This window comes from Eublepharis macularius, chromosome 5, assembly GCF_028583425.1.
Source record: "Eublepharis macularius isolate TG4126 chromosome 5, MPM_Emac_v1.0, whole genome shotgun sequence".
NCBI lineage: Eukaryota > Metazoa > Chordata > Lepidosauria > Squamata > Eublepharidae > Eublepharis > Eublepharis macularius.
In genome coordinates this window covers 137,122,952-137,267,130 of record NC_072794.1, presented here as the reverse complement: position 1 = coordinate 137,267,130, position 144,179 = coordinate 137,122,952, and the positions used below count along the sequence as shown (strand labels likewise).

At 41.9% G+C, this 144,179-nt stretch overlaps 4 protein-coding genes across 7 annotated transcripts in view; 1 reads left to right on the top strand and 3 right to left on the bottom strand.

The window, feature by feature from the left end:
* LOC129330907 (uncharacterized) overlaps positions 1-1,659 on the top strand; it is a 4,391-nt gene extending 2,732 nt beyond the window's left edge. Inside the window, exons 2-3 of the mRNA XM_054981180.1 lie at positions 1-351; positions 844-1,659. The exon at positions 1-351 is cut by the window's left edge and continues 476 nt beyond it. Coding sequence (XP_054837155.1) covers positions 1-351; positions 844-1,415 — 923 coding nt within the window. The 3' untranslated portion in view covers positions 1,416-1,659. The remainder of the gene's footprint in view (positions 352-843) is intronic.
* A 17,450-nt stretch (positions 1,660-19,109) lies between these two features.
* Positions 19,110-41,181, bottom strand: MYBL2 (MYB proto-oncogene like 2). The gene is made up of 14 exons (XM_054981058.1): positions 41,103-41,181; positions 39,770-39,860; positions 37,765-37,833; positions 37,473-37,565; positions 35,923-36,143; positions 35,637-35,793; positions 34,591-34,860; positions 33,093-33,479; positions 31,327-31,466; positions 29,634-29,733; positions 28,124-28,237; positions 25,612-25,728; positions 20,766-20,912; positions 19,110-19,893 (listed from the first exon to the last, which is right to left on the bottom strand). Exons 1-14 carry the CDS (start codon positions 41,111-41,113, stop codon positions 19,765-19,767), a joined length of 2,046 nt encoding a protein of 681 aa, XP_054837033.1. The 5' UTR covers positions 41,114-41,181; the 3' UTR covers positions 19,110-19,764.
* Positions 41,182-60,073: 18,892 nt separating this feature from the next.
* On the bottom strand, positions 60,074-86,050 carry IFT52 (intraflagellar transport 52). 2 transcript variants are annotated; one of them, XM_054980736.1, is made up of 14 exons: positions 85,983-86,050; positions 83,104-83,228; positions 79,304-79,391; positions 78,294-78,423; positions 77,220-77,295; positions 77,032-77,103; positions 75,439-75,565; positions 73,820-73,906; positions 71,392-71,460; positions 70,547-70,701; positions 69,918-70,005; positions 68,853-68,961; positions 61,500-61,645; positions 60,074-60,398 (listed from the first exon to the last, which is right to left on the bottom strand). In XM_054980736.1, the coding sequence occupies exons 1-14, from the start codon at positions 85,998-86,000 to the stop codon at positions 60,351-60,353; spliced, it is 1,338 nt and encodes a 445-aa protein (XP_054836711.1). In that variant the 5' UTR covers positions 86,001-86,050; the 3' UTR covers positions 60,074-60,350. The 2 variants fall into 2 exon arrangements, with proteins under 2 accessions (XP_054836711.1, XP_054836712.1); XM_054980737.1 differs by lacking the exon at positions 85,983-86,050 and adding an exon at positions 81,928-82,042 and having other exon boundaries at positions 83,104-83,184.
* A 1,632-nt stretch (positions 86,051-87,682) lies between these two features.
* On the bottom strand, positions 87,683-129,109 carry SGK2 (serum/glucocorticoid regulated kinase 2). Of its 3 annotated transcripts, none has more exons than XM_054981052.1 (15): positions 129,009-129,109; positions 119,055-119,249; positions 103,601-103,670; positions 102,583-102,640; positions 102,265-102,314; positions 101,986-102,043; positions 101,791-101,874; positions 100,807-100,938; positions 100,410-100,522; positions 98,329-98,365; positions 97,571-97,657; positions 95,999-96,094; positions 94,588-94,743; positions 91,461-91,550; positions 87,683-89,807 (listed from the first exon to the last, which is right to left on the bottom strand). In XM_054981052.1, the coding sequence occupies exons 2-15, from the start codon at positions 119,104-119,106 to the stop codon at positions 89,655-89,657; spliced, it is 1,236 nt and encodes a 411-aa protein (XP_054837027.1). In that variant the 5' UTR covers positions 119,107-119,249; positions 129,009-129,109; the 3' UTR covers positions 87,683-89,654. The 3 variants fall into 3 exon arrangements, with proteins under 3 accessions (XP_054837027.1, XP_054837028.1, XP_054837029.1); XM_054981053.1 differs by having other exon boundaries at positions 119,055-119,273; positions 129,009-129,106; XM_054981054.1 differs by lacking the exons at positions 103,601-103,670; positions 119,055-119,249; positions 129,009-129,109 and adding an exon at positions 103,394-103,502.
* Positions 129,110-144,179: the final 15,070 nt, after the last annotated feature.

Below are 144,179 nucleotides of genomic sequence, written 5' to 3'. Positions count from 1 at the left end.
TCTTTGATTCCTTGAACAGCTTTCTGTGCATGCACAAGGGCCTTGTGGTTTCCAAAGTTTCCCTCTCTATAGATCGGCGGAATCGAGAGGCACAAAAACTGGGGCTGGAGCAGGAGAAGAATGAAAAACTCAGTGTCGTTCTTGTTTCTGATGATGATGAGGCATCCATTCCAGAGCCTACCGATGACTCCAATGGCTACTTCCAGGACACTCGGGTGGATTCTGATCCTGTGAATGCACAGTCTCCAGGCGATGAGTGGGAACAGCCTGTAGAAGATGGTATTCTGGCAGGTGATGAGGTTTCACCCAACTTTCCCAATGCCAGAGAAGAAGGCCATTCTGCAAATTCAGGTGAATTTAGAAAATTAAAATTTCAGACTTAGTGCTTGAATTTTTTTCTTGCAATATGAAGGCATGGTTTAAATCAGGATGGTGATTTGGACTGTGCTTAATTCCCCCCAAAAGGTAAAAGAACTGGCACACAGTCCTCAACCTTTGAAGCCTGTGTTGGGAATCTCACAGGTACAAGGTTGCACTTATTCTGTGGTAAGGGAAAGGAGCTTTGTACATGCTCAGAGGCATTCTCATTGTTTGACCTGTTCCAGAGCTAACTCTAGGGAGTTATAGCAGAGAATAAACCCTGCACGTTTATTTACTTTGCTTATAGTCTTGCTGAGACTATTGTGGGTTACACAATTAAATGAAACGATGCAACAAAAATAGTGTATACACACACAATGTAAAAAACTGGATTACAATGTTAGAAAATGATGCAACAGAAACAGTATATTTAGTAATTTGGAGAATTTTGCCGTATTGATTTCTTGTTTTTTCTATAAATAGGCCCATCAAGCTCCTTCCCCAGGGCATCCCTCGTTGATGCCGACAGAGCAAGCAACCACTGGAATCGGAAGCAGAGGAAACAGGCAGATACTGCTTCGGACCTTGTGGATGCCATTTCACAAGTGGGTGACAGGCTAGTGAGCGCTCTGTCCGATTTGCACTCAAAATACAGGGAGGCCTCTGAACTTGCCCAAAGCAGGGAAAACAGTGTGCGCAAGGAGGAATTTGCCATCCTTGCGGGCCACGTGGACCAAGCCGCAAAGAACATGGACAAACTCATTACCCTTATGGAGACCTCCACCAGACGGATTGCAGATGCCATGGACCGACAGACTGCTGCCTTGGAGAACATGGCCCGCTTGTTCACCGCCAGGGTGCAGGCTCCTTCAGTGCTCCTAGGGTCCCAAGGGCAGCCTGTGCTGTCGTCCCCAAACCTCCCTGTACCACTCTCGTCGCCAGCAGCAGGGTTGCCCAACACCCTGAACACTTTGAGAGCACCAAAACCACCAGCTCCATCCGAGGCAGAAGAATGTCCGCCAGAGGCAAAGAAAATAAAAACAGAAGACGACTAGAATATTGTGATTGTACTGCAGTCCTTCTGACCTGCTTGTTTGCTTTCATTGGATGAATGTTCATCCTTTTTTAAAATTTCCTTTCATGGGGGAAGTCAGGAAGGTAGAGGGTTGAATACAGCTTTACTGGATTTTTTTGTCATTTTAGATTTGTAGTCAGACTTTTAAGTTGTTGGGTAGGTTTGTATAAGGGAGGGAGATTCCCCCCCTCCCCAGGACAATACAAACATCTAGTTCACTTTCATTCCGCAAGGCTCTTGTTTTATTCCATATTTCACTACTTGGTTATGAGATTCGATAGCAATCTAGATGTTGGCCAGGAACATGGAGATCGTGGATTCAAATCTCTACCATGAACTCACGGGGTGGCTTGATCAAGTCGCTCTGAGCCACAGTTCCTTTATCTCCAAAACAGTAATATTAAGGACATGCATCACGTGGTGATTTTGAAGACAAATGATTTCAGGATTGCGAATCACTGTGCACACTAAAATATATGCTATGGAAGATAAAGAGTAGAGAACTACTTTCTCTGTCGCTATATAAAATTCTGTTATTAAATCAATGAAATGCACTGCTAGCAATGGGTTATTTTCCTTGCTTGTTTCAGTGGAACTGTGTGACGGATAAATCCATATCTGATTGGCAGGACAAAAAAAAAAAACAAGAGCGACTGCTTTTGCAAAGATAAAGTAAGAGCTTTTAATTCCCCTCCCCGCAACTTACAGGCCTGAAAGGGATACACAATACTGCCCGACATAATATTTTGTCAATTTGTAACTGACTAATTGAGTTGGTGAGAGATGGTTGGCAAATGTCTGAACTCTTCCTTTGGCACAAACATTCTGTGCAGCTCAAAAAATAATAGCCTTACTTGAAATCAGAGTCTGTTTAGGTCAGCATTTTGTTTGCAGTAGCAGCTAAGAAAGTGTGTCTGGGCAACTCCCAACATGAGCATCAAGGTGTTGGTTTTGTCATGTGGTTCACTGGAACTCAAAAGTCTCTGACCACAGAGGTGCCACTTAGTTAGCACTAATAGCCAGTGACAGATCCATCTTCCATAAGTTTGATTCCTCCTCAAGCCATCTAAGCGGTTGGCTAACACTCTTGTCTTGTAAGTCAATGAAGGCTGCAGTCCTAAGGACCACTTACTCGGAAGTAATTCTCATTGAATTTAGGGGGACTTACTTTTGAGCATCCATGTTGAGGATTGCACTGTGAAAAGCAGGACAAAGGAGTCATCATGACTTAATTTCCAAAACTGTGTCAGATTGTTAAAATGCCAACAGAGCAGCTGTGTTTATAGCAAAAACAGCAGGGTTCTGTAGGACCCTTAAAGAGCAGGCCAGACTTGGAGCTGATTGTTAGTCTTTAGGGTTGTCAAAAAAAATCTTAGAGAAACATTCCCTCTAAAATCATCAAATGACCATCAAAAAGATAAGGGGACTTAGGAGACAGTGGCTTGTACCCAGCAATGCCTAAGCAGAAACTATGTATATTATAGTGCCCAGAAATTGGTTGCAAAAGATCTTGCATGTACTCCCACAAGTGGTGGGAGTACATGCAAGATTAAGTCTGACTCTGCAAGCAGTTACCACTGCCTTTCCCCTACATTTCCACTTGTGGAAGAAGAAACTGTGTGCTGGATCCATCCCAATGCCACCAACAGTGTGGATATAAGGAAGATATGGAAAGAGTGTGTTATGTGTAGGGCACCTGTCTCCCAAGTATCTGACTGCAACTGTGGCCAATGTACTGCAGGGATGATCAAAGTTATATATTCCACCTATGTTTAAAGACTGGAAGTAGCTGCCTGTGTCACAGAAAACTTCTAAAAGCAGTCATGAAATCATGTTCTATTAGGACTAATTATGCAACATCATGCAACCCTTCAAATTCCCCAGAACTCTTCACTGGGCTGGATGCTCAATTAAAAAAAAAAAAGTAAAGGGGTTGGGGAAAGAAAAACGATTCAGAACATGTTGAAGTTCCTAGACTGCAGTTTGTATTGTGTTAAAATGGAACACAGAATGTGTTGCAGAACGGATAGAAATGAAGCAATGCTAGGTGCAAAACAGGTTTCAAGATACATCAAAGACTTGCATCAGAGACTCAAAAAAGAGAGAAGGTGATCGTTCTTCTGTTCGAAATTCTGACCACGTCTACATGACTAGTTTATCAATGAAGTTGGATGGTAAAGGAAGACATTGTTTATAGGGGTGCATATGCACAACCTTTTAAAAAGTTGATGTTTAGATGGTATGTGGAAAGAAGTCCATAGAACTGAGTGAGACTCACTTTTAAGTAAACAGGTTTAGGATCATGCCGCATGCCTGCTTTCTGATGTAGAGTGATGCTTAGTGCAGGGGGTAGGAAAGAGAGCAGGCAAAACCTATTTTGAAATTGAATTACAGCTTAGTCACTGGAGCTTTCTCATTTGATTTACAGATGGGAAAAAAGGCAAGGGCCAGTTTAAGTGTCATTTGTGAAAATGGCCTGGGGATCTCTATTAAACCTCACAAAACTACTGTTCCTTGGAGAAAGTAATGGCATTTAAACTGGTTTGTGTTTTCTGCACAGATGTGATGTAGATACATATAATTCCAGTGACTGCAATGTGATTACTTGCCCATAATAATCCACTAACAATCTACATTAAAAGGATGTGAATTGACACATTCCTAATAAGAGTTAAAATGGTATTTCTTCACTGTCTGTTGAGAAAGTGAATCAATTTTCTCTCTATTAACGGGGGGTATAATGATGATATGGATTGAATGACCAGGCATCTCTTCCAGGTTCATTGAAATGCAGCCCTTAAACATAATTCAGAAAAGGCAATTTTCATCCATACATGGGTCCAATTTCACTTTACAGCTGGTTGCTTATTTGGCCTTTTTTCATCCCACACAAGTGCTCTAGTCTTGTGCCAGATTTCAAAATGGAATAGGATACCTTTACTCTTATGGCATATTTAGAAAGGGGAATTATGCTAAATACAGTTTTTCTCATCCTGCTGTACAAAGATGGGAAAAGCTATTTTGTTTTGGTGTTGCATAACAAATTTAGATACTATTATATTCCTTGTCTGCATATTGTCTGTGGTAATCCTAGCGTTGCCCTGATCTGGATGCTCCACAAAGCCCAATCTCATCAGATCCCAGAAGCTAAGCAGCATTGACCCTGGCCAGTATTTGGATGGGAGTCCACCAAGGAAGGCCAAGGTCGCTAAGCAGAGGCAGGCAACAGCAAACCACCTCTGAACCTCTCCTGCCTTGGAAAACCTACACAGTCGCCATAAGTCAGCTGCGACTTGATGGCACATTAAAAAAAAAACATTCTAGCATTACCCAATACAAAATGTAGGCTTTATTGCACAGTCAGTAGCCATCCAGGCAAACAAATGGGGCTGTAATGATATTTGAAACATCTGCTTAGTTGCGTGCTACTGGGATGGTCCTACTGCTAGATTTTCCATCCTTATACACTACTCTTGTTCCCATCCTTGCAGTGATCAGAGGTCATGGTTATCCTTATGGAACTGTCCCCTCCCAGCTAACAGCTACATCATACAGACACCACCACTGGATCAGTAACACATGAAAACCATGTTGACTCACCAATTTGGGAATAAACCACTCTTTATCTCTGTGTCATCCCATGGAAGGAGGGGAAATGATGTCTTGCACTGCTTCTTTCATGTTCAGGTCCCACTTCTTTTTTTTTTTTTTGAAAAAATTTTTATTGGGTTAGGATCAAATGTTTACACATTACAGTCAATTTTCCCATTTCCCAATTTCTAACCCCCTCCCTTTCCCCCCCCCCATTTTGTTGACTTCCAACAGTTTTCCAACCCTTTATCCCTTTTCCCTTACTCTTTATATATTCCTCTATCTAACAAATATATATTCTCCCTTTATTCTAAGCAATACTTCTTTAACTATTTTTAATACTCTGTACCCTGTCTATGAGTCCCTTTTTCCATAATGGATAAACAATTTATCCCATTTTTCATTATTCCACTTTCAAATATTTCTATATATCATAAACTATGTAAACCATACATTCATATAAATCAACCAGTTTAACTTATAATCTATATGTTATTCGTTCTATCTTCTTCTTTCTATTTTAATTATATTTGTTTACATTAGTATTTCTATTCCCCTTCAATCATAAGTCTATATATGATATCAATCAATTTGACTCATATACAGCTTCAAATAAACATATTCAGTTTGGTACATTGTACGGAATCAAAAAGAAAATATTATTAGTTAGTCAATCCTTATAGTTAACCCTTATGATTAATTGTTTTCTATCAATATTCTATTTATTATTCTATATATATCAATCTAATATCATAACTGCTTAGAAATTCTCTTTAACCTCTTCTCCTCCCCGGTAAAGTCACCCCCCTCTACATTTTATTGTACTTCAGTAGTTCTCAAACTGCCACAGTTCTCCTCCCACCTCCCATTTCTTCTCCAAATATTGTTTCAGCTTCTCCCAGTCTGTGTTAAACTGTCCTGAGTCCAGGTTTCTCAATTTTCTTGTCATTTTGTCCATTTCTGCCATATACAGCAATTTGTGGATCCAATCTTCAATGGTTGGCACTTCTTGTATTTTCCATTTTTGCGCATACAAAAGTCTAGCTGCTGCCGTCATGTAAAATATCAACGTCCTATGATGGGCTGGAATTCCCTCCATTCCCAAGTTTAGTAGCAGGAGTTCTGGGTTCTTATTAATTTGAAATTGTAAAATCTCACTCATTTCTCTTATTATTTCCCCCCAGTACTGCCTAGCTACCTCACACGTCCACCACATATGATAGAGGGAGCCCTCATGCTTCCTGCATTTCCAGCATTTATTAGAAGTGTTCGAATTCCCTAGCGCAATCTTCTTTGGTGTCATGTACCAACGGTAAATCATTTTGTAAATGTTCTCTTTAATGCTAGTGCATGTCGTTGTCTTCATTGTAGTCTTCCACAAGTATTCCCATGCCTCCATTGTTATTTCTTTGTTGAAATTTATGGCCCATTTCACCATTTGTCCTTTAACTACTTCATCCTCAGTATACCATTTCAGCAGTGCTTGGTATACCTTAGATATTCTTTTCTTGTCCTCTTTAAGAAGGGTCTGCTCTAGTTCCAAATTCTCTGTTCGTATACCTCCCTTTACAGAGTCCGAGTTATATAAATCTCTAATCTGTCTGTACTGGAACCAGTCGTAATAAGGTGATAGTTCCTCCTGAGTCTTTATTCTGAGTTTAGATGCTTCAGTTCTAGTTATTTCTTTGTAGGTTAAACATTGTTGCTCATTATCAACAGCTCTCGGGTCTATCACCTCATATGGAACTACCCACAAAGGGGTTCCTTCTTCCAAATAGATTTTATACTTCTTCCAGATTATATATAAACTTCTCCGTATATAGTGATGCAGGAACATCGAGTTCGCCTTTACTTTATCATGCCATAAGTATGCGTGCCATCCAAATATTTTTTTATATCCCTCTAGGGCTAGTAATTTCTTATTCTTTAGCGTCATCCACTCCTTCAACCACACCAAGCAAATTGCGTCATGGTAAAGTCTTAGATTGGGCAGTTGCATTCCGCCTCTTTCCTTTGCATCTTGCAAAACTTTCATTTTCACTCGAGGCTTCTTGCCTGCCCATACAAAGTCTGATATTTTCCTCTGCCATTTTTCAAATTGCTTAGAGTCACTGATGATTGGTATTGTCTGTAGCAAAAACATTACTCTTGGTAACACATTCATCTTAACTGCTGCAATCCTTCCCAACCATGACAGATTTAGTCTGTTCCATTTAATCAAATCTCTCTCTATCTGAGTCCATAGTTTTTCATAGTTGTTTTTAAATAAGTCTATATTCTTAGCAGTCAGTTCGATTCCCAAATATTTCACCTTGCTTGTTACTTCACAATCCGTTATTTCCGTTAACAATTGTTGTTTCTGCTTAGTCATATTTTTGCATAATATCTTTGACTTCTTTTTATTAATATAAAAACCTGCCAAGTCTCCGAACTCCTTAATCTTATCTATCACTTTTGGCATGTTCTCCAATGGGTCTTCTACAATTAACATTATGTCATCCGCAAATGCTCTGACCTTGTATGAATAATCCTTTATTTTAATTCCTCGAATTTCTTCATCTTGTCGTATTTGTATCATCAGGATCTCCAATACCAAAATGAACAGCAGTGGAGACAACGGGCAACCTTGTCTTGTTCCTTTACTTATAATCAATTTCTTAGTCGCTTCATCATTCACCACAATTGCTGCAGTCTGGTCTCTGTAAATATCCTTAATTGCTCTAATGAATCTTTCTCCCAATTGTAGCTTTTCCATAGTGGCAAACATAAAGTTCCAGTTTAAATTATCAAACCCCTTTTCAGCATCAACAAAGAAGAAACCAACCTCTTTGTCACAACGCTTATCATAATATTCAATAGCATTAATCACTGTCCTTAAATTGTCTCTGATTTGTCTGTCTGGCAAAAAGCCTGCTTGTTCCTCCTCAATGACTTCCGAAAGCCACCCCTTCAGTCTCTCCGCCAGTATCTTCGCAAAGATTTTATAATCATTGTTAAGTAACGATATAGGTCTGTAGTTTTTCACATTAGTCAAGTCTTGGCCCTCTTTGGGGATCAATGATATATTCGCTTCATTCCAGGTATCTGGAATCCGCTGGTCCTTTAAAACTCCATTGATCACCTCTTTTAGGAATGGTGCCAGTTCGTTGGCCATTACCTGTTCAGGTCCCACTTCTGATTTGTACAAAACCCTGAGTCAATACAGACAAACTACGGCAGAGTAAGATGCCTTACTCTAGACAAATTGATCATCTCTATCACCTAAATAAGTTTAATACATTAGGGGAAGATGTGCGGCAAGAGTCAGCCTACCTGCTCATTGTGGTGTGTCATAGCTGCATTGTACAAGTTCTTGTGTGTAATAGTTTCACAACCTCACCAAACTTATCATTGCTGATAGGTAAGATGTGCAGCTATGCCTGTGCATGTTTATGCACAAGGAAGCCCTATTGAGCTCAACAGAACTTTCTTCCAAGGAAGTGTGCACAGGACTACAGCCCCCCCAAATTTTCACATTCTAATCTTCCAAACTGCTGGATTTCAATTGCATTTTTGCTGGAGCAAGAACTAAAAATGCTCAGATTATGTCCTGATCTCTTTGCATGTTTCTCAGTTTAGTGGAGCCCCAACCCTAGAATGCTGAGAGAGCTGCCTGTGGGCTTTCCCACTGTTTCATTGCATAGGATATTTACTAAAGCCTGGATTAATATAAAGCAAAGGTTGCAAGATCTCCTACCGTCTTTCCCCTGCTGCTCAGGAGAATTCAGTGTTACTGCTGTTGGTGTCTTGGCAGTAACCTGTCACCGGATAACATTCTCTCTGTATATCCCTATTTTATCAAGCACCCTTCTTTGGGCAAGGAAATGCTGGATAGAGATATATTAAGGGAAATTGTATCAGTTGTATAACACTTCCAGTCTTTTCAAAAGTTTGACTAAGTTTAGTAAACTTTGAACCATCAATCCCAACAAGCAGCAGCATATTTATTACTCCATTTTGTTTCTGTTTTGTCTCTTTTGATGCAATACCAGGATTGGAAACATACAAAAACTGGTTTTAAAACAACCCTGAAAAACATACCAAAGATGTTTTATGATTTAGTGTGTGTAAGCAGATAAATGGGCACTCTGATACCCATCGGTGGAAGTAAGTCTTATTAAATTCAATGAACACTTTTCTTTCTTGGAAGAGGTCAGATGTTCAACTGATAGGCCCCTTTCAAAAACAAACTGCAGTTTGTTTTCTGCAGTTCATACATCTGAGCTTCTTGTAATCAAAAGAATCTGTATGGAAGAATGTTGTTTATCTTAAGCAACGGAGAGAGGCAGGATCTTCATGATCAGAAAATATATATCCACATTTTAGCTAAAGTAAAATGGAAGTTTAAAAGTATGCTGTAATGGTTTCAGGAAAAAAAACATAAATATTTCTTAGCAGCCCTGTCTGAGTAATCTTTACCAACTTGTGTCCTTGAGATATTTCTGAAATAAACTTGAGAAGATATATACTTGTCACTCACCTCTTGGGAAGGGATAAGAATTCTCATAGATTTTTAAGTAACTTGGAAAAGGAACCTGTCCTTTGCTTATTAATTTATATAGCATTATTGGTTTATTATAATATAATAATATTTTATTTATATTCTGCCCTTCAGGACAACTTAACACCCACTCAGAGCAGTTTACAAAGTGTGTTATTATTATCCTCACAAGAATCACTCTGTGAAGTGGGTGGGGCTGAGAGAGCTCTGAGAGAGCTGTGACTGACCCAAGGTCACCCAGTTGCCTTCAAGCAGAGGTATGGGGAATCAAACCCAGTTTTCCAGATTAGAGTCCTGCCACTCTTAACCACTACACCAAACTGGCTCCTTTAAAAGAACTATAAATGGTGTCCTTCAGTGATTCATAAGGCACATCCAACCTGGATATCAGACATAAGAGTTTAGCAATCCTGTTGTCCCTCAAATGCCAATTGTAGTTGATACCCCACTGCTAAACCCATCTGGTCCACCCCAAATTCACAGTAACAAATGGTCACAATAATATGTACTGGGTGTTCAAGGGGCAGTACTCTTTAAAAAGAAATTGCTGTCTTGCAGGTTGTAATGCTAAGAACAAATCCCACGCCATTCAACAGTACTTTTTCCTGAGTAAACACACAAGATCATCCTGCGTGGCTAGATTCCTTCATATACTTGCTTATTGCAATAAATGGGACTCGTGCAAGAAAACATAGGTTGGAATTATTCCCTATTATTCTAAAGCTGCAATCTCATGCATACTTACCTGAAAATAATTCTGATCGAACTCACTGGGATTTAATTCTGAGCAAATCTGTACAGGACCAGGCGGCAAGTCTCTTACTTGGAAGGTACTTTGGGGGAAATGGAATATCAGATTAAAGAGTTTGGTTGTTTAAGAGACCTTTATGCAAAACGTATTTAAATGAAAACTGTTACCATTATTATAAATTCCCTAGGCATGTCTAAAATTGATGCTGCTAGAAAATTGACTTTAAAATATTGACAAGACTTGATTTACAACTCCAGAAGAATAAAATGTAGAGCTATTCCATTAATTCAGGGTTGCATTAATCTTTACTTAACATCTCCTAGCACCAGATGCCAGAATTAATTTCACCTTAATAGCTCCTGTCATTTCAGAGTCAAGAAACATTGATTGTAAGTGATGGAAACCCATGTCAAAAACACAATTTTGTGCTAGAAGGGGCTTTTTAGTATCCACCATGTCCAAGTGCAAGAAAAAGAAATTGGAGCAAAAAAAGATTAAATTCATGTTTTCAATCAGATTAGCTTTCAAAGCAGTTCACATTTCAGATCAACAACAATATACAAATATTTGTCTACAAAACGAACTCATAATCCCTTCATGGTTTGGAGCCCACAACCCTCAAAGATTCCCTCTCCCAGTACAAGCCCATGTGGCAGCTCCACTTGGCCCCAGCAATGCTCTCTGGTAGTTCCACCCTCCCTGAGAAGTACTACCAGTGACTATTCTCACAGCTGGTTGATGACCCTGGGACTATGAAATTTTACCAGAGGATATTACGAGATCTACATTCCCACTGCCATTTCAGACGGGATGCAAGGCTTAACTTTATAGGGGAGCATTTCATTCATAGGATGGGTGGCTTTGTCTGACAGATTTCAAGAAGTATAAAGCAGTTTTATTTGAGCGAGATTTGTACAGATCTTGGAGAACCTCTTCATGTGGTCGAGGGCTGCTGCATAAACCAAATGTGGTGTATTTGGGAAGTCCATCTGTTTTTAATGCTAGTGATACCTGTGAACATAATAAAATTAGCTTTCAAGGCTAGAGAAAAAGGGATTAAGGTAGCATGTGTTTTATATTAAATTAATCCTCCCCCACCCTGAACTGCTTTTCTGAGCAGTTATGCACGACTGATAGAACATTATGAGAACACAAATGATTAAGGCTCATGTGCTCAAAATTAAAATACCAGGAAAAGGGTCACACAACCCACACATCACACACTCACTTGTTAAGCCTATGCTAACAGATCATTCTGCCACCACGCATGTGCTGCTGGAGGTTTTTGCTTGTTTGTGTGTGTGGGTTTTTTAAAACCCAGCTCAGGGAAATGCATTGTCCCTAGGAAAGAAGTTGGCAGCTGGATCTGACAGGGAAAGACAGGAAAAACAATGAGATTACGCAAAACAGATTCCTAATTGGTGCATGCAAACAGAAGCTTCTGCCCGGTTGGCTCTGTCGAAGTGACAGGCAGCACAGAGAGATTTATGACTTTACATCCTCCTCACCTGAATGGCTGTCCTGCAAAAAAAGTGGAAACTGGCAAATGGTACCAATCTTCTGAACCAGAATTGTGAGAATCCTCTGAAACCCACAAGCGGAAACATTTTTTTAAAGCTGTTCAGGTGTGACTAAAATGGCACATCTTGTTGAACAGCAGCACTGGCCAGAAAACTCAGTAGATGTTGAACACTAACATAAAATAAACTATATTATGCAGAACAAAATTTGACCCTGCAAGAATACGACAGTCATATTTTATTGATTAGGGTTTTTTTAATCCTACCTTTACATTAACAATCCAGGCAGCTAAAAAAAGTAAAAACAGCAGCCCTACAAAACAGATACCTAACGGCAGACACTTTCCCCAGCTGTGGGAACTGAGCCTGGCTGCAGTAAAGATGGTAAAGGGAGGATTATTTGAGCTCTCTCTTCTGTGCAGGTCATGTTCTGTAAAACCACTCGCCTCAAGTCTGCCCTGCCTTTAAATTTTGCTTGCCAGGACTGGCCAGCTATGCAAACCCATTCCTGAATGACACCACCACTCCAGGTGTATCACCAAGGAGGAGGAGGGATAAGCTAGGGACCCCAACTTTTCTGAACCTGTGGGCACTTTTGAAATACTGAGAACAGGAAATGGGCAGCAGTATAAAATGGCTGCCATGGAGGGTGTATGACATATCACAAAACGGCTAACATGAGAGATGACCAATCACAAATAATCGGAAGCTTCCAAGCCAGGCATGCTGCTGGGATGAAGGCAGCTGTTTCCCCACAGGTGTTCCCTGAAGACACAAAAGTGATACATCCTGGGCATGTCTGAAATACCTCCTACTTGAATGATTTGGAATGTCAGATTTCAGAAGCAAGTGAGTGCTGGGAAACTGCGTGATGATTGACAGGCAAAAAGGAGACTACAGAATGACAGAGAGGAAAAGCAGGGATCACAGTAACTGTATCTGCATTTTTAAAAAATGAACATATCAGGGATTAGTTTTGCTCCAAACTTTTACCAGTGAATTATGTATTTCATTATTACTGCAGATTTATCCTAACTTTCCTCCAAGGAATGCATAGGTCTTGCTACTATTTTACTTTTTCAAAAGTCCTGTAAGGTAGGTTATATTAGGACAAAAATATCACCCCAAGGTCACCCAGGGATTCTTTGGGCTAAGAAAAGATTTCAACCAAGAACCATGGGGAATCATTGAGCTAGATGACAAGAAAGAGCTATGCAGCAGGGCCCAAAAGAATTCTACTCTTCCTGAAGCTGCACAGGTAGATGTCAGCTCAGCTCAACCACTTCTTCAGACATGGGTGGTAGAAGCTAGGCTCCCAAGATGGGAAAACAATGTACACCAAACTCTGGGGTAAATGGTCACTCTGGGCTCCATGGAGTTGGCAAGTTATCTTATTTCTTTTCATGGGGAGGGACAAAGGAAATCATTGTCTGGTGCCCCAGTGGGAGGAAGGGCCATTGGCAGGGACTGGGAGAAATTTCCGTGCTTGCTATCCAGCAGCACACACAAAAACTCCTTCCACTAAAGGTAGCAAATGATGAAAGAGTGAAGAGTAGCGGGTATGAGAAGCTGTAATTTATTTTAAACATTTATATGCCACCTTTCCAGCCAAAACAAGGTCCACAAGGTGGCAAATAGATAATTAAAACATTGAATAACATTTAAAATGCCTATATAAATACAATTAAAAGTATATAAATGAACACATGCACACACTCACACATGACAAGGGAGGAGGGCCAATAAGATATGCCAAGATATGGGTATATGACAAGCAAAACAAAGAGTCTTCACTGCAGACTAAGAGGGGAAGGCTGAAGTCGCAGTGACTTTTGTTGAAGAAAACACTTCCCATTGTGTTTGAAAAGTTTGTCAAAGGCACTTTATTAAAAGATTCTGTACTATGCATCTGACGAAGAGAACTTGATTCTCGAAAGCTTATGCTACAATAAAATTGGTTAGTCTTAAAGGTGCTACTGGACTCTTTTTGATTTTGATACAAGGGTGATTCTAGTATTCATGCTGGAACAGACTATCTGGGCATTGACCATATTTGGAGATCCTTCCTACTACATAAGCATGGAAATAATGCAGGTAGTGGATATACTTTACAGGAGAGCTCTTGCAATGAGAATGCAGGCATTTTGTTAAACCCACTTTCATATTGTTACCGTACATTTTTTTTATAATACTTGGGTTTGTTTTCAGTGTTGAAGGTACTATAAGTTTACCAGGAGCTATACAGAGACGATTTCACAGCATCTGAAGGAGGATCATACTGAAACTGACACAACTTTGCCATACTTACAGGTTACTAGTAACAAAACCTGTTTTGGGAAAAAATACAACAGGCTCTAGAAAGGGGATGGTGGGCAGGTGGGCATTGCCTCCTCCCCCATGACTGATCCCGGCCAGGTGAAGATGGCAGGATGGGCATTGCCACCTGCTCTGCACCTGATCCCAGCCGGGTGAAGGGGGGGGCATTGCCACCTGCTCTGCACCTGATCCTGGCTTGGTGAAGGGGGGCAGGCATTGCCTCCTGCTCCACGCCTGATCATGGCCAGGTGAAGGGTGGACATTCCTGCTTCTCTGTTCCTGATCCCAGCTGGGTGAAGGCAGGGGGCGGGCATGGCCACCTGCTGCACGCCTGATCCCGGCTACATGAAGTGTAGGGCAAGCATTACCACCTGGCTCCACTCCTGATCCCAGCTGAGTGAAGTTACGGGGGCAGGCAGTGCCACCTGCTCCGCACCTGATCCCAGCCTGGGCTTCCTGCCATGGCACGCTCTCTGAAGGGACAGGTTGCCATGTCTGGGCTTCCCTCCACAGCAGCGCCCTCTGGAGGCACACCACAGTAGGAGGTGAGTTGTCAGGAATACGGTTTGCCTTTTATATAGTAGGATGATAAAGACAATGGACTTCTTTTTTGTTTGTAAAACAAAGTTGCCTTGGTTTTAGAAGACAATACAGCTAGACTGCTCTCCAAAATGTAGCATGAAATGAACAATGTCTACAAAATCGTAGGCTAATTTTACATTTGTTGTTAAACAAGAACATTGGTAACAATGCTACCAACTAACTTTAGAAGTTAATTCGAACGATAACTTTATATCAATACTACCAAGGGACGTTTGATCACAGGTACAGCCAGACTACATATTCTCTGCCACATTGCTTGGGGTAGGAGACAAAATGCAAATACTTCTCCCAGACACTAGATTTTTGCCAACTGATTTTCTCTTAAATGGAGAAGGAAGCAGATCTTTTTCCTCAAGGCAGTCCAAAACAGTTCAGACAACTAATTTCCACTACAATCTTTATGCTGGCCTCTTGCTGGAAATCTTGCACCTGCAAAAGAGGTCCGCAATGTTCCCTCTAAGCTTTGCAGTGTTGCGAGCTAAAAATCTACTTTGTGAGCCGAAACAACAACTTTCATTAAAGTTTTGAGTGCACCTCCTTTTAAAAAAAAATTACAATCAAATTGTTTTGATTACAATCAAAACAATTTACCAATAAAAGCCATTAGGTGAAAGGGCCACAAAAATCAGAGTATACTTCTGTATAAAAATGGATATGTCCATGCTGATTACAAAGGGGTAGTTGTATTGGTCTGTTGCTGCAAAATAAAGCAGACACGCAATGGCACCTTAAAGACTAGCATGTTTATTTCAAGATGAGCTTTTGTGAGTCAGTGCTTACTTCTTCAGCCTCCTTCTGCACCAAGGCCAAGTTAAATGACACCTTCACCATGGTGGTGGCTGAGGTGCTACCTCCTCTCCTCCGCTCTCTGGGGCTGAGGGGATCCTAGCGATTTCAGGCTTCATGGGTCAGGCCAGACCCGGTCACTTGCTCTGCTCTGTTCCCCAGCTAGAGAACCAGCAGTGGCTGGAGGCGCTCTCTGGCACCACCCTGGGGGCCAAACCAGCCACAGCCAGGAAGGGAGAAGTGGGATGAGGCTCCATCCGTATAGGGCCCACCTGCAGATGCTGGCTGAGTGGGAGGGCGGGGCCACCTGAGGGTTAGTATCTGTGAGCTACATCTGAGAAGCTGTGAGCAGAGGAGTCAGAATCTGTGAGCGATTGCTCACATGCTCACATTAGCAGGAACACTGGTCAGGAGACAGATGTGCAAACTTGTTTATTGCATTAGGTTTGAATTATGAAATACGAACATGTCCAGTTTTGGGAACTGGACAGGGATATAAAATGGGCCAAGCTTCTTCTGAGAGTTAATAGTGTTTCTGTCATGCACTGGGCAAATAGAGGAGGGAGGGAGGAAAGCTGTGGCAAAGAAGTGCAAACACAAATGTACAGAGCTGCAATCTGGACTTGAGTTAGCTAAGCAAAATGGAGAAGACTAGAATACAGAGCATCCACAGATTTCTCTCCCTGCCCCCACTTTCAACAGTATTGAAACACTCCTTTTTATTATATTGATTTCTAAACACAACTGTGAAAACACAGATCTGCAAACACTAGAAAACTATCATTCCCCCCCCCGCCCCCAAGTTTAAAGGTCCTGTTTGCAATCTGTGATCAAATTTCAATTCAAACAACAGGATGGATCTAACAATTGTTACAAATGGTACTTCAGAGCTATTCTCGGTATATGTCTCTTCAGACACATGCTAGACCACCCATGCCCACTTGAGTAGAAGCCTCAGGCGCTTTCCAGCCTGTTGCTTAACTTAAAAACTCCTTTCACAATTCCATTCATTTGATACCTACGTGGTAAGCTTGGCATTTGATGTCCTACCAAGAATTTTTTGCACTTTCAAAAAAATTCTAAACAGCCATAAAAATACGCCTTTGACAGAATGGTATGGATGGATAAACATATTTCGCACTAGCTAAATGGCTGTTTGGGTAGAAAGAAAGTTTTTTTAGAACCATGTCTTAACAGAAGTATCCATCTGTTGATATTGTACTCTCTGAACCTTTGCTCAGCAGTCATGATAATTTATAAATAACCAGGTTTACAAAAGTTATAACCTATTCTTCAGGTGTTAGCTCAGGGATAACAGCCAGGCATGTGCTCCAGACCGGAAATGTCTCAGCTTTCCAATTAAAAGTTAATTGTCTTTGTCATTAGCCAGGCTCTCTGCTCATTTCCCCTGAAATTTGCTCAGCACTAGATCTTCCTTAATAAGCAATAAACACATCGCAGGACACACTGGTAGAATCAGATTTACAGGATTAGAAAAAGCTTTTAATACTTTCCTCATAATCTTTTAATTTAGAGCCAACTCCAAATCAAATCAGCCCCACCTTCTACCATGAATGATAATTTTATAGTTATAGCCGAGACACTGTAAACCCCGTGATCATTTCTGAAAAATCAGCAGCAACATAATCCAAGTTCTTCCCCCCCAAACTGGCATGTATAGCCTAACAAACTGCTGCATTCCTCCGTGAAGCTGTCCACATATTACATTTATAGCCCATCCTTCCTCAAAGGAGCTCAGAACTACATTTTTGCTTTGTGACAGCCCTTTGAAGTGTATTAGTACGAAAGATGGTTTGCCCAAAGGCATACCCACTAAGCTTTGTAGCACGGGCATCTCCTAACAAGGTAGGACGGAAGAGAGCACATTTCCCTATATCAGTAGATGCTGCAGAAAATCCTAGTCCTGAGGTACATTTCTGTATCAGAAAACATTTGAAATCACCAATTGTGAGAGTGCAGGATACAGGTACACACACAATGGTAAAGCAGTCATGCATGAGGCTTGGATCCTGGTTTCTCACATCCAAACTCATTCCACGCTGGTTCCGAGGAATAGTTCACACCTGAATTAGACGCCCAGTGAAGACTCAGCCGATATAAAACCAATAACTGCTCCCTGGTTATTGTACCTATGTGGTGTATATGTTTACATTTTTAGGTGTATAACTACATACATGAGAAATACAGTGGAAAGTTGGTATAGTAGACTGCTATACATTAGGCATATACATTAGTTACTAATATGATCTCATTCTGCAGAATCAACATCACACAATCTGAGATACTAAGTACCTAAAGAATAAAAGCACATTTTAATCTGAATTGCACATCAGGGAACTATTTTGCTCGTCAGTTGTTTTAGGACAGTTCTGGTCTGCAAAGATCTTTAAAATGGAAAAACTCTGGGGAAGGCTGATGTAACCCTGTAGAAGCAACTCAAGTCTACCAGCTGAAGTGTAAAACGTACCTTTTAAAAATTGTCCCTAATATAGCTATAGGACAATGTTAAAAGTCTCATTCACATGTTACAGTGCATCCATGAATATCCTGCAATGTATATAAGTGATCTGTTTGTAAGAAGGATCCAACGTGTTCATTTTGCAAATCAAACCAGAGGCCAGTACAGTTCAGCTGTACATATGTTGAATGTAACATGAGAATTATTCAATTCACATATAAAGAAAAATCAAGCACACAATATACACAGATTGTACACATCTTCACTAACTTGTGAGCAGGGATCTTACCTTGGGTATATGGTCTTGCACTGAGGTATGTGCCCTACCTTCACTCTCACACGTCTTCGCAGTATCCTTCGACCAACAGAGATGTGATTCAATAATGGAAGGTAACTCCCCCAGCAATGCACAGGCCACCTGCCTCAGGTAGCTGCTTGCCATTCCTCAGATCTAATCTAATCAGACTACTAGAGCCATGCTGGAATGAAAGGGTTGGTATCAGCACCATCTGGTGGACTTTGAAATACAAAACAATATAGTTTTCCCCATCCTTGATATTTAATGTTTACACAAGGAAAAATGAAGATGGGTAGCCATGTTAGTCTGTTTGTATTAGTAGGAAAAAGCAAGACTCCAGTAGCACCTATAAGACTAACAAAATTTGGGGTAGCATATGAGCTTTTGTGAGCCACAGCTCACTTTTTCTGACTCTGAATGGCATCTATTATTAATTAAAGTTTAAGTGATCTCATGTTCCTGGAAATCTCAAAAATATACCTGTTCTGATGATTACATGGGTAAAAGACAGTTGATTAACCCAACTAAAAAATATTTAATGAACGGATAGTCCTAATGGAAAGAACCTACACAAGTCTCTTGAATATCCTTGCAAGACAGAAAGAGACCTTTACACATTGCTGATCCAATACAGGATTAAGAAACAGACAAAAGTTTTGTGGCAGGGAAAGTTGCTCAATTCCCTTCCTTGTGTACTCCGTGCAAAACCGCATTATATGTTGCTCTATTATGTGACATCTCATCTGAAGGGAACACAGGCATGCTAATGTCACATTAGAAGATTTGCTTTTATTAATTATTAATATAGACGGCAATGCTCCAGAGATTATTCCTACTCTTATATATTGCAACAAACAGTATGCCAATCCACTCAGTTCCTTCAATCTAACGAGCATAACAGAAGATACTTCCATTGTGTAACAGGTATTCTTCCTTCTATCCCAACCCACTGCTGGTAACCCATGAAGTCAAAGCCAAGACGATCAACATACATGATTGTACTGATGAAACTGGCAGGGACTTTAAAGAATTGCACTTTCAGGGATCCACTCAGGAAGGTCAAAACTAAATACAGAGTCCAAGGCATGTTCTCTACCAACCACTGATCCACCTCTTACATCACTTTCCTGTATCAGTTGAAGGCAAGACTAATAAAGCTGTCAAGTTCCATTTGTGGAAATAGGAGAAGACGATTGTCAAGGAAAGTGGGTACACATCAGCTTTAACAATGTTGGGCTGTTGTCCAAATCCCGCATTCATTCTTCTACCCAAGACTTCCCAAACTACATCCCATTTAGAACCCAGAATTTAGAGCAATTAATTGAACTCTCCATGACAGAGTTCTGGGCAAAACTGAAGGCGAGGGGGAGGAAATAGTTTGTTTGCCTGTTGCCTCATTCCATTCAAATATAGAAATGAAAAGCTAGAAAAGGCTACAGAGTCCTTCAAGATAAGATGAGTGTCCGTGATGTGTGGTTTTGTTTCAACATGCCCAAGATCTGTCGAGCTTTGTCTTGCATAATCCGCTGGTCTCTCGAGCCACCACATGCCACAGTTTTCCAAGCACTGGACATCTAAGGGAGAGAACATATAGGAACATATGAGCCCACCTTTTATTGAGTCACTTAGCTCACTACAGCCTATTCTGCTTAGCAATCATTCTCCAAGCAGAGAAAGGACTTTCCCAGCACGGAGCCTCCACTCTATCCCCCCAAAAAATTGATTGTAAAGATAGCAAGTTTGAGAAAAGCCTCTTAAGCCTAAATACTCACCAACTTGCCTTTGGCATGTATGAACTGCCTCCAGACAAGCAGAAAGTTTTTACAAGCTGGTGAGAACTGGAGCTTTTTTCAGACTGTTGATGTGCCACAAAGGAAAGCTTGTAAAATGTTTTACGTACTAGCCTGTTTTGTGGATGTGTTCCTTTACTCAGCAGTTTATACTATGTTCTGTTGTTAAGGAATTTAAATTCTCTTAAATTCCAGTGTTGTGCAACTCAAATTAATGTCTCCATCCACTATGCCAGTCTCTCAAGAGGGGGCATATAAATTTCCGAAATAAATAAAATATTCACTTTGATAGCATAGTTCTCTCCTTCAGCTAGTTTTACATCAAAGTAATTTTGTTGTTGTTGCTGCTGCTGCTGCATAGGTATGCATACTCTGCATGAGCTAAAGGAATACAAAAAATCCACACCAAGAAAAACTGAATTCTGGGCAGCCTGAATAAATCATAGTATGGGTGTCGTGTCCCAGTGGGACTTGGGAGACAAGGGCTGCCAACAACACAAAAAATTTTCTCCACCTTGGCTCTCAAATTGCAGCAGGTCTTTTTTGTGGGGCATATCCACACAATATCACCCCCTGATTGTCCACTGGCTCTAATACTGCTGTGCTGCAGCTGCTTTCTATAACAACAAACAGGAGGGTGCCGGGGCCATGCTTACCAGAGCTGGCGGCCTGTATTTGCTTTGGATTCTCTTGGAAGGCGGCACTTTCTCGGTCTTTATTTGAACAAACCCTCGGTTTAGCAGGCTGTCATTCTTGCTGCTTGACACAGACAGGTTTAGGGACTGGGAAAGGAAGCTCACAGACTACAACCAACCAGAGAGAAGAGAAACAGTCACAAGGAAAGATACTGCTCAGATGAGCTCACCTAATTTTCCTCCTCCTCCACTAAAAAAAAAAAAGCTTGAGGTGTTTAATGTAATCAGACACTCCTCCTATCTTTCAATCATGATGTAATGCTTTCCACAGAGAGAGAGAGAGCTCCTTAACGACTCATCTGAGCAGTGATTAAAACAATAAACCTCACACCCTTCTCAGCTGTGTTGCCTAGAGGTCACCATCAGTAGTATCCGTGGGGTAATGAACTCCACTACTGTGGAGTCTTGCCACTGAATCCAAGTAATAAAGTAATCAAGGTGTAAGTATTACAACAACCATCCCAGTAAATACATCACAAAAGTGCTCACTGACACAAAACAGTAAAGGAGGGGTGCACGCAGGCACCTCCTAAGAAATATACAACCTAGAGGCAGCAACACCCGATTACAACAATATAAGGGTGCACACCAGCACTTCCATTCAATTAAGCAGCCATGAAACGGTTTACAAGGAATACCGTCCCCAGCAAGAACATTTAAACGGTGAAAATGTCCAATAACATCAAACTGCCATTGAAGAGGAGATGCTGTGAAGAGCTGAAGGGGTCCGACGCCAAGTCAGCCAAATCAGCCACCTCATCAGCCACGGGACAGGATTTGCCAGCATACGTAGTATTAGCCCGTTTCGTGAATAGATCACTTCTTCAGCAGGCACATGTAGTTAAATCCGTGTGGAGCAGTTTCGCATACTCTCGCAGTGAAGCTGCCAAATTAGTCACAGACGCCGAATCCAAGACAGGCTCTTTAACAGAGAACCCACTCACTTTCTAGTTAACAGGGCTCTGGAGAAACATCCAAAAATGGCCTGGCAGGATCTGGCTGGCTTCTCCACAGAACTCTTTATCAAGGTCAACTGAACTTAGGGCCCAGTTCATAACATAGCCTTTCTATAGGGGCAGTGAAAGCTCTACCACCTCCACATAATGCAGTATGTTTCAAAAATTCATGCAACTTCCTCACCCTGCTCGTTCTTTAAGGGGGAACGATCATGAGAACGGTCTGTCTGTGCATATGGCTACATTGCATGCAATGCTGTAGACAAAAAATATTGATATACCCCCTAGTAAGACAGGACATACTTCCCCGCCCCCCCCCATCCTTAAGCAGTGATACCTCTTAATCTCTTACAAGATTCCTTTTGTAATTTTTCATGAGTTCCAGTTCTCCCGCAGAAAAACGTATCTTTGCAATCATAAAAGCTTGTTTTTACATCTTTAACTCTTCTTCCCCACAACTCGGAAAAGGCAATATTTAATATGGGTTTATCTCAGGAACCCTCATAACTCTTGGCCAGATCATTAATATCCCTATTTTATAAATTATTAACAGAGGTCCACACACAATTGGCTGTCCAAGGCCACCCAGTGAATCTATGAACAAGCTGGACTTTAGGCCCAAGTCTCCGGGCTCCAAGACCAACATCATGCCTGCCAAGCCACACTGACTCATATAAACATGAAACATGGAATGCCATTCTATATATCATCCATAGTGAAATGGTCCACTGAGTGATGGAATTAGGGAACACACCAATTCCAATGACAGGTGAAAGTTGCAGCACCAAGGTTTTGACTATTTCTCCGTGTGTTTTCCTACTAACTATTTCCCCCTGCATTTTGGAACTTCACCTATATATGCTTCCTTTCCTTATGCCCCTTTTTTGGGGGGGGGGACAACGACAAGAGAAGGTAAATAAGAGATTACTGTTGATTTTATCTTCATTTCCTAACTATAGAATAACAGTTTGTAAATATGCTAAGAAAAACAAGATTTTTTAAAAAAAACTCACTGCATATAGTAAACTAATATAACTCTTCAAGGAGCACAGTATTTTTAAGTATCTCTCAAAAAAGTGCTTAAAAACTCTCTGCATATACTAAAAGAGGGGAAGCATTAAAAAAAAGGCAGCCTTCTTCCTGAAGCCTAAAGTGGTACAGACAGACAGTAACCATTACCCAAACCAACTTCATTCTAGACATGGGCATGAATCGAAATACGAATCAAATTTCATGACAAATTGGGCCAATTCGTGTTTCATGAAAAGCGTTTTGTGGGGCTGCAGTTTTCACAAAATTCACGACTTTGGAGGCTGATTCGTGAATGATTCGTGATGCCAGATAGGTTGGCGCCGATCCATTGATTCCCTAGGCAACATAGGCCCGGAATGTCTGCAGACCTTTTGTTGCCATTGGAAGCCCCAATCTTAGCCCACATAACCTTGATAGGCAACTCCCCCTGCCAACTGGAGAGCTTCCATTCTGCCCTATACAGGAAGGAGCAGGGGGGTTAATCCCCTAGGCAACTGAGGAGATGGGCCTTCTGTAGCCATGGGAACACCGAGCTCATCCCTCCAAACCCTGTTAGGCAGGTCAGTCTGCCATCCAGAGACCTCCTGTTCTGCTCTATGTCAGCATTTTTTATATAAGGCACAGCTCTCTGCCTCGTGCTTTTCAGTTCCAGTAGACAGAAGGAGAGGGAGGACCTGTTGCTGGGATTTGGAGTGAGAGAGTGGAATTGGAAGCTTTTGGCTGGATTTGCTGCTGCTTTAAAAGAAACTGAAAAGCCTCTTTCTTATTTTCAGCTCTTGGCCTTGCTGGGAAGGTCATTGGGTGAAGGTGCCTTCTTTCCTCCACCCCACCCAACCTCAGTCTCAGGGCATTGCCTGGCTCTGGGGCCTAGCTTGACTGAGGCCTACCTTTTTTTTCTTTAATTTTCTTTGCTTATATTCTTATTTAGAGCATTTGTTCTTGCTGGCTTGTTGGGTGAGGGTGGGTGGAGGAGAGCCTGCTGAAGTCTCCCTGCGAGTTGACATCTCTGGGTATGAAGGGGACCATTGAAGTGCCCTGGGTTCTGATGAATCACGAAACTAATGAATCGTTTTGCGAAATGGGACAATTTCGTGAAAGTTCATGATTTGTGGAATGCGACAAAACACGAAATGCTTGTTTCATTTTTCCCCCATTTCGTGCCCATCTCTACTTTATTCCATATAATGTTTAGCTAAGATGGCTCTCAGATTTAACTTCTATGCACACATACTTGAGAGTAAGTCCAATTAAATGCTTTAGAACTTACTGCTGAGTAGCCATACATAAGATTAGGTAGTTTGCAAGACTTAATGGTAGGCATCGCTGTATACTGACAAAACCAAATGGACATAGTCCAGACTATAGATACTAAAATGCATGTTGCTCCAATTGTGTGGAGTCACACTGAACCTGTTTATATGTACAGTTATCTAACCAAGTCAGAAAGTAAAGAAATTCAGACATCAGAAACATACACAGATTTGTATAGGTTCTGAAACCCAAAGAACCTTGAAATCACAAGCAAACCATAGGGTTTCAGATCTGTGACCAACCAAGCCAGATATAGTCCAGTTTACCATTCTTACATTTTCAGTGACCTAAATTCTCCTCTCTACAAAACTGCATGACTGGCAATGCAATCCTAAGCATATGGCCTTCTAAGCCCATTGAAAACAATGGGCTTATAAGGGTGTGCAGATCTACTTAGGACACCACTGTCAGTTTCTAAAAGGAGCATGGGCTACATGCAGCCCTGCTGTTACTCTACGGAGTCCAGCTATTTTACAGCATTAATGGGAAATAAGACTCTGCTTTCCAATTCATCCTACTGCAAAAAATGTACCCCATTAACAAGTCAAGCACTGATTATTACATCAGAATTAATGAGTCACAACCACACAATTATTTTTAAAAGCCATATGGGATTTTGTAGGATTTTGGAAGCCCAGGACTCAGAGAATGCCTTAAAATAGACAGATGCAAAAATAAGCGACTCAACCAATATACTTAAAACATTTAGAGAAATGACTGTCTCAAAAAGCAGCCGTCTCAGTATTCTGCACTGAAGGGACAAGGAGGGTTTCCATAACTGCAATGAACTTTAGATACTTCCTTCATGTAGTCTTTGCTTACAACCTTCTCAACTCTTGTGTGGCAGACAGAGGAACGAATTTTCTGTAAATAATATGAAATGTCACAGAAAGTCTGGGGAGGGACAGAAATGGCCCTACGACCAGTTCGCATGATGGTCTCCACTAGAATAGTTCAGTATGTTTCTCCTCTGACATTGCAACTGAAGTTTACTTAGGAATGAATTTTCTTAAAAGGGTTCTTCTCTTTTTCTTTGTACAGCATCACCATTCAACCCTACATGTGCTAAGGCATGTGCCCTACAAACTGAACTAGGGACCTTACAAAAGTATATTCAATTGTCACAGCAATGATCATATGGAGATATCTACAAGTCAAATTAGGCAAGATATGGGAGACCTCGTAGAAGTCTTTGCTCTCTCAAAGACAAGCAAATGTAGTTGAGTGAGGTGGCTCCTGCAAATGTAATTGCGGGGGGTGGGGGGGAGCTGCTTCAGTCTTCCCTACAGAACCCTCTTCTAAACAAATTAGCGCTTGTCCAGCAGCTTTCCCCCCCAAAAAGGGGGGGGGTATAGGAGCCCTGTATTTTTCCTCTAGGGAGGAGGGAGAAACAGACTATAGGGCACTTATTGGAAGAATTTTGAACCTAATACATTCACCACACACACACCCAGTTGTTTTAAGTACACACATTTTACAGCTATGGGGTCAAGTTCTTCCTAGCTTACCTGAGCTCTTTTGAAGCACACGGGTTTGGCCATGGTGGAAACAGTCACCTTCAAGTCTTCATCCATAATGTCTAATGCAAGGGATTTCCTGACCTTTTTAATGGGACTCCTGTGTAGCTAAAAAAAAATGCAAAGAAAAAGCTGAGTAGCAGAACTAACAAGCAGCAAAATGAGGAGGAAAGAATTTGGAGGTCAACAAGAAGATTCCATTAACCATCTGTGGATCAAGTTATGGAGAGCGTATTTATTGGGTCATGCTTAAATGGTTGACAGTAAAGCTATTACTACAGCAGTGTCAAGCACAGAAAGCCACGGCACATACAGCATTAACAAATACTACTTCCACAATCAACATGTACAGGCTTGATAGAGGTACACTACCAGTTACTGCAGCTGCAAGCTGAAGCAAAGACTTAAGGGGAGCCCTGACATCTTGAATGTGGGAGACACCAAGTCTGCCAGCTCTAACATTAATTCCCAAGCAAAGAAAGGCTAGCTATAATATGGTTACTTGGGCCAGTACCCAAAGCACCCCAGGAATTGCTACTGAGTGATACATTAAGCTTCCTGACCCTGAATCAGACCATCAGTCCATCAAAGCCCATATTGTCTACTCTGACAGGCAGTGGCTCTCCAGAGTCTCAAGCAGAGGTCTTTAACAACACCTACTACCTGCTCCTTTTAAGTGGTGATGCTGGAGCTCAAACCTGGGACCATGGAACCACAGCCCTTCCCCAAAAGTCAAAAAGTGACTTCAAATTTCTAAAGCCTCATTTCCAGAGTGTCAGCTCTAGCATGCGATGCTTTTAGCGCCATTTGGTTTTCTGAAAACCCCAGAAGCTGAACAGGAACCTTATCAAGGGTTTCTGAAGAAAATCAAAAATGGCAAACTTTCCTTTAAAAACACACACACACGTTTGTTCAGCACTGCTGAACTTCGCTGGCACACACAGCTGCAGGAGAGTGATGGCTCGTATGTAGAGTGTGCTATTAATTCAAACAGATACCAAAAAACAAAAAACAAGCGCTGTGACCTACTAACTCCTCCTATTTAAAGAGATATCAATATGAGTAATATATTTATCTCAAAATGTATGTATATATACAAATGGAGTGATATATTCAAGAGTTTATATCTGGTTGCAATTTAAAAGCATATATCACTCCATACATATACATAAATTTTGAGATAAATATATTACTCATGTTGATATCTCTTTAAATAGTAGTTAGTAGGTCACAGTGTTTGTTTTTTGGTATCGGCTTGCACTACGGTGACTCTCTTTTGTACTGCATTAATTCAAACAGGGCAACAATGAAGCCCAACAATCCTGGGCACCATTCTGCATAAACTAAGGATAAATACTAGAACATGGTCCAGATTTCTCAGCAAAATATTGGGGGTTCTAAGCAGACAAAATGACATGAAAATTGTCCCCTAAAAAGGCAGGGAGCAGAAAAACCCCCACAGTACTAGAATCAGGGAATTCTTTAGTTGTTGGGGCCTTATAGGCCATCTAGTCTAACTCCCTGACAATAGGAAATGCAAAGGCAGACCACCTCAACAGGTGGTAGTCCAACCTCGGCTTGAAGAGATGAGGTGGGGAAGGCAGGACAGAAATTTGGGGGGAAATGCAAATATACCCAAATAGTTAAGAGAGAACTGCAAGCTGATGCACCCTATGCTACCTTAGCACTTTTGCCGTAACTTTTGCTATCTGAAAAGTAGAAAAAAAATATGAGTTAAATAGAAAACACAAGCTTTCTGGTAAATAACAAAATATTTTATCAGAAAAAGAGTGACGCACTCACAATAAAACTAATAGCATATTTTGATACGTAGTTAAACTTCAAAACACTAATACATTAAACTATTCAGTGGGATATTATCAGCATACACATAGTATTTTAATTAAGTACAAAATTAGTCTCATTTAAAAATAAATCAGCACCTTAAGTTTCTAATCTGAATCAGTTCCTGAAACTTCTGATTTTGAGTCTTTATTTTTAACCTCATGTAGTGAGGTTTGCATGAGTCAAAACAAGCTTATCTACTCTTTCACATCTGCAATTGCATAGAAACGCATCTTGGATTCAAGAGCCGAATATGTCTACAGCATGGTCACTTTTTTTAAAAAGCATTTCGCATATTCTGAAAGAGAAAAATATTTAACAGGAGTTTTTTTTCAGTCTCCCACTCCAAAAAGCCTCAGGTGTGTGTGTTTCCCCCCCTGAATTATTCAGGGTTTTTTTTCCAGGCCTTCACATCTCTACCCCTGGAACACTAGTGCATTTATTTCATTAAAAGCTTTCACAGAAGGAAGAGCTATATTTTATAGTAAAATAGGCTTTTTTAAGAAAAAAAGATTACCAGAGAAACAGAGTACCCGATGTTCCAAATTCCTGTAAGCACCAGTATGCCAGCCAGTAGTAACCTGGCCTATCATGTGCACCTCAGGAGTTAGAAGGGTGATTAAAAACACAAGATGGCACAGAATAAAGAGATGCTTACGCCTTGTTTCCTCTTCTGCTTCTCTGGCTTCACGTCATCTTCTATGATCAGCTCAATACCAGCCTCACTCCGTAGAACTTCTTTCAAATCCTCTTCCAAGCTAGGCGTTGGCGGCTGAGATTAGCAATGCAGAGGAGGAGAAACCAGAGGACACGATGGGGTCAGAGGCAGAACAGCTTCTGATCCACAGTTTCCAAGTACACATTCACTCATAGTCTATGCAGCAGGACACTTCCAGCCATCATTTTAAAAGCACTGCCTCCACCTGTATGCACGCATCGGATTTATTCTGTTAAATTTTAGGCAGTTCATGACATTGTTCATTGCATATTCTGCTTGAAGTTTATTTTTCCTAAGCCTGCAGTCCAGTTTCATTACATCACTTTCTGATTGTCTTAAGTTTCTCAAATACATTGGTTTCTGGCATCTGCCTTGAATCTCATTGAAAAACGAAGCAAATAAATTATTTCATGCTTTCCCACTGCTAGCTCCTCCATAGACAACATCCTTTCCTTCTTCTGCTTTGGCAAGAAAATAGGAGTGGGGAGAGAAAAGCCTCCCAGGGACTTTGGGGGCCCTGGAGGTCAAAGTGAGGGCTAATTTAGACAGAAGTTCTCCTATGCTGTGACACCAGAGGATCTTACCTCATGTGCCCAAAAAGAGTGAAGCTCAAACAGCAGTTGTGATGGCTTGTGAGCACTGCACGTGTATCAATCTACACAGGCCAAGATCATCACAAAGTTGTGTGGATAACAACCACAGGTAAGACTTCTTATGTGGTGCCACACACAAATGTCACCCTGTTTACATCACTTCCTAGCAAAGCTAGGAGTGATTCAGACTCACCATGCACACAGTTACTATCTGTCCTAATATTTCTCCAAACATACTTACTAACTCAGACATTGGGGAAAACAGCCTGTGACTTAAAAAAAAACAAAAAAACTAGCAACACTTATCAAAGTAAGAACCTGGAAACTATGGGAGTATTGACTACCTCAGAATATTCATCTTCCTTATCAAGGATAAAAAGGCAAGAAAATAGTCTACATACATTTGTCTCATTGGCAAACAGTATCAACAACTTTCAGGGAGAAAGTATGTCTGAACTGAGAAACCAGATTATTCTTATACACCAGAAGGGCAAATAAAATGGCTGGGCTTTATTTACTTTGCTTGTTGTGAGGGTCACAAAGGAACTGAAAGCTGGAAGGTATCTCAGCCATCCATTTTGTTATTATATAAAACTATTTAGAGAACCAGAGGGCCATTGTACAGAACAAATCTGAAGCGGTATTAGCAGCCCAGCAGAGAGCAACAATACTGGCCTATACCAAAGCCTTCTTTTTTTTGCCCTACCAAGCTCTTTTCTATTGATCATGAAAATATTTCTAAATACTGGCTTTTTGAGCCCATTCCTTGAGGCATCCTGAGGGGGGGGGCTGTCACAACACTAGAAATACAAGGTAACACTATGGGGGAAGGATCCATGAGACAGCTACATACATACCAAAGGCCTCAGTGGTCCATACTTCTCCAGAGCATTCTTGAATGGTGTCGGTGTATGAGGCGTGCTGTCTGCTACATATTTCTGATCAGGTGTCACAAACCTAAAAAGGTAAAAAGAGGAGGGATTACAGTTTTGGATATTCAGTCCAAGAGAGGATTCAGATGAAGGAGGTAACAAGTGAAGACGTGATGCCACTACTAGATGATTTTGCTTTCTGCAGGGACCACCTGAATAAGGATACTCAGGTGTGTCAAAGAAATGCAATTCCTTCCAAGAATGCCTCCAAAATATAGGACGAGCCAGGAAGCAGTTAACTGCAGATCCCCATATGAATCTTGGAAGTGTTAGCATGAAAGTTCCCATGCCAGGAACAAAAACAAAACCACTCTGTGGAGGCTTTGCTACCTCAGTGCTCTTCTGAACCCAACCCACATAGCAACGATTCAATGGACTTTCCTCATGAAAAAAAACAAAACCTTGCATAAATTGCTTCAGGCCCCTCAGCAGACACATGCATGCGCACAGCCACACATAAGCTCTTTCAAAGAGTTGGGTTCCTATGGTTTTCGCTTCACCTCACAACAGAAAGAGGATGACACAACAGGTTCCAAATACCCATCTGAGTATGGTGAAAAAGGTTAAACTTAGTATACCAATAGTAATGAATGACAGATTGTCTTTTAAAAACACAGCCCAGAACTGTTCAGACCTGCCTAGAAATTTATGTCTTGAACATCTATCTGCCATTTTAAGATTTACCTTTTGAACATGGCATGAAGGCAAATCCTGGTAGTTCATCTGTTGCTACAACCACCATCCTGTGTCCCCCATGCTATGTTTTTCATGTTTCTGCTCTTATGATATGTGCTATTTTACAATACTTGAATGAGCTTTTACTGCTGGCCTTTTTTTTTCCATGACAGCTCACTCTTGAAATGGCTACCAATTGGTATCCAGTTAAAAACAGTACAATGAATGTGCTGAGACTGCAGAATACCTGAACTCCACGTAAACTGGGGTACATACAGCCTCAGCTTCCCTTATTTAAGTCACACCATTTCCCTTGCAACCAACTCCTTTGTGTTTCAAGGAGGCTCTGACTGTCGCAAGCAGTGGAAGCAGAGAACAGAAAGATTATCCAGACCAAGGACTCAGGAATGCAGTGTGCATTCTGAGACACCAGAAGTAATGACGGCACCATATCTGCCTATGATATACTAGGTACCAGAAAAGTTCAATCCATTCCTTGAAGGACCACCTGCTCTGACACAAAATACCTGTCACGATCTTTTACAGGCGCCCTATTCCACCCATCTCTAGTTTCAAAAGCTAGCAGAGAACATGGCTTTACAGTGGCACCTCACCTCTGGAAGTGAACATCTACAGTTGTTAGCCTGGGAACATTCAAAGGAGGAAATTCAAAGAATTAGTGCTGCCCTGGAACTGTAAGCCAACATTGTGGGATGGGGTGGAACTGTTAATATCACACGACTGTAAACCCTTCTTCCTTGTAGAAGCTCAATGTGGCTTATGTGGAAGGTTAACAGTAATGTCATCCGGAACCACACCAGCTGAGTTTCACTGTTACTGCCATAAAATGAGAAATCACTGAGTTCAGCTATACCACAGGTAGCCAAAGTCAAGACATTCTTGCCTGCAGGATACAAGTTAGAGAGAGGATGATAAGACTTACGCAGAATTTTTCTGAAGCAATGGTGTCTTATCTCTGTGTAATGGTGTGGTCACTATTACTTTCTGGCTGCACACAGGTGTGGAGGTTAATGAGGGGTTCTCGAGATCCAGAGTGTCTTGTTTGGTCCAGAAATTCAGGAACTACCAAATTAAAAAAATATTCACCACAGATAAAATGGGAGAGAGTTTGCAGAAAGAGAACCTGATGTTGAATTAAAAACATGGGATTAAACTACAAGTATTTTTGAGATGTCACAATATCAAAAAGCCACAATGACTTTCCAACTGACACCACTCAACAAAAGGGCAATCTTAGTTTTATTTAAGGTCAGACACCGTCATGTATTCATTGAATTGTACCTTACAGAACTCTCCCTGCCCCTCCTTGTAGCTCCCAACAATCTGCCTTCTACACCACCCCAGCCACACGTGGCACCTTCCTTTCTTCTCTGTCAAAGCATTCCGAATCCTAAGTACTTCACAGATACAAAATACACTTGCATAACTCCTTACAAGCATCAGATTATAGTTCTATCAAAGAAAATTGCATTTTGATAGGCAAAAATGCAGTCCCTGCAAAGTATACAATTTTGAACAACAAGCAGTTTGAAATAAGAAATTAACTTGAGGTTTTGGTATAACACTGGTCCAGTGTGCATCTTCAAATCTTCGGAGATACTACCTCAACAGAATGCAGTTCTGCTGTCTCCAGCAAGTATATTATGGGTTTCCAGACAGCTTGGAGCCAGGTTTACAGTAGAAAGCATCCAAGAGTAATCCAACACCTTTCCCCTGCATTTGGTTAGGGGTGTAAAGACGAGATACCTGGTCTCGCTTTACCTTTGAATTAGGATTTTTGTTAACACCAAATAAGCCTACTGAAGCCTATAACATGCAGATCAGTAGTTCCCATTTCACATGAAAACATGAAGCCAAGAACATGTCTTGGTGTGGATTGGAAAAAATGAGGGAAATTATGTTGATCTACCAGCACCTGCAGCCTTTGTTAGAGACAACACACAGTCCACATACTAGAAGCTTTTTCACTATTTTATGACCCAATAAAAAACAGATCAAGTCAAAAACAAAGACCTACCTAATAATTTTGATCATTTATCAAAATAATGAATAATGAAACCAACGGCAATGTCACAGATTATATTTAAGAGACAGAAAGGCTCCCACATCCAGAAATACACCATGGGAAACCTTTATTTCTCTAATATTCATGGGGTTCACAGCCCAATCTGATCCTTCCTGGGAGCAGCCAATTTATGTCATTAGATATTCAAGTGATTCACTGCCCCTGACTGCCACACCTGCCAGTGCGTTTCCTGGCACCCATTTGCTTCCTTCAGAAATCATCTCAAAAGCAAAGAGCCAGCCCTGGCTTTCAACCACATCAGTGGAACAAGAGATGTTTCAGAAGAACCCAGGAGGTGCTGCAGAAGAACCCAGGTGGCATTACCTTTGTGTCTACAGGGTACACTCATTCAGAAACAGCTGCCTTCATTCTGAAAGGATTCGTGGCTTGCAACTGCCCAACATGATGTGACTGGCTTCACCACCATACCCGTGGCATGCATTCCCACCCTCAAAATTCTAACAGTGCCCACTAGATTGGGGATCCCCACTCTAAGTGTTTGATCACCGTGTCCAGATCCAAGCACCTCTGGAATACAAACGGCAATTTGCTACATGACAAAAGTACATCCAGAAGTAATGGCCACTGTCACACTGCTGACTAGTGGCTTTACACCTACACACCTGGGAGGGGGAGAATGGCAGTGGCTTGACAGGGGTGCTCTTGACGGGGGTGCTCTTAGGGGTCATGCTGCTACAGGAGTCCAGGAAGGAGAGGCTAGTAACGTTGCCACACTCCGTGACTGGTGAGAGGCTGATCCTTCTTTTCTTTTGCCGCTTGAGTACTGAGGGTGGAGTGCCAAAGGTCATATCAGTGCGTGGGGAGATGGGGATAAGCTCGCCCTTGCTGCCTTTGCTCAGGTCAGAAATGGTGTGGCCATCCAAACGGTATTCGGTCACATTCGGTAAGGAAGAGTAGGACTTGATGGATGTTTGCTTATCTGGGCTGTTGCTTGCAGAGGGATCCTCGGGCAGGTCAAACTGAGTAAGATCACACCAGCCATCAGGGTCCTGACCAAAAGGAAAGAAGCTTTCAGAAACAAAGGGTAAAACTGAAGACAAGTTTCCAGTAATGGGTGGGGGATTTCCCCCTTCTACTGCAGATCTCAATTCCCCCCCTGCTGTTCTTGGTACCAAGAAGCAGGCTGCAACAAGAGGGGAAGGCAAGGAAAGCCCATCCTGCTTACAGAAATCTTTCCCACCTGTAGAGATTTACCTCAGGATCACATGAAGCTGCCTTATACTGAACCAGATCCTTGGTCCACCAAGGTCAGTACTGTCTACTCAGACTGGCATCAACTCTCCAGGGTCGTAGGTGGAGGTCTTTCACATCGCCTACCACCTGATTCTTTTAGCTGGAGACGCCAGGGGGGGGGCGGGGGGAATTGAACCTGGGCCCTTCTGCCTGCCAAGCAGATGCTCTACCAGTGAGCAACTGTGTTGTTACCAGAATGTACGTATTTATTCCTGGAATCTTCACACACCTTTAGTGACCCCCAGTAAAATTACTAGACGTCACTCTCAAGTGACCCTTCTCTCATAAGAACACAATATTTGGTACAAGGTTTCATCTTCTGCTCATAGACATACACAGCCATTTCTTTTGGACTAAATATCACAAAAATGCACTGTCAAATAAAGAACTGCAATTAAATTACCGTTTATATTTGCCTCAAGTGAATACACCGTGCATGAAGCTCATCAGCTCCCACCGCCATACAGAAACTTCCATGGATGTGTTACCATAAGCAGTATCTTTATTGCCAGATTCACAGAACAATCCAAAGCACGGTGACACCCTTCTAAGTCCACTGAAGTCACTGGGCGACTATAACTCTGCTTAGGAATGCCCTGCAACTTACAGTCTGCCCATTTACATGCTCAGTAGTGAAGTGCTTTTGATTCCTTTCTATGCATACGACATATTACATTTTAATATGGTCTTTTGACTATGAAAATTAAAATCCCATGTTTGGAGGATTGGGGAGGAGTTCCAAATATTATGGATGATTGGCTGTAGAAAGGTTCACAGAAGAGCCTCTAAGATTCAGCATAGGCCCAAATGCAGCCCCTCCCTGCCCATGCACTGTTTTACGGAAACAGAAACTATCCCATTTCTTACAGATTCAATCATATCCAGAGCTTCTGTAATGGCTGGAACGGCAGCCGCACACAAATAGCTCCCAGCTTCTACCACCCACGTATATGGAGAATCTTCCCCCAAGGCATCATCGGGTACTGTGTTTTCTGGGGCTTCCTTGGCACTGTCCTGCTCCAATCCCACAGGCGACTGCTCAGAAGGCACTTTGTCGAAGCCAACTGGCTCTTCAGTGTTGGCTTCCCCTTCTTTGGTTTCCAAGGCATTCACAGGCCAGTTGGCTAAAAAGGCTGGCTGTGGGACACCAAGTGAGAATTTTTCTGTTATTGCATGTAGTATAATACAAGTAATCAGCTGTAGTCAAAGAACATCAAAGTTGCCGAGCCAGGGAGTAAAATCATGAAGCAAAGACCTTATAAGAGCCAAGTCTGGCTTCACTGGTGCTTGACACAGAAGATGCATAAAGTGAGAAGAAACTTCTGAAGCGATTGCCCTTTCAAAGGCAGCCACATGTGAACGAGATTCTCAGCTTAAAACAACTTCTTTTAGCCAAAAGACTTGTGTTTGGCTTGCATTTTATTGGTTATGAATCATATTTAAACGTGTATTTCATTCCACATTGACTCTTAATAGCATTGATTTAATTGCAACATTTAGGTCTTAGGTTTTATTTTGGTTTGGCTGATTTCTTCAAAATGACAGTCCTTTTAAAGTAGACAGTCAGGGGTTTGTTTCCATTTTTTGTTTCTCTCAGTTGTCTGTCTTAAAAGTCTCAACCCCCCTTCTCAGCTACAAGAGTGAGACACTACTGAACTACAAGATGGAGCCATACCTCAAAATAGCTGAGCGACTGCAGAACTCTGCCATATTTCAACCATGATCATCTTTGCCTACCTAACTAAACGTGATTTTGAAAAATACCACATGAAAAAAACTGATGCTTGCAATCTTACCCATACCTACAAGATACCTGCACTAAATAGTGTGATATTTCCCAGACTGAAAGTCTGCCCACTAAGGTAATGCAAATACCAATTTCCTATGGTGAGGAAAGACAGAGACAAAAACACCTGGCTTGGCGCTTCCTGTCCATTCTGGCTTTCCTTGCTTTCAGCTTCCACCAGCAGATAGAGAGGCTTAGATTCTTTAGTTTCATTAAGAAAACCTCCCGTGTCCACCTTCCTTTTGATAGTGGAATTCCAGTGGTTCTTCACAGCATTGTCAGTCCTGTAAACAGAGATATCATGAGAAGTAAGCGGAATGACCATAAGGAGAAGTAGCCTAGCAATTTCCCAGTCAATTCATCCATCCCTTTATGCATCAGAACAACCCAAAGACCTTCGGACAAGAACCTACCTCCCTGGAAGCAGCTTAGCAATCTCAGCCCATCGGTTCCCCAGAACCTTGTGAGCCTCACAAATGATGCGGTCCTCTTCCTCTGTCCAGGATGACTTCTTCACTTCAGGGTTCAGGTGGTTGTGCCAGCGTTCTCGACACTGTTTTCCCAGCCTGCCTTTCAAGTGTTTGGCTATGAGCGTCCACTGTTTTGTGCCGTATTTTTTTACCAATTCAATTACCTTATTTAGGGAAAATAAAAGGAGTGGTTACAGGGTGTGGTCTTGCCTTTAGGCTGCTGCCCTTTGTATATAAGCAGCTCTAACAAGTACCCACAGATAAGCAGAATGATTCTCCCAAAGTAATCAAGACACAGGTGGGGAGATTTTGTGCAAACATGTATTATGAAAATCAACAGAAATTTTCCCTTCTCATAAACCTGCCTTCATCTTCTCTTCCCGGCATTCTACCACCACCCCCAATTTGGACTCTTTTACTTATTTTTGTCAGGAAATGAATAATGATTAGATTGGAAGACTTTTTACAAAGCATTTGAAATTGCAAGGACTGTGTCTGAGGAAAGGAAAAGTTGGGAAATTAAATGGTTATGGAAAAGTCATTCAGTCGTTAACAAGCATGTACTAAAATTAACAAAAATAAGGTTTTTAAAAACATTGATGACCCTGGGTTTACCATCGACCCATACTCTATATCAGTACATACATACATGCCCAACCTACACAACCATCCTGCCCCAGTAGCAATTTTCCCTGCAGCAGGTACATTTGTTACAAGCACGGCCAGTCATAACACAAATGACAATTGTTACAGTTTCTCAATCCAAAATGAAAAATGAAATCCATATAATACCTTTTATTAAAACAAACCAACTGGAAACAAAACATCATGCCAGCTCCTGAGCTCACTAGAACTCTTCATCAGCCTGATGAAGAGTGCTGGTGAGCTCAAAAGTTTGCACAATGTTTTGCGTCAATTTGGTCGGTGACAGTAAAATTCATTATACAGATTTTGTTCTTTGGATTTCGCATGGACTAGTAGGACTATTTTTCCTACAGTTTCTGAAGCCAGCCCAAAGAGTTCACAAAGTGAAAGAGGAGGGGCTGTAAACCAGACCAGGAGCAACAGAAACCTTGCCAATGCACAGGTGCTCAGGTATGCTCTCGATGTGCTTCAGAAACAATCCCATGCCTCTTCTCTGCATTCCTGATAGCCCTTTATCTGTTCATTGCTAGTTCACAGCAAAGCTATGTGATGGTCACTTGCATAACATGGTCTAGATCTATCTAAACAGCATCCATCAAAAGCTGAAAGATATTACGAAGAGGGCTGCAGTTGGAAAGTTAGGACAGCACAAGGCTCTGTGCATTTTTAAAAGTTAGAGCAGTCATCTTTCTTTTAATTTTGCCCCTGTCATGGTGGAGTAAGATGCAGAGATTCTGCTGACACTCTGGTCTACAAAGACGTTTTACCTGCAAAGATAAGGGAACAGTAGAACAAAGATGGATGTTTTTCCTTCAGACTAGGAAAGCCAGTGTTGAGAAATAAGTTACCTTTTGGTCTTCTTTTTTGGTCCAAGGACCTTTAACCAAGACTGGATTTAACACCCTTAGCCAGCGATGCTGACACTGCCGTTCAGTGCGATTCTGCAAAAGTCAGTTGCAATAGATGGGTCAGAGGAAAGGGGAGGCAAAAAGAGAAGTCAAAATCATCAGAGAGAGAGAATTCTCATATAGTCAACTAGCACTGTGGTTTTTGATAACTGCAATCTCTTTACCTCTGAAAAGAGCTCACAACAAAATAATATGAGAAAAATTCATCACTCTACTGAAGAACTCCACTTACAGGAAAGTGACTTGCTAGGAACTTCCAGTCATGTCCAAACTTTGTCACCAGGGAATTCAGTAGTTCATCCTGTAAAAAATGACATGGTCAGCCATTCACATATGCATATATCAAAACATGCTGTTTTATAAAGGGGCATTAGTCCATTTGGTGTAGTGGTTAAGAGCAGCAGGCCTCTAATCTGGAGAACTGGGGTTGATTCCTCACTCTTCCACTTGAAGCCAGCTGAGTGACCTTGGGTCAGTCACAGCTCTCTCCGAGCTCTCTCAGCCCCACCTACCTCACAGGGTGATTGTCGTGAGGATAATAACACACTTTGTAAATTGCTCTGAGTGGACGTTAAGTTGTCCTCAAGGGCGGTATAGAAACTGAATGTTGTTGTTGATGTCCTTTAAACACGTTACAGGCATGTGCACTGGTAGCCCACCAAAATAAGCGTGCACCACACAGTGCTCCTGCTACACACAGTTGCAATTTCGTATGAATAGGGCAACATGTGGGCTTTCAGGGTTCTTGTTGGCATGTACCCAAATAGTACATGAAAGATCTGTGCATTGGCCTATTCACACAAAACGGTGACTGTAAATATCAGGAGCTTTTTGGGAAGCACACATTTTCATTGGACGGTTCCCAGTATATAGGGATGTAATGTCTGAAATAGGTTATTCGTATGTTCAAATTTCAGGAGGAAGAGAAAACAAGTTGGCAGGCTGGAGGTTTGTAGACTCATGGCAGCATGCCAAAATATGAGAAGGGTCTTGAACCACTAACAGGATTTATTTTGTTCCTTAATGAAAAGCTATTTCTATGTCACCTAAAAGAAACTAGGCCTTATATAATACTATGTGGTTACAAGAGAATAAGGGAACTTTGTGCTGTAACATCTTGCAGATTCAAGGTTCTGGTATTGACCTATAAGGCCCTCTGCAGACTGGGACCGTCTCTCCCCATATATTCCCCAGAGGACACTCTGATCAGGGGACAAACAGCTGTTGGTAGTCCCTGGCCCCAAGGGGGCCCGCCTAGCCTCGTCTAGAGCCAGGGCCTTTTCGGTCCTGGCTCCCACCTGGTGGAACGCTCTGTCTGCTGAGATCAGGGCCTGGCAGGACCTACTATCCTTCTGCCGGGCCTGCAAGACAGAGTTGTTCCGCCAGGCATATGGTTGAGGCTGGGCCTCCGCCGGCCTGAAAAAAGGAATGTATAAAATCTTAACTCTCCCTGTGAAGGCTGTCCACCATCCTGTTTTAAATGTGTAGTAATAGAAATACACTGCTGTTTTAATGATGTTTTAATGTAGATGAATTTTTATTGTATTTTAATATGTTATCCGCCCTGAGCCTGCTCGCAGGGAGGGAGGAATAGAAATTTGAAATAAATAAATAAAAATAACAGCCCCTCATGCCTCACCCCAATAGCTCTTCCTGCCCCACTCCTCTTGCTTTGGTACAAATCTGCACCAGTAAGGGGAAGGTTGGGACATTATAGCAACAAGCACTCAAGTGCTTTGCCTCCTTTGTCATGGGCAGGATGCCTTTTTGGGTGGTGGTCTTCTGCTCAAGCCACAGTCAAGATGACAGCATAAGCTCAGACATGAGCTACAGATGACAAAGTTATTACTGCATCAGTCCATTCCTTCATTATAATTCGGCAAAATCTGGGCAACAAAGGCTGTTTGTATGTATTTCAAATGTCAAAACGTACCCCCTTGAGGGCAAACTCTGGCATGCTGAGAATATTCATGGCTTGTTTGCATTTAAAAGCCAAGTTCCTCACCCACAGAGCAGTGGAGAATAAAGCTTCAGAAAGGAGGCAAGAAACAGACAGAGAACAGGCCAGACTAGGCAAAGCTATTCCTGCCCTTCCTCAGGGAAGGAGTGGCAGACAAAGTGGGATGTGTGAGCTCATGTTCTAAGGAGCCCTCCATCACCCAGCTTCCAGCAAGGCCTACTCTAGCGCCCCATGGCCATTCTCCATACTTCTAGTGCCCTATGGCCATTCTCCATACCTCTTCACGTGTCCACTTGACTTTGCACCTGTTATCTCGCCGTTCTGGCGCATCCAGGTCTTGGTAAAGCAATTCATCTTGTTCTTCACTTCTACGAACAAGACAATGTGTGTGTGTGAGTGTGATAATGTTACCCTGGATTTTCAAGTCTCTCCGTTATTTTATTCACGAGTCAAGTCAGAGTTCTAGTTCACTCCATTTTGTTTCAAGAAAATAACTTGGTTCCAATTTTCATCAGCCACCTCATTCTATAATCACCAGTACAAGTCAGAGCAATTGCTTTACAAAAGCATGCTTCGGAAGGGCAGGGATAACCAATACGTCAACCAGCTTGAATTTAAGCTCAGGAATACAAGTATATCTCCAAGGAGACTTGATACTCACTTTGTTGTGAAACCTTATGAATGTTTACTCATAATAAGTAAAGAGTTCACCAAGACTTACTCCCTCCTGTGTGTTATGGATGGCAGCCTTAGATGAAAAGTCAGCATAAGAAACAAAACAGGCAACAGGAGAGGTGGAAAACAGGGATACTATAAAAAGAGAACTACAAATTCTATTCACCACACCAGAGCCTCAGTGGCATGAAGGCCACAGTGACTGGCTGCCTCTAAGCCTTTGGACCTCTTCCCCTGGAAGCTCACTAAAGTCTAAGCCTGTGCATACTCTGGTATTAAATAGACTCAAACAGCCCATAGGCAGCAATAAGCTCAGGGTACCTGCATATTTTTTACAACAGCCTGGCTGGATGCAAGTTCCACATAAGTCCTTAATAGCCATTAAAAATACACCCCTCCCCTATACCACAAATGGAAATTCCCGCCCCCCGGACTCTTATCAGAACAATATCGTGTACATTATGATACCAGTGTTCACGTATCATATCCTGCAGTTCACTGGCACCAAGGGGCCCTAAGCAAGAGGGGGTGGGAAACGATGACATGAAGCGGATCCCATTTCAGATGCGGCTTCCCTCCCTTATAAAAGCAGCATTTAATTATAAGACGAGGGAGGGAGAAAAATTGCAGCTCCCCCACCCCCCGGTTAAAACATAAGAGAATTTCCCCGCCCTTCTGTTCCACGCGGGCCATTTTAATCACCTTAAAGAGAGACCCACCCCAGCCCGCTGCAGATGATTGATGGCTGTTTCCTTTTCCCGCTGAGCAGTGAAGTAACCAGATGTATTATTCCCCATGCATGATCCACCATCACGGGGGAAGGGTCAATAAATTAGAAAAAGTGTTCCCATAGGGGGCTTCCCAAATAATCCTAAAGGCATACCTTTAGGATACTGTATACACGCCTTGCCCCAAATGCACGCGATTCAACTCACCCGCGAGACATCTTGCCCTTTCCAAACGATTAGGTTGACTTTCCAAAGAACGGACGAAGCTGCTGGATCTTGCAACCCCCTTGCTAGGAATAGACCCCCATGAAAAGCGCGCGCGGCGGAATCGGCGGAGCTGCGCGCTCACCCGCTCCCGGCCGAGATCCCCAAAAGCACTTTCCTATCTCGCGCCAACTCCTCCCCGACCATCCACCTTTTCCGGCGGGGTTACGCCGAGCGTGCGCGAAAGCGACGACAAACACAGTATTCGGAGGGAAAAAGAGGAGGAGGGGAAACGAAAAAGAGGCGCGCGCGGGCTTGTTGCGGCGAAAGAGCCGGCTCATTGGCTAAAGGTAGAATCGTAAAGGGATGGCAGCGAACCAACACACCCCGAAAACAGCCTCGGAGACTTCGGGTAGCGTTTGCGGTTTTCATAGTTCTCCCTAATTTAATTAATTAGCAGTCGCTTGGTACTCTTGGAATGCAAATATTTCTTTGGTTTCCAACCAATAAAGATTGGAGGGCTTAAGCCTTGTCCACCCATAATATTTCATTAGGTTGAGAGTGAGATAGACCAAGATGGGTAGTCTGTCTGTGGCAGTAGAAAAGACCAAGAGTCCAGTAGCACTAGGGTTGCCAGCTCGAAGTTGGGAAACTCCTGGAGATCTGGAGGGTGAAACCTAGAGACACCTGGAGAAAGTGGGGTTTGGGGAGGGGAAGGACCTTGGCATAGCATAATTCAATAGAGTTCACCCCCAAAAGTAGCCATTTTCTCCAGGTGAACTGATCTCTGTGGCCTGGAGACCAGTTGTAATTCCGGGAGATCTCCAGCCACTACCTGGAGGCTGGCAACCCTAAGTAGCACCTATAAGACTAACAAAAGTAGCACCTGAGCTGTGACACACGAAAACTCATACCCTACCACACATTTTGTTAGTCTTATAGTTGCTACTGAACTCTTTCTCTTTTCTAATTCCACTAGGTTGTTATTGAGATACTTGGCTTGTCTTATTAATTAAATATTAGTAATAGGATCGCCCCACTGACATGTTCTCCAAGCATACCGCCGAGTGTTCAGAAAGTCTTCACTCCATCGGGAGCCCTGGGGAATAGGGGTAGGATTGCCATGTCCATGTTGGGAAATTCCTGGAGCGTGGGGGTGTCTCTGACTTCTGCTTCTGAGTTGTATATGCACTTAACATCTGGAGACCAAGCGCTCCTTGACGCATGGGCAGCATGCACGGATTTACTTTACTTCTTACTGTTTTTACAACCTAAGTCATAAACAGAAACCCTCATCCCACGGAGGAGAACCTAAAAGTTACCATGTAGCCAGGATGATTTCTCTTCTGAAGAAAGAGAGTTCTGATTAAATAATGGGGAGATCCATTTAGCTCTTCTGAAAATTTAGGACAATCAAAGAAGATGTGGTCTACACAGTCAAACGTGCATGAATTTGAATGGACCCTCAGGCACTCGATCTAGACCAACCTAAACCATATACAAAGAAATGCAACAGAAACATTTCAAAAACAAAATCCAATGGGGAAACTGCTAAATTGGAATTCATATGTAAATTTGACTCAGTCAGACTTGGATTGAATAGAGACTATGAATGGTTATCTGATTACCAAAAGTAACTGCCTTCAGGCATTCTATTCAGATTCTGCCATGGCGGGGAGGGGGTCACACCCAGCCTGGATTGTGCATTCCACCTCTTTCATGACTTCTTGTAACTTATTTACCTGTACATGACCCTTACTCCCTGCACCTTCTCCTCCCTCCCTCCCTTCACCACCTATATATCTCTGGCCAGTTTCTTCATACCCTCCATGCATCTGACGAAGAGAGCTGTGGCTCTCAAAAGCTTATGCTACAATAAAGTTGGTTAGTCTTAAAGGTGCTACTGGACTCTTTACCACAAAAAAGTTGCTTAATTTGCCCAGTTTCAAGAATCCCAAGATCCCTAGAATTTTGTCCCCTTAGTCCCTCCCCCACACCTGTGGCTCTGTTTATTAGTCTTTAAGGGGCCTCAGAATTGTCAGTTTTGCTACAACACACTGGCACTATTATGCCCCTGGAATCTCTGATGGTGGATTCATCCCATTACAAAATGTTTTGAAGTTTGCAAGAATCAGTATTTCCCAATGGCCAAGACACCACTGTTACACACACACTGGAACACACACAGAGACATGTTAATGATTGTTTTAAAGGGTAAAACAACCTGCATCCAGAGCTATACAACACAAGAGCAATTGGTTGTCTTAGTATAAAGCTTCCTTTTAAAATATATTCACAACTACAAATCTCTTTTCAGTCTGCTATGAAATTCTCATTATGATTTTGAATCTGAGAATACAGTCATAAAACAGTTAGAGCGATAGCAAATCAGGAAGCTTCCTCTGTGCCACTGGCATATATTTGGAGAATGTGTTCTAATTTGTTGCTGGATACATCCCAGCAACTAAAACACTTGGAGGGAAATGTTCTGTACCTGTGAAACAGGTCTTGTTCCAAAGCCAACATGATTCTAGGAAATCCAGGAATGAATCTTCCAAGCCCCCCTTTTTTTTTTGACAAGGAAAATTTGGACTAATCTGCGTGGGGACAGAGACTGGAGTGTAACACATTTCCCTTGTGCCGTTTCATCAAAAAACTGCTCTTCCTGCCCCCCCCCCACCGGTGACTAGACATTTCTCAGCACAGCATGGATAGCTATGGATGCTCAGACATCTGTCAGTGGGGCTTGTGCCTTGTTTACCAGTTGCAATCAGAAATAATGATTTTTTGACCATCATTTTGATGGTGTGTTGAACTGTTATTGTGTGTTCAATGGGAGGTATCGCTCTACTCCTAACCATGCAATATTACACAATGGGCTTTTTGTGCATTTGGGTTCTCACACGGCCTGATTGCTCAGCAGGCAATTGTTAATAGAAAATTAGACCATTTGCAAATCTTATAAATCAGTCATAAGCAAATGCTGTGTTTCAATAAACTCCTATCCTTTCGTGTTTGGCTACATTGTCCTTAGTGATGCTAATGGCTGCCATTCAGTTTGAATCATCAGCATTCTTATGTCTGTGCAGTTGTGGGAAAATCTGATGCACATTGGTTTGGCAGGCAATTGTGGCTGCTCAGCACAAACCAAATGGACCAAGTGATCACCTCTCATTTGATGGCTCCTTCAAACCTGGTAAGTTTGACCATTGAATGTGTTCACAATGAAAACTGTAGCATCCCAAAACATGAGCAAGATTAAGAGTGTAACCATTTTCCAATGTTATACATTCATATTTCAAGGGACTAGTCAGTGTCCATAGATGGCAGTATTGCTCTTTAGAAACACTCGTTTTCTGATCAGCAGTAATCTGGTTTGTTTAATCCTGTCTGAAGAACATTTTTCTAAAAGCTGAGAAAGGGCTCAGATATGCATGCTATACAGGCATGAAAACTGATCTTTAGAGGGCACCCCCCTTTCCCAGAATTTACAGAAAATGCAGTGCAAACCAGTACAGGTTGGGCAATCAGTATGGCTACCTACTAGGTGTCAGAATAAAGGTTGTTTATCTTTTCCTAAAATATTTCCAGTAATTTGTCCCAACCTCTAATCACAAGGAATTTAATGGGACTTACTCTGTGGATTGCAACCTACAGCAGTGAACTCAGTGGGTCTTACTCTGAATAAACATGTCTAGAATTGGGTTGCATAGCTGTAAACTGAGAGCAAGAAATTGGCATACAGGTAGCTCCCAGAAAGCATAGATGGACGTGTGATTCATGGACTTCAGCACATGCCTTATTCCTATCCTTGGTCATCAGAAGAGTGCTTGTTCAGGCTGGCTATAAAACAGCAAGAATGGTGTAGGGGTTAGGGTATCAGACTAGGATCTGGAGGACCACGGTTCGAATCCCCCCTTTGTCATGGAAGCTTGCTGGGTGATCCTGGGCCGGTCAGCTTGATCTGCCTCACAGGGCTAGATGTGGAGTGGCTGATGCACACTTCCCTGAGCTGCTTGAAGGGGAAGGAAACTACACAAATAAATAATCAGTATGAACCTTAGGCTACTACAGCTGCAAGGAATACAACAGGCACAATATCCCAATCACTGCATCTCGAACAAAGGAAACCTAAACAAACAGTGAAAGCATACTAATCAACCCTACACCTGATGGGGTTTTGCCTTCTGTGAAGCTGGTAATGACACATCATTAAAAGGTGCTTTCCGAAATATAACACGTGAGTGGGAGTTGATCCCTAAATTGCACATTTTGTGTATAAACCTACTGATTTCACTCATGAAATGAAAGGAAGGCTGTAATCAGCAAAACCTTATAGTTACTACTTCATTGGAGGCTGTTTTTTCTTTTATTTCAAAGAGTGCATTAATTAATTAATCAATGCTATTCTTATTCCATACACAAGTTAACGTAGCACTAACTAAGTGAAGATAAGGTAAAAGAGAAAACATATTTTGAATGTGGTTGAGATTAAAACAGTTTTATAGCACAGAAACTTCATGTACATCACTTTTGGCCGGGAAAGTTCAATGATACCAGCTGCAAAGCCTTTTGCAGGGCTGATGAATCGGATTTCCGGATAATCAGGTTCAGGTGATACCTTTCAAAAATCCTTGCTGTTCTTCCAAACAAGATTAATTGGACAATTAGGAAAGTACTTCAAAGTCTATGGCAAAGATTTATAAGAGACTCCAGAGAAAAGTAAAATGGATTTTTGTTGCTTTCAACAGAGAATAAAGTAACAAAAGGTGAGTAATATTTGGTTTGAGGCATTGAGGTAGCCTTTTCTAGTGATGTCTGCCCTTTTTGCCTTGTGCTTGCCTGTAATCGTAATGGTATTTGAAATTAACATTCTAGGCATAAGTAATGAGCTCTTTGCTTGATTGATTATAACTTAGTAAAACTGTATGCTGATTATATGTCTTGATGTAATCTTATCCTGGGAAAAAGCTATTTTTCTCTCAAGAGAAAGCTACTAGGATATATCTTTGCACTTATACTACTTCATTAAAGAGCCTTAGTTCTTCCTCTTTTCTTTCCATCCATCACCTCTATACCCATGGTAATCTGTATTTTAAACTTTATGAACTGGTAGAGAGCCTTTTGTAGGAATAGCTGCTTTTTTTATAGACAGTAACTATTTTTCTTCCTAGCCAAAGGATGATGGGCCCAGAGCCAGACATATCCTGTGAAAGGTATAAGCAGGCATGTCCTGTTTTCTTGAGTATTTAGATTGTTTTTGTCATTGTAGAATCAAATGGACTCTTGTGCTATTTTACTTTTACCTTTCTGGTAAAAGCCTCTGAGAGCCAGTTTGGTGTAGTGGTTAAGAGCGCGGGACTCTAATCTGGAAAGCCGGGTTTGATTCCCCACTCCTCCATTTGAAGCCAGCTGGGTGACCTTGGGCTAGTCTCTGGAGCTCTCTCAACTCCACCCACCTCACAGGGTGTTTTGTTTTACTCCTTTAAAAGCATATGATTCCATCAATGACTCTGAGGATCACATAAGTCAAGAGGCACCTTATGTTCCTTTATCCCAAAGGTATCCTCAGGTATATCTTAGGAAGTATGTGGCATGATAAACAATGTAGTGAAAGCCAGTTTGGTGTAGTGGTTAAGAGCACGGGACTCTAATCTGGAGAGCTGGGTTTGATTCCCCACTCCTCCACTTGAAGCCAGCTGGGTGACCTTGGGCTAGTCACAGTTCTCCGGAGCTCTCTCAGCCCCACCCACCTCACAGGATGTTTTGTTATGGGGATAATAACATACTTTGTAAACTGCTCTGAGTGGGCATTAAGTTGTCCAGAAGGGCGGTATATAAATTGAATGTTATTATATTCATATAGCTAATACTACTTTAGTCAACTTGTGTCTCTTGAACAGTACTTTAGCTTCTATGAGAGATTTTTTTAAAAAATGCAAAATAGGGCGATTTATGCGATCTGAAGAGAAACCAGAGTATGCAAAATAGCAAGTCCCAGAAGTGATCTACTTTTCCCATACACACTTTGCAGTTGCAGCTGGATATGAGAGTACATGTTCTAGAAACAGATAAAAGAATTAATTTAGTCGTTCCAAGTATTGGAATCCACTTCAGTTTAAGTGCAATCCTTAGAAAAGTTGTTTAGGGCTTAGACTGGAGCGACTCTTCTTAGGATTGCACTGTTTCTTGCTTAAGAGAAGCAGGGATTCTGTTTTGGTGCCTTCTGTAAGGCTTAGAATTGAGTTGAATGACAAGTAAGCTCACATCCAAAGTTCACTGTTTTCCACACCTCAAGGACAAGATTCTGTGGTTTTCCTATTTACGGCTTTTTATATAGCACAGTGGCCAGCCATGTGGCAGCTTTCCCTGCATTTCTTCTTCCCTTTTGCTACTGGGATTTTTTCAGTGTTTTAAAAATTGGCACTTGACTATCATGATGATGATATGTGTATCAGGTTCTCTGAATTCACAAAAGGAGCTAGAGACTTTTTGAAAATGAATACTGGGAATTCAGAGAGCCTGCTGCAGATTTAACAATGTTGACCGCTGCAGTATTTCCCCAAAACTTTGCAACAGGGCAGGTCTGGAAAATATTGGTGAAAAGTCAAGAAAACTTAGGAGGTGCATGAATGCTTCATGATGCTGTGGGGAAGCAAGAAAACATCAGATTTGGGGGGAAATAACCTGTGCGGAAAAGGTCTACATGCGATGCTGGAGTTTCTGCCTGGAACTCTGGCTGTGTAATTGAGTCTTAAAGCTGGACAGGAAATTAAAATGGATTAGGGCCAGGGAAGGGAGAAGATTAATTTTTCTCCTTCCCAACCTCCATGCTATCTTTCTGACTTAAAAAAGTCTCGTTTCCCCAGAATTTGTCCCCAGTGTAGTGTAGAAATTAGAATATTGGGCTAGGATCTGGGAGAACCAAGTTCAAATCCCCACTCTGCCATGAAAGCTCGCTGGATGGCCTTGGGCCAGTCACACACACTCAGCCTAACCTACTTGACAGGGTTGTTGTGAGGATAAAAGAGAGGAAGAGAATTATATAAGCCATCTTGGGTCCCCCAGTGGGGACAAAGATGGGATATAAATGAAGCAAGTTAAAAAAAATGAATTGTGCCTGTGCATGTTCCTCACAAAAAAGAAAGAGGAAAGAGAAAGAAAGCTACTATTGTAGCTTTAAAAAGAAGGAAAACACTAGAGGAGAGGTTCCAGATTCATCACCTGCCCATCCCTACTCTAGAGTAAACATGGCTAGAATTGGGTTGCATAGCTCTGAACCAAGAGCAAGAAATTGGCATATAGGTGGCTCCCAGGAAACATAGGTGGGTGTGTGATTCAGCATATGCCTTATCCTGTCCTTGGTCATCTAAAGAGTGCTGGTTCAGGCTGGCTCTAAAAAGAGAGCCAGCGTGGTGTAGCAATGGTTAGGGTTGGACTATCGTTTAGAAGACCCAGGTTTGAATTTCCACTCTGTCATGGAAGCTTTCTGGGTGGTCTTGGGCCAGTCACACGCTCCGTCTAACCTACCTCACAGGATAACATGGAAGAGGAGAGAATGATTGAAACCACATTAGTTCCCCATGGGACAGAAAGATGGGGTATAAATAAATTAAATAATAGAAGATGGACTTGGTTTGAAAAACTCCTTATCAAAAGTTTTTTTTTCCTCCCTCTCCCTTACCAGGATTCTAAATACTGATCTCTGTGCTTGGAAACCAGAAAATGTCTTCCACTCAGAAAAGCTGTTCTGGCCTTCTGTCAGTAGATGATATCATGGAAAAAGCATTTCTGATGGCTTCTTCCAGCTACTCTCCAAGTAACAGTTGTTTCCTGGAAATGAACAGCATCCCCAAATCTGACAGTGCAAGCAACACACAGAATGCAGAAGGCAATTTGATGGTTCTAAAGGCTATGGAGTCTTCTCTGAACAATGTAAAGTGTGACTTGCAGGTTTCATGTGATGGGGGTGTATCTTTTTGCAAAACACCAGTTCAACCATGTACCTTTGACTTGTCTAACTTGAGCTCTGCAAATAGCAGCACAGCAAATTCTATGGTGGATGCGTTCTGTGACGCCAAGTCTTCTACCCCATGCAAAGAAGAGAAACTCTCTAAACTAGCTGAGTATGTGGTGTTAAAGAGCAGTGATATAAACGATCTCTCTGTCTTCAAGAAACCAGCACCGGTTTGGGAGATCTCTGAAATACAACCCACGCTGAACAACACTCTTTCTTTAGAAGCAAGCTTGGAAGAACTTGGGTCCCTGGCTGCTGTGAAACCTGAAACATCATCTCTGGAGGTGTCCCATGCAGCTATGCCTCTGGCTAGTAGCACTATAGCTGCTACAAAGCGTCCTGTTCTTCCTCTGTGATCCAAAGAGCCAGAAGATCGGAGCCTCAGGATGGGTTTGGACCATTAGGGTGTTTTTGGTTTTTTTTGCAATACCCACACCTGCTGATGGGAACATAAAATACTAATGAGGAACTGGTGACAAAGCATTGAATTATGTGAGTGGAAGTGGGCTTCAACTTTTCTGACAAGATTAATACTTAAAACTGCCCAAAGCATCCTTCCTGTTCATTGAAAGTTATTCCAGAGGCCCATGTATGGCTTTCTGTGGATCTAATTGCACCACAACCTTGGTGTTGAAAAGTAGTCTGCTAAATCTTAGTGATTTTTTAAAAATGCTATTGCTTGGATCACTTTTTGTTTGTTGCCAGGTTTAGGATGTAGATATTCTTTACTACAGTTTTGCTCATGTCATGTCTTGCAATACCAGTAATGTAAAAAGACTGAAGTTGCAGGCAATAGGCAGCAATCTGCATGTGTAATGTTGTTGCAAGAAAGTGATTTTTTTAAAACTGTTGGACAAAATGATTATTTGTTCGGTTCAATTTATACCTTGAGTCTCCACTAGTAATGCTAATAAAGTACCTCTCTTTGATGGAATTATCACTGGCCTGCTCGCCAAAGGGCTGGAGTGTTAGATACTAATGTGTTCTCTTGTTTACACTATTGCCAACAATAGATGCCATAAAATGGAGTTTTATCAGTCTTGGCAACACAAGATCTCAGTGGACTCACTTTGCCTTAGATATAATTCATGTGGTCACATGTACAAAATGCAAATGGCTGAACACACATTCTTTTTCAGTAAAGGTCCTCTAGATATGGCTGAGCTCTTCTGATTTTCCAAATGAATTCTGGAACATGGCAGAATGCTCTTTGACGCATGTGCAATTCAATTTTAGAGACTATCCTTTAAATGAGATCTTGATGTGTGTACACTAAAGGTTAACAATGGCGTAAACATGTGCATATTGCACCAAATAGTCTTTCCGAAGCTTCTATTACAGAATGATATTCCTGGCTTGCATCCACTGGACTTTTTCCATGGCTGGAAGGACTTTTGCCTCTGGAATGACTTTCTTGCCTTCCCTCTTGCTACAGCCCAAAATGGCCCCTATAAATACTACTCCTGGGGGACAGGATATCAGTCCAGACACAGCACTTCAGTGTTACCCAAAGAGCAGGTCTCCTTGTGAGTTGGGGGAAATTAGCAGCAAAGAGAAGGCAGTGAGAGGGTGGTAACGGATCTTTTGCAGCTATGTATACGAGGATCCCTTCCTCTAGAGAACTTTTTCAATAAATAGGAAGATGTTCATCCAAAAGGGTTTTTAAAATTTATAATAACAAAGATCAGTGGCATAAAATACACATAGCACACACACAGAGCTAACGAGAGCAACAGTGAGGAAAGTGGGAATAGAAGTTCAAGGGTTGGGTTGTATTTACCGGTTCCAGGAGAAGTTGGCAAGGTTCCATGGTTCCATGAAGAAGGTTCCATGGAGGAGCCGCATGGATGGCCAGCATCCCATGGAAGGGGAGAGAGGGGGCTCAGACGTGCAGTCTAAGGATGCACAGGTAGGAGGTCCCAAGACACACTGAGGACATGGAAGGACAGCCTAATTGTAGAACAAAACTTATCCTGAGACAAAACTGGCATCTTGCTCCCAAAGACAATAGCTTGATGACCGTTTCCAGAATGGAGACAATAGGACTGGGAGGGCTTGATTGTGCCATCCTGAGAGGAACTAAAGGTGTAAAAAGAGGATTGATGACTCCTACTGGCTGGATGGGTGAGGCTTATCAGTCCCTGAGTGACTCAGGCAGGGAAATGGATCAGGGAAGATGGGCAGGGTGGGTGACAAGATTAACTCAAGAGCTACTGGAGACTTTTGTTACTCAGTTCTGCACAACTCCAGGGTGGGGGCTGAAGCTGGTCTGACCTCATGCTCACATTCCAGTAGTTTTCCATCTTAGCCAGGCAGCCTGCTTTGGCTTAAAAGTACATGAGGAGAGGGGATTATGATATTGCCATATTCATAAGCCTTATTAATATTGTGAGGGCATGTCTGACCACTTACATCGGGGCCATTCAGGAACTCTTACAGGGCATGCATGGCTTATCAGGCTTTTTTTTAAAGTACAGGCAGCAAAGAAATGAATTGTCTAATGTTCCCACAGTCATCACTTAAATAATATACAGGGTAGAACTGCTGGGTTTTGATGGTAATCATTAACATAATTAATACATAATAGGATCTTCAAAGTTCTGTTTAGTCTTCCTGAGATTATATACCTGTATTGCTTTGTACAGAAACTGACATTTGTTGCCTTATGGCAAGAGTTGCCACTCTTCTATTTAATGAGAGCGACCTCTGAATGATGAAAAATATTCTGAGTTACTCACCTCCCACCTCCCCACATTACCAAGTTGTGATTTATCCTAGAAACAGAACATGGATTAGGATCAGCATCTTAGAAGAAACTATTGGGCTAAGCAGCCTAATGATAAAAGCTGCTTGAGGAAAATCCCAGAACTGATCTTTTTATTATCTTTCCCTGAGTCTGCATGAATTGCTCTGAAGATGACAGTTGGACACCTATGTTAAGGCAACAATGCTCTTACCCTATTGGCTCAGAGTACAAGAAAAAAACAGAACCATTAAGCTGTAGAGTTCACTGCCAATGGGTATAATGATGGTCTCAAGCACAGGACCAGGAGCTGAGTGTGGTACAGATCATGAGTTGCTAATATCAAAAACTAGAATAAAGCTGAAGAGAAATGCTAAAAGAATCATAGTGCCAAAATACAGTCTAAAGGATATTCCTGAAGAATTTAAAGTCGATTTAGGGAATAGATTTGCAATACTAAGTTTAATTGATCATGAACCAGAAGAACTATGGGCTGAAACCAGAGATACTGCCAAGGAAGTATGTGCAAAGACAATTCCTGTCGCCAAAAGAAAAGAGAAGTCTAAATGGATGACTGAGGAAATTCTTAAAATTGCTAAAGTCAGATGGGAAGGAAAAGCAAAAGATGATGGAAATAGAGTTAGAATTCTAAATGCAGTTTTTCAGTGACTTGCACACAGAGACAAAGAAATCTATTATAATAACCAGTGCAAAGAAATAGAAGAGAACAACAAAAAAGGAAGAACGAGATCTGTTCCACAAAATCCAGGAAATCAAAGGGAAATTCAAGCCATGGTTTGGGATGCTGAAAGATAAACACGGACAAAATAAAGGAAAGATGGAAACAGTACACTGAAGAACTATACAGAAGAGATGGAAGGATGACAGGTATTTTTGAAGAAGAGTCCTTTGATGAAGAACCAGAAATCTTAGGAAGTGAAGTAAAAGCTGTACTCAACACAATTAAGAGAAACAAAGCACCTGGAGTAGATGGAATATCAATAGAGCTATTTCAAGCTACAGAAATGGAGTCCATCAAAATCTTAACAAGAATCTGTCAACAAATATGGAAAACAAAACAATGGCCCACAGACTAGAAATGCTTAGTTTACGTTCCAGTTTAAAAAAGGGGGGAATGCCAAAGAGTGCAGCAACGATCAGACTATTGCATTAATTCCCCATGCAAGCAAGGTGATGCTCAAAATTCTACAGCAAAGACTGTTACCATATATGGAACAAGAAATGTCAGATGTTCAAGCTGGATTCAGGAAAGGAAGAGGCACTAGAGACCACATCGCAAGTTTACGATGGCTAATGGAATGCATCAGGGAATATCAGAAGAAAATCAGCCTGTGTTTTATATATTACAGCAAAGTTTTTTTTACTGTGTGGATCATGAAAAGCTATGGAGAGTCTTAAAAGAAATGGGGGTGCCACAACATCTGATTGTTTTGCTGTGCATCCTGTACTCTGGACAAGAGGCTACTGTCAGGACAGAATATGGGGAAACATAATGGTTTCCAATTAGCAAGGATGGCAGACAAGAATGCATGTTATCTCCCTACCTGTTCAACCTCTATGCAGAGTATATCAAGGAAAGCTGGATTAGATCTAGAAGAAGATAAAAATTGGCGGAAGGAACATTAACAGTTTGAGAAATGCAGATGACACCACTTTACTAGAAGATAATAGTGAAGACTTACTTTATTTATTTATTTTATTTTTAACCCGCCCTCCCCACAAGCAGGCTCAGGGTGAGGTACAACATTGATTAAAATACTTGAAACAACTACTGATGAAGGTTAAAGGAGAAAGTGCCAAAGCAGGATTACATCTGAACATCAAGAAGACAAAAGTAATGACTACTGAGGAGTTACACAATTTCAAAGCTGACAATTAGGAAATTGGAATTGTCCAAGATTTTCTGTTCCTTGGCTCAATCATTAACCAACAGGGAGACTGCAATGAGGAAATCAGAAGGAGATTGAGACTTGGAAAAGCAGCTGTGAGGCAGCTAGAGAAGATCCTTAAAGATAAAGATGTCTCTATGGGGACCAAGATGTCCCCAGAGCTGTCTACATGCGCCCTCTCGCCCAGCTGGCACGGAGTTTTGGACTGGGTTGCCATCAATATGCAGATGACACCCAGTTGTACCTGTTGATGGACGGATGGCCTGGCTCTGCTCCCGATGCCCTAATTAGAGCATTGGGGGCCATGTCTGGATGGGTAAAGCAGAGCGGACTGAAGTTGAACTCCATGAAGATGGAGCTCCTGTACTTGGGCCATGGGGGGTAGATTTGGGGATTCAGCTCCTGGCCTTTGAGGGGGCACCGCTTGTGCCCGTTTCATCGGTCAGGAGCCTTGGTGTGACACTGGACTCCTCCTTGTCAATGGAGGCACAGGTCAAGGCAGCTGCCAGAACTGCCTTTTTCTATCTCTGGTAGGCCGGGCAGCTTGCCCCCTATCTCTCAACCCATGACCTAACGATAGTGATCCATGCAACGGTCACTCCAGATTGGATTACTGTAGCTCGCTCTACACAGGGATTCCCTTGAGTCTGACCTGGAAACTTGCAGCGGGTTCCAAATGCTGCTGCTCGTGTCCTGACAGGAATTTCATTCAGGGCACATGTGACTCCAACTCTGCAGCAGCTGCATTGACTTCCCATGGAATTCCTGATCAGGTTCAAGGTTCTGGTTCTGACCTATAAAGCCCTAAACGGACTAGGGCCAGCTTACCTGAGGGACCGCCTCTCCCTGTATGTACCTCAGAGAGCTCTTAGATCTGCAGGTAAACATCTACTGGTGGTCCCTGGCCCCAGGGAGGCTTGGCTGGCCTCGACTAGGGCCAGGGTGTTTTCTGTCCTGGCCCCAACCTGGTGGAACTGTCGGAAGACACTTGGGCCCACCAAGATCTTGTATCTTTTTGGCGGGCCTGTAAGACAGAGATGTTCCGCCAGGCATATGGTTGAGGCCAGCACTGGATCCATCTAATTAGCCTCTCTGCCGGTCTCCTGCCATTGGGGGGGGCATATGGTCCATGCGCCCCCCCCCCATGTCTGAGTTTCACCAACCCACACCTCCACCCTTTCTTACCTTGTGTATGGTGGGCAGGGAAAGGGGGAAGCGTGCCCCATCTGGGATGCTGATATCCATGTTGTACCTTATTTATTATTGTAACCGCCCTGAGCCTGCTTGTGGGGAGGGCGAGCTAAAAATTTAATCAATCAATCAAGATCAAGATAATCCAAACAATGATATTCCCCATTATGATGTATGGATGTGAAAGTTGGATAGTGAAGAAAGCTGACAGGAAGAAAATTGATTCATTTGAAATGTGGTGCTAGAGGAGAGTTTTGTGGATACCATGGACAGCCAAAAAGACAAATAAGTGGGTACTAGATCAAATCAAACCTGAATTCTCCCTAGAAGCTAAAATGACAAAACTGAGACTATCATACTTTGGTCACATTATGAGAAGACAAGATTCTCTGGAAAAGTCAATGCTAGGGAAAGTGGACGGCAGTAGGAAAAGAGGAAGACCTAAAACGAGATGGCTTAACTCAATAAAAGAAGCGATGTCCTCCAGTTTGCAAGATCTGAGCAAGTCTGTTAATGATAGGACGTTCTGGAGGTCTTTCATTCATAGGGTCATCATAGGTCGGAGGCAACTTGACGGCACAGAACACACACACAAGCACAGAAGGTTTTAAAGCAGATTAGACAGATTCCTGGAGAATAGGTCCATCAATAGCTACTAGCCATAGAGACCAAAGGCAACCTCCTTATTGAGAGATGGTAAGACACTGAATAACAGTGAGTAGGAGCTGATTGTCCTCTATGCTATATTTGCTGGCCTTTTAATTTGCAGCCTAAAATGCCATCTGAAATACGCAGCATCTGGGGCTGCAATGGGAGCAGGGAGGAGAGAAAATAAGACTCAAATCTTGCTGTTCTACTGCCCGCCTACAGAGCTACCCACCTGAAAGTATTACTAAGTAGAAAAGATTCCATTGCAAGAGCAGAGATAATACAATATTTTGGAAATCCCTCCTCAAGAGCAGGATGATGACTGGGCCATTTAGGTACCACATAAGTTTGTCATCAGTAATTGGTTTAACTTTTACTTCTGGAATTAAATTTGTGTACAGGGTTTATGCTGTTTGACTTTTCTGCTGCAGAGATGTTTCATTAAATAAAAAAAATCCAGAATTCTTCTACTGAGCTGCCTTGAAGCCAAAAGTAGGATATAAATGGCTTAAAATAATAGGCTGGATCCTAACACCTTTTCTGCTCTTAATGGTGATGGCAGAGGTTATTTTTTGAATCTCCAAAAAGGCTATACTGGAAGTCATGGGATGCAGGATAGGGCTGCAGTAGGAAGATCTGACAAAATAGTTCTTTCTTCTTAAGTCAGCAGAAAAGCTGTTAGGCTATCTAATGGATTCTTTTAAATTCCCTGTATTTTTTGATACTCTTCTTTACCAGCAAAAATACTCTTCTGGGCTAAACCTTTAGCTCCATATAAAATACTTGAATATAATTACTAAGTGAGATTGGGAAAACCTATATACAGAGCGGGGAGTGAGTCACAGATCTGACCTTAAAAATACATTGCTCTCATGTAATACTTACCTTTGGATGAAAAATAGACTATAGGATTTGATGGCAATAAATTCTAGCCATGCCCAGAGGAGGAGTCAGAACTCAGATCTTCTGTAGGAGGGGGCGGTCAAATTCCTTCAGGAAAGCAGGTTTGCAATAACTCCCATTCAGTGTAGTGATAAATATTTGAAGCCTTTGGGAGGCAACTGAAAGGAATGGGAGCACAGGTGGTATTCTCTTTGATACCTGTCAAAGGAAGAGGAGTGCAACAGGAACAGAAGATTATGGAGGTAAACCACTGGCTGCGTTCATGGTGCCAGCAGGAGCAATTTGGATTCTGGGACCATGGTCTACATCACACTCAGGGCTGGCCACGACAGGCAGGTGGCTCACTGGTACTGCAGATGGTCCCAAGGTTAGTTGCCAGGAAGTCAGTAGCCAAGGAGCCGGCAAACGAGAGTCCAGAAGTCAGACCAAGTGTCAGAGCCAATACGTCAGAGAGAGGAGCAGGCAGAAGGGATGTCAGAAGGCAGGCCGAGGTCAGAGTCCGATCAATCAAGAAGCAGGGCAGGGCACAAGGCTTTCTTGATGATGGTCTTCTTGCATGAGATGGACTTCACCAGTCAAGGATGAAGAAGAATGTTTAAAGGGGACCTAGGGAGATTCATCAGGAGGGCTTTAAAATGACATTGCAGGGGAATGGAGACAACTGACACAGGAATCTCAGAGAAGGAAAGCACATAGCAAAGGCCTACCTTGGAAGGCCAGGTCAAAGAGGAGGGATGTTGCAAGGTTTCCAGTGCCTATATACCAATGCCCAAAGCTTGGGCAATAAGGAGGAACTTGATCTACTCGTGCAGATGGGAAAATATGACTTAGTAAGCATTACGGAGATTTGGTGGGATGATTCCCATGACTGGAGTGCATTAGTGGATGGTTACAAATTATTCAAGAAGAACAGAAAGTGCTGTAGAGGTAGAGTGGCACTGTATGTGAGGAAAAGGCTCAATTGTCAGGAAATACTGGAAGAGGAGAATGACAACCCAGTGGAAAGTGTCTGGGTGAAGATAAGGGAAGGACAAGCAGTATTGTGGTTGGGGTCTGCTCAGACCACCTGACCAAGGAAATGAAGTGGATTCTGCCCTCCCTGAGCAGCTTGGTAGGGTATCCAAGAAACACAACCTTCTACTTATGGTAGACTTCAACTTCCCTGATGTGTGTTGGGAGACCAACTCCACTGCATGTCCAGGGTCAAGCAACTTCCTGACCTACCTGGCCAACAATTTCCTTTCTCAAACGGTGGAGGAAGTGATGAGGGGTTCAGCCATACTGAACTTGATATTAACTAACAAGAAAGTTCGTTGATGGGGTAAAGGTGGTGGGAACCTTAGGAAGAAGTGATCATGTCCTCCTAGAATTCCTTTTGCTGTGAGATATCCAAATGTGCAAGTTAAATTTTAGTAGGGTGAACTTTAATAAACTTAAGAGATATGATGAGAGTTATTCCATGGACAAGAATGCCGGAAGGGAAAGGAGCAAGTGAAAGGTGGACTCTTCTAAAAGAAGGACTCTTGCAGGCTCAAGCTATCATGATTCCAGTAAGATGGAAATGCGTTAGAGGATCTAAGAAGCCAATGTTGACAAACAAAGAGTTCTGTGATGAGCTGAGGAAGAATAAGGAGATGTTCAAGAAATGGAGGAAAGAAACACATCTAAAGAAGAGTATCTAGGGGTAGCTAGGCACTGTAGGGCCAGCATCAGAGAGGCCAAAGCTCAGAATGAGCTGAGACTCACCAAGGAGTCTTGCCACAGCAAAAATATATTCTTCAGATATGTGAGGGTGATATCCCATTGCTGGGTGAAAATGGAGAAACTCTGACAGAGGACAGAGAGAAAGCAGAAAAGCTCAATGACTATTCTGCCTCAGATTTCTCCCTGTAGGCGAGAACAGGCCCATCTAGAGATGGTAGTAGGCAAGATATGGCTTCAGAGTTGCTGGTTGACATGGGCAGAGAAGTTGTACAGAAACACTGGATGTGTACAAATCCTCTGGGCCAGATGGGGTACACCCAAGAGTGCTTAAGGAACTTTCAAAAGAGCATGCAGACCCTTTGTCACCTTCCAGGCCGCTTGGAGGACAGGTGATGTGCCGGAAGACTGGAGGAGGGCAAATGTCATCTCAATCTTCAAGAAAGGGGAAAAGGATGATCCTGGGAACTATATGCCAGTTTGCCTGACTTCTGTCTCAGGGAAGATACTGGAGCAGATATTAAAAGCATCTGTCTGTAAGCATCTGACAGACAACATGGTGATACAGGTCCTGCCAGACCAACCTCATCTTCTTCTATGACCCAGTGAAAGGCTTACTAGAACGCAGAAATACTGTCGATGTAGTTTATCTGGATTTCAGTAAAGCTTTTGACAAGGTTCCTCATGATGTTCTGATGGGTAAACTGGTGGACTGGACTCTAGGATGGTTAGATGGACAGGGAAGTGGCTGGATAATTGCACCCAAAGAGTAGTTGTCAATGACATCACATCTGATTGGAGGAAGGTATCCAGTGGAGTGCCACAGGGCTCGGTTATGGGCCTAGTGCTTCTCAATATTTTTATAAATTATCTGGACCAAGGTGTGAAGGGATTACTCATTAAATTTGTAGATAACACTCTTGAAGATAAAGAATTCAATTAGATCTGAACACACTGGAAAAGTGGGCAGATTTGATTAAGATGCGATTTAACATGGATAAGTGCCAGGCTCTGCACCTGGGTAACAAAAATGCAAGACGTGCATACTGGATGAGGGATATACTTCTGGATAGCAATGCATGTGAAGATCTTGGGATACAGGTGGATGGGAAACTAAATATGAGCAGTCAGTGTGATGCAGCAGCAAAAAAGGCAAATGCAATCTTGGGGTGTATCAACAAAGGCATAACATCCAAATCACAGGATGTCATTATCCCACTATATAAAAGCATTAGTCAGGCCTCACCTGGAGTATTTTGTACTGTTCTGGAGGCTTCATTTCAAAAAGCACGTGGACAAACTGGAACAGGTGCAGAGGAGAGCAACTAGGATGATCAGTGCCTAGAGACCAAGCACCGCCAGGAGAGACTGAGCGACTTGGGAACATTCAGTTTGGAGAAGAGGAGGTTGAGTGGAGACACAACGGCTCTCTTAAGGTATTTACAAGGCTGTCACTTAGGGGATGGAAGGGAGCTGTTCTTGTTGGCAATGGAGGATAGGACTCGAAACAATGGGTTTAAACTACAGGAGGGAAGGTACCGGCTGGACATTAGGAAAAATTTCCTCTCGTTAAGAGTAATTCAGCAGTGGAATTGGCTGCCTAGGGATGTAGTGGGTTCCTCCCCATTGGCAGTCTTCAAGGAATAGTTAGACGAATACTTGTCAGGGATGCTTTAAGGCTGTTCCTGCACTGGGCAGGAGGTTGGACTAGATTGTCTGTAAAACTGCTTACAACTCTATGATTCTATGGATTCCCTTTGTTATATGACCAGGAGAATAGAATCATATATGTCATTCACATACAGAAACTTTGTGAGAAAAAATCTTAAACAAAAAACTCAGAGGCAAGGACTTCAAGATGTACAAAATGATATCTTTACTTTAAAAAAAATAGAAACTGGTCAAATATGGAATGCTCATACATAAAAACTTATCAAAATTATTGCCGCCTATATGGCAATCACTCATTTGGCATTGCATGTTTAGACTATCTACATACATACAAGATATTATTGGGCACAGAAAATGGCAAGAAATATTTGATCTATTGAGCAAATATACAATGGAAGACAGTGGGCTATGACACCCCACCCACTGCCAGTGGAGTCATAAACTTCAGTCAGGAAAAACATAGGGCTTCAGAAACTGCTCTGGAATCCAGCTTCACTTGTATCAACATCTTGTTCCTTTAAGAAGAGGAATATATTTATCAAACGCTGTACAAATTACATGAGAAGCTCTTTTACTTCTCTGCATTTGCAAATTTTAAATGCCAACAAAGGTATTTTAAATTAGTATTGGTATTTTTGGAATTCAGTAGTTGCTGCTGCAACAAAGATCCAATGTGTTTGATGCTAGCAACATTCTAACCAGTATATTTGGCTTTGCCAGCATCACCTGAGCGGCTCAGCTGACATGCCAGCTAAACAGGTGTTGGTTAACAAAGCTTTTGCTGTAACTCCACTTAAAGAATGATGCATGCGTGTATCTACTCTTGTTTTTTGTGATGAGAGAGTTGGGATGACAGAGTCGACGTCTTCAGCCCCTGTACTAACTGTATGAACCAATGCAGACAACATTATTCCCAAACTCCTAATGCTAGAGGGCTTGTTACTCTTTCTCTCTTCCTTTCTCCACTAATGTTAATACTAAACTATAATCAGCTTCAACCAGAGTTTACAACCATAGTTAGAAACTTTTTGAAAATCTGTTTTCAGCTAATTACAGATTTAATTTAAACATAATAAAAAACATCATTTCATAAACGAACAATGGTCAGATTGATTGTCTAATGCAGACCATTCTGCTCATTACAGTTAGTTAGGGTCCCTAAAGGCAGGATCTGGATTTGGTTTATCAATGACACTCACATTGCTATCCAAAACAGAATTACACTTTTCTAAGACCGCTGACTTCAAAACTAACTATGGTTAAAAACATGACATATCACATGGTTTAACTGGGCCAATGTTAGAGTGGCCACTGGTGCAGACATAATACTGTATCAGAGTAACTTCAAAGGGGACGGGTTGGGCTATAAGAAGTACTGTGGAATCAAAGAAGTTGGGAAAATTTTAAATGGGAGAAATTTTAGCGCTTGCTGATGCTGGAACAGAGTACTCAACTGTTTTTTATTAAATACATTGTTAAATTCTACTTTCTGGTTAATAATGTGGTGCCTTCATAGCAGCTCACCAAAGTCAAGAATGAGTTGGCTTCCCAGAAACCTGCCTCTTTCCTTGAATCATCAGACATATATGCATACATGAAAATGCCTAATATCTTACCCGATTCACCTTCTTGAACTCCACTACTTGGAAGAAAATGTGCTCCAGTATATGTTTGGCATCTTGCTGTTCTTTTGGGAGTTTATTTGTTACTCCCAGAATATCACCACATTTTCTGACATAGAATTCCAGGTCTTCTTCAGCACCTAACAACAACACACAAATGAAATAACTGTTATAATACAGAAATGCAATTTCTGTATTAAGCCTCACAAGTAGAGATGTGCACTTGGATATATCTGTTCTGAATGTATACCCCCAAAATACTGTATTGGAATCTTTTGGGTGTAGCCAGGTGATATTTAGGACTCTCAATATCCAGATCCTGAATATTTCTTGAAATATTATGGAATATCGAGGGATGGCATTTTGAGGATCCCAGACCTGTTTTTTATAGGTTTCCTGGGCAATAGGAAGGAGTGAGGAGACAGGCAGCTCTCCCAGGCAAACGAGATCATACATTAGGGGGAGTGCCAACTGTCTGCCAAATCACAACAGTTCTCTCCAAGCCCACAGCTTTTTGACAATGAGCGAAGAAGAAGAAAAGCAGGCCTGACTGCAGCATGACTCCATGTCAGGGTGAGGCTTTTTGGAGCACCACTATGACTTTGTAAACTTGTGTTTATCTACCCTATGGCATTGTTTATGGAAATGTCCTTGATACTGACTGTACTAATTTCACACTGTGTAATCCGCCTTGAGTCTCAGTGAGAAAGGTGGACTATAAATTACACACACACACACACACGCACGACTCTGGCCTGTCTGTGCCTTGGATTACTTACTTCTGTTCCCTGCTTGGGAAGGCCCTCATTTTTTGTACCACAACTGGTTTGCACTTTAGATTATTATTACCAATTTCCCAGTTTGGGGGGGGGGGGGTTGCCTGGTGGCTGCACTGGGGGGGGTGTCTTTCTTGTTTTTTAAAAATACCTTTGGTTTTGTTTTGTCCTGCTTTGATTTTAAAGGCTTGTGCATGTTTTCTTTGGGTCTCTTGACTTGTTTTAGAATTTTTAATTTTAACTGCTCTGCACTGTAATTCTTAAAGGGTTTGTGTTGGGGGGCAAGTTGTTGCTGTTTTGTTTTGGCATTGTTATGGTTTGTTCTATAGTTGTTTTAAATATCCTTCTCTGTTGTCTTTTTGGGGGGGAATGGTTTAGTGGTGGGGGGGTTGGGATGCTCCTGTTGGTTTGAAAAAACTGTTCTGAAGGAAATTTCTGGTCAGGTTTTAATAAAAGTTAACTGTAGGTGAGGGTTTAGGTATTTTAAAAAAACAAAATAAATTTCGCTTTCGGGTTCAGTAAGTGTTCTCCAAACAAAAAAAAATAGTCTTTTGTTAGGATTTCAACATAATAATAAGTCAGGTGTGTTTACTTTTTGAGACTCAAGCATAGGTTTACTTTTAAAAAAATTATTAGGCTGACTTGGGCTTCAAAACAATTGAAGCCAGATGGTTTTAAAAAACAGGGTTTAGGGTCTTGCTACATGATGGTTTTGCATAGGCATGCACTGGTGGTAATGTGCTCCTAGCAGACACATTTCAGCTGAAGGAAACTGTTTCATTAAAAAAGAGAGCTCAAACAAGTTCGAAATAGCACCCCAAGGGGAGGGAATTGCTCCTACCTTCTCCCAAGCCATTTTCTTGCATAAAATCAGTAACATAACTCCCCTTGCACACAGTTTTCATGCAAGAAAATGGCACTAGGGGAAGGGCAGGGGCCTTTCCTCCTGCAGTACTGTTCTGAGCTCACTTGAGCTCTCTTGTTTTAAAAGGGAAGCAGTTCCTCTCAGTTGACGTGTGTCTGCAATGAGCACATTAAAACCAGTGCATTCCCATGCAGAAAAGTATTATGTTGCAAGACATTTAGACCTTTTAGTCTTCCAAAAATTGAACTCAAGTTTTCAGAAAGAGCAGGGATTATCTTAGTTTTGGGTGGGGGGTGGTGGTTGATTAGGCTTTTCTTACAAGCTAGGAAAAATAAAATAAGTGGGTTTTTTTAAAGAGTTCTATACTTCCATATCAGGCTGTAGTAACAAAAAATAGCCAGCTTTTAGGCTAGAAAATTGGAGAGCCTTTCTTATGATGAAAGACTGAAGAGTCTGGGACTTCTCAATCTAGAAAAAGGATGAATAAGAGGGGAACATGATAGAGGGTTATACAATTATGCACAGGATAGAGAGAGTGAACAGAGAGAACTTTTTCTCCCTCTCCTCAAATGATAGAATTTGAGGGCATCCAATGAAACTGATAGGCAATAAATACAAGACACACACACAGAAATACTTCTTTACACAACAAGTGGTTAAGATGTGGAACTCACTGCCAGAGGATGTAATGATGGCTACAGGCACAGGCAGTTTTAAAAAGGGATTAGACAGATTCATGAAGACGGTCTATCGGTGGCTACCAGCTATGGGGACCTCCACATTCACAGGCAGTTAACCTTTGAATACCAGTGCCAGAAGACAACATCAAGGGAAGGCCCAGGCCTCTATGCTCTGTTTTTGGCCCTCCAGAGTAATTGGTTAGCCAACGTGTGAAAGAGGATTCTGGACTAGATGGACCACTGGTCTGATCCAGCAAGGGTCTTCTTAAGTCAGGGGTTTTTTTTAAATTAGGTTGTGTGGGATTTGAAAATAATGGCAATTGCAGGCTAGTGCTCAGGAAAAAGTCAAGGACAGCAGATTAGTGATTTAGGTTCAGGAGCAGGTAACTTAGGGCTCAAACTCAGAATGCAGTGTAGTACAGTTAGCTTACCAGTCCAAGGGGGCAGACTGAGCAACAGGAGGGAAAGTGCACCAGGAATCTGGGAGAAAGGTTACAAAGAAGAGCACTACAGCCGAGGGAAGGGGGAGGGCTGCAGCTTTCCCCCACCTGTGCAGACGCCTGCCCTACAGCAGCCTTTCCCCACTCCATTCTTTGTCTGGGATGGTGCAATGAAGAGGCCCTCTTCATTGAGGCTGTCATCTGGGACTGCAGCTTGCAAAGGTGCATGAGGTAGGTGCTGGCACTAGGCAGGGTTTTGCTGTCTCCACCAGCTGTATTAACTCAGCAGGAGGAGGAGGAGCCTGAACTGTCTTTTGGGCTGAACTTAGGGGACAAGAATCTTCTGCCTCTCAAGTGTGCCCCAGAGACTCAGAGGCTGCTGGAGGAAATGGGAAAGAGACTAGGCATCCAATCTCTGGCTCTTCCAGAGTCCTGCAGGCCTTCTGCAGAGACAGTGGAGTTGATGCAAGAGGAATAGATGGAGGTGCACTCCAAGTTGCTGCCATCTCAACCCCTTCTCTCTGGCATCTCTTTGTTTCACCCCCATGGTGTGTCTGCCCCAAGCCCCTCACAGGAGCTGGCTCCAGTAATGCCTGTAACTGCTAGTCAGCTTGGGTACCCCTATTCCTGCTCCATGGTCTGGAAGGACTGCCACAGGATGAAGGATCCCCATTTTGCCCAGTGCCAACTGTGTTGGGCTAATATCAGGAGGAAAAGACCAGGGTCATCTCTTGACTACTAGGCTCAGGAATCATTTGAAGAAGCACCACCAGGCAGTGCTTCTTCAGGGAGAGACCCAGAGGGTGGATGTGCAGCCAGCCAAGAAGGGAGTTGCTCTGGTGCTGGGACTCCCGATCTCCTCTAGGGATGGAATGCCAAGCATCTTCGATGGAGATGTTTGGTGTGGCTGGCTCTAGGGTGCCAAAGGATGGGCAGCAACAGGCAGGGAAGAGGGCCCCTCATCTCATTGGCAAGATGATGGTTCTACATAGGCAGCCCTTTTCTGTTACATAGACACTTACTAAAAAAACTCCAAACAACTAGCAAACAAATCAAACTAACAATATGTATAAGCATAAAAAAGGAAAGAAGGAAAAATGAGAAGAGAAAGAAAAACTAAATATACTACAAGAGGGGTTCTGATTTTCTCCACAACAAATATGTACCATTCTCAAATTTTCATTTGCTCTATTGTTGAGGATGTCTGATTCCCTAGGCTGCTCCAATGTGCCTATCCCTGGTACACAAGGCCAGAGGGGGTGCCGGGGGCGGAGGCGTGCACCACGGAGCTGGCGTGCCTGGCCTGCGCTGCCACAGCTGGCTAGCCCCACACTGCCGCCACTGCCACATGCCCCCAGCTGGGCACAGCAGCCACGGGTCAGGCACAGCAGGCGGCCAGGGCGGTGTGCGGAGCGCGGGCAGCCTCCTCGTGCCACCCCAGCCACCCACCGGCCAATGGCCCTGGCTTTGCTGCGTGATGATGTCATCACGCAGTCTGGGTCCCCTGCTTGCACTGTGCACACGCGCATGGGAGGGTGGCCACAGGCGCCAGAAACCCTGGCGCCGGCAGTGCTGGTACACACTCCCTGCTTGCAACATGCTGAGCAGAACCACAGTGTCCTCCTTGTATAGAGCAATGCCCCTAACCTTTTAGGTATAGTGTCCCACATGTCCAAATTTACTTCACATGGTGACCCTTCCAAGGCTGGCCCAAGGGACTGAGAAGGAGCTGGAAAGGGCACTGGGTTGAGGAGATGTGGGAAGATGGTATGTTGGCAAAGAGGTGGATGGCAAGTGGTTCACAGCAATACATCTCCCACAGCAGGTAGAGGGCAATGAGGCACTGCAGGTGGCTGAGCAAGAGGTTAGGATGCTGAAGGAGCAGCACCAAGATACAATCTATGCTCACACACACCTCTTTCTCTCCTCCTCTTTCTTTTCCATTTGCTGAACAGCTTCCACCTACTCTCCAGCCTTCCACCCCTTCTTCCAGCTACTATTGTAAAGTTATTGTTTCCAGATAGCTTTCTGCCTCCTGATTATTGTCACAAAGAGGGAGGACGAGGCAAGAATGGGAGAAGCTGGCAAGGAAGATGAGGAAAGAGAAAGGTGCAGGGGAGGGGCTGCCATTAGCGGTAGATGGCCTGCGACCCACTTTTGGGTCCCAACTCATAGGGTGGGCAACACTGCCCTAGTGGGCTGTGCACTGGTAGCAACCTGAGGATTGTAGGGGGGTACGCACATACAAGGACACACGTGTGCACATGCATGCACACACACACACACACAAAATAGGGAATATTTGTATCTGGGTATCCAGAATATCATATATATTCAGTATTCTGGTTATCAGAGTCCAAAAATATCAGTTTAGTATTCGGATCCAAGTTTTATTCAGCAATTTGAATACATTCATCTCCATTATTCTCTATGGGGGAAAATATCCAGGGGGGGGCTGTGGGGTGTTTTTCAAGCAAATTCCACCCAAATTGCAGGGAATCTAGTCCTTCTTGCCCAATAAAGACACACACACATCCAAGTTTCAAGAAGACTGGACTAAGGGGTCTAATTCTTTGTCCCTCTGAACAAACTGCTCCCACTATTCTCTATTGTTCCCAATGGGGGAGATTCCAAGCCGGCTTTCCAGGGAAAAACCTAAACCAAACACACTGGGCCACCACTGGCGAAAGGCAACCACTGGCCAGAGACCCATTCCCATGCAAGCTGAACCAAGAAAGCCCAGCAGAACCAATGTCAAACCAGAGAATCTCAGCAGAACCAAACTGAAGTAAGGGATTGTGTTACGAGCCCAAGAGAATCAGTATCACTCAGAGAAGCCAGGCAGAACCCAGGGCCAACGTGGTAACACCACAGAACCATGTACCGACATCAACCATACAAATGAACCACCAACCCAGCACAAATACTAGCAATGGCAAGCAAAAATACAGTAACAACTTAGTATAAGATCCCTTTCCCGAGGAAGGGCTCAGAAAGTGAAAGGGAGGGTTAAATTGCCCTCCTGGCCTGCATATGCTGCACCCGCTGAGAGAGCTTGTCTCTCAAGCTGGTGAGCTTCCTGGCCTGCTCAGCAATGCTGCCTTTGGTGCGTGGGTCGCTCAAGGTCACAAACATGTACAACCTGTTCCTGGTGCGAAGTTGCAAGTGGGACTCAATTCTCTGTTGCAGCCTTCTCATGAGCATGCACACTGCTGAAACAAAGTCTGCACATCCTGGGTCCAGAAAGGAGGCCATCTTCCTCTGAAGTATTTGGATCAAAAGAATGACCAGGCTCAGGGTTGCTGTGTCAGACAAGACCATGACAGTGAAGTCCTTAAGGGCCTGAGGACCTCCACCATCTGAGAGATTGTCAGCCAGTCCTCTTGGCTGAACTGACTCTTCCCTCTCCTAATGTCATTCTCCGAGAGCCACACCGTGAGGCAGCCTGCTGCTCCACTCAAGCATGGCATGGCTAGAGTTACAGGAAGTGCTTACGTCACTGATCAGGCAATGCTCCGGTACGCCTGCCAGGACATGCTTCTGGCACAGGATTCAGATCCAGACCCAGTGCGTCCCTCACCATGAGGTAAAAGTTTGTGGGCCACACAGTAAACACAACCGAGGCTTACTTTCACACTACTGCTGCCCAGATGCTTTTGCTGCCATAGGTCACCATACAGCCCGTGGTGACATCCTTGCCTACCCACTGTACTAATTGCCTCTCACTGGCAGCAGAGATGTTGTCCGCGCTGCGCAGCTCATCAAGAACCTTAACATGGAACAAAGCCTGGCAGGAACCAGCTCAGCAGCCCCCATCTCATCCAGCCTGACACTGAATTCCTACCTCATCAGGTTGCCAAGAGTGTGCAGTCAGCAAGATATAAACATGCCGCGACTGAAGGCAAGTCCAGATGTTGGATGTGAAGTGCACACTTCTCCCAGCAGCACAAGACAACTGTGCCTTCACATAGTCATTGACATGTTACATATGATTCACAAAAATGGCTATACAACCCCCCCCCCCCAACGTTTCTGTGACCAACTTCTTTCTCCTAATAAGGAAGGTATTTTTATGAAATCAGTAACATATATGTTTTTGAAAAAGCAGTTTATGGAATGCATAGCAGAGTATTATGTAAACTTACTCCAGCCTAGCCCCACTGATTTCAATGAGCTCAGACTGCAGTTCCTCTGCACAGGACTGCACTGTAGATAAGTAATCAGGAAAGCAGACATTGAGATATAGCCTTATAATATAGCACTGCAATTCTATGCACACTTTCCTAGGACTAACATCCACTGAATACCACAAGACTTACTTCTGTGTAAAAATGTATAGGATAGAAAATGTCTATCAGTTATGTATTTGAAGTAATGTAGAAAGTTAAGGACCTAATTTTTTCCCACTCTAGTTTGAAACTAAAACTCAACAGAGTAGAACTGGTATGTACTTAAAGTTCAAAAGTTTTTAATGCATTGTGAAAAACCTATTTTATGTCACCACCATATTAATTTGGAAGGAGTTTATTTTGTTGCAAATTATTATAAGCTTAGCATGCTCAGTTTCAAATGATTGCCCTACTTACATTTGTTTGTTATTTGGGCAAGACGAGCCAACTCAGAAGAGAAAGTTTCATCCAAATCGAACAGGTCTAGGCTGGGAGGAGGTAGTTCTCTGAAGGTAGGTGGAAAAACCTAGTACAAGAAGAGTATGAACTATCAAGTCTAGTCATATCCTTATTTGTACAAATCAAACAGCATTGGTACAGGCTCTGATCAAACCATCTGCCAAGGCCCATCAATTTCCAGAAAAGCAATGACATAGCATATTAGGGTGAAAAGGAAAAAACTGGTTTTCGATCGTTTTCTCCCCCCGCCCCTTCTGGGGTTTTAGGGACTGGTATACCTAGCCAGGGTATGCTCAATCCATGACCTGAACTTAAAGAAGTTGGTTTAATTATGGGAATGACATCTAAGACAGATTTAGTTTGGGAGTACTGATTACACATAAACAGATGAAGCTGCCTGATACTACCTTGGTCTATCAAAGTCAGTGTTTCTTCTCTGACTAGCAGCAGATATCCAGTATCTCAGGTGAAGGTCTTTTACATCACCTACTGCCTGGCCCATTTAACGGAAGATGCCAGAAGTTGAACCTGGGACCATCTTATTCAAAACAGATGCTCAACCCAAGCAATGACTTGAGGAATGGAGATAGAACACTTTATGTCAACTGTTCCCTCATTTTTATTGATTCCCTCCACCCAAAATACCAGAAGTTGTCACCTACAAGGGCCTTCATGGCTCTGCTTCATCTTACAGCTCTGTTCTTATTTCTTCTTGCCTTGTTCTTGAGAGGTTAACTGGTATACCAACTGCCCAGATGTCCTGCTTACATCCTTTGTATCCCATACATTTTGAGCTCCCTCCCCAAACACTCACATAATCTTGCTTGCCTTCTTACTAAAATCACTTTTAATGCCCACTTCAACTACTGCCAGATTGACATTTTATAAAGTGAATCTTGCAGTCTTACTGCTTCATAAACCTTGTTTGTTCCTGTCTTGTCCAATGCCCAGATTACAAATACATTCTCTCTCCTTATATACTCACTGAGTGAGGTAATAGAAACAAATGACATTGTTACTCACTGCTGGTTGGAGAGCAGGTAGTGGAGTTTCAAACCGAGGCTGAATTAGCTGAAGCGGTTCATATTTCACATTCAACTGTTCATAAGACCTACAATGAATTCACATCAGCAAACAAAAAAGTAAAAGGTGGTTGAAAACATGCTTATATCTAACGACAGGCACTTCACATAATACCATCCAGTTGACAAATGCAATTAATAAATGTGTATGCTGTCTTATCTAATGTAAGAACTATTCTCAATAAGCTAAACAGTTACTAAAGCATTCAACTCCCCAATATATCAAAAGGATTATTTCTATTACTGTACAATTCTCAAAGAGACTACATAATTAATATTTCTTGAACAGAGCTACAAAAAGGCTCATACAAAGATTCCCCCTAGAACTATGATCTGTTTTCTATTCTCCAAACCAAGATTAAACTACAGTTTGGAATCCTGATTTGGAGGGAACAAATCAGTTTGTTCTGGCTGGTCCATATCAAACTAGTTTCCTGTGAAAGTTAGAATTAGTAATTTCCCAGCTGGTGGGGGAGGGTGTCCAAGGCTCACCCCATAACAAGCCAGTTTGTGAGAATCACCTCATTATTTTAATTTTTAAAATGAAATGAAGATGATGATGAAACCAACTTGATTATTTTGGGAAGTGCTGTAGTATCCAGCTGGTAAGTGGACATGTCAAAAAGTGTTGTGAAGTCTCGTGGGTTCTCATCTCCCTCCTGCAGACAGACTCGCAGTCGCTCTGATAATCTGGCTATATCTGGAAGCATTGTATAATCAGATATCTGAAAAATCAGAGCAGACAGAGCTTGCTGGAACTAATAGCAGGCCACTCCCAGTAAGATAAGGAACCATTTAACAAAATAAATAGACTATTCCTTCAAGAAGTAATATTTTGCAGCTTCTCCTTCTCATGGAAGGGAAGCACTTCCGTCAGAATTTCTACAAACACATATTGGTACAGGAAACAGATTTTTATTTGTTTAGTCAAAATACATTTAAAGGGTTGGATCCAACAAGGTTTTACACTGGTAAAAAAGGCTACGCTGGGAATCATGTACTGTATGGCTAAAAGCCATGTAGGACAAGGGCTGTAGTAAGGAGGGGAACTAAGTAAGACTGAGCAAGAATGTTGGCTGGATCTAATCCAATTTCTTTATATTCTTCAAGATTTATATTTATTTTGATAATGTTTTGTTTGTCATTGCAAAATAGGTCACTTGGTTAAACCCCTGGGCAACACTTGTTTCTCCCACTATACATACTTCACAATGTGACATTACTACAAGTGGAGAAGAAATTTAAGAGAGACACAATCACAGCACTGAAGGAACTTTGCAAGTACCAGAATTAATAGTGACATTTCGTTATTCAAGATTACCAAAGCTTCCTTTGGTATGTAAAGATATAAGAAATACAGAAATACAGTAAGCTTATTACAGACAAGATAACAGTTAAAAACCAGATTTTCTTACCTCTGGATCTTCTGCATCAATCTGGTTTAAATGGATGTCGCTTGTTGTAAGCCATTGGAAAAGTACCTCCTAAGAAACCACAGAGTTCTGCTAAATTTGTGGTATTATCAGGATGATTTACATTAAAACTTCATGAGAAAAGTTGATGATCCTCGACATAAGAGCCCTGCTGGATCAGACCAATGGTCCATCTAGTCCAGTATCCTGTCTCACGCAGTAGCCAATGATATACAGCTTATGCAACTTATTGTGAAGGAAGGCATTTATGTGCATAGAATGGACACCAGAGCAAAAGATACTTACAATAAATGATTCCTGGATGGATACCAATTTCAATATTTGATTTATACCTTGCAGGAAGAGCGGGGAATAAGTCGAATAAAATAAAATACTAAATAAATAAATGACTCATGACTAGGACGTGCTGAACAAAGGACAAGAGTTTCACTAATCAATTAAACTAAATTAGCATGAGGAAAATTTAAAAATGCCTGTACTAATAAATGCAGCATATTTGCACCTATATTCTCTATTCCAATTTTCTTATATTGATTTATTGCCTTCAGGAGAGGAGAACTGTGTGCATTTTTTGTATCTTGATTATTTTAAGTTGCTTACTGACTGCATCATGCACTTTTGTGGGAAAGCAGGGTATGTTTTGAATAAATAAAATATGGGTTATAAAATCTCTATAGGGACAAAATGGTACCTTTGAGATTATCCATTCTTGCTTGTACACTTCAAAACTCTCTTATCGTTGTCTTTTTCACATTTGAATCTAAATCTGGGTTTTGCTGATAGAGATATCCAAAGTTTTCTAAAGGCCCTATTTAGGTATCTAGAGCCAACAAATAGAGGTTGCCTGGAGAGGTTGCACAACACAGCAGCTTTAATGTCGAAGGGTGGCCTGACATCTGCACTGTTTTCTTTTTACTGTAAAAACTCCTGAACGACCACCAGATATTCATAATGGCAACACAAAAATACTCTCTGTGATAGGGATGGTCCACATGCTGAATTGTTCTACCTGTTGCAGCCACAGCAAACTAGAGGCTGCTTGAAGTGATTTCTATGGAGTGGACACAGACTAGGCATTAATTTTGTAAATGTGATTCTCAGCAGATCATTTTTCTCCTCTTCATTTAAGTTGCATATTGATGAATTTATTGTTGATCAAAATAAAAGCCTGCAATTCTATCTACGCTTACATGGGAATTATGCCCCAATAAACTGAATGTGCATTACTTCCAAGTAAAGATACACAGGATTAGCCTGCATGTAGATTCTGAAGATATTTCTTACCTTGCGGAATTAACATACTTCACCAATAACCTTTAAAGGGACACACACACCCCAAACCAGGAGCTCTTATTCATAACTACAAATTGTTGTCAAGTATTTGTCTTTGCCCTGATTGACTGAGAAAGCTGAGAAAAAGACCTACCTTTGGTTTCTAAGAATGATTTCTTTATCTATTGATGGTTGCTGTACCGGCCCCTGTTTCATGGTATTTACCTCATATTGCTAAGCCAGAGTGTTTTTCTTAATATATATGAATCTGCAGTTTTTCCTGGTGGCAGTGGAGAGTGCCATGAAGTCATAGCCCTGGTGGGGTGTTCATGGCAGGAGACTAACAGATGTGGTTTGCAATTGCCTGCCTCTGCAACCCTGTTCTTCATTGAAGGTGTCCCATCTAATACTAACCAAGGCTGACTCTGCTTAGCTTCTGATGAGACCGGGCTTGCCTGGCCCATCCAGGTCAGGGTGCTATATTTCCTACTAAATCATTATTCAACCATTCTTTGATTTGTTTCTTTGAGATATTCAGTGCTCTTTTCAACCTACAAAGCTTTGCCATCTATATGAATCTCACACCTGGCAGAATATAGACAGTAATTAAGCAGCAAGGTTGAAAGTTCCAGAGAAAAATAAGAAAGTAAAATTTACTCCTGAGGTGAACTCTTAGAAATCTCTACCACAAAGCGTGGTCTCTCTCTCTCTCTCTCTCTCTCTCTCTCTCTCTGTATATATATATATATATATATATATATATATATATATATATATATATATATATATATATATATATATATATATATATATATATTTGTGTGTGTGTGTGTGTGTGTATATATATATATATATAAAAATATGGCCTGGGCCAATATTTCCCAGAGGTGGTGTCCCTCTCTCTCTCTCTCTCTCTCTCTCTCTCTCTCTATATATATATATATATATATAAATATGGCCTGGGCCAATATTTCCCAGAGCTTTGCCAACAACACTGGGTTAAAATAAACTCACATCATTCAGTTTTATAACAGTTATGTTTTCTAAGATTTGAGAAAAGCTGATCAAGTGAACATGAGAACACATGATATTAAAAAAGCTAATAACAAGTTACAAGGTATTTGCAAAAAAGGCTCACCATTATTTTGCAGTTCTCTTCCTTTTCCAAATACTGGTCACTGAACATATGGCATGATCCTAGCACAGCTAACTTTCCACCTTGATTCTGGCCAACAAAAATTAACAGAAAATGCTTTATGAGTTATACCCTGAAGAGGATCTCAAATGTTGCTCTAAGTATTAATCAATGCATTCTGTTATCAGCCATAGGTTTTATAAAATACTCCATTAATTTTTTACGCTGTATTAGTGGTGCCATCGCAAAAACTTTTGGTCTCCCAAGAGATCTGAGCACTTGCTTCGGGTGTTCTCCTACTACTACTGCTATGAAAGACTGATTGGTGCTTGCCAAAGACACATGACTGTCTATACATTTAAGTATCTTCTTTTGGTTTTTCAGTTCACATTTTCCCCATTAACTTAATATGGAGTATGGGTAATCTATCACCTTTCTTTCCCTACCTCCTTTTTTTCCTCAAACAGATTACAGATTTTCTTTCTAATCTCCACCCTGACCAACATTCTACCATTTTCTTCTTCCTCTTCCTGCAGCTTTTTTTGTATCATTTACTCCAGCAAGACAAGGGAAAAAGAGATGTCTTGTTAGGGACTGATTCTCCTACCCAGTACCTCATGCCATTCAATTTATCCAGTCACCCTAGGCAGGAAAAATAAGCATTGAAAAGTATGATAGACAAGTAGCCAGCCTCCAAAGAACTCCAGGCAGAGCTTCTACTTGTGCTCAGGGTTTGTGAATATCACCTCCTTCCTACTGAAGTCTGCTGTTCTTCCCAGAAAGCTGCTTTGCAAAGTTACATGAGGAGCTGACGACAGAAAGCCAAATCTGGGAAACCTAAGCACAGAGCTCTTTAGATCCCTGTGAGTATACCACTGTAGGAAAGGTCAGATATTTCCCAAAACAGAAAAGTTCAGTGTGCAGAACACCATGAATCTATCTGCAAATCTATTTCACACCAAAAGGAATTATACAAAGGACAGCATGTATATGCAGAATTACATGGGGGAGGAAAAAAATTACTGCACAGCATTTTTACTTGGAATGGTTCTGGGGATAAGATGTATGTGCATATGCCAAATTATGCTCTTTATAATCCATGTTAGTTGAATTTTTACATATTACCACATCATTGCTCTTTCCAGGTTTTGGGGACGTGAAATTTCTGACCAAAATTAAATGACTGGCTTCAATATACCAAAAAAAACCCTTAATCTTTTTTTAAAAAATCAAAATTTCATTACAGAATCAAAATCTAAGTCAATTGCTTTCAGCAAATTAAGGGTGGTAGCATGCTAAAAAGAAATAAAACATTAGATTGTAAGTCCAGGGAAGGGAAGTATTTACTATACTGTTTTTAGTCTTGAAAGGAATTTAAAATTCATATATATTGTAATTATGATTAGCACGCACTTGAAAATCCAGGGGAAAGTTGGAATAACTAGCCAGTGTAAAACCATTTGCTAAAAATATCATAGGCCTTAACTGTTCAAAGGTCACATGCTCAGCCTTTAGCAAAAAAAGCAGCTAACCTGGGATCCTTTTCTGATAAAGCTGGACATAAATACAAATAATAGAGTTATGTATGAAGTTATGCAATTAAATAATGTCGTTTTTGGTACCTTATAATGATAAAAGGCCAAGATGGGTCTATTAAGAGGAAAACAGACAGATCCCGTGGAAAGAACAGCAACTGCTGGTTTCATCACATTCAGGGTGGCACCAAATGGGTATACAAATGTGAGAGCCCTACAAAAATATACATGACTGTCATAAACATTATGAACATTTCATAAAAGGGCCTATTTATTAACAATATCCCAGTTACTAAGTTTAATACTGTGTTGCCATAATGGATATTAGATTCATCAATGGGCTACATGCAATGTTTTCCAGTCTGTTTCCAGTCTGGAAACAGATGGAAAGCCAGTGCAGATCTTTCAGCACTGGAGTGATATAATCCCTGTATATGACCCCTGAGCCCTGACAGCATTTTGGACCAATTGAAGTTTCTTGACCATTTTCAAAGGCAGCCCCAAGTAAAGCAAATTACATTAATCTAACCTGGATGTGATCAAAGCACTATCGCTTTAGTCAGAGCATGTTTTTTGAACCACAGCTAATAAAAGGTACTATGTGCTGCCAGGCATAGACTAGGATCTCGCAACATCCCCAAGCAACAAACCTGCTCCTTCAGGAGGAGTGAAACCTCCTACAGGACAGGTTGAATTCTTAATTGGCAAGCAGCTTTATCATTGACCAATAGTACCTCAGTCTTGTCTGAGCTGAGCTGCAGTTCACTGGCCCTCATTCATCCCCTCACCATCTCCAAGCTTCTGTTCAGACCCAGCCAACTCAGCTGTTAAGGAGAAACAGAGCTGGGTGTCATCCACATATAGGTGGCACCACATTCCAAGCCCCTGTGGAATTCCTTCCCTTGCCCCTTGCATCTATTCTACTCTCTTTGGGCACTAAGCCAAAACATTTATTTTCACTTTGGCTTCTAATTAAGGAGTTGATATTTTAAAATCATATTGCTTGTGTGTCTTTTCTCTCCTTTCTCCTTGTGTGTTTTATTTTACGTGAAGTACATTATGTACCTAACAAATCAGTCTCTGTCTCACAAAAGCTTATACCACAATAAATTCGATAAAATGCCACAAGACTCCTTGTCATTTAATCTTCATATGCACTGTAGAAATAACTATAGGATCAGACTTTAGAATGTATTAAAATCCTGTTTTGCTTTTTTCTGCACAGACTATGGAGTTTGACCCAAGCAGCTTTTCTGCTGGTAAAAAAGAGGAAAGGTTCCCTTTGGCCACCCAAAAAGCCAATGCTGAAAATAATAGGACCTGCATGAACAAAAGCCACGTGGGATGCGAACTGTAGTAAAGAGGAGAGTTGGGTAAGACTAAGGAAAAAAGCTGGCTGGATCCAGTTCATATGTCCAGAGTGCACATGCAAAAAATGTGTATCTCTATTTCAGTAAACGGAAAGCAAATATTCTTCAAATGTATGTAACGCTGGATTTTCATGAGATAAACTCCCTTTAAAATGATGGAAATTTTAAGATGCAATATACAGAATCTGTGACATTCTCTAGAATATTCTAAACGTTAGTAGCAGTTCCCTCTACATACTGATTTATTCAGAAAATATTAAAGATTTGTGGCAATTGTAAAGTGATTCAAGGTGGGGAGGCATATACTTACTGAGAATCATTTCCACCGTTATCTTCATCTATTATTCCAGACACTGTTTTTCCTGCAGCTCTGCTGATTTCCCTTTTTGGTGGAAACACACAGTAAGATTTTTGAAACTATTATATAACTACTATACAACTTAAAATTTGCACTCAATACACTGAACAATCACATATCCTCCACCATCAAAGACCTACCGATTTAAAACTCCATTGGAAATCAAGGCTTCTTTAGGATGGAAGTATTTATAATACACATTCCTTACCACAGCATCTAAATAAAGGAAAAAATGATGATTTTTTTCCTACTACAGCACCATGTTGAAAACTATGACATATGAAACAGATGCATTAGGTGAAGCAATTTTCTTTGTGACAGATCAAGAAAAAGAAGCGTGCTCCTAATCACAGCAACGGTGCAAGAAAATTGTCATAATGAAAATACAGGCTGTAACCTTGCACAGAGAGAGAACAGGGTAAAAAACAGTTGTATTGGTTCCTTTGTTCTTGATGTGCCTCTGATGGCCACCTAGGACACCTTCAATGCTCCAAACACATTTGCAGCATGGACCTCCTTCTCCCTAAGAAAACTCGTCTTTTGGGGGGGGGGGGAGCTTCCATGCCATGAATGTGAGTAAGAAACTCAGGGGGTATGGGATGGCTGGACCAGGCAGCGAGAGAGAAAGAAAGTAGGGTAGAGCTTTTGCAGAAGTGGAAGTGTACCACTAGCCTGCACAGAACCCTGAAGGACAATACTGTCATCTGAACTGTGTCCCGAAAGTGAAAACTAATGACTGAGAACATTAGAAAGCTGCTCTTGCTTAGGCCCTCACACACTGTTCTATTCCTGTTGGAAGTAGCCTAACGGAGTAACAGACCTTAATTTAAAACAAAAGGCCTGGCAAGTTGCAGTGCCGCTGTCAAGGCACACCAATCATGGAGGTGGTCTGGTAATGGATGTTTACTGAGAGCCTGAAAGACAGTTTTCTGCACCTCTTCACTTGCATGGATCGCAGCCATATTAAATACTGCATACGTATGGAAGCAATTTATAATAGTATTAATTTTTCCTTCAAAGTTAGCAGAAAAAGAAAGACAACTGGCAAAGCCACAATCAAACTAGTTCTCTTTTAGTCTATCAGCATCAGTTCTGGATATTAAAACAACAAAACATGTGTTATTAAATTGGTCACTTGTTTTCACTTTCTGTCTACAGATTCTGCAAACATTCTCAAGACTGACAATAGAAGAAAGTCTCAGTTCAGTTATTACCATTATTGACCATGATCCCATACTCTTCCAGTAAGAAGTTGATGTTGGTGTCATATCGGGATTCACCACCTTCTCCCAGCATCACCAAGATATCCCCACCACTTTCTAAATACTTCTTCAGAGCTTCAAACTAAGAAGAAAAAAAATCCTGATAATCAGAAGAGCTAATCTAACTTTCCCAAAAGGAAAAAATTATCTTTGAAAATAAATATACTCAGATTTACAAGCATCTATATAATATACAAGCACTGACACCTCTTTGATTAAGAAATCCCATCCTGTTTTTCTCAGAAGATGCCTAACAAATTAATCCTGAAGACTGTCTTTAAGCTTTAGCAGCACAAGTAAGGATTTATGCTGTTGCACTTGCCATATGATCTATCTGGAGTACAAAAAGAGATGGGATGACTTCAGTCTTGCATAGCCTAACTTTTTTATTTCACAGGAATGAATCCTCTTATGTTTTCAATTAATGAAGCTACAGTGCATAGTCACCGTATGTAAACAGCAATAAAGTGTTTGAATTAAATGAGTATGAGAGTATGTAACAAAAGAAGATCAGGAAAAGATCCATTTTTTCCCCAGAAGTCCAAGCTCCCAGCAGGTGGCCCATCAATAATTGGTCAGGAGTCCACCTGAAAACTACAATCTATCTTTTGCCTACTCATGACATACAATGTGGCTTTAAGGCATTTGCTGGTCAACAACTTTACTATAGTACCTGGAAAGCCCAATACACATTTGCACTACCCTGCTCTTCTCCTATGAATCCCAAAGACAAGGATAGAAAGAATAACTGAATCCCAACAGCTGTTACATCAGAAAAGCGGTTCATTAAATCAATCCACTAGAAAAATACCTTTGGTCAGAATATGCCTGGGAGAAAGGAAGGTATATAAACATTTTAAATAAATAAATACATAAATCAGAAGAAAATAAATAAATACATAAACCAGAAATACATAAAGAAGACTTTAAACTATTTTGAGATATTTATGACTGCAACATACTTCAGCAGCTGTAAACTTTTCTCTGGGTCCTGACGTAATCCATAGTTTTACCCCAGCCAACTTCTCTGAAGTGATTTCATCTTTCATACTAGGGACATATAAATGAGAACATATTACTCTGCATTCACAAAGGCAAGTCATCTAAATATCTTAAACTACAAGTGATTAAAAAAGAAAAAACAATCAACATAATTCAATTTTTTCAGTTATTTGAAGAATTCCATTTTCAACATTAGACTGCATTACCTCAAGTATCATTATGAAACCAAACATCTAAGAAAGTGTTCTTAGTTTCTATTTTAACTACAGAAATAGGGGGGGTCTAGAATTACCACCCATTTTTCATTGCATAAACCTGTGTTCTGTTTGAACTGACACTGTACAGAAAACGAACTGAAGCAATATGATGGGCAAGTACATTTTATTAAACATACATTCATAGATTTGCATCCAGTATGAAACTCCCCCCCCATTTACTATAGTGTCTTCTAAACTGTATGACAGTCATTGCTGTAACATAGTGATACTCCCTCAGGGGCCTGGGAGACACACGTGGCTCTTCTGAGCACTGTTCTCCAATGTAAGACTTGCCCCATGCTCCAGGAAAGTGAGAAAGGTTTGTGGCTGCCAGGCAGACTCATGGCTGTCAGATGGCTTGCAATCTGAAACAGCTGCCACTGGACTAAAGAATGGGTAGGCAGTGATCCTCCATAAGATATACCAGGGAAAGACCTGTCCTCTCCAATAACCCCCACCCCACCCTTCTCCAGAATCTCTATTCTCCTAGGGTTGCCAACAACCTGAAGAAAAAAAAATGTCTGTTAAACAGATGTTTCATATGTTGAAATGACCAGTTGAAACTTGTCATGGCAGACATAAATAACATCCTATTAAACTTCTGTTAAAGAGGCAGGGCATTTTTTTCCTCCAGGTTGTTGGCAACCACAGCAAGCTTGCTGGAGAAGAGTAAAACCAACCCTTTCAACCTCAACAGCCACCAGGAAAAGAACAAACTGGCCTTAGTGAGTTGGAGGTGATGGTTTCCCCCCCCCACCACCACCTTTTCTGTATGTCCAGCTTGATTTCCTCTGGGTACCTTTGCAATGGGAGTGGGGAGAGATGGAAGCCTTTCCCCTTATTCCAGATACACAAATGCTGGCTAAGGTTCAGCAGTGGTGGGGAGGGACAACTGTACATGCACAGTAGTATTAATAAGTAAAAAGATTATAATAATATTTAATTTCATACATTTAGTGTTAACAGTTAGACCTATTTTTGATTGATGTACTTTATTTATCCTCCGGAGCTGCAACTGTCCACTGACTTAGTTGCACAAGATAAACAGCAATTATTGCTCAGAAAAAGCAGGCTGCAGCTAGTGCTTTCCATTGCCAATCTATTTCTCAGTACTACAGGACTGATATACTTACACCTACGTGTACCTCTTGGAAGGCCCAAGAATGGAAAACTCTAGTGCTTAAGTATACATGTTTTTTTCCTAGTAGGGATCACATGGCTTTTAACAGCTGTATAATAAGGAGAAATGCAGCAGGCGGTTCTAATAGACAAGTACAATAATTCAGAAAATCTCATTTTCTACATCTATACTTCTCACAAAGCTGTTAAAAGCACAGGAACCAGAAAAAAGAAAAACCATCTGGTCAGCACTCTCTCCAGCACATGAAAGATTAGCTCAGCATTATTTTTAATATTAAAAAAGAGCATCATGGGCTATCCTAGTTCTCTATTGGTTTCAAATGGCAGGGATAAAGAGTAATAGACTACCACTGTAATGCTATTTCCGACTCAGGAGAGACCAGAAAAAAAACAACTTGACCTACTCCTATGCCTTCAACTTCAACCTGATGAGCAGAAATCAACAAGTGAAACTTTTCACAGCATGGAGATATATGTTCTCTCTTGCTAATGTCTGTTTAGCAAGTTGGTCTTCTGTTTTTAAAGAGATGGTAGAGACAGCCATGGTCTCTTTCCACCTGGGAAGGAGGGTATGTTTTGCAAGCAGCCATGCAACTGCGGGGGGGGAAAGCAACAAGTGAGAAGAGTGTTGAAAAGAGTTTTTTTAATCTATTCTCTTCCTCAACATTTCCATGTTATGGTATTAATAATACCTTAGCATTTATATAAGAGTTCAAAGAGCTTGACATATCATTCCAATAATTCTTGCAACAGGCCTGTAGGGTTGAACAATATTACAGCATTTCAGAGATTTAATTATGAGATGTTTATTTATTTTTATTTATTTACTTCATTTATAGTCTGACTTTCTCACTGAGACTCAAGGCGGATTACACAGTATGAGGTTAATACAATCAGTATCAAGTAAGTACATTTAAATACAATACCAATACAATAAGGTAAACATATACAAGTCTGAAGACATAGCATTAGCAAGGATCCAAGACATAATAGAGATATTGAAGCAAAACATAATCCTACATTTTATCAACAACTGTTGACATTGTAAATCTCTGTCTTGAACTTTCACACAAACTTTATGTCCAATATTCAATGGAAATGTTATACTTTCATCTTTAGTGTTGTTTGTGTAAGGGGCGGGAGTTGAACTTGTACTTAAATGGAGAACATGTCATAAATGTACATACCAAGTTTCATTGTGAATTCTCAGTGTTCAAGAAATAAATCACATTACAGTGCTTTTTTAAACATCTTTCCTGGCCCCCTTGAAAATAGGTACTGGGGTCGAGATGAGGTTCAAACCTGAAATGCAGAATTGCGTCCTGAACATGCACAGCAACTTTCCTTCCCATTTCTCAGACTTCAAGCAGATGTCACACTACAATACATTTTGCATCTTTCTCACCACACCCATTTGAAAATGAATGCAGGACACAAGTTGGAGTAAGAACCAGAACTAGAGAACTGTGGCACAGAATATGCACATCACCTTTCATTAAATATTTCAAAACTTAAATCAGATTTCACTTTACATAATAATTTGCCTTCTTCACTTTGAAAATGGTTGCAATAGTTAAGCTGGTATTTGATCTTTAAATGCTGGTCTGAGTCCTGAACATTTGTTACAAGTTTAATATTTAAGGGAGCTTACATTACAAATCATTTTAGAAAAAACGTAATACTGAAAACTGAGTAGCACTGCTAAACTAATATCTCACTTCACTTGCCCAGTTATCTCCCACATTATAGATAAGGGGCTGATGCTGAGAATATAGTAACTTGCCTATGACCAACTGATGAATTCATGGTTGAGATGAGAGCAGAATGTGGGACTACCCATATTTAGTCACAATTTAGTAGGGGGGAAAGCCTGCTATAAACAGCTCAATCTGTTCCTTATTTAATTATTTACTTACTTCCTTGACACTCTATTTTTCTTCCTAATGGGGACCCAGAATAGCCTACAACGTTCTCTCTTTCACTATTTTATCCTCACAACAACCCTGGGAGGTAGGTTAGGCTAAGAGTGTTCAACAGGCACAAAGTCATCCAGCCAGCTTCCAAAGCAGAGTGGATTGCCCAGGTCCTAGTCCATCACTCTAACCACTACACCATGCTAACTTTCAAAAAGTTGTAGTTTTATTGTTTTTGACACTGATGAGACAAGAGTTTACAGAGGGAAAGACACAAATCTCATTACTCCCATGCATATTTACACCTTCCTTGAACTTCAACCCTGATCTAGAAAAAGATGACTTGTTCATAACCATGCCTCACCATCACACCCTATATAACAGCGGATAATCCCATGTAACTGACAAAAATGTAAAAAAATGAGCACAAATAATGCAAACTCAACTCACCTCTGTATTTTCCAGTTACTACGAAGCTTTTTCTGGAGAATCCTATAGCCAGTATTGATAGTAAAAACCTCCTTTTTGGAAGCATTGAAGATGATTATATTCCGAAGATCTCCCTCCATAGTTACCTCAAAGAAGAACAGAGTCATATAGACAAGGGGAAAAAACCAAACAATTTTTTAAAAGCAAAAAACCTAATTCTTTTTCTTTTTTAAAGTGAAGACATCCATACTTACTATGGAATACCCCACAATAACAATCTACTCATACATATCTGTACTAATCAAATTAGATAAAAAAATTTATTCTGGCAGATACATCATGACATCAAAATAGCAAGCTCAATTCAAATTTTGTTTTCAGGTTAGAATTTTGCTGCCAATGTTTAGAATAACAATATGTTTGTATGCGTGTGTATGTGCCATCAAGCTGCAACCAACTTATGGTGCTGATCCCAGCAAGGGGCTTTCAAGATGAGTGAGAAGCAGAGGTCGTTTGCAATTGCCTTCCTCTGCAGATTCCTCCATGGTAGTTGCACATCCAAGTACTGACCTGCTTAGCTTCTGAGATCTGATGAGATCAGGCTATATCATGCTGCCCTCCCTCCCAACAATATGTTTACGCAACAATAAATTATGCAGTCCAATAAATATTAGAAAACAGGTATTTGAAGAACCACCTCTCCTTGTACTGGCCTGCTGGCAAGTTTACTGGCACACACCACCTTGAGCTAACTGTACCCTACTTTCAGGAACATATGGCCATTGTAAGACCTGTGGCTTTCTCAGTAATGGCACCCTCCCTTTGGAAAAGCTTGCCAGGTGAGGTGTACAGAGTATACACAAGTAATTGTGTAAAGCAGTTCTTTTGAGCATGCCTTTAGATTCTGAAACCTGACTGAAATTACACAATGTTAGTATTTTGTATTGCTGAGCTTTAATGGGGGGTGGCTTTGTAGGTTCATAGTGCAATCCTGAGCAGAGGTACACCCTGTTAAAACCACTGACTTGAATGGACTTAGAAGGCCGTGACTCTGCTTAGGGCGGCACTGCTACAGAACACTTTGCTGGGAATAATATGGACAATCTGTTCATTGAACAGATCTGAGTAGCAAATCTGTATAGGATTGCTGTTTTTTTAATGGTTCTTTTAGTTGAGAAGGTAGTTGCTGTTAAATAGCGTGTGACTGATGTATTTTATCATGGTTAGCCAACTTTGATTTTATGCTCATATTCTATTTTATTGTAGTTGAAAGTCACTTTGTATGGAGCAGACTGTGGGTTAAATTTTTTAAAAATAAATAGATGCTGAAATACAGACCCCAGTTTTATGAGCTAAAAGTTCCACTGCAATCCATGACATTTAATCTCAATAACTTTCTGGGCCAAAGTGCTACCAGTGTGACACAATGCTACATTTACATTAGGATTATTTGGGGCATGTTGTGAGTTAGGATAATCAAAATTCTTATACTGGAGTTTCTATTAAAGAGACACTTTTATTGTCAAGTGATTTTTCTGTAGGGTTTCTGATTGGGGCAAGGGGGAGGACCATACCGCCACAGAATTAAGAGTTTTGTCTGTGACAGAAACTCAAAAGTCATAAAAGCAACTGACTGCAAACCAAGAAGCATAACATATTGCAGAACAAGATAGAAACCTTTCATCTTCCAAGAACAGATAAACAGACTCACAGCACCCATTTGTTAAATATAGGTAGACAGGCAGAGTTCTGATAGATAGATAGATAGATAGATAGATAGATAGATAGATAGATAGATAGATAGATAGATAGATAGATAGATAGATAGATAGATAGATAGATAGATAGATAGATAGATAGATATGGTAATGCTACAGTTCTGATAGTCTTTATATATGCCCTGACATACATAAGCCATGTAGCATCAGAGCACATATTCACACTAGCTGCAGAGGAGTTAGCCGTGTTAGTCTGTGGTAGCAAAATCAAAAAGAGTCCAGTAGCACCTTTAAGACTACAACTGCAAACTGCAATTGCAAACTACAATTGCAACTGCAAACTACAATTGCAAACTGCAATTGCATCTTCTCTCTCCTCCCCTCCCCCCCCTCCTCTTCTATATTTGACCAGTTTCTGTACCATGCATCTGACGAAGATAACTTGATTCTCGAAAGCTTAAGCTACAATAAAATTGGTTAGTCTTAAAGGTGCTACTGGACTCTTTTTGATCATATTCACACTACATACTTATTGACACTATAGACTTAAAACTGGTTTAACAGCAATTTCCAGTCTTCAGGGGACCTTGGAAATTATTGTTCTGTGAAAGATCTTTAACAACTAATACTCAGTACCCTTATCATGTAGGGAAGGAAGCCATGAAAATTAAAGATTCAAGTCCAGTTGCACTTTAGAGTTTCTTAAGGTGTAATTGGACTCGAATCTCGCTCTTCGACTAACACGGCTACCCACCTGCAACTATGAAAATTAAACTGGTCAATCTGACAATCAAGAGCACCGCCCTGAGCTCCTTGGAGGATCCCAACCACTAAGTATGCTATTAATCAGTTTACAACTGGGCTTTTGGGAAGGGAACTCAGGCACAGCGACTAAACACATAGAAAGGCATTAGCAGGTGAAGCTTTGCCTATTGGGTAAAGGCGTGGGGGCGGGGGGGGGGGGAGAGAGACAATCCGGCCAGGGTGCCGAAGAGGGACGCTCTACTTTGACGTAAGTGGGCAGGGACATTCCAGTGTATGAGGCGAAAGTAAATCGTGTCCGCTAACGCGCTCTATTTCGCTCGAAACGGCCTGAATGGGGGGGGGGGTGTCCTCAAGAACATAATTCGTTCCCGTGGAAGCCGAACTTGCGCAGAGAAGGTCCTAAGGTAGCCTATTTACCTGAGGAGTCGCCACCATCTTCTCGCGGCCCCGCCGAACGAGCAACAGAGCACGGTAACCAAGGGCCGCTCCCGCCCTAGCAACGCGACGCCCCGCCTGTTGCGCATGCGTCTAAGGCGGCTCCCATTCTGGAGGGAAGGCGACGTAAGTCGAATAGGGCAAATCTAGAAGTTGGGGAGGAGGCGCCGTTATAGCGTTAAGCACCGCCTTTAAAAAGAAAAAAAGCTGTGAATGCATTAATAGCACCGTTCATTCTTACCAGCAGCAGGGAGTTCAGGCCTTGCCTTAAAATATTTTATTTTGGAAAGGACCATAGAGATGGTGAATGGTGAGATGGAGTTTAATTGAGCCCCCCTTGTAAAGCTGGATAGTGTCGTTTTGGGAGGGTCTGCAGTAGAATAGCAGGATATGAATCCAGTGGCACCTTAGAGATCAACAGGATTTTCAGGATGTAAGCTTTCGAAAGTCAGCGTTCCCTTCTTGACAGAAGCATGCTCTTAAAATTATTTCCTTACTGATTTCATGTGCACTCTTCCTCTCTCTTCAATGGTGCCCCAAAGCGCTGTACATCATTTTTCTCTCCCCAGTTTTATCCTGGCAACAACCTTGCAAGGTTAGGCTGAGAGTGTCTGCTTAAGGCCACCCAGCAAACTTCCATGATAGAATGGGTTAATTTGAACCCCATACCCTAATCCAACACTCTAACCCCTACTCCACACTGCAGCTAAGGAACCTGGTCTTGCCATTCTTTTACCCTGTTTGTGGGAAACTGTAGCTATTCCTATTTCCCTCCTGTTCAAAGCTTAATGTAGGCAACTGCATACCCACCCGATCCTTCTGAGATTTTGTTTCCAACGCTTCCTGACACAGCCTCTCCTAGCAGCCACATCTCTGCTCTTTCTCCACTCTCTCACTGACATTTTTCTGCCTCCTAGAGAAGAAGTGTAATATCTATTGCTTCCTTAGTAGACATGCAATACAGATTGGACCAAGGACTTCTAATATAAAAGCATCCCCTTGCCCCCTTTTATAATGTCAAAATTAACATGTGATGGTTTGCTGCCTCTACTTAAATATTTTTATCCAACACTGGGACTCAAAGTGGCTAACAAATTAAGGTACAGAAACAGTAGAATGTCAGCAAAAATATACAACCCAACAGACCCACAGGGAGACTTATCTTGCTTCTCTGTCCTAGAAGCACAAGACAGAATTTAAATGTGTATAACTAATACTGTTTAGCCCAGTGTGTTTCGACCGATTTTATAATTTTCAGTGGGAAATCTTTCTTTCTCCACCACATACAACGTAGCTACCATACACATTTTGAAATGGTTTCAAGTGGGTAGCCATGTTGGTCTGTAGTAGAAGAGCAAGATTTGGGTACAGTAGCAGCTAGAGACCAACTAGATTTCCAGGATACAATCTTTGAAGAATCAGAGCTCCCTTTGAGATACCAATGGGCTCATAATGACTTCTTGGGCAGATTTCACAATGTATAAAATGTGGAAACAGTGGTCAAAAAAAGGATGTAGAGTTCATTTGGATACATATTGCAACAAAGTTAGTTTCTAACTTTGTTTCTAACTTGACTTAGAACAAAATTAGTTTCTAATTTAAGATACCCAAATAACATTCTAAATCACGACATGGCAACATATCCACAGACAGCTTTCCAACACCAAACATAACTCTTTGAAGATTTTCTTCAGCTTGAAAGTTTATTGTGCCAAGGTCTGTAAGCAGACTTCCTGGCAACATTATACAGCTGCTTATAACCAAGGTTTTTGATATGTATTCAAAAGACACAGACACGTTTACTTTTTACACAGCCTCTTACTACAAAGTCACCCATTGGGTGTTATGCTAGAAACGGTTCTCTTAAAATATATTATACTTTTTATTTAATAGTCACTGCGGGGGGAGACAGAAGATAAAAATACAAGTAATTATTTTAGCATATCAATGAAACCCAGGCAGCAGCAGTCAGACAACACTGTCACATGAACCAATCCATTGTTTTTCTACAGCACAGCCTTGCTGAGAAAAACAAACAAAATTCCCATAGCACATTAGGACATTAGAACTTCTTTAAGATTCCAGCTTTTAAAAATTAAATGCACATTTGAGAATCTATATTTGTACATATTTTTAAAAGGTAGATGTTTAGGAAATTGAAAGGCATCCATCAAAACCAGAAGTTTCTTAACATATTCCAGTTTTCTTGAACTCAGGTGCACATTACTCACTTGTCCCCTTAAAGTTCAGAAAACATTCATATTTGTACTTTGATCTATACTAGCAGCCTATTCTAATAAGTCCACTCTTGTTTCACCAACATAGTTTATCTGCAGAATGGATATGTTCTGACTTTAATTGGTAACAGGATCTGTTAGCTTCAGCAGCATTAAATATTATGGTTATTCAATACAGAATCTTGTAGAAAGATCACATCACTCTAGAGGTTGAAGCTTCAAAATATCTTTTAAAATGGCAATTGAAGAGTTCTAGCAAATTGGTCCATCAACAACTGACTAGAAAAAGATGTTGGGACAGATAATATGGTGGTATCATGTATGGTGGTAATACGAGACAAAATATTGAGTCTACTACAGTTGCACCTGCTTGAGGCAGGAGCCCTGTTTGAGAAATAAGAGTTTGTGCTTTGGTAATGTCTCTTTAGTGCTCACCAACACTCACTAGTTAGGCCTTCTAAGAGGATCTATTTTTTCCTCTCTGTTTTTGAAAGCAAATTCAATTGCCTCTTCTCAATCTATACTATAAAGAGGTAGTGCGACCAAACATGTATCACTGTATAGTTTTCAAATGAAAGAAATGAACAAAATTCCTAAGAATGTAAGCAAAGAACCGTCAGTGCTATTTCCAAGACAAGAATCACCCATTACAAGTCACTGAATTGGGTGCTGGTATGATGTGGATGGGATATGCACTGTGACATTCCCACCTTGCGCTGACCAACTATGGAGTGCTGCTCACAAATCTTGGAAAAAGCACATCCACAAAGGGGAGATAGAGTCAAGGATAATAAAAAAAAAATTTAAAAGGTTCCAAGGCACCAATTTGGGAACAGAGAATACTGAGTGCTGTTTAAGGGTGGAGGAAAGAGTGGTGCAAAGAATGGCAAGGCTCGCTAAAGGCTGCAGTAAACAGTATTCTCTAGCTAGCCCCAAAGACTTTCCTTGGGAATCCCAGGAGCTTCCATAAATCAGGGCTAACTGGGATCAAAGGAGTCGGGGAGTAGAAGGCCTAAGAGAATGCAGTCAACTGGGAAGAATCGCAAGGAAATGAAACAAGAATCTGAACATATGGGTAAGACATACCCTCACCTTGAATCCTCCTTAACAGGCTTAGGACAAAGCCAAGGTTATTCTGCATTCCATAGGATGACTCAGTTTTGGCACACAAGGCTGTTTAATTCAAGACTGTTTAATTGTGTAGAAACAAAATAGCACTAACTAGAATAATCAGCATTTCCTCTGCTAGAGGAACATTCACATTGTGAGGGCCTACAGTTCGAAGCTGGAGAGAGTTTGGTTCTGTTCCAGTTACAGAGTTAGTCAGACTGTCATGGATCTCTTCTCAGTGACATGAAATCAAGCTATAAAATGAGGTGCGGCGGTGGAGGGGGGGAGAAGTCAAGCCTTGCCAACATTAACGCTCTTCATTCGGTGCATAAGAAAATCCGAGGAAAGCATCTGTGGCACTGGAACAACTGGCTGCTAAGTCAGGAGTGCGGATGATGGAGCTGGAGACAGCTTCCTGAGTGAATGCTGGGTCAAAATGCCGTAGATCAGCAGGACCAGCCTTAAAGAGGAGAAACAAAGTATGAGGTTTCAGCTATACAGTGCAGTGAGGTAACAGATGGGGGGAGCAGCAGTTCCTGCCCACCCCCACCAAGCCCTTGTCATCATCACCCTGCCTTGTGCCCTAACCATAGAAGCCACAGAAGTTAACACTCATTCATGCTCCCAGGCAAACCACACATACAAAACAGGGCTTCCCCAACAGTTCAAGAAGCCCCATGGGTCATGCATGGTTTGCCACATACATTACGGAGTATACAAGTTAGGTCTGGGATCCCCACCATCTGTCAGACGTAACACAATCATGTGAGTGGTGACTTCTTCTCTATTCCTGCTGGGGTGCCTGGCAACTGGTGAGAGGGCTACAGGCAGGCATGTGAGGGGCCCAGAACACTGGCTGCTGCATCACGTTATTTCCATTAAAAACCAAACTTGAAGTGTCATGGGTAGTTCTAGGAATCAAGAGAAACTCTATGATTTTACCATAGAGTTTCCGTGAATCCTAGAGCTACCCAATATTACTTCCAGTTTTTTTCTAGAAGTGGCATTACATTGAATATGATGTGGTTTAAAAAAAAATTCTCCTACCACCACTCAGAGCGATGCAGGGGGGGTGGAGGACTCCTAATTCCAGTACATGTGGTTCCCAATTAGGATCAAGACCATGGTGCATAAGAAGAAGGATCAGGACCATGGTGCTGTGCCATTTTCAGCACCTGAAATAGTGCCAGGGGGTACTATTGGGCCTGTTAGGGAAACCCACATGTTTCATATCTACTCTGGCTTGTGGGGAGGGATGGAGGTGAGATGGTGAGGAAGAGGGTGAATGGGGCAGTGAGAGAAAAGGGCAGCAGACTCGGGCATTGCTGAGCCACCATTGACAGAGGGCATATAGGAAACCACTGAAGAACTCTCTCAGTGTCCCTTGGTCCCACTTGCTTCTGTGATGGCATTTTCTGATTTCAAAGCACTGCATGGAGTGATCTGATCAATTACTGGAATTTGAAATGTTCTGTTACAATACAGTGTATAGGACTAGATGCCTGGCAGATGCTTTTAGCCTAGGTTGCCAACTTTAGAAATTCCTGGAGATTTGAGGATGGAGCTCAGCAGGGATGTGATGCCATAAAGCCCACCCTGTGCAGGTACCATTTCCTCCAGGGGGACTCATTGTCTAAGTGGAAGATCAGTTCAGTTATATCAGGAGAACTACAGGCCCTCTCTTGAGGTTGGTAACTCTATGTACAACAATGTTAGATATAAGTGGTGGTGGTGGAGAGTGCTGTCTTATGGCAGCCCCTGCTGGGGTTTTCAAGGCCAGAGTCTAGCAGAAATGGTTTGCCATTGCCTGCTTCCGCAACCTTGGTCTTCTTTAGAGGTCTCCAATCCAGTTACTAACAAAGGTCAACCCTTGCTTAGTTTCTGAGATCTGATGAGATCAGGCTTGCTTGGACTATCCAAATCAGGGCATTAGATAAATGTCTGGTATCTTATTTTTCATGCAAAACAGATAATGCATCACAGGTTAGGAGGGCCAACCAAAATGCAGTTCCTGAGAACCTCTGTTCTTTAAACCTCAAAAAGAATCAGGGCAGGTAACCTCTAAATTTGCAACTGCGAACAAACATGCATGAAGCAAAGCACAATCACTTACCACATTGGGATTAAATGGAGGAGTGATTCTCTTATGATACAAGTCATCCCAGTTTATAGGGCTGAAGAACACATGGTTCTTTATCTCAAGCTGTGAACAGGAAGATAAATAGATGAGAGTCAATTGTTAGTCATGTATCCAGCCATGCAGCTGTGAGGACTTAAGTGGTTTCCACTCAGGGACAAGGTTTGTGTGGCTTCCCCATTGCTCTTGAGGCTTCTGATGCAGCAGCACAGCTGGAACAGGACTTCCACATGGCAGGCTTCTCCGCGATTTTCTGGCCTCAGTATCCCTAGCAGTACTAGCCACCCCTTCCCCTGGGCCACTACTTTTTGTTTTTTAAAGAATTGGCAATTAAATATCATTATATTGACATAACATTATAACTATCAGGTTCTCTGAATTCCCAGTTTTCATTATTTTAAAAAACTAAGTCTACAGCCCATGTTGTTGCAGTTATGACTTTTCTCTTATGTCAGCACAACAAAAGGGGCTAGAGACAATGTTTTTTAAATGCAAGCTGGGAATTCAAAGAACCCAATATGCAGATTGCTATATTATAATACTTAATTGCAGCTTGAAAAAAACAGACAGCCCCCTGGTGGAGGGGAGGAAATGGCCACCAGGGGACACAGCCAGGGAAAATGGCTGTGATAAGAGTGGGAACAGCCAAGCCCCCTCACCCACACATGATAGCCAGCCAGGCTTTACAGTGATCATTCCCCAAACTTTGCAGCAGAGCAGGTTTGAGAAAGATCAAAGAAAAGCTGGGAAAACCCTGAGAAGTGTAGGAAAGTATCAATATACTGCAGGGAAGCAGGAAAAACTTACCAGCAGCACTGAATCTGGAGCAAATAAACAAATGGCCTTAATGGCACTTAGGTCTTAGGAAGACGGGGCATCAGTTTCCACCAATTCCCCCTCCTACTGCAGAGCTCCTCAGTGCTGTTGCTCTTGCCATCACCCATTTGAAGGCGATTTCAACTGAGCTTGTTTTCAGTGCACCCCACAGTTCCTCCACTGTACTCATTTTTCAGTGTGACGGGGAAGCTGTGGGGCATGCCGAAACTAAGCTCAGTAGAAATCGCTTTCAAATGGGAGATTTCTACTGAGCTTGGCTTCAGTGTCCATCTCGCTCATTATCTGGTGTGATGGGGGAACGTGGAAGCTCACACGAGGAAGGTAAGTACTTTGCTGCACCCAGTCCTCCAGCCCCTGCACTCCCACTCTGGCCCTCTGGCACCCCTGGCAATCCTACAACAGCCCAACAGGACACCAGGTTTACCAAGCCTCCACTGATGGCAGGTGCTTCCTGCTGTTGCTCAGCTGGCCCAGTGGGGGAAAATGGCAGGAAACAGAGGGGATGTTGGCAGCATCCCAACATGCTTACATCACTCCCTCTGTCCCTGGAAGTGACGTCAGCACATCACTGGAGGACACTGGGGACTCTGGAACTTGGGTAAAACTCTATGGTTTAACCATAGAGTCTTGTCCAAATACCAGAGTGTCCCACAGTGAAGCACTGATGTCACTTCTGGGCACAAAGGGAGCAACATCAGAGCATCACCAGTGACAGAATGATGTCACCAGAGATTCCCCCCTTGATCCAGCAAGTTCCCCTACTGGACACTCAGGAATAATATTTAAGAGAGCTAAGAGTACTCCAGTGGGAGAGAGGAGCAAGAAAGTCCTGTTTTACAAAGGTCACAGATGGTAACCCCCACACACACCAGTAACTTTTGACAGTCATGCAGTAGAAATCCTTGTATTTCTAATCTGATTTTGCATACGTTCATCTGCTCATAAGCATCTCTCAGATTTGTGCAACTCCCAGACATTTCTCAATTCTTCAGTGACCTTTGAAGTTCCTCTCCCTTTGCACATTCCAAAAGTAAAGTGCTCATACTGGATGGTGTGCATAAATTCATAGAACTGCACACAAAGAAAAAATAGTTGAACGTATGAATAGTATTGTACAGAGTGGTTGCCAAAGGAGCAATGTTAAGAACTGCAACTGGAAATGAAGACCGTATCTTAAGCATACAAATGAATATGAGCATTATCTGAAACTGGCTTAAATCCAGCAATGTGTGAACAGAAAGAAAGGTGTACTTAGCATAGTTTTCCTGCAGCACCTTAATTTTTAATAAAATAACATTGTGCCTATGGATCAATTGAATACACAGCAAATAATTCACATGGTTTAAATTAATTTGTTTTTCATATCGTATCAGAAGAAAATACCTTGCACCATGTCTTGCACATGCAGAAAAAAGTTAGGAATACAATCCCTTTCACTTAGCTCAAGCAGACAGCAAGTAATAATTTTTATGCCAAGACTGCACATGCCAAAATCTTCTGGGGGATCCAACCCATTTTTCTGTCTTCGCCTCATACATGAAAACAGACTTTACCTATGTGATGGCAAGCATTCTGCACCAAGTAGCTGATCTGAAGTTGGCCTCAAATCTTTGACATTGTTGCTGCTGCTACCAGGAGCTAACATGTATCAGCACTCACTGTGTTTTAAGCCCTCCAGAAAATAGTTGGGATCTCATCACTACTCCAAAGTTTCACTTGTAAGGGCCAAACTAATGGGTCTGGCTTCCCAACACATTATTCTGTGCATGTGGAACAGCAAAAAATGGGCAACAACTCCCCCAAGACCACAGCAATACAGCCCGGAAAACCCACAACAACCATCGTTCTCTGGTCATGAAAGCCTTCGACAATACAACTCCCCCAGTGCTATTTCAGTCTGGGAAAATGGCTTGGGGGAAGGCAGGAGCACTTCCTCTCCCTACAGTGGCATTCTAAACCTGTTTAAGCCCTCTTATTTTTAAACAACCACTGCTCATGGCTGCTGGGAACCTGAGCTGGGCTTGGCGAACCTGAACCCAACTAATTAAAAACACATTTGTCTAGTTGGGCTCTTAGATGATAGGACAAAAGTGAGAGAATTGGAGAGAGCTTGATAAAAAGGGAAGCTGCAATGGGGAAGGGTAGTTTAACCAGCAAGAAGATGGGAGGTAGTAGTGAAGTAGGACAGATGTTAAAGAACTGCTGTTTGAGGAGTGGTAAAGAAATGTATCATGTTAACATGAGCTTCAGAGCAAACCAAACCTACAAAGTCAGTCTTGGCTCCCAGTCGCTGCTTCTTATCTTTATGGAGAAGTCCTTGCAGGATATCACAAGCTGCCATAGTCTTGGTTCCTTGAATCTGCAGTGGCTTGTACAGAATGTTGTCATACATCTGAGACACATCTCGGCTGTAAAAAGGAGGCTGATAGAGACAGAAGCCATGAACTGCTAGTAATTACAGACATGCCAATTCTTTTGAGGATTCCATAGATTTTGACTGCACAACACGATGCAACAAGAAAGAAGCAGGAAGCAAGATGTATCCAAATATATTCCATGTACTATTGTGAAATGTTCCCAGTAAATGTCTTCATGTAGAACAAACGGTTCATTATTTGAGATACTGTAAATTGCTTAGCTGTAATAACAAAGGCTGCAGTCCAGAAACTGCTCTGCTGCATAGATATATGCAAAGCCATCCATCCCCATGCACCAATGTAGTAGCCAATAAACTACAGACTGTGAAAGGGCTGCTGTTGCTGTTCAACAGGTTGGCATACTATCAGAAACTTTTTGCCAGGACCTGACCAGAATCAGAGGTCACGGAACGTATAGTATCCAGATCCCGGGTATGCTTGAGGTTTGTTGGAATCTGACCAACTACACTGGTGCACAAAGGTAAAGGGGGCAAAGTAGGATCACCTCAACAGTGTGAGGTTGTTTTCAAACACAAGAATTGTCCTTTCTGCATTCACTGCCATTGCAAATGCAAGAACAGTCTCACGGGCAATGCAACAACTACATGAGAGATTTTTTGCATACTTTCATCTATCAGACCCCATTTCCCCTGCATTCTCTCTCTGCCATACCACCACAGGGCTTTTAAAAATAAAAAAATCAGTAAATGCTACCCAGCACAGCCATGAGGGGCTGATGGAAGGAAAATGGTGCTGTTGTGGATGAGATCTTTGAAAACATGTACCTTCCCATTCAGATAACATGCTAACGCCATTGGACTGCATTATTTCAGAAAAGATAATAGAAAGCCAGCTTTGAGAAAGAGCGCAGCAAGCACTGGGAAATACTGGAAAGCGGATGATTAGAGGATGGCATATGGATGCTCCCAAAAACAGCACTCCAGTTTGGAAGCAAAGATGGAGAAAAACATCAGCAGCCTGTCTGACTGGCAGGGTATTTTTTTTCCAGACAGCTGAAGGCAGACTGATTGTGAGGATCACTGCTCATGTCGTGTCCACTCATTTTGCGACTGGCACACATGTTTTGTACATTTCAAAACTCTGAGCAATGTATTTGACCAGGAGGACAAAAGTAATACATCGGTCAGTACATCTTGGGAAATGAAGCCTCTCTCCAGCCACTGTCTGCTGTTTAAGAACTACTGTCTGCCTTCAGCTTCAGTTTTAAATTCAGAGGCAACACCAGGTTTTAAGACTTACCAATCCAAACAGCATTTCATAGAGAACTGCTCCTAGGCACCACCAGTCTACTGTTCTGTCGTAAGGCTCTTTCTTCAGCACCTCTGGAGCCAAATACTGTGGAAAAATAAGGAGTTTAAAATACACTCACAACAACAACAAGAAACCCTGTAACTTTCCAGCTGCCCCATGTGTCTCCTAGCTTCAAAACCAGTAAGAAAACAACTGACCAAATAGTTCGATGAAATATAGCACTTGTAAAGATGTAGGGGGTGAATGGTATAGTGGCTAGAGTAATGGACTGGGGGATCAGGGCAGGGCAGGTTTGATTCCCCACTCTGCCACGGAAGCTTTCTGGGGTGACCCTGGGCCAGTCACATACTCTCAGCCAAACTTACCTCATAGGGTTATTGTGAGGGGAAAATGGCGGAGAAGATAATGATGTAAGCTGTTTTGGGTCTGTGTTGGGGAGAAAGGCCGAGTATAAATGAAGTAAAATAAAATAAGAAAGATTAGGAAGAAAGTTAACCCATACAAGTTCAAGTTAAATTGATATTTTTATTGCATTTTGCCTACAGCTCGTTGAAGGATGGCCATGCAAGTTTTGCCTTAGAGCTTAAACACTCCTAGTTCAGTTCAGGATGAACTACTTTTCACACTAGCGGTCCACCATCAGAGTCTGTTGTGGGGGCTTTGAGTTCATGATGACTACTCCCCCCGCCCCATCCATTCATAGAACAGGCAGAGCATTGATGAAGGATTCTGGAGAACTTGGAAGACTGAACACTGTTTTTGTCATTGGTTGGTCTTAATAAAGGGTATTATATGGATTTTGGTTTTGGATTTTCATTTGGACCAACACAGCTACTTGGAACGTCTTTGCTGCTGTTGCTTCATGGTCCAGGTGCCTAGGCCAATGAGCTTATGCTCAAATAAAGCACTCCTATACATTCTACAGATTCTAACACCTTGTCAGTAGTTTGCAGATCACCCTAATAACATTCGATTTATATACCGTTCTTCAGGACAACTTAACGGCCACTCAGAGCAGTTTACAAAGTATGTTATTATTATCCCCACAACAAATACCCTGTGAGGTGGGTGGGGCTGAGAGAGCTCCAGAGAACTGTGACTAGCCCAAGGTCTCCCAGCTGGCTTCAAGTGGAAGAGTGGGGAATCAAGGCCAGTTCTCCAGATTAGAGTCCTGCGCTCTTAACCACTATACCAAATTGGCTCTCCCTTGTAATCTTCTGAGATGTAACCAATATTACATTGCATTAGCCAGATTCTCCACTGGTTTCCTCACAGTCAAGCAGAATCAATGCTCATTACATATTCAAATTCTATTAGAAATGTTGAGTGAATATCACAGAAAGTGTTAATAATCTGCCAGTTGCATCTAAAACCATTCTGGGCCATCAAATATGTGGCTCTTCAGATTCAATACTTTAATGTTTGTTTGTTTTTAGGAGTGCATGAGACAGTCAGTTCTTATACTTCCTACTGAACAATGGTGTGTGCTATCTTGGAAAAGCTGAGTCGTCAAAAATCACTAATTAAAACTGTGAATCTATTCTAACCCCATTATAGTACCTCTGGGGTGCCACAAAATGTAGATGTTGTTTCCTCTGGCTCCATTCCTTCTTTACAGAGTCCAAAATCTGTCAGTACAACATGACCCTGAAAGAAAATGAAACATGTCCGTTTCTTGAGGGACACATTCTAAATTTGCTACTTCTGAGTTGCTCTTTGAGTTGGATGTCCTAGTCCAGTTATGAAAAGTTTCTTACTGACACACAGAAGCATTATTAGGATTCTGGTTTTGTGTTAATAAAGCCAAAATTTCACAAACAGATTCACCAATTCAGAATCTGGAATCTAAAATGTTCAGCTGTAGCTATTCTGCAAACTATTATGCCCACTTAACATCATTTGCACTACTTAGGAAGGGGTTTAATTTTTTTTAAATCCATCTGTCCCCACCGCCAGTTCTTATCTTCTTTCTTTAGTAAACCTTTCTGCCCCTATTGTCTCCCAAATAAGTATCACTTTGGGAACTTGGGTACATACACTCAAGTAAAAAACAATCTAATATAAATCTCATGTGACAAATGCAGATGAATAGGCTCACATTCATTTACCCCAAAGTAGAGGCTGGAAAAGGATTGGGCTCCTACTTCTGGAGTCTTCTTGTAGAATCCTAGTTCAACAGATGTGAGCACGAACGCATTTGAAAAATATTTCCCCCCTCACATACAACAAGTAAAAGCCCATTGTTTTTCTAACTATAACCATGGAATCTTTATGATAGCAGTGAAATATTTATACATACACAGCCGTAAATCACATACCTGACAATCCAAGAGGATATTTTCAGGCTTTAAGTCCCTAAAGAAAACAATTAGATGAGTTAAGCTCAGCTTGGATTTCCAAGCAACCTCCCCCGTTTCAGCATGTTTAAATTCTTGAAGATTATCTAATAAAGCAGATATATTATGCAGACTCGGAAATGTGATAGATAGTTCAGCATTATCTTTCCTAAGCCAATTTGCTCAGATATCCTTTTTATCTCATATAGTGAAAGAATCACTGAGCCCTAACTTCTATATTTGCTTCCTGTTCAGCCACTGCTACAATCTAGCAATATTTTGCTTCTGCATAAGCAATCCACAGTCAGGACTCTGGGTGCATTTAAGCATATATCTCTCGTTTGAACTATGGAAGATACTGTGTTATGTTGGTAGGTACCATTTTCTCCCCCCGGCTGAGCTCAAGGAAAACTGGTTCAACCTGTTCGGAGCAGAAGTTACCCATGAAAAAAGGCGGGGGGCACTTAGGATCTTACAAACACACTGCTTCAGGAGCAGTTTTACAACTCTTGTGTGTGTTTAAAATAAGACAATGAACACACAATAAATCAGATAAAATAGCAATCAGTGATTTGAAAGAGACACCCTGCTTGAAGGATTGGGGGGGGGGGCTGCAAGACAGATGACTCAAGCCGCATCCAGTTCACTCAGGTCATTCCCAAGGTCACAGGATCCATGTGGAGGAATAGCTGCATGGGCAGAGTGAGGATGGACAAGGGGTTGAAATCACACCTCCTTCCTTTTCCTGCAAGCATGGCTTCACTGAAAAGAAGGACAATTTCGCCCCATCCCTCTTTCCTCCAGCCCCCTGAGGTTGCCAACCTCTAAATGGGGATTGGAGATCTCCCAGACCTATAACTGATCTCCAAACTACAGAGATCATTTCCCTTAGAGAAAACAGCTGATTTTGAGGGTGAGGGTGGACTCACTAGCTGAAGTCCCTCTCCTCCCCAAATCCCACCTTCCCCAGGCTCCATTCCCAAATTTCCAAAATTGGAGCTGGCAACCTATGCCCTGAACCACCACATGGCTGTTCCTCCACAGAGATCCCACAGCCTCATGAATGATCTTTCCATGGGCCAGAAGGGGCTGCAGAAATGTAGGAAAACATGGAAAATCTCCATGATTTTTTTCTGTGCACAGATGGATAGATACCAGGTAGTACATCTCTACAAATCCTTAGGTAGAGCTTAAAACGAATAGGTCAGGTGATAATGAAGTAGTACAATACTGTTTGTTTCAGTAGAACAGTGTGTCTCAAAGATATGTTACGGGGGTGGGGGTGGGGGGTGGAATCTGTATTAGAAGGGTCCCAACTGTTGAGTCAAGCTGCACTCTGCATTTGTAGATTAGTATAAATTTACATAATTGCCTACTACAGTGGTTTTCAACCTTACTACCTTTCGGGAACACTTTGCATGTTGAATAGTCTGCCAAGCACCTTCCTAAACATCTGCTGTGGAATGCCTGTGAGATGCAAAAGGTTCTACAGCTTTTTCTAGAGTGCAAATGCAGTGCCTAAGGGACACTTGTCATGCTTTTGGAGCTGCTTCAATAGACTGTGTACTCCCCTGTAGTTGCACCTTGCAGGGGAAGATAGCTATTGATAAGCTAGTTCTTCCAAGCACAACTACTGCACTTACTGATTTTCAAGGAATCTTTAATGAACTCTCAGGAGCCCCAGAGTTGCTGGGAGTATAGCCGCTGCTTTACAGTCTTCTGGTTGCAGCAGCTGTGCTAAAATTCCAGATTCTGGTTGCATATTATCAGGAATGGGAGAAAAACAAGGAGAAGTGGAAAGGCCAGGGAGATATATGATGCAAGTGTACAGGAAAGTGTACAGATGAATAGCACATCATGAAAAGCCATTCCTCCTGATCACCCTCCTGACATTCTAGTGAAGCAGCCTTCTGCAGGGAAAACAAAAGTGCAGACATTTCCAATGTTCCTATAAAAAGAATTGTTTTGTTTGAAGGTCATCATATTTAAACACCAGATTCTGGAGTGGAGTTCATGACAATAGCTGTTACCAGGGCTATCTAATTTCATAATCCATACCTTACCTGTAGACAATGTTCAATGAATGAAGGTACCCCACTGCACTGGCCATTTCAGCTGCATAGAAACATGCTCGAGGTTCACGGAAGCAACGTTCTCTTTGTAAGTGGAAGAACAGCTATAAACAGAGAAGAAAGATTGCTCTTATGATGTTGCCCCATATATTCTTAAGACCTTTGTATGGACAGAGTTATTAAGTAGCATTATTTTTTGCAGTGTTTTTTCCCTAGAAATAAATGCCTTGTAGTGTAACTGGAGCGTTCCTAAAGATCAGCCCACATTGTAGATTTCTCGCATACTAACATAAACCAACACCATTTATCTGTTGCCACAGTCTAGGCCTGAACTACACATTATGAGTGGACATAGACCCTGTGTGAAAGAATGCTAAAGGGCACTCACCTCTCCTCCATTGACATAGTCCAATACAAAGTAGAGTTTCTCTTTTGTCTGGAAGGAATAATGGAGCCCTACAAGGAAAGGGTGTTTCACATTCTTCAGCAGCACATTGCGCTCAGCCATGATGTGATTTTGCTGAGAATTGAGATAGAAAGAGAGAGCTGAGCAAGTACCCAAAATTTAAATTCATAAACACACACATTAAAACCTTTTCAGATAGGTAGGTGCGTTAATCTGTAGTACTGGAACAAAATCCAAGTCCAGTAGCACCTTTAAGACTAACAAAAATGTTCAGGGCACCACCTTCTGTGAGAGTGACAAAGTAAGGTGGTGTGTCTAATATGGCTTGTAAAATAGCCCAGAAGGCATTCACAAGTTTATAAAAAAGAGTCTTAATGAGTATTTCAGAACCTGATATTTCCCTCCATGGCTTCACTATTTCATCTCCAGCACCTTTAACAATCCAAATGGGTTCTGCCCCCTTAGACCACACCACTCTTCACTGTCCCTTATGCCCAGAACTGTCAAGAAATCTGTATGCTGCCACCTCCCTAATTTCTTTCAAATCCCTACCCAAAACAATCTTTTTTTTCTGTGAAACTTCCATTTTAACTCCTTAGCCTCCCTCTCATACTGAAGCCTTAGCATGTGTAACCAGAACAGACACCCCTCCTTAGCCCCATCTCCACTCCCCTTCCTTCTGCTGTCTCCTTTTTTCACATTATAAATGGTAAGCTCCTTGGGGCAGGGTCCCATCTTCTTGTAACCTGTAAAGAGCCATGCATGTTGATGGTGCCATATCAAGAGTATAAAGCATATCTTGAAATAAATTTTATAAATAAATGAAATAAATAATAAGTTATAATAATGGAACATATAGGAATATAATGAGCCTCCACTGCTTGATTAAATCAGTACAGGGCATAGAAGAAAGCTTGTTTTGTTAAGGAAAATCCTTTGGTTTGGGATATTCTTTTAAGAAGATACCTCTTTTTTCTTGAGAATAGATTTCTTCTGCAGAACTTTCACAGCATAGAACCGCCCATCAGACTTGTGTTTTGCTAGAAGAACCTACAGGCAAGATCAAAATGTCAAAAGAGTAGCAAGGAGTAGGACACAGGATTATTGCTTCCAAGAATTTCTATACATATATAAAAAAGTCTTCCAAGCCACACTACTTACTTTTCCAAAGCTACCTTTGCCAATTATCTTTAAGAAGTCAAAATCTGTTGGCTTGGCACTGTTGGGAAAAAGGATGATGTAAACATCAAAAGTTTCCCTAAGATTGTTTCCATCAAAGTGAACAAAGAATACCTGATCACTCAACCTTATTCTAGGCCTTCATTCATTCTTCAACTCTTTTCCTAAGTAATAGATAAGCCACTTTCCTTGCTCAAACTATCTATGTTGCGTAGTACTTTCTAGCCAAGGAAAACTGGACAGACTTTTACATGCACTTACTTGGGATTTGCAGAAGGTCCAAGGTTGATGTTGACAGTTGGTGATGATGGCTGAAGTTGACAAAAGCAGATAGCTAAAGTTAACAAAGGATGAATCCCACAGGCTAGTACAGCAGCCAAATAGACACGAGACTTCAAGACAGATGCCAGTGCAAGGGAGTAGAGAGCACCAGCATAGCTTAACTACAGTAGCTACATATTGCAGGATCCTTCTTCCCCCTGCCATTCTGAGAAGCATTAAGCTCCTTACATTTTCTTCCTTTAAATTTGATCCCAAGCGGAGATAGTATAGAGCTCTAAAAAGGAGACTTGGCTTTACCTCACTGTTATCATCAGGGCTTTTGGAACGGTCCATTAAGAAAGCAACTCTTTCAACACTGTAAAAAATGAAGTGAACAGTTAATTGTGAGAAGCAGAAGTAATCATCTCTATCTTCTAGCTAAACAGGGACAAACCTTGATTGAAAAATAGTTGTATATATCTGGGGGTTAACAAAACCCATCACAGTAAAACCTACAGAGTTTAGCAGTATTTGTTAAGTCTACATTCTATCAAAACTGTATTTGTAAAAGGTGTTTCCTATGACTGGTAAATACATTTCTCTGCTGTCCCTGTGCAAGTAAGTAGTAACTGAAATAATAAACAGAAAGATTAGGCACATCATCTTCTTCTACGTCTAGTATAAAATGTCCCGTACTGTAGAAGTGATGTGTGCAAATTGCTGTTTTCTGTGCCAACACCTCATTCTAGATCCTTTTCTGAAAATTACAAATGAATGATCAAATTATGAAAGTTTGCAACAAGGAAGTACTACATGAACACACACACCCCTCGGAAAGGTAAAAATCTTACTAGTATTTTAATACAGAGTGGCACCTTTACTATGCAGGCCTCAGAGAAACCTCTGCCCTCTGCACCTCTGTTGGCACTCAGCAGGTAAGCTGCAAGCCAAACCTGAGAATCTGAATCTCCTCTACCTCTCTTAATAAGATTTTTTTTAAAAAAAATGGTTTGGCACTCTTATATCCCTATTTCTCAAGTCCCTTATTTTAGAGCACTCCTCTGAAGAAACACAGAGGCCCCAAAGGGGTTCTTCCTTTTCAATCATCTTATTTAGCGATTTTACTTACACCACCAGCAGAGAAAGCCCTCCCTGGCAGGAGAGTCGATGCCATGCTGATTAACAAATCCAAGTTTGTGCAAGAGAGTGCTTTCTGAGCAGTGTCAGGCCCGTGCCAGTCCGCTCAGTTCACTGGCATATTGCTTGGAGGGGGTTATGATCACCAGGCTGAGCATTAAAGAGACAGCAACCCATCGACAGAAAGAGACATACTCACTAGGAACACAGTCTGGAACCGGAGGCTTTGATAGCCTGTTCAAATCGCTCTCGCCCGTGCTTTATGATATCTACGGCAAGGGGTGGGGGTGGAGGAGAAAGTTAGCAAACTGAGTACGCTTTTCAGCTGGCAGAGCAATCACAAGAAGTGTATACAGAGATGCATTTGTTCCGAAGTGACCTTGCCCTTCTCCCACATCCACCCACGTCAAAACAACCAAGCTTTCTTGGAGTTAGGACAGACTCTGTTTGCTCCTATAAAGAGGAACTTCTAAGCTCATTCAGATAACACAGAGGCTGCGTACTGAACTAAACAATAATGACACCATGTAAGTGGCAGCCTCTCCTTGTTTCTTCCAAGGCTATAAGGAATGTGCCCTGCTTTTCTGTGAGATGCAGGTCACAAGATCTTTCATGCTTGGCATGCATTCAGTTCTTCTCATTCAAAGCTTTCCAAGCAATTTATGACCATGAATCGAGCATCTCAGGGCAAGCACGGCTTTATAGTTTGCTAAAGTCAGAAGTGAGACAATAGGATTCAGCATGGCTGTAGGGTTGCCAACATCCAGGTGGGGCCTGGAGTTCTCCCAGAATTGTAATGTACAGAGATCAGTTCCCCCAGAGGAAATTTCAGCTTTGGAGGGTGGAATCTATGGTGCCACGTGCCTGAGGTGCTCCCTCCCCTCCCCAAACACTGCCCTCCTCAGGTATCACCCTCAAATCTCTAGCAATTTCCTAAGCCAGAGTTGACAACCCTACACAGCTGCAGTGAACACATGTACATTTTGGTGCAACTGTTACAGTTGTCTATTAGTGTCCATGATTAGTAACATGCTCTTCACACACACATCCCAATGCACCCTGACCTGGATAGCCCAGGTGAGCCTGATCTTGTCCGATCTCAGCTGCTAAGCAGGGTCAGCCTTGGTTAATAAATGGATGGGAAACCACCCACGAAGACCAAGGTTGCAGAGGCAGAGAATGGCAAACTACCTCTGTTAGTCTCTTGCCAAGAAAACCCCACCAGGGGTCGCCATAAGTCAGCTATGACTTGACAGCACTCTCCACCACCACAAACCCCAATGCAAGGAAGGATGGTTTTGAAACATTAATACATTAACAGATCAATCCACGTAAGTGCTTATGCTGCCCTTAAAATACAGATGCAAGGCTACCTCTCTGATCAGAAACCATTCCAGTTTCCCTTAGAAGAGAAATGGACCAGATCAGAAGTTGTTTTCAGATCCAGTCTAGGAAGTGGCATCGCTACAGGAGAAGAAGGTTGAGCCAAGAAACCTAAAGGAAACAGTATTCTTTGCCCATAATAAACATTCTTCCTCATTCCACTTCATTCAGTTATGCTTGTGATGCTGTATCAAGTTTAGTGTCAATGCCATGAGAGAAAAGTCACCCTGCCAGTCCTGGGGAAAAATATCTTTCCCCATCTATATGCCAATGTGTCAAGAACAGTTAAGAAGAACCAACAGCAGCACCAAGGACTAAGTTTTTTAAAAAAAAAACATTTCTCATCATTCTATGACGTAACCTCCAAAACCCCGCGTTGTATTACTTTGGCTTCTAAAAGAAGAGAGTACTTTGGGACAAACAACACATCCAGATTTTTAACAATTTGGGTCTGGGCTCCCCAGAACCAACAAGAATTCCCTGCGGTCACACAGCACCTGTGGAGAATGGCTTTTAAAAAATAAAGGAGAGCCCAAATGAGCTCAAAATGCCACCGTGGTGGGTGGGGAGGGCTCCTGCCTTCCCTCCCTAAGCCTTTTTCCCATGCGGAAACTGCTCTTTAAGGAGACTCGTTCCCCCATTTTTGCTGCTCCATGTGGAGTATTCTGCACATATTGAGCAGCAAAAACAGGGGAATGACTCTCCCCCATGCAAGAAAATGGCTGGGGGGAGGGCAGGAGGCATGGCGTTCTTCTGACCCTGTTTGGACTCTCCTTTATTTTTTAATAGCCAGTCCCTTCAGCTACTTTGTGGCTCCAGGGAAAACAAGCTGAGTCAGTGGGGAACCAGGGCCTGACTCAGTACACCCCAAATGTGTACTTTGGCTAGAGTTCTCCCAGAATTACCACTGATCTCTAGACTACAGAGCTCAGTTTCCCTGGAGAAAATGGCAGCATCATGCCCCATACTGAATTCCCTCCCTGCTTCAAACTCTACTCTTCCCAGGCACTTCCACCAAATCTCCAGGAGTTTCCCAAGCTGCAGTTGGCAACGCTAACTTTGGCCATTTGAGTCATGCTTAAAGAATCTTTATAAGTAGATGTTTTCTAGAATGCCTTTCTCCTTTCTCACTCCAGCAACTTCAGCAGTGAACCTCAATCAAAATGGCCTTCTATCAAAGATGTTTTTTATTTTCATCCAACAGTGAAAGTTTGGAGACACAGGAGAAGCCATGCAGAAGACAGAGAAAACTGGTTTTGATCCACCTGAGCACCAGCATCATCCAGGTAAATATAAGATCCAGATGTGTCCATTTTTAATAACAAGTTTCCTTGACATTTCATCAAAGGCCCGCGGACTGCATATCTGGCACAAATGTTTATCTCTTCCCACAATTAAAAAATAGCCTCTCTGCTACAATGCTTGCCCAGGCATTCATTGCCTCTCTTTTGATAAGGAGGAGGAATGATTGTTGTCTTTATTACTAGAGAAACCTGCTGTGGAATGTGTTTTGCCTCTACATATAAGGGTAATATAGCAATAGCTGGAGGTTGGATGCCCTGAGCAACATTTTAGATGGCAGGACGCATGTGAGCAAACTTGCACAAATGCAAGTACTCCTATGTCAGAACAAGAAGCACAGAAGGAAATCCTCTTGCACTTTGACTCTAGAACATAAAAGTTCCATCTAGTCATAGAATCATAGACCATCATAGACCATCTAATCCAACCCCCTGCCTAATGCAGGAACAATCTAAAGCATCCCCGACAAGTATTCGTCCAGCAGCTCCTTTAAAACTGCCAATGAGGGGGAACCCACTACATCCCTAGGCAGCCAATTCTACTGTTGAATTACTCTTAAATTGAAGAAGCCGATATCTTCCCTTCTGCAGTTTAAACCCATTGTTTTGAGTCCTACCCTCTGCTGCCAACAGGAACAGCTCCCTCCCCCTCCCCCAAAGGACAACCTTGGCCGTCGTCACACGGGCTTTTTTTTAGCGCTAAAATGGCGCTATTTCCCGGCAAACACCCACCTTATTCCAACACTGATGCGATTTCCTCATTGCTGTTTTTTGCTTGATAGTTGCAATATTTTGCGCCTCAGTGTGAATGCCTCACATCGATGTATTTCGCCTCGCAACGTCCCATGCCCTCCCTTCAATCCCAGAATCCATTTCTTCCTGTGACTCCCCTTTTTTTTATTTAATTATGTCCTTATAACGCCATAACGACATAACACAATGAAAACTTTCTGCTGAAGTAAAAATGACTCAATTGCCATGGCAGAGTCTTCAGCGATGGGGATCACGTCAGACAGGGAGTTTTCTGCGGGCAAAGGGCTATTTATATAATTTCAAAGTTGGAAAAACAAAAGGGTCGTAATGTTTATATGCTGTTAATCCGTTATAGCGGAATTAAACGCCAGAATAATTAAAAAAGGGGGGAGGAGCTGCTTCTGCACGGTTAGAGAGAACAGAACAGAGTGCTTCGGTGTGGACAGCTGGTGACGCGAAGAGCCGTTAGGTGACCTAAAGAAACGTTACTGTGCCGATAACAGGTAGGACGCTATATGCTGTAAATTTAATGGAAGAGATGCCCGTGTGACGACGGCCCTTGTAAATACTTAAAGAGAACAATTATGTCTCCCCTCAGCCTTCTCTTCTCCAAACTGTACATTCCCAGATCCCTCAGTCTTTCCTCGTAGGGCTTGGTCTCTAGGTCTTGATCATCGTGGTTGTTCTCCTCTGCACCCATTCTATTTATCCACCTTTTTTTTTTGAAGTGAAGCCTCTAGAACTGCACACAATAATCCAGATAGGGCCTGACCAATACGGTATATAGTGGGATAATGACATCCTGTGATTTGGATGTTATTCCTTTGTTGATACACCCCAAGATTGTGTTTGCCTTTTTTGCTGCTGCATCACACTGAGTGCTCATATTTAGCTTCCCATCTACCCATATCCCAAGATCTTGTTCACACACACTGCTACCCAGAAGTGTATCCCTCAACGTATGCTTTGCATTTTTGTTACCAGCTGGAGAATATGGCACTGAAATTAAAATGGAGAAACTGGCACTTAAATTAAATCGCATCTTATTCAAATCTGCCCACTTTCCCAGTGCATTCAGATCTCATTGAATTCTATCCCTATCTTGAAGGGTGTTTGCTACCCTTCCCAGTTTGGTGTCATCTGTAAATTTAGTGAGTGATCTATGCACACCCTGGTCCAGATCATTTATAAAAATATTGAAAAGCACTAGGCTCAGAACCAAGCCCTGTGGCACTCCACTGGACACTTCCCTCCAACCAGATATGATGCCGTTGACAGCTACTCTTTGGGTGCAATTATCCAGCCACTTTCCTATTCATATAGTCCAACATTCTGTTTCCAGCCATATCTAGCCAAATACCCTAGGAAGCAGAGACAGAGTCTGAAGAAATACCCACACCAGGTGTGCCCCCAGCCTCCATCAAAAATATTACTGCCCCTAATTGCAGAGGCTCCATTTGGCTTGTCATGTCGAATACTGATTAAGCTGAGAGCAAAACTGTTTTTAAAGCAACTCCAGTTCCCAGTGGTGCTTAATTAATTACATCTCAAGTGCGTCTGAAATCAATTTCCTTCTAAGGATGGGAGGAAAGGAGAAGAGTCAATTACTGCATTTCTCTTGGCTGCAACATTTTTTCCCCATAATTGTAAATGTTATGATTGCACAATTAGGAGCATTTAAAAAAAGATCACATATATTGCAAAGGGGGAAAGGGCTTCTCTTCTAGTTAAAGGATACATTGCTGTAGCATCACAAATCAACAGAACATAATTAACTAATTCAGAACAGCAGAAGGGGTTAAGAAGGTAATTCAAAGGGACAATTATAGAGATAAGCAAAAAATCATTGACCAGGCTTACTTTCAAGTAAACATAAAAGAATCTTGCACTTTGAATCTGCCTTTACCAGATTTTTAAGGAGAAATACAGTACAATTTAAGTGCTTTGTGGACCACCGCCCCACTTGCAGCTTACTACACAGAAGGAATTCATCAGCCATACAATAAATGCCATCATGGGCAACTAATACACATAGCCCATGCAGAATGTGTATTACAGGGAACACATGGGCTTCCACAAATAACGCCTCCTGAAACTGTTTCAAGTTGGGGGAAACAGCATGGGGTTGGGAAGACTGATGCCCTTTCTCCACATACACTGCAGTCCTGATCCTAATTAGGCACTGCAAGCACCGGAATTGAGGAGAACCCAGAACTCACATGTGATTGTGCCTGACACGGGGTGGGTACTCCGATCCCATTGTGTACTCTGGAACATGTGACCAGTCCCCCCAATCTGCAAAACAGACTGCCAGAAAATCCTGTTTCTATACCAGCAGTACCCTGCTTGCCTCCAGCTGAGCAACTGAGGGACAAGGTGGTATTCCTTAGGGGTCTGCCATGAGGCCTGAAAATGGGAGAAACTAGTTGCAGATCAGAGTTATCTGTTTTGGGAACTCCGTCTAATAACATTTCAAAGAAATTGCCTCCATCCTTTCCTCCAAACAGTTTTCTTTCTTGTCTTTCTTGGGCACACTATATATAACTCTGAAGTCAGCAATATCAGAATAAATCATTGATGATCCCAAAGTTTAATGGTCTGCACTAAGCAATAAACAAATTTATGTTACATAGATTAAAGCTGGCTTGAATATGCCTGCTAGCTATAGTGCTCCGTTTCCATTCACAAGATTGTCTTGAACTTCATGGACACTGTCATGTTACAATTTGCTCTGTGAAAGGTCTGGGTTTCCTCGACATGACTGATTCCAGAAGTCAGATGTCAGGAGCTGGGGAACTTGTTTTCCAGGAGCTTTGTATGTATGTATGTATGTATGTATGTATGTATGTATGTATGTATGTATGTATGTATGGTCTGCCTTTCTCATTGAGACTCAAGGTGGATTATGCAATATGAGATTAGTACAATTCGTATCAAAGACATTTCCATACAGTATCAAGGACATTTCCATACAGTGGCAAGGACATTTCCATAAACAGTGCCATAGGATAACTAGATACAAGTTTAAAAAGATATAGCGTTAGCAAAAAATCCAATACAGTGTAGAAGAAATGCTGAAACAGAACATAATCAATTCTAGGACTGACATTAGACAACTTGAAGCTCAGATAGTACACAGGAGTACATATTTAAAGCAACAGATAAGTTGTAAGGCAACATAACGGTGGAGTCTGTGGTCCTTGATTCATTAGCAAAGCATCTGAGACCCCCCTCCCTACAATACAGCCCACCTATCTGAGTAAAAAGCCTTTTTGAATAATTCAGTTTTGCATTGTTTGCGAAAAGCCAGGAGAGTGGGGGCTCTCCTGACCTCCTCAGGCAGGCCGTTCCACAGAGTAGGGGCCACCACAGAGAAAGCCCGTGTGCGGGGTGCTGTTGATTTAGCCCATGTGCAGGCTGGCACCTGCAGGAGACCCTGTTCAGATGAGCAAAGCTGCCGTGGAGGGACATAGGGAGGGAGGCGGTCCCGTAGGTATGTTGGGCCAAGGCCATGAAGAGCTTTGTATGTAATAACCAATACTTTGAACTGAACACAGTAACTGATAGGTAACTAATGGCGTGGCTGCAGGATGGGAGTGATGTTCACGCTCCTGCTCGCTCCTGACAACAGTCGAGCTGCAGCATTTTGCACCAATTGGAGCCTCCTAGTTAACTTGGATGGGAGACTTATGTATAGTGCCTTGCAATAGTCAAGCCTTGATGTTACCATAGCATGGGTCCAGGTGGCCAGATTGGCCATGTCAAAGTAAGAAGCCATCTTCCAGACTAGAGTGAGGTTGTAGAAAGCATTTTTTGTGGCTGCCTTAACTTGTTTTTCTAGTTGTAGAGCTGGATCTGGATTGAGACCATGGCATAGGGGCTTCAGCCTGCCTTCCCGCACCATTATTCTGACCTGAAATGGTCCTAGGGGGCATTACTTGCCCCACTGTGGAGCTGAACACATTGACCATCAGTACACATGCAGTTGCTCAGTGAGGTAAATAACAAGGGCTTTTGGGGGTCAAAAGAATGACACAAAGGAGGGAGGCTGAAGCTTGGGTCCCAGTTCAAACTGAGATACTCGTACAAATGGAAAACAAGTCCCCATCTTCTAACATTAGACAGTCAGAATCAAAGTCAGGTCAGGGGAACCCAGACTCGTGTTATAAATTGTAATGTGTAGTTTGGGCCTTATACACATTAGCCAGTACTGTGCAGTTATTCCCTCTACGGAGGCCATAGAACTGAATAAACTTCCCACTTTTTCCCCCGTCTCTCCTGACATACAAAAAATAAGATGTTCTATTCTCCACAGTAATTGCAGTTTCAGGAAAGCCCTTGTGCTGTGGTTCAAGGAAGCCTCCAGCGGTCACCTCTGGCTAGTAAATGGATTAGTAGTGGTGGATAGTGCCCTCAAGTCACAGCTGACTTATGGCGTCCCCTGGTGGGGTTTTCAAGGCAAGAGACTTACAAATAATTTAAAAAAACTACTCACAGTCACTCTTTACTTGAATATAGATTGATCATACTTTGGCGGGGAGGGGGGGATGGAGCTGCTATCCACATTTTATAGCAACTTTTTCACATTTGGGAACACAGCTGTGAGCTGGAAGAAAGGAGACGCTCTGGTGGATCAGACCATCAAATTTAAGTCCACTCCCAACAAGCCGAACAGATGCTTAACTGAAGCCGACAAAGAAGAAGGATGAAGTCAGGCTTCCCCCAGTCTCTAAGAGTTCTGGAGATCATTGCCTCTGAACATGGAGGTTCCTTTTATGTACCATGACAACCCTTGACAGACCCCTCCCCCATGAATCTGTCCAATTCTCTTTCAGTGGCATCCAAACTCACAGCCAGCATCATCTCCTTTGCCAGCAAATTCCACATATCAACTACATCATGGTGCATGGCTGAAGGCACATTTTCTTTCGCCTGCCCTGAAGTCACTGCCAGTCCATTTCAATGGGTGGCCTTGAGTCTTAGATAAAGGGGGCGTGGACCCCACACCTCGTTAAAATTACCCAGTGTGGAATATGAAGGTAGGGGTGTCAGTTGGGAAGCAGGACCACCTTCTTCAGTTTCACCCACATCTCCCATCTCCGCACCCACACGCCCCGCTATCTCTGGCTTATCTTACCCCACTTGCCTTCTCATCATGCCTGCTCTGGTTTGCCACATTCACCCATCTGCTTAGGCTTCCTTTGCTCCCTCACTCACACCTACCTCTCTCCACTGCCCACCTGCTTTGGTTTCCCTCCCACTTCTGCACATCTGCTCACTTCTCCACCATACCAGTGCATCTGGCAGAGGGGAAGAAATGGACAGGGGGAGGCACATTTGAGCAGGTACAGTAAGCAGGTAGGGGGGACAACACAGGGGCAGATTTCATTTCCCACATGCTGCTGGCAATAACAAGAAAACCCTGTAGATACATTTTTATACACACAGCAGCATCCACTGTTCTGTCACATCTGACCAAAAGATGGTCAGGAGACAGATGAGCATGCAAATATTTTAAATAAATAACAAGCCCATTAATGCCAGACTTACAACAAATTGCTAAATCACTTACAATGCAATTCCTACTGTGCAAAAAAAGACGGCCTCTAATGCTTCCTTTCTCAGGTTTCCTTGTGCACCCAGCCCTCTGGCCTGATAACAGTTTTGTTGAATCATCTAATCTAGATTGCAAACTTCAAATATTTCATATGCAACCTATCCAAGAAATATTTAGACCTCACAGTGACAAACACCAAGATACTTCGAATGAACCGTAAGCATGTATGTGGACATTCGAGTTTAAAAATATGTCAAAAATGCATGTTCCAGGACATACATTTAAAATTGCAATTGCTCATCAGCACCTAAAAGAGCTAAATAATCAAAATTCCTACCCTGAACTTCAGTGTCATTAAGCATAGATGGGAGATCTCCACATTAAGGTTAGCAGCTGGGGACACACACGCAGACTGACATTATCCTAGCTTTCCTTGGGCAAGTGGGATGGAGCAGTCTAATCCCCTAGTCTCTACATTTGTGTTAGCCTACGATAATGTCCATCTTATTCACTCCCTGCTGCTGATCCCTTCTGGCTAACACAAAGTTAAGCTAGCATAAAAGGATCATCTTATTTCAGCTAAAAATTGGCTTCCAAAACTAATAACCGTAAAGATTTATATAGGACTCGCAGTCTTTAAAGCAATTCACATACCTTATTCTATTGCAGCCCTTACAACAGCCCTGTAAGAAAGGCCAGTACTATTGTACCCATATCGCAGATGAAGAACTGAGGCTGAGAAAGTTCAGCTCAATTAAAGTTACCTATTGAATTTGTAGCAGAGGTGAGATTTGAAGCAGGGGGAATTTTCCAGATCACAGCACATTCTCTGAGCTACTATGTTATGCCAGTTCCCAAATCCAACAAAATATAACCATTAAAATATAGTAACAAGAATACTAAAAACTTATTTCAAACTTAAGAGACCTTCCATCAGGTTAAGCAAAAAAACAAAACCAAAAAAAAACCCTGCTATCCCAGGCTAGATACTAATTGACGTTTCTCGATGCTTTTTCTAAAAGCTTAAAGCAAGTCATTGTAAAATAATTCTACAGAAAAGCTCCAACTTAAAAAAAAAGTCATTGCTGGTACCTGGTTTGACAGCCACATTTTGTGTGGTGGGAGATCTGCAACAGGGCTCACTATAATAATAATATAATAATAGCATTCAATTTATATACCACCCTTCAGAACAACTTAATGCCCACTCAGAGCAGTTTACAAAGTATGGCCGTTGTCACACGGGCTTTTATTTAGCGCTAAAATGGCGCTATTTCCCGGCAAACACCCACCTTATTCCAACACTGTAGCGATTTTCTCTCTTCTGCTTTGTGCTTGATAGTCGCGCTATTTTGTGCCTCAGTGTGAATGCCTCACATCGATGTATTTCGCCTTGCAATGCCCTATGCCCTCCCTTCAATCCCAGAATCCATTTCTTCCTGCGACTCCCCTTTTTTAAATTTTATTATGTCCTTATAACGCCATAACGACATAACACAATGCAAACTTTCTGCTGAAGTAAAAATGACTCAATCGCCATGGCAGAGTCTTCAGCGATGGGGATCACGTCAGACAGGGAGTTTTCTGCGGGCAAAGGGCTATTTATATAATTTCAAAGTTGGAAAGACAAAAGGGTCGTAATGTTTTGCTCTAATGGAATGTTTATATGCTGTTATTCCGTTATAGCGGAATTAAACGGCAGAATAATTTTTAAAAAAAGGGGGAGGAGCTGCTTCTGCGCGGTTAGAGAGAACAGAACAGAGTGCTTCGGTGTGGACAGCTGGTGGCGCGAAGAGCCGTTAGGTGACCCAAAGAAACGTTACTGTGCCGATAACAGGTAGGACGCTATATGCTGTAAATTTAACGGAAGAGATGCCCGTGTGACGACGGCCTATGTCATTATTATTGTCGAAGGCTTGCAGTGCTACACCTCTGAAGATGCCAGTCACAGCTGCTGGTGAAACGTCAGGAACTACAATGCCAAGACCACGGCGATACAGCCCGGAAAATCTACAACAACCATATGTCATTATTATCCCTACAACAAAACACCCTGTGAGGTGGGTGGGGCTGAGAGAGCTCTAGAGAGCCGTGACTAGCCCAAGGTCACCCAGCTGGCTTTAAGTGGAGGAGTGGGGAATCAAACCTGGCTCTCCAGATTAGAGTCCCGCGCTCTTAACCACTAAATGATACCATGACACCAAGAGGCACAGGTGTTCTTTTAGATATCCAGGACCCAAGCTATGGCTGCTTCCACTTTCTCTGTTGCACAATCATTGGCAATAGCAATATCACTGTAGTGTTAAAACAATTTTCAGCTGGACAGATTCTTCTGCCATGGCGCTGTAGTGGTAAGCATGCCACCGCTCTTTCTTGCAGGTACTGAAACAAGAGGAATTTTTGCTACTTTGTTCAATGCAGGAATGCTGAAACACTCATCTCGCATCCTGTTGGCCAGTTGCAAACAAGGAGGCAATTTTTCATTGAACTGTTCATCTGTTTGTCAACCTGCTCATTGCTGACTGGTCAGCTGCACCGTATTTTTTCCTAACAGTATACAACACAGTGCAATCAGCTTTTTGTGCATGCACATTCTCACACAGCTCACAGTTCCACTTCACCCCTCATTGCTGTGCTGCTGCTGTGTTCAACAGGCAATTGTTTTAAAAGAACAGCTTCCATATGACAGCTATTCTCTGTGTCGCTCTCATTGCCACCAAGAATGTGAAGGCAATGGAGCACCCGCACAGTAGTTTCACCCGCTTTTTTTTTAACCTCAGTCTCTCACCTACCATTTCCCCCCATAACTACAGAGAGCTTTTGGGTTGGCTTTTTAAAAAAAATCAGCAACAGCTACAATCTTACTGTGCAGTTGCATCTGACAAAGAGAGCTGTGGCTCTCGAAAGCTTATGCTACAATAAAGTTGGTTAGTCTTAAAAGTGCTACCGGACTCTTTACTATTTTACTGTGCTGTTGCAATCTAACAATCTTTGGCCACAATCCACTAGTCTCTCTGAATACCCAGCTTTCATTTAAAAAGTAACACAGACAAAAAAAGCCGAGGATTCAGAGAAGCTAGTGGATTGTGATAATAGATCACTGGAATGTTATCATACTGTTATGATCAAGCAACTTCCAGCTTTTTTTTTTTTTAAGCCAGCAAAAGCTCTCTGGGGTCAGGGGTGGTGGTGGAGAAGGACAGAGGAAAAAAAGTGAAGGAGAAACTGCAGTGCGAATGCTCCACTCATGTTTCCACGAAAGCTACACAAAGAATTGCCTAATGTAAAAACAATCATAGACAGTGAAGTTCATCACAGATCATATAAATCAGTCATAAATAGAGGGGTTTTTAAATCCTACCATTCAGTATTTGGCTAAGTAGTTCTTAGGGACTTTAATGGCTGCCAGTCTATTTGAATCAGCAGTGTTATGGCACACGCACGGTTTGGGGAAAAAAACCACAAACCTATTCATCACCAGTTCAAGTCATTTGGAGATGAATCAAACAGACCCAGCGATCAACTCATGTCTGATTATTAAACAGAACAAGGTAGGCTCAACACAAAATCTGTAGCATCCCTATTTCACTCTGATTTTCCAGTTCATCCAGGTAACCTCTTTAGAACCTCAACCAGGTTCAGGGCTTTTTCAGCCCTGGCACCAACCTGCTGGAACTCTCTGTCTGTGGAAACCTGGGCCCAGTCAGATACGTTATCTTTCCACCAGGCCTGCAAGACAGAGATGTTTCACCAGGCATATGGGGGTTGAGGCAGGCGAGTGTCACCAAACTGGCCTCCTATCAAGGGGGGAAGTGTTGTCCCCAAAGACTGTTTTCATCTGGTAGATGGCCACGCTGCCCCATGGATTTGTTCAGTGTCTAGTGGATGTGCAATATGGGCATGACTGTTTAATATAATTTTATTTATTGATTGAAATTTTAATTTATGCTACCTTGTTTTTACTATCTTTATTACATTTTGTGATCTGCTCTGAGCCCGCTTGCAGGGAGAGCAGAATATACACTGAATAAAATAAATAAATAAATAGAAGTAGGTCGAATCCACATTCACCCATTACTCGCATGTTTATCGGATATCTTCCGTTTGCCTCCAATCCGTGATTTTTTCCTCTTCGTTCACATCCCTGCTTCCAATCCGTCTTTCTTGCGCGTCCCTCCGGTCACATGGCCGCTCAAAAACCGCTTTTTTGGGCGGGACCTTTTTTCCCCGCCCATTTTTTTAAAAAAAAATTTAGCACACTTTTCCGTTATTTCGATCTTACCTTATAAAGAAACATCATTGAAGATAATGATGCCTCTCTTTCCCCCACTGACAGCACTGATGGCTCTCTCCCATTTCTTTTTTGGAAATTTGGAAGCATGTGGGAAGCTTTTGTGGGCATTTCCTATGCAGGACAGTTCAGTGCCTGAAGTTTACTGAAGTTTCACTTCCTTGGAGTGTCATTATTTCGATATTTCATAATTTCGATATTACAGTAATATAAAATAAAAAAATAAAAAACAGTTAAAAAGGAAGTTTCACGAGTCCGTTCTGAGAATGGATTCACCCCAAAATGATTTTTCAAACTACCAGATTTGATTCAGAAACAGCACAATCAATAAATCCAATGCTATGAAGTCAAAAACAGTCTTTGCAGACTACGGAGCACTTGCAAGTTGAATCAGCCAATAGGAACTCTCAGAACGGCCGGAGAGACAGGAAGTGGGTTTTTTTTTTAAAAAAAACGCATAAATTGCGCATTGGCCCGTTCACGGCCACCGTGAAACTCCCGTTGAAAACCTGTGACCACATATTCGGGAGAAATGCGAATGAAATGCGTCTGTTTAATGAGGTAATGTGACCGGCACTCGGGATTGCGTGGGGAATGCGGGGAACATGCGACTTAGAATGAGTAATGTGGATTCGACCGTAGTCTCATAGCTTGCTAAAAGAACTTCCTTGGTATAGCAAATAGTCTGTTTCTATATTTATTTATTGCAAGTATTTATACACCCTCCTTTCTCTTGAGCCTCTCAGGATCAAAGACAGAACTAGAGATGTCAATAAATATCATGGAGTGACTATCTACAGCCGACTTCTTAATAAAGCCATCCTAAGCAGAGCTCTAGATAGTCACTTCATCATATAGTCTCCTCACCCACCATCTGTTAAGATGTGCAAAATAATACTTAGGCCATGATAAACACAGAGCAAGTACTTGCTTGGAATATTTGTTCTTTAGAAAGCTACAGAGAGATTATCAAATATTTGTTTTAATTATCAGATGAGAGCAAGGCTATTTACCCTGCCATAACCAGACAGAGAGACTCAATGGGCCAATCCTTAGTTCAACTTTCACCTCCTCAAGGTTATCGTAGACCCTGTGGCTAAAAAGAGTTCTAAAACCTCCTGAGCCAAGTGCAACTCTGAATACTTCGATCACTCTCCGAGTTTCCCAGTACTTAACAAGTTTGTTTTAAAGACTGAAAAGATACTGGAAGTGAAATTATTCAAATACTATAACATTTAGTATCATCATCAGAAGGCCCATTTTCCCATCCTGAAACAATCCAGGGAAGGATGACATTTGGCTTGTTGGGAAAACCTGTGAGGGTACAGGAGAGCAGAAGAGTAACCTTTTTAATATTTCACAGCAAAAAGAACAAAAAATCAATGGCAATTTAAGGATACATTTAGTGTAGCATTGGCTTGAGGCCACTTCATCTGATAAAAGAAGTGTAGCTTCATACAATATGTTATGTATATGAAAGAGAAAAAACTGGGAATAGTTGATTAAAAGGCTGTGGTACAGTTAAGGTGGCTAACTGGCCTGGAGAAAAATGCCCTGTCCCTTAACATGTACAAATGGGCACTTGAAACTTCTCACGTCCCAGAAGCAAATATCATGTGGTAAATAACATCCCATTAAGCCTCTGTTAAAGATTCAGGACATTTTTTTCTCCAAGCAACTATAGCTGGATCCAACCCATAGTCTCTCTAATTATGTTGAGTTTATTTAACAAGCGGGTGAGAAAGTAGTCACCTTTGTTTAAAAAAAAAACCTATGGTTAATATCAGTGCATGTAAATCAGTAGCCAATGGCAGAAAATGCACCCATCTAGACACAATTTCTTTTGTATATGTGAACAGTTCCTTACCATCTCAGAGCTACCACACAATCTATTTCTAGGCAGACATCTACAGTTGCCAATATTCTGCTGGCCCCTTCTCATGTTCCTTTAACAGCAGCATAATCTGCCCAAAAATGCGAATTTCTAACCCCTGAGTAGCTTCACCTGCTAACTTCTGTAGCTCAAGATCAGCTAAAGGCACAAAAGCAAGCCAGGCTGGGTTTTTCCCTGGTCCGTTGGCAATCCTTCAGGTGCCACATATACAAGATCATTTTCAGGCAACAATAATTTAACAACATCTCATCCTAAGAATGCTTACTGCCTTTCAATATGAACTGAACTGATGGGGGGGGAATCTTTTTACCACCCTTTAATCAACACTGCTACCTGTACCTTTAAATTACTTAGCCATGTTAAGCAACCTTTAGATATATGCTGTGGGAGTTTCCGTACCATTAGAGATCAGTTTCATATAACTCTTAAACTGAGTGAGGGTTTTTAAAAAAAACAAAACAGGTTGAAGTTTACCTTTTGTCTTTCCCAGTGACATAAAGAGGGTCTGTGGCCCAGGCGAGTGCATCAAGTCAGTCTGGGGGGGTGACACACAGGCTAGGAAATTTTGTAATGGCTTTGTTGTTTGACTGATGTTCAGGCAGTCTGCAAAAGGCAGCAAGGTGTACAGAGAGACAGTCTCGGTGTTCTAAGCTTTCACGAGTCCTTCTCCTGCAAGCATAAAGGTCAGCTCTCCTAAGTAAAAGCAAGATGTTGTGATTACTCATTGGCTAGAAGCCAGCAATAAAACTTTACATAAACGGAAACTTGTTTGGCATGCTCAGAACAGTAGCTGTAGGGGCAGGTCACATGACTCTGGGATGGATTTCCTCCACCCCCCCCCCAACCAATCTGATGTGTTGAGCAGAAATAATTAACATGGTTTGAATCATTCTAATTCCCCCTCCCTTTTGCTTCCAGATATGAGTTTATATATATATCTAATTATAAAACTATTTTATCCTACCTTTCTTCCAAGTTGCTCAAGATGGCATAGATGTGTCCTTCCTCCATTTTATCCCAATAACCCTGTGAGATGGATTAGGCTAAGAGAAACCAATTGGCCAAAGGTCAACCAGTGAGCAACATGATTTGAACTTGGATCCCTCCAGGCCTAGTCCAACATTCTGACCACTACACCACAATGAAAGGCAGAAGGGTGCACAATGAAGCTCTCCCCCCCCTTTGCCATTTCCTGAGGGCAGCATTCGTCCCAACAAGGATCCAAAGCAGCTTACAATATCATTCTCCTCCATTTTAGGCTCATAACAACAACCATGTGAGGTAGGTTACATGCAAGCAAGGACAGATTGTATGTGCATTCAGTGTAACTTCTGAACAGGACTACTACTGGCATTTATACCTTCTATCATGTGTCCAAAAATAACAACTATGCTTATATACCACTCTTCTAGACTGATTAGTGCCCCACTCAGAACAGCATACAAAGACAGTGTTATTATTATCCCCACAATACAGCTGGGGCTGAGAGGAATGGCTTACCCAAGGCCACCTGCTGAGCTCATGGAAGTAGTAGGATTTGAACCAACAGAGTCTGATTCGCAACCCAACCACTTAACTACCATGCTACAGCAACTCTCAACTATGACCATTGGTAAGGGAACAGTGTCTATAAACAAGCAATACTGTATAATTACTCCTTCTGAAGTCACTGGTTCATACAAGGGACATATCCAGGAATAATGCTTCTAATTATCACAAACATTGCCAGTGGCAATCATCTTTCTCAGTCCTTTTTTTCTGGGGGACGCAGGAGTACGCATACCCCTAAACATTTTGTGAATCTAACGGGAGAAAGTAAAAAAATTAAAATGTTGGAATTCCCGCTAAACCAATTCCAAACATATTATTATGGATATTTATGTGATTTGTTAAGTTTTATGTAGCATATGTTGGCAACAAAGATGTTTAGTTATATTTAAACTCACTAGGAGCGCTGTTCATCTGACAAAAAATGAAACGTTTTTAAGCATCAAACACGCCACCGAGATTTCTGGCATAATCGGTGATCGTTAGAGTGCAGACAAATACAAACAAGTCTTCTCTAAGCCACTTGGAGTGCTGGTAGTTGGAATCTAGCATGGTGATTGGTCAGTCTTGTTGCTACCCCTGATGGCGATGACCTATTTGTGTACGTTTTGCGCAAAGAGTACAAAGAGTTTGTCTATACTGAAACTCTTTGGTTGTGTGCACATGTCACTATAGAGGGGCTTGGTTGGCAATATTGATACCCATAATTCTCATCACTGACCGTCTTCTTCTGACGTAATTTCCTTTCACGATTTGAACTATAAAATGATTTTCTTGAGTCAAACTGAGAGTACCCCTAAACATTTTTTTTAGAAAAAAAGCACTGATCTTTCTGTTGTGCAAAGTGCTAACTACCTGGATTTAGTCTCAGAAGTTACAAAGAACCAGAGAAGAAGAAAAAATACCACCAGTGCTATTATTCCCTTATTCATTGGAGTGAATTGAGAAGTAGAAAAACATGGTTAACTTTTACGTTGTTTTAGGGTTATCACCTTTTAAACTAGTTTCACTAGCTGTCACTTTAATATCAGTTTGACTGCAAGCAATCAGCAAGTGATGTGATTTAAGTTTATACCATGAAAAGCTTCAACTGCCCATTTCCACACATTAAACCTTTGCTGAACCTCATGTCCAGTTGGCAACCATAGTCAGATTCCCAATCTTAAAATCTAAGATAGGGTCTAGATTTGTCTGAGTCTCCCTTATAGAGATTGATCTATAGTTGATTGGCTATACTGCAGCAGAAATTTTATATCAAAGAGAGGCTTGTATGGCCCAGGCCTATTTTTTGGTTTTTACAAGAATCCTCATGCATTTTATATTTGCAAAGCACAAGATCTTTTTTAACAAGCCATAACTGATTTGTATTAAATGATCCTGAATATGCTTTCTAAATTAAAAGCACTAGGAGTGCTTAGCTGGCTCAGGGGGTTGCGAACAGGACAGAAGAAAGAAATATTCTCTCTGTTTAATAGAAGCTTAATGTGTGGAAATGGACAGCGGAAGCTTTTCGCTACATTCGCTACATTTACATGGAGGTAAATAACATCACATGGTAAATAACCCATTAAGTGTCCATTAATGGAATACAACATTTTTCTCCAGGCCATTAGCAACCCTATGGTTCTGCCAAGGTCTACTTACAGTGCAATCCCATGCAGAGTTACTCCAGTCTAAGCTCCTCAACGTCAGTGGCTTTAGACTAGAGTTAACTTTGCACAGGATTGCACGGTCAGGGTAGCAATCTTTGCAAGAATCCCAGAAATCAACAGGTCTATTAGAAATTGGCCACAGCCCATCAAGGGGCCACAATATACCTTTTGATTATCCTTACTTTACATGCCCAGCCGCTTGAGAAGGGGCTTAAGGTACACATTTTGCAAACCAGTGAGATCAAAACAATATTTCAAGACTGGTAATCTGACACATGCTTAAAAACTTGTTGGTAAGAGTTCCTTTCTGAAAAACCAGTTTATTCCTGGGTTTTGATCAGTCCACTGTGATGTAGTGTAATGTAGATCTGGGTTCAGAATAGGGTTACCGGTCCCTTGTGGAAGTGAAGGCACTAATCTGTCTAGAAGGATGGTATATAAGCACACTGTTGTTGTTAATAATATTAATAACAAAATGGCAGCTGGTGAAAGTAAGTGTGCATAAAATGTTTGTGTAGCTGTTCTGCTGCCAGTGCAAATGTCTTTGCATCCACAGTGGGGATGACAGGGGACAGTGGTTGCAGCCAAACACTTAATGTATGAGGTGGACATCTGTTGTCGTGGATATATAATCTTGGAACTCCTGAACTTTCTAAAACATCCTCTCCTCTTCATTGCTAGCTGCTTTGCTGTGCTTTCTGCTTTACATACACACTGTAGCTATTGTGAGATGAGGAGTGGGAACCTAGGCTAGGCTGGCAGCTAAGGGGGTGGGAACTGGGCTGTACTTAGAAATCAGTATAAGCTTGGGGGCTTGGCGCAGAACTTCATTCCTGGCAATGGAATGAACTCTTAGGTTATCAATAAATCTTTAGCTCATGCAGTTTTGGACTCATGCAGTGAAGTTACTGAGATCTACCTGGCAGAACCGGACAGAAACATCGGTTTTGTCCCATTTTTGTCCAGCAGCTCACATTTCTCATTCCAGGATCAATATATTTCTCATGGTAGTAGGAAGTTTAATTAGCAGCTGTAAATTATATTCCCTCCACATTCTGTTTCCCATGCTGATAAACCACCACATTTGCGACACAGCAGCCACTGTGGGGATCTAAGCTTGCCAGACTCTCTTCCTTCATGAGCCAAAGCAAAACTGGGCCGTTTAATAATTAAGCACAGCAATTAAACGTTAAGCAACCAGCCTCCTTTGGATGCTAAGGTAGCTCCCAAAAGCAAGTGCTATGATTTTATCTTCATATGAGCTCTTTTCAGACATTACATACCAAGAGCCCAACAACCACATGTAGATACTGCCAATACGTGAAGTCACCATGTTGTATGAATGAGGTAATGTGCATGTGTTTTATGCATGTACAACTTTGGTACATGTGAACTGATCACTGGATTTTCCAGGGTTCTGGTTTATATGTACCAAAGTTGTACTCACATGCAAAACAAGCGCATTCCCATGTTCAGGCAACATGGCGAGCACTCGTATTGAGAGCATCAAGGAGAGTACATGTTCCTAATATGCCTGGCTGTCAGACTTCTGGTACATGTGGAAGTCATGTCTGAAAAGGTCTGCGGTGAACATCTGATGGGTCAGACATATAATTCATTTCAGATGTGTGTACACATATAACATGATGTTGTTATCTGCCCTGAGCCCGCTCGTGGGGAAGGCGGAATACAAATTTGAAATAAATAAATAAAAAATGATAGCAAATTCAGCTTCTCTGCCAAGTTCTCTCTACATTCATCTGAAAGCTGCAGTCAATCCTGGCTCAGCTCCATGACAAATATATCACAGGCATTTGCAACTATGCATTTCTCATGCAAAAACTTTAGATTTTTAAGCAGGGATCCACACATTTGAGCTGACCTTGGTAGCCAGCCATTATTTCGGATAACCCCAAATCCACTCCATCTGAAGACCTCTAGCACAGACAAAACACACAAGGGAGAAGAAGTCTGTCTCTCTCTATTTGCCAGGACGTACAGAAATTTACAAGCAGCAATAAATCTTTCTTGCTACTTCTGCGTATATGCAAAGCCTGACATGGTAAGAGGTTAACCCCTCCCCTCCACTTTCATGGTTCATCTGCATGTGCCAGCGGACTAACAGTGAAATCCTAAGCAGAGTTACTCCAGTCTAAACCAATTGATTTCAATAGGCTTAGACTGGTCTAACTCTGCTTAGGATTTCACTGTAAGTTTGGGGCTCTCTTTCTTGTCCAGCACAAAGTGGACCTCCTCCCCCTCAGGGGAAAAGCGGGGAGGATCTCATAGCATACAGTGATTCAAAAATGATTCATGGTTACTGATGGTTACCTGGTGACTGCATTTGTTCTTAAAACACCCCTGGGAGAAATCCTAAATAGATCTACTCAGAGGTAAGTCTTGTGTTATTCAATGGTGTTTACTCTTAAGAAAGTGCCCTTAGGACTGGCACCCCCAGGAGCTTTGAGGGCAGGGCAAGGGATGGATGTAACATGGCATAACACAACATGATGCATCATGTCCAGGTAAAAACCCAGATGTGTGACATCAGCCAATGCTCTGGAAACTCTGTGGTTTTAGCATAGAGGTTCCTGACCATCCACTGATGCGCTGGCATCACATCAACATGTCACACCATGTAATTTCTGCCTCTGACTGTTTCTTTTGCTGGCCAGAATGTATGCCTGAACCAGGCAAATGGCCTCCCTGACTGCAGCCATGATGTGCAGAACAATCCCAGGTTTGAGCTTGATGGTGACTAGTAACATAAGATTCCCCTATTCTCACCTAGTCTTAGAGGAGACTGAATTAGAGTTTGCTGAAAGGCTGACCTTTTGCTCACTCCATTAGATGCAACTGCTTGCAAGTTCTCAAAACTTGTAAAATATGGAATGTACTTGTGCTCAAAATGTGTTAAAACATTTGCAATACAAAAGGTCAACTGCACACTGTTCACAAAGACATTGCTCATTAGCAACCACTTTCATATGCATTGCTTCTCAGCTGATTAGCTGTTACCAGGAGACAGTGTCCTTGGGCATGGATGGAAATATTTGGGGGTTGAGACTGCTAGCAGTATTATGTAGCGGTTAGAGTGTCAGACTACAATATGGGAGACCTCAGTTTGAATCCCAGCCATTGTCTGAGTGACTTTAGGCCGGGTCACTCTCTCAGCCTAACCTACCTCTCAGGACTGCTGTTGTGAAGAAGAAATGGGAGAATACTGTGAATCCCTGCTGGGGAGAAAAGCAGGGCATAAATATCTAAATAAATATGTTTTCTTTGCCTCTAGGCAAAGCTGTCTGTGGCCATCACTGTTGCTATCTGCTGCCCGCATGCTTACTTTCATGTTCATATACATGCTTGTGCATGAAAGTATGGGCCAAGCAGCCCTCTCATTGATGAGTAGCTATGATACTTTGGGGTAGCAGCCCCACACAGTGCAGGGTTACTATTTTCATGATGGTAGAGTTTATTGGTGTGGGGATTAACTGAGGAAAGGGTTGCCCACTCCAGCCTTGGAAATTCCTGGATATCTGGGGGCAGTGCCTGGAGGGGGGAAGGGATTTCAGCAAAAATCTATAGTATAGCATAGACTCTTTCCTCTGAAGCTGTCATTTTCTCCAGGGGAACTGATCTCTATAAATTAAAGAGCAATTGTAATTCTCCAGGCCGCACCTGGAGGTTAGCAGCCCAAACTGAGCACTATCTGCCCACACCATACTTCCCCAAGTGCACCAGTGAAAGAGGCCAAGCCAATGTTTACTAATCTGCCAGTTCACTGGCCTGGCAATGCTATTCACTATTAGTCACACCGAATGTAAATTGTGGAGGTGTTCATGGGTTATCCTCCCCCCTGCCTTGGTAAACCTGATTATAGCCTTTTATGCCCTTAAAATCAAAGAGGAGAACAGAGATTGAATACAAAAAGAAAAAGTTTTATTTACGGGGAGGGTAAAAATTTTAAAGATTGAAATCTGAAGGGTGGAGAGTTAGCCAGGAACTGCTAAAATCTCCTCAAGTTTCTTAACCTTTCAGATGAACATTAGATCCTTTTTAAAACATAGACCTCAGTCTTCCCCAATAGCTTTCCAATCACCCAGTTAAGGCTGCTATTTTCCCACTGGGGGCAAAGAATCCCCTGTTCCCAACTCCAATTTCCTGTTGCCATTCCTGTAACCAGCAGGAGAAAAACAATCTTTAAAAAACACTATCAGGCAATGTCACTCCACACTAGGTATCGCCAGAAACTCTATAGTTTTACCATAGAGCTTCTCGTGATTCCTAGAAAGGTGTAATGACACTTCCTGGTTTTCCCTGGAAGTGACAGCATGTTTGTCCCCTGACAGTCCCTCCTATGTCTTCACCCACTGATTCCCACCAGTTTCCAGACCATCCCTGGCAACCCTATACTCATTAGCTTTCCAGTCACCCAGAAAAAGTACATATGAGAACCACCTACCTGCAGGTGTCACACAAGACCACCACACTGAACAGTCTACTTTCACCTCAAGTGACTGGAAATGGAGCAAGATCCCTATGTTGCTTACGCAACCTCTGTCTGACTGGAAATTCCTTTCAAATGGCTTTTTCCCTCTGCTGCTCCTCCCTCCAAATGTTCTGAGTCCATTGGTAGTTTCTGGACCAGATCACCAGAGTACAAAGAGGATTGGCAGATATTCGAAAAGGGGATGGACATAGCTTTGTCCATCAGAGAAACATGGAAAGAACACAACAGGAACAATGTATCTCTTTCATCATCCTACTTTGTAAGCAGGGCAATTTCATCACAGGATATTCATATACCTCCTATCGTTTCCTGAGCTCCCCACAATCTGTCCCAAACCTGCTTTGCTTCAAAGTTTGGAGAGAGATCTCAGCAAAGCCCTAGATGGCAAACATTTGGGCAGGAAAGTTTGGATTCTTCCTGGCCCACATGGCCATTTCTTCCCCCTGCCACCAGGGGGCGCATTTTTAAAAATATGCAACTGAATATTGTTAAACTGATATAAGATTACACGAGTGTGCTGCAAGTTCTCTGAATTCCTAGCTTTCATTTGAAAAAAACCAGGTAGCACCTTTCATTGCCAATGAAAGGGGCTAGAGGCTCACTTTTTAAAAATGAAAACTGGGAATTCAGGGAACTTGTGATACAGATTGTTATAATGTCATATCAATATAATGATATTCAGTTGCTGACTGAAAAAAAACCCTGGAAAAGCCCTGGTGGTGCAAGGAGGGGGGTGGCCACTGCCTGGGGACCAGGGCATGGAAATTATGGGGAAACCTCACACATGGAAGCCCCATGGCTGCTGTGCTGTATCAACAGCTGCAGCAGCAACCGAGGAAACTACGAATGCCTAGGTTCAGATGATAGGCCCAAACTTGCCAAATTTGGATCTCATCCAAAGTTTAAAATCAACTATTTTATTTGTATCTGTCAGTGGACAGCACAGTGGGCTGTAATGGTACATTTGTTTTCATGTATTGAAAAGAAGTCTTCTAGAATCTGAATTTAGTTTAAGGCAGTGTGGTACACAGAGGAATCACTAAAACACAGCTAAAGAGGTGGGCTCAGGTTTACGAAAGCTTATGTAGCATTAAATTCTGTCAGTCACATGCAGCTTCCTTATAGCGAATCAGACCATTAGTCTATCAAGGCTAGTACCCATCTACTCTGCCTTGCATCAGCTTGGAGGTCGTTCACATCACCTGCTCCCTGATCCTTTTATTTGGAAATGCCAGGGACTGAACATAGAATCTTCTGTATGCCAAGCAGATGTTCTAATCCTGAGCCACAGCCTTCCCAAGTTTATTTAAGGTGCCAGCTGTTTATTTTTGCTGCAACAGACTAACATGGAATCTATCAAACAATACAGCTGTACAAGAAAGTTGGAGTTGTTTCATTGATCCGGAAATTGCCCGTTTGACTCTCGTCTCAGCGATAAGGTGATTTTCGGCAAACCACTTTTTCTCAGCCTCAGTCTTGCATTAGTTGTATGGGAGATGATTCTAATACTGGCTGACCTTATGTTTTGAAGGCTTCTATGATAATGGGGAACATTTTATTATTCCAGCATAAGGTTTGGTGAGCTACAGCCCACCTCTTCAGATGCAAGTATTACACAAAAAAGGCTAATATTAAAGCTGTGCAGCAATATGAACTCAATAAGAACCAGCCAGGGAAGACTCCATAGGAACTAAAAATTGACAGCTTTTATTTTCACAGGATTTTAAAAAAAAAATGCAGTTATGTTGTGATTTATTATGAAATCAACAGACACCTCCTTCATTTATACATCAATAAGTTTGCAACTTTACGTGTTGCTCACTCCAGAGTGGAGTCCCTTCCTTCTTAGGGTCCCAGAGAAAAATATCATTTTCCAAAGCAAAGGGGAATTTCTTCAATTTGAGTGGAGTAAGGTTTCCCAAACCAAGTTACCACTGGATCTTTCAATTGATACATTTCACCTTTGCCTTAATCTACAACTTCAAAATCATTTTAGGAATTTTCTGTTTTGCTGGAAGATCCCTTAATGTTAGCTTTGTTTTGCACAGCTCAATTCTTCAAAGTTGTTCAGAAAAAAATAATGTACAGTGACAGGCCTATTACAAATAGTTTGAACTGGCAACCCAACCTTGGTGCTGCATTGCCCCAGACACTACCTGCCAGGAATAAAGGGGGAAATCCCTAGGGGGTTAGGGAGAGATCCCTGGCAGATAGGGATTTACCTATATGTTTGGCATCTGTTCCTCACCAACTAGAGAAGAGTTTGTGCCCTGCAAAATGATTCTAGGTGGTTGCACTGTTAATGTGCAGCAGCAAAGTGTGAGCTTTCATAAACATTTTGCATATGACTTCATAAATGGTCGCCCATACAATCTCAAGGCAAAACAAACTAGGCCTATTTATATTTTAAGTGGAGGACAGTTATCCATCTGACTTTAGGATATTGCACTTTGGAAGCACTACAACCCTTACGTAGCGTTAGACTACAGTAACCTAATAGGACTGCAAAGTAAGTTATCCAGAGTCAACTTGACTGGATTGTGAAACTATATGATCACTGGTTAGGGGGAGACACATAAAGTGTTTCCCAGTGGATCAATCCAAAGATATTAATTGGAATGCTAGAAGTTTTGGAGCAACTGCCCCCCCCCACTCAGTCACTTCTTTTGGGCTTCTTCAAACATATCACCCCATGAGCTATCCAAAACCAGGATGTACCTGCTAATGGAAGATGTCCGAAGAGGCCAGGTCCTCAGGATCTCTCAGGAAACTGAAGAATGCCATATTCCACACTGCAGCCTTGGTTGCATCCTCTTTGCCTTGCTCCTGATGTTTTTCTTTTTAATAAATTAGTCTGAAGGTCACAAGAATATTTTCAAGGAGTGGCTTATTCCAGGAAGTAAATTATTACCCTGCAGTTGGCTCAGTTGGGTTGGAAATAGTGGAGGAGGAGGAGGAGGAGGAGAGAAGGAGGGCTGCTTTCCTCTCAGGGAGATTAGAGGCCAGCTCAACACCAGAGAGGGGAAAGCAAAAACTATTTCAACAAAGTACTCTATTTTCTAGAAGCAAGTCACATGCTGGGGCTGAGCAGAGGTAATTAAGACATGTGGCTGTTTAAATGCCAGCAGCAATGACAGTCTGGGAACTGTGAGTGCTCATTCATGCTTTTTTTTCCTACCAGCACCTTTACCCGTGGCAGCCATGTGTATGGAGCACCAGTTAGTACCTAGCCTGTGTCTTCAAGATTCCCACCATCAATAATGCACCACAAGTTGATTTTTTTAAAAAAATTAGTGTCGTGCAGCCCTTGCCATGCTTGTTGTATCTAAGGTTGCTAACCTCCAGGTGAGGCCTAGAGATGTCCCAGAATTACTGATCTCCATACAGAGTAGGGTTGCCAGCCTCCAGGTAGTGGCTAGTCTACTCATGGGATGCTGGCAACACCTCCATTTGCAAAACGGTTGCAGGCTAGGTCCCAGAAAAGGTGCCAAAAAACCCAGAAGCCAAACAGCCCGCAACCATTTTGCAAACAGATGTCTGGATTCCTGGGCGGAAACTGCCAGCATTTTGTGAGTAGGCCATCCCTATAAGGGCATGTGAATACAGTCTCTGTTTAGGATCGCACTACTGTTTCCAGCTTTTTATTCTCCTGGTTGTTGGGATGATTTTTATTGTCTTTTAAAAATATTTTTGCTATGATGTGACTTTAATGCAAACTATTTCTTGCACTGAAAGGTGGGAGATGAGTCGTTAAAATAAAGAAACAAAATGTGACACATTCTGGTTCTATTGCATATACCAATGACTGTGATCACAAAAGCCTCTCCTCCACTGATTTAAAAGTCAACTGGCAGATGATTCTGTGGATATACGATATATTAGAAAAATCCAGATATCTAATTCTCAACATAGCCAAATCTGTGGATACTTAAATCCAGAAAGACAACAGTTATGAACAGATGGATTACAGCCATGAATGGATGATACAGAGCCTGAAAGCCTGAAAAAGGCTCAGGTTATCAGAAATTCTGAAATATAAATAAATAAATAAATAGAAGGATAAATAAATAAATAAATAAATAAATAAATATTGGAGGGTTAAAATGTATAATATAATAGAAATAGTGCAGGGTTGGCCTTGGTTAGTACTTGGATGGGGGACTTCCAATGAAGACCAGGGTTGCAGAGGCAGGCAATGGCAAACCACCTCGGTTAGTCTCTTGCCATGAAAACCCCACTAGGGGACACCATAAATCAGCTATGACTTGCGGGCACTCTCTACCACAATAGAAATAGTGCCTGCAGCTTTAAAAAACAAATAGCTATTGTGAGGTTATTAGGCAAACACAACAGTATTGTCAGCCTTTAAGCCTTGGCTTCTGTCAGTAAAAACCAGGGAAAAGATAAAGGAAAGGATAATTGATGAATGGGAAGGAGAAAAGGAAGCAGGGAATGGGAGAGGATATGGGGCAGAGAGGAAAAGGCAGAGAGAAAAGGGAAATATTGTGGGGAAGGGGATGCAGAGAGAACTGAAGTGACCTCTTGCAAATTTTTGTGGGTTCTCTGTTTTTAGAATCATAATCTGCAATTTACCTCCTCAGCAGTTGCATGGTGTAAAATAGTAGGATATGCTACATACTGCCTTTGTGATCCTGAACTTGCATTTATATCTGACATGATATGTAGCTGCCTTCTACTGAGTCGGACTGTTGACCTATCAAGACTAATGTTGTCTACTCTGACTGGCAGTGGTTCTCCAGGGTCTCAGGCAGAGGTCTTTCACAACCCTTATTGCCTGGTCCTTTTAACTGCAGATGCCAGAGCCTCCGTGTCTCACTTGCACTGTAGTCAGGGGTGAGGGGGGGGGGCAAAAGCTCCCAAATATGACTATGTTTATCAAGAGAGAGACTTGCAGGTGCCTTTACATGGATGAAAGTACTAGCAATCCAATTCCAATATGCAGCCAGCAGCACCAGAAACTAGCAAGCAACAGTTAACCATTGGAATTTTTTGTCTAATATCTTATTCTGTTATCTTGCCTTAGTGAAAACAGCAACTGCCTCTCCCCACAGCTGCTAAAAGTTCAAATAAAAAATTCTTACAACAGCAACAAAGAGATGGAAAGTTTTCTCAAGGCAAGCCTGGGAAGGCTGTGTGATAATCAGCATGTCTAGACCTGTTTTTTTTTTTAAAAAAAAATCTTGGATACCTGCAAGGGGTATGGGAGAACTTATCCCTACGAGCGGCACTGCTACCATCTTCCTGTTCTTACAACTGCATTTGTTTCTCATCCTTTCTCCAAGGAGCTCAAAATGGTTGATGTGGGATTGACTGGCCCATGTGTCTTATGTATGATTAGGGGTTGTGGAACGTGGGTGTCTCCAGTCCCTATCCACTATACACGCACCCCTAGCTTTAAAATGGTAGGACCAGCAAACTATGTTCCATTTATTAATGGAAGTGGCTAGGGAGATTTTTCAACCATGCAGTCTAAGGATTTGCAAGGAATTGGCAGAAAGGTTAAATGAGGGGTTGGGACTGTATGCAGATGAGGAAATCTAGAGGAGATTTTTGCAAAAGGAATGCCTAAGTGTGAAACATTCATAGGAAGAACATCCAGGTTGTGTGCATCTATTATATTTGGGGGGTGAGTAAGTGCTACCTGCCCCAGTAGGCAGCAGCAGATCCCAATACTTAATTCTAGCGGCTGCTTGAAGCTCTACCTAGAGAAAAGTACCAGTGTCATCCTTTGACACAGAAGCCAATGGGGTGAAGTAGCATTATACTTAAGGCCAGAATTGCCACAATGCTCCCAATGTTTGTAAGAACCAATGTACATGCAACATTGTCAAAGGTTTTCAATTTGTTTTTTTCATTGGCTGAAATGGGAACAAGCAGAAGATACATCTGTGACGAGAAAAATGTGCATTTATTTTTGGATATTTCCAACCATGGAAATGTATGTACTATGACCTTCCTTCCATGGTTCTCAGCTTCAGCTCTTGCACTGCTCATGTGAGTAGGCCATTCATATAACTGCTTGTTGAGACTTATGGGATGCTGTACCATGGTAAGGACAGCTGTGAAAAGTATACACAATGGTCAACGGGGCTGAGGCTTGTGTGTGAGAGGAGGGATAAAAGGGAGTTTGGGACTGTATGCAGGTGAAGACCAACAGAACGAGGAGGATTGTTGATTCTTGTGCATGGTGCCAATTTTTTTACTTTAGCTCAGAGCTGGGAACTAGGATGGTACACTGGAATATACGTTTATTTTGACTGATGCAGAAGAACACAAAAATGCATTTTGTCAGGTTTTTTTTCCTTTGCTCCACTCCTTACTGCCTCTTAGCTGTCCATCTTCATTCCTGTGCTGCTCTTTGTGTGTTTGTAGTATATACAGACTAAAACCAGTACAGGAATCTTGTAGCAGGTCATCCCTTGGTATTATTCTGGCTTTGTGTTTTAGGTTCTCTAAATTCCCAGCTTTTTTTTTTTTAAAAAAACTGTCTTTAGCATATTTCATTGTAGAGGTATAAGGGGGAAAGTGTATCTATACAGCAAAAGAGGCTAGAGGCTTATTTTTTTGAAAAAGAAAGCTGGGAATTCAGAGAACCAGTTACACATATTGTTATATCTATATAACAATATTCAATTGTCAGTTATAAACAACCTGTAGGGAAAACCTGCCACAGGGAAGCCCCTGTTGCCATTGCACTGTATTGGCAGCTGAAGCAGCAACAGGGAAGCTACACCTGCCTATCTTCACATGGAAAATATCACTATTTGAAGCTGTTCCATGTATACACAGGCAGTTTTCTGCCATGAGAAGGACATGTCTGTTTTGGTGATTCCCTCACCTATTACACCCCCCCCCATAGTGTTTTCAGTGTTAATCTGAAGGGTTCACTGAACCCAAGGGTAGCATTCCAGGGGGCTGCAGGGAGATGGGAAGTAGTATTGTACCATTTCACATACAAATTTGCATTTATGTACCCTATGGCATTGTTTATTGAAATGTCTTTGATACTGACTGTACTAATCTCATACTATGTAATCTGCCTTGAGTCTCAGTGACAAAGGCGGACAATAAATAACATAAACAAACAAGCAAATAATGTTACTGCATCCCAAAACAGGTATGGCTTCTACCCATTCTTCTGTTCTCTGAATACCATGAGACCTATGCAGAGGGGAAACAGCTGGTGTAATTCTACCTTAATTCTCCCAGAATGGAGAAGATAATTTTTTAGCATCTTGGAGCAGAACTAGATATAGAAATTCAAGGGGGGAGCATTTGCAGTGGAGAACTGGTGAGTGGGAGGGGGTTTCTATTTTCACTTAAGAGTGCCTTAGTTTTATTCCACTCCATTAAATGTTCCCCTCCATTGGAGTTTTCAGAATAGAACTAAGCCATATTAGGGAGAACAACTAGAGGTGTGCATTTGGAAGAAGCAAGCTGGGTTTGTGGACATTTCCCCCTAATTGTAGATATATGTGATGTTGAAACACAGCTCTTGACCTTCTGCTGACAGAAATCAGCAACTGTCCATTACTCACATGCAAACAGGTAACCCCCCCCCCCCTTATTACTGGGAGCAGAGATTTCGAGCAAAGAAGCAGCTGGGAAGAGGTGAATTAACACTTTCCCTCCATCCCCAATTGCCCTTTCCCTCAACGGCTTTACCGCCTCTCCAAGTAGATTTCCAAAAATACTTTTGCAAGAGTACAAATCTTATTCTAATTTAATCTGCCCTGGCAGCAAACACTGTTGTGGGAAGCTGATCTCAGCAGCTTGTCAAACAAATAATTGCTTGTTAAAACGTTGTGTGTACATTTTATACAATGGTACTGGTAATGTGGGATGGCATGCGCAAACCATATCGTCATAGTTTGAGTTACTGAATGGAATTCTCCAGATTGTTCTGAAGTCTCATTTATGAATAACCGCATGTGTGCACACACAAACACATCTCTTCTCCCACAGGTCAGCTTTCAAGTCAGCAACACAACGGATATTCCATGAAATATGTGGAGAAAGTGAAAAAAGAATTTTTCTTACACTCTGTTATTATATTTGAACTCTGAGTCATGCCAGTTACTTTGGTTGACGATATAGTCAGGACAAACAAAAGTAGCATTTCACATAATGCATAATTAACTGAAGGAATTTACTACCACATGTTGTACTGATGGCCACTGCTTTTTTAAAAAGTAGAAAAATTCATGCAGGATAGATGTATCAGTGGCCATTAGCTCTGGTAGAACCCACATGTCAAAGCCAGTATACCTCTGTAGGGGATGAACCACTGATGTTATCTTCATTGCCTCCTCTGAGCTACCTAGAGTCAAAATTGCTGATCACTAATGGAAACCGAATGCTTGATGAGGCGCATCCTTCGTCTGATGATCCAACAGGCCTCTTCTTATGTTTATAATAAATTTCACTGTAATCTTTCCGATCTGCTTAACTGAGAAATTCAAAGTGGGAATCACTGAGCATTTTGGAATTTGAATTCATTGAAAATTTTCATAGTTCAGTCAAATTATAATTTAGAAAAAAATTCAAGTAATTTTAAAGTGGGAAGTTCCCATTTGGATCAGAACTGCAACATTTAAAGTGTAATCCTACGCACCCATTCTTTCTGAGCCCATTGGTTTCCGTCAGTTTAGACTGGAGTAACTCTGAATAGGATTGCATGGACGGTCAATAAGGCAGATGAATTCATTAGAATCTGACGAGATCAGGCTAGCCTGGACCAACTGGATCAGGGCTACACCCTTCTATGTCCACTATAGTCAATGGGCTTAGAAGGGTGTGTCTGACCCCTCTGCACTGGGTCAGTCTGGGGCAGTGGTGCCCTCCAGCACTCCCTTCTCATAATCCTGTATGCCTCAAACTGTGGAGATGTGGGGGGGGGGCGGTTATTGAAGCACCATGCTCCCTTCTCCTTCAGCTCCGTGGGAGAGGTCTGGTCTTTCCTCCTCACCCCTCCCTGGGCTGACCTAAGAAAGATTATCTGGGGGGTGGGTTGACTCTGGGCTCCCCCAATGCCTCCTCTTCAAGGGTGGGCCCACAGTGAGTGACGGGAATCTGGGTCAATGGCCTCCCTGGCTAGACCCTTTCTTCTCCTGCCCCACCCCCTCCTCCGGGGTTTTAACAGGTAGCTCTGCCTGCCCACCCAGACCCCAGCTACTGTTGGTCTCCTCCTTTGACCTGTTCCCAGGTGCAACCTGCTACCTGAGCCCTGCCTCCCTTCTGAGATATATGCCAGCCCTGCAAAGCTTTGAGGATGCTGCTGGTGCACCTCTGGGCATAGCCTTGCTTCTTCCCCCACAGCCCCTGGACGAGCTGCCTGCTTCAGCGGTGTCCACACAAGGCTGCCTCCAGCCACAGCTCCTCTGGAGCAGATTGGCACTCCCTGCACAGGGTGTAATGGTTCAGGATTGCACTGTTAATCTACAAAATTTAAAGCCACCAGTTTCTGTAACAAAGTGCAAATCTAAATGTAGTTTCTAATCAATGTCAATATTCAAAGAGATCTTGGGAGTTGAAATCCACACCAACTGACATTTAATAAATGTAACTAATGGCCTCACATGAGCCAGCATAGGAGATTCAGATCCAGACCAGAGCATGATTCAGTTTTTTCTGTTTATTTAAAATGGTTATTTATTAATATTATAATCTGGTATTTCTTAAAGTCTTTTTGGTTCCCCTTGGGGAGAAAAAGAGAGTAAAAATACCTGAATAAATAACAAAATTGATCACATTTACTTATCCATTTTTTTTACCTTGTTTGGTATACAACCTATGTATGTATGAATGGTGAATTCGCTACTGTCTTATGGTGACCTCAGCACGAGGCTTTTCAAGGCAAGAGAGAGGCAGAGGTGGTTTGCCAATGGCTCCCTCTGCAGCGTCTTCCATGGCGATTGTCCATCCGAGTACTGACGCTGCTTGGGCTTCAGTAGCTGAGGAGATCAGGGTACCACACCATTCCATATCCCCAGTATACACCCTCGACATTATTAAATAAATGATTCAAAATAAAATCCCCCCAAACAATAACAATCAAGTCTGTATTATTTTTATAATTCCATAGTTCACATTTATTGTTATTGTAAAACACTGACAAAACATATCACATTTTGCTTTTATTTTATATTAACCTTCTGTATACTCAGGACACAAAGTTCCAGAATAGCTGCACTGGATACAATTATAGTATTTCTGTCATGAAAACACAAAGGTGCAAATCTCAAAAGACAAATTAAACAAGTGCAAATGAATGAAAGTGCAAAAAAGCTTCAATTTCATGAAAATGCCTCTTCCGAAAACACCACCTTTGCTTTCTGCTTGCTAAAAAAAAGGGGGCATTTTGGCAGGGTCTGTCACAGGTGGACGATGCCCACCAGGACTTTTCCCCACCCTTCACATTTCAAATGACTCATAGGACTAAGGAGCCATGGAAAAGATGCAGAGTGACTAAGGATTTTTGAAGACTTTCCCGTCTTCCATTGCACTGAAGACCCAAATAAGCCCTAAACAGTAAACCTGTTTTACAATTTGGATTTCTTTTGCATTTCAAAAGTGCTTGAAATTGGTATAGCACTGGGGGTACAGAGGGAGGAAACCATCCATGTTCTTTCCTCTTGCTGGGGTTCCCCATAAGGGCAGCTGAGGTATGGCTGGGGCAAGTAAATTGAACCAAGGACCTGTATGGCTGAAAGCACAAAACTGTTGAACGAAGTCACATGCTTATCATCAACCCCAGTGGGTCCAAGGTCTGACTCTGAGCATCACTATGTGCTCCCAGAAGGGAATCCTCAGCTGGCCTGGGCATCATGTGAAACAGGTATCAGATTTCCTGCACAAAAGCTCTTAAAAGGGACACAAGTCAGGAAGAAAAAGATGGTAGATGCAGGCTGCAATCTTATGTACGTCTACTAGAGAATGAACCTCATTGACTAATGTGGGATTTACCTCTTAGTAAACATGTTTTTTCTTTGCTTTTCAAAATACAACATATAGAACTGCTAAGGCAGTAGTAGTAGGAAAGAACATCTATTTTCTTGATAATTTCAGTTGGGTAGCCTCGTTGATTGGCAGAAAAGCAAGATTTGAGTCCAGTAGCACCTTAAAGACCAACAAGATTTTCCAGGGTACAAGCTTTTGAGAGTCAAGCTCTCTTCGTCAGATACAAGTAGGAATGGAGATCCATTCCTGCATGTATCTGATGAAAGAAGTTTGACTCCCAAAAGCTTATCCCCTGGAAAATCTCACTGATCTTTAAGATGCTACTGGACTCAAAACTTGCCATTCTATTTTCTTGATTAGTGCATTTATTGCCAGACACCCCAATCCAGCTGTGCACATTCAGACGCAGGCATCTACAAGCACATCCTTCATTGGTGAAGTGACTAGCTGCATGAACCAAAAATGTGCGCAATTTGCTATCCCGATCCAGCAGCTGAGGATGGCCTGTCAAGAGTGCAACCATCTCTCTGGGAAAGGCAGCAAAACTTCCTACATGTGCATGTAGCTGGATTAGGATAATTGCGTGGGATATGATGCAAGGCTTTCAGGGGTCACCCCCAAGGAGATCATTTGTGACACAGTTGGAGATGATTAACAACTTGTCCCCCTGCCCAGCTACAAACCTAAGCAATCACCAAGCTGTGAACCTTTTGTTCAATTTAAATCTTTGGAGATTGTGCTTGCTGCTGGTATATTTCTGTAGGTCAGTACGTACCGGAGTACACAACTGTCATGATCCACCACAAAGCTAGGCACGCTTAACTCTGCTGATTTTAGTGGGCTAACACTGTGATACTCCTAGGAGAGATCACATGTCAAGCAGTTGAGGCTGTATGCTCCTCCACCTATTGATAGGGGTCATTGGAAGTAATTTATATCTAAATCAAGTTTGTAGCATGCTTGATGTCATCATATGGAAAGGTTCTACATTAGAACAAATTATTTAATTTCAATTTTGGAATCCTTTTCTTCTGACAAGCTGCCAAACGTCAAGACTACATGTCTTCCAGAAGTTGGATTTTTTTTTTTAATTCAATCTGGCTTTTGGTGGGCAGGGATGGGAGGTGGGAGGGTTAGGACAGAATATTGTTGCTCATGCCCTCCAAATTCTTGAAACTGGGAGAGCTAGAAGTCCAACAAACCAATTGGATCAAACCATTTAGGGGCACCTTCTTCCTTTGAGGTTTGGAAAAGGTGAAGTTGGACCAAAATCTGGGGATTTACAGCAAAAAAATATTCTGGTTTAGGGGAAGAAGTTGGTTTATGTGATCACTAAGTCGTTTCTGACAGTGCAATCTAAACAGAGTTACATCCTTCTAAATCCAATGAAAATTAATCTAGGATTCTGCAATATCTTGCGATAGTTGATCAATTCATACACCAGGAAAGAGATGCAACACAAGCTGAAGATTATGTAATACCTTCTCTTCTTGTTTCACAGAACCCCATCAGGCCTTATCCTGGTGCATCATTCCTTTGCGAACAGCCAGTGCCCTTCATAAAAAGCACCTTTTTCTAGTTAACCTGTTAGGTGTTTTGTGAAACCTCACCTGCCATATGTCAACATGATTCCACAACTATGACACTGATTCCCTTTGCAAAATCAGGAGCAAGGAAGTTAAACCCATTTACTCGTGCTTGCTGGGATAAATAATAATTGCTGAAGCAATGTGAAGAACCAGAGGAGGCCTCTATCTAGCTACCCTGTGTTGTCATTCTGCCATTTACTTGGAACTATTACTCAGAACAATACCATTAGCAAAAATGGGGAAGGGTTCCAAACCGCTGGAATTGGTTATCTGGCTGATTGTCTTGCTTCGTCTAGGAAAAGCTTCCTGGGATTTCAAGTGCGAAGAACTAGAAACGACTGCCTACTGTTCAGGAATCTATGAAGATGCAAGTAACAACCACAGGTTCCTATGAGTGTTTGCTCAGGAGACATTTTAGCTGCCAGTGACTCCCGAAAAGGAGCTGTTAAGATTCTTGACACAAAATAACTCTGAGGATGCCTTAGCTGATCCCAATTCTACTAACTCCAGAATTATGACCATAGGAAGCTGCCTTACACTGCATCAGATCATTTTTTCATCTAGCTCAGTACTGCCATCTCCAACTGGGACGGTTCTTCAAGGTCTCAGACACCGAAAGGGGCTTGCTGTCTGAGGTCTTTTAACTGGAACGGCTAGGGACTGATCTAGGGATCCTTTTCAAGAAAAGCTCTATGGTCTAAAAGAGTGAAATTCTGAGAATTAGCATGGCACTTGGGTAGCTCTTAGGTATTCTAATAAAGCCTAAGGAGCGCTGTAAATTGCCAAGATGTTATATAATGTGAAATTGTATAACTAGCTGCCAGTTTGGTGTAGTGGGGAAGAGGGGCAGGGTTCTAATCTGGAGAACTGGGTTTGATTCCCCACTCCTCCACTTGAAGCCAGCTGGGTCACCTTGGGTCAGGCACAGCTCTCTCCGAGCTCTCTCAGCCCCACCCACCTCACAGGGTGATTGTCGTGAGGATATAATAACACACTTCGTAAACCTCTCTGAGTGGGCATTAAGTTATCCTGAAGGGCGGCTTATAAATTATTATATAGTACTATCAGATCAATTAAAGATAGGACATGGTTTTGATCAGCAGTATCCGGCTCTGGCATTCAGCTGCCTATTCACCTGAAGATTCTATACAATTCAAGAAAATATCTAGTGAAGTCAAGTCTTCCATCCTTCCTTGCTTCCCTCTCTCATCTACTGGCTTTTCAGAGCTAAGGTCTCTGAAACAAACCTTCCAGACCCGGTGTTGAGCAAACACAGGAAAATGACTTCTCTCTCTCTCACTCACACACACACACACACACACACACACACACACACACACACACACAAGCTTTGGGTTTGATTTGGTTTTCTTTACAGAGTGCTAAGGTTTCAACCAAATTTCAGTAGTAAGTAGCCCTTCATCATTCTTGTCAATTACATCTACAGTTCCCTCAATCTGGTCTAATCCTGAAGCTTCACACAGCAAAGGATTAGAGGTATTTCTATGATGGTAATGAGTGAATTCAGAATGCTTCAATTCCATGTTACTTGGAAGAGTGCACACTCCCATCAACTCTCTCTCTTTCTCTCACACACAATATTAGAGACTTTACTTTTTATACTCACTTCCAGTAAGAAACATTTTCTCTTGGAAGAACTCAGGGCTGTTGGGGGAGTCGTGACTCCATTCCTGTACAAATCCACTTCAGCTTTCTCACTAGGTGGCATGAAAAAGCGGGGAAGGAGTTGGAGGGGAATTTATGGCTGGTTAAACTTGAAAATCCAAAGGAGCAGAAGAGTAACATTTGGCACTGAGGACCTCAAGTAGCTGCTTCACAGACCTAGCTCTGTAAGAGTCTAAAAATGGTACAAGAGGTGCAATGCTCTCAATGACTCAGTGTTTCAGTGGAACAGTACCATTACACACATACTCCATTATACACATCCTGTTTCTATTAAAGTGGGTCTTAGAGCATCCAGGCATCTCTGATTATTGGAGTATGTTTGGAACCAGCTGTCCAGTTTCTCATTCACAGCCAATGTCATTCCCATGTATGGAACCAATAATCTATGGTCATTCACAGCTATGGAGTCCATGGAGATGAAGCTGAAGTCGGGCTTCCTTTCCAATGCAAGAGGAATATATTCATTCTTGGAAACTTATGACTGATGTGAGAACAAAATGACCTTTCGTTCCTTGTTTGTAGAGTATATTTCCTACAAATACACTGACTAATCCATAAGTGGTTGTGTAAACAGGACTTCTGTCACAATTGAGTGCAAACAAGGATGTTTTCTTTGTAAAGACCACTGAAAACCATCATCTAGGTAATCTTCAGTGGTCCCTTCTTCATCATCTTCCAAGGTTAGTTAAGAACACCTCTTTGGATAAGGGGAATATTTTGGCACCATATGCTTAGCAACCAGCTGCATCTATCAGGAGGATTGATCCAGAAGTGTGAAGATTCCTTCTTTCCAGTATTATACCTCCCATCAAGTAAACATCTATTGATGCTCAAAGGGAGGAGAAAGTTTGAAAATTGACTAAAAACAAAATCATACCATGATTAAAAAGACAGAAACTGAGACCTGCATTTCTCTTAAATGACAAGTGGCCAACAGTTTAAAGGGAAGGCCAGATGTGGCCATGCATTTCATAATATCAGAGTCAAAACGCTGCATTTCCATGGGAAGCCTCGCATGAATTTGACCCGAACATAAAAAGTGGACTTCACAGACCACAGTACTATGAGACACACTGCTGGTGTATGTATGGTAAAGAACATTTACCCCACCTTTACAGTTAAGAGGAGAAACAGCAACAACAACAAAATCTTCATGACCTTAAGAAGCTCCATACACCAGGAACTCTATGCAGTGCAGTGGTTAGAGGGTTGGGTTTAAACCTGAAAAACTCTGGTCCAAACACCTGCCTGGCCACAAAGGACAGACCATGGACGTTGCTGTCTTTTGACCTAATTTATCACACAGGATGATTATAAAGTAAGCTCAAGATCCATAAGGACTGAACTTCTGGGACAAGGTGAGAAGGATTCAGAACGAGTTCTAGGATGACTGAAATGAGAAAATACTGTCTTAGCAGTCCTATCCCAAGACTTTTGGTCATATGGAGTGGGAAATCCATATGACTTAATAATTATAACAATAAACTGGAAACTTGTTGTTTGTTAGTAGCACCCAAACCATGCTGCCTGAGATGACTTTTTTACTTTGCTTAATAGTAGCAGAGCTGACTTTGCAACTCAGGTAAGTTTAAAGCAGCTCAGCAGAACATTTGTGCCTGTCCATCATCAGCCAATATCAAGAGGGCTCTGACAATATTCTATGTAGTGCACAGCAAATTACTTGGGTTTTTTCCCCAATATGTAAGATACTCATACAGAAACATTTGAAAATCTCAGTGCCTAAATTAAAAAAAAATCTCAGTGCAATCCTATGCTGAATTACTCCAGTCTGCAGCCTTTGACACAGTGGACCATTCCATCCTGTTGAGGTGTTTAGAAACAAAAGTGGGCATCAGAGGATATGCCCTGGACTGGTTTAAATCATTTCTCATGGAACGGACTCAAAGGGTTGCCATTGGAGATCAGCTATCTCCAGAATGGGAAGTATCTTGTGGGGGTTCCACAGGACGCAACCTTATCTCCCATGTTATTCAACCTCTACATAAAACCTTCAGGAGAACTCTTTTGCAGCTATAGAGTTGGGTGTCATCAATATGTGGATGACACCCAACTCTTTATCTCACTATCCAGGTCCCCACAGGATGCAGTAGAAATCTTAGATTGCTGCCTGACAGCTGTAGTGAAATGGCTGAAAAATAACAAATTGAAATTAAACCTAGGCCGTTTCCAGATGGCTTACCTGCCTCCGGAACGTCGGGCCATGTTGCGGGGAAAACGCGAAATATCGCGTTTTCTCGCGCGAGTTTTGCGCAACATCACGCAAAACTCGCGCGAGAAAACGCGATATTTCGCGTTTTCCCCGCAACATGGCCCGACGTTCCGGAGGCAGGTAAGCCATCTGGAAACAGCCCTAGACAAGACCAAAGTGATGCTTGTTGGGAAGTCAGATATCCTGAAAGACATTGTACTCCCCACTTTCGATGGAATTCGTCCGACTCTTGTAGAGTCGGTTAAGACCCTAGGGATTATACTGGATCCAGTGCTACTACTAGAAAAACAAGTTAAGGCAGCTGCAAAAAATGCTTTCTACAATCTCACTCTAGCCTGGAAGATGGCTTCTTATCTTGACACAGCCGACCTGGCCACCTGGATCCATACTATGGTAAACATCAAAACCTGACTATTGTAATGCACTATATATTGGTGTCCCATCTAAGTTAACTAGGAGGCTCCAATTGGTGCAAAATGCTGCAGCTTGACTGTTAGCAGGAGCAAGCAGGAGCATGAACATCACTCCCATCCTGCAGTCACTGCATCGGCTACCTATCAGCTACCGTGCTCAATTCAAGCTACTGGTTATTACATACAAAGCACTTCATGGCCTTGGCTCAACATACTTTCGGAACCGCCTCCCTCCCTATGTCCCTCCACGGCAGCTTCGCTCATCTGAACAGGGTCTCTTGCAGGTGCCAGCCTGCACATGGGCAAAATCAACTGCAGCCCGTACACTGGCCTTCTCTGTGGTGGCCTCTACCCTATGGAACAGCCTGCCTGAGGTCAGGAGAGTTCCCACGCTCTTGGCTTTCTGTAAACAATGGAAAACTGAATTATTCAAAAAGGCTTTTTTACTCAAACAGGAGGGTGGTATTGTAGGGAGGGGATCTTGGATGTTTTGCCAATGAGTTGGGAACCATGGGCTCCACCATTATGTTGCTTTACATATTATGTTGGTTTGAATATGTACTCGCATATACTGCTTGTGCTTCTTGTTGTCTAATGTCAATCCTAGAATGGATTATGTTCTGTTTCAGCAATCCATCAACCTTGTATTGGATCCTTGCTAATGCTATGTCTCTGTAAACTTGTATTCATCTACCCTATGACATTGTTTTATGGAAATGTCCTTGCCACTGTATGGAAATGCCTACCCTTGTCCTTACCGATTGTACTGATCTCAGTGAGAAAGGCGGAATATAAATGACATAAATAAACAAACACACTGAAATCAGTTGTCTTAGACTGGAGTAATTACATAGGACCACATAGTAAATCTTGTCTCTAAGGAAACTTGTCAACCAGCTAAGGTAAATATTTGGCACGTACCAAATTTAAAAGTTTGGTGAGGAAGAACTGATGAAAAAAATCAGGATAAAGGATCTGAAAATTGCTGCCT

Excerpts from the sequence above, each read along its gene's own strand:
- MYBL2 (XM_054981058.1), bottom strand. Across the intron at positions 35,794-35,922 it reads GCTAAGCTGCTTCCAGGGAG|GACTGACAATGCTGTGAAGA; the intron begins GTAGGTTCTTGT and ends CTCTGTTTACAG. Across the intron at positions 31,467-33,092 it reads TGCCATTCTCCCCCTCCCAG|TTCCTGAATTTCTGGACCAA; the intron begins GTGTGTAGGTGT and ends TTAATTTGGTAG.
- SGK2 (XM_054981052.1), bottom strand. The coding sequence starts at position 119,106 with ATGCACTCGCCTGGGCCACAGACCCTCTTTATGTCACTGGGAAAGACA. Across the intron at positions 102,315-102,582 it reads GCCCTGATGATAACAGTGAG|CCATCATCACCAACTGTCAA; the intron begins GTAAAGCCAAGT and ends TGTCAACTTCAG. Across the intron at positions 97,658-98,328 it reads ATATCCTCTTGGATTGTCAG|GGTCATGTTGTACTGACAGA; the intron begins GTATGTGATTTA and ends ATTTTCTTTCAG.
- IFT52 (XM_054980736.1), bottom strand. Across the intron at positions 78,424-79,303 it reads AAAAGTTTACAGCTGCTGAA|TTTGAAGCTCTGAAGAAGTA; the intron begins GTATGTTGCAGT and ends TTTTCTTCTTAG. Across the intron at positions 60,399-61,499 it reads AGTTCAAGAAGGTGAATCGG|GAACAAGATGTTGATACAAG; the intron begins GTAAGATATTAG and ends CTCTTCTTAAAG.